This window comes from Quercus suber, unplaced genomic scaffold (assembly GCF_002906115.3).
Source record: "Quercus suber isolate HL8 unplaced genomic scaffold, Cork oak 2.0 scaffold_143, whole genome shotgun sequence".
Lineage (NCBI taxonomy): Eukaryota > Viridiplantae > Streptophyta > Magnoliopsida > Fagales > Fagaceae > Quercus > Quercus suber.
The window spans coordinates 643,295-744,548 of record NW_027069604.1 but is presented as its reverse complement, the minus strand read 5'-3'; the positions used below and the strand labels follow the sequence as shown (position 1 = coordinate 744,548).

Here is a 101,254-nt window from a genome sequence, read left to right as displayed (position 1 = left end):
ACTACAACTAGGTGGACCATTATTTCAACCTTGGGCCTACATGGATTGTAATGGATTGGAGGCAAACCATATGTTCTCAAGCCCATCATAGGCAATGGTATAGATTGGAGTGGGTGGGATGAACTTAGAAAAGTCTTGGTCCTAGATGGAGCCTCAACTTTCCCACTCATCACTAACCATGGCAATGGGACAAAGAACTAAGTCAAATTTTATGCAAATCCATATTAAAAAGCCTTTGTTAGGATTAGGAAATGGAACACATAGGAGGCAAACTTCTCCTTGTCCAATGGAGTCGCCATTATAGGTGCAAGTGCCTGTGACAATTTTAGTTCTCCTCGTGCAAAGTATGCCTTGGTCTAGGATGGACTATGGCAGGGGTTTAAATGGAGTCGTCACCTAGATTAGGTCTAGAAACCATAAATGCAATGCCCTGTGGAAGGATTAATCTTTATCAAAGCATGCGTCCAGAGTTTAGGTATGGGGATGAGAAAGTGTTAGGCACCCAACCCCACTCGACTTATATGTCGACCTCCACTCATTGTGTTCCAAATCCCAATCCTAACAAAAGTCCTCTAATATGTTAAAACAGTGAGTAAATGTCATTTTTTAGCATTGTTTTCAAAGTGATTTGAACACTTTTGAATTGTGATTACTTCCAAACAATCAAAATAACTTCAACTACCTTTTGTAGACATGTCAATCTCATCATTGGGACCGGATTAAAGTTTGTTAATCATGTACAAAATAAGGTGTCTACAATTGTACCCTTTTTTATTCTTATAAGTTTGTTACTTATTTAATGCTTCAAAAACCAAGCCCCTATTGATCTTGACCCTTGGATTCTTTTGGCTGCATGATTAGCTAACTAGTTTAATATCCTACAAGAAAAATTCACGTAATGAGATTATTTCAAAGAAATCTTTTAAACTCTAATTAAATATAAAATTGATGCAATATCACCTATCAAAACTAAGATAACAGAAAAAAGCTTAAGCAGTTATCATAAACTTTCTAATAAGAGAAGAAATGAGCTCGTGCGGGGACAGGGGAGTTTATGCTTCCTCTAAGTGGTTTAAACTCCTAAACCAAGAAGATGTAGATGTTACAATTTAATATTTTTGTATTGTCCTATATATTTTCAATTTTTGTTATTTTCTTCATGTAATCTAGTTGGGTGCATGTTATAAGTGGAACAAAATTTCTCTGTGGCAATTTTTGTGTTCCACTAATCAAAACTTGCCATGTGGTTGATTATTCTTTTTTTTTTTTTTTCTTTTTTAACATTGGTTATTTTATAAAGAAAGTTAAATGAATACATAACAAATAGTGATTAATGGAGTATAAAATGAAACGAAAAAAGTGGAACAGAAAATTGGAATTGCCGCATTGTTCGAAAATTGTTGATGTTCCATCAAAAAGAAAAATGATCTTTGATGGTAAAATCTTAAAAAGGCCCATCAAAATTCTTATCCCCTCCGATTTTAAAGTCCATTATAGATAGCTAACTTGTGTTGATGACTACATTGATGTTGAATAATTATTTGAACCAAAATATGTCCAACCTGTCACTTCAATTTGTTCCTTAAAAAAGAAAAAAACACACCCAAAAATTATGCTCTAATCAAGGTAAACCTCACAAACCAATCCCTCTTTTCCTCTCAATTCATAAAAAATAAAAACGTTAAGGTGGTTTTTAGTAAAACACTTGGCTGTAGAAAATATTGACATGGCATTTCTCTTCTATAAATAGCCTTTTGAAAATTGTGTAAATCGCTTCTCAACCATATCATAAGTCATCTATCACTGGACCCCCAACAATAGAGAAAGCCTTGTAGTTATTAAATCTAACAAAAACCATGGTTCTCAAGGACTACACCTTTTTCTCTTATGTCTTTTTAGCGACGGCCGTCATCCTCTTCACTGGCCACGCTCATGGCGCTGGCCTATGCGACAATTCTCCTAATCAGCAAGTCTGTTATTCAATTGTTTATACTCGGACTGACCCTCGTGATGCCTCGGTTGCAGCCTGTCACAAATTGATTCACGAGACCAGAGTTGCAACGGTGGTGGCTCAAAGCCAACCCAAGTCCATCGAAATTGATTTATGCATAAGCGATTTTTACAGTGCCATTTCCAACGTCCGACGTGCCTTGAATGCCTTCGGGAACGGTAACTACCCAGTCCTGAAGGCCGCCATCAATGGCACCCAGGATCTCTACGCGAGTTGCGATTACGTGTTCGTGTATTATGGCAAGACCAATCCCCTTGCCAAATCTACTAGGCACTTAAAGGCCATTGCTAACGTTGGTGCGTATCTAGCAAGTTTAATTAAATGAAAAAGAGCTTGTGAGTTGTATGTGAGTAAATAAAAGTGGCCTCAAGAAATTGTTATAAAAACGTTTTTTGATTTTTTTTTTTTTTTTTTTTCATTTTGATAAAATTTAATAAGGGAGGTCATGTTTGTTGTATTTGTGTCTTGTCTTGTGGAGCACTTTCTTGTGCCATTGTGATATGAGAAAATCTATTATTCTTAAATTTTTTTTTAATAAATATCTAGACATTTATCTATATAGAATAATATAGTACTAGATTGGATTTGCTTTTCGAGAGATTTTTCGCTACTCTTTTCATCATGATTCCTTTCCATTACCGTATCTATCTATATATTACTAAAAGTTGAAGCGTACATTTAATGTTGCTACGCTCCAGTTGAGCCACCTTATCATCCACCTCATACTTTTTTTTAAAAATTCTTTTTTCCTTTATGATTTCTCTCTATTTTTTATTTTAAAAAAAATTAAATATAGATCATGGGCAAACATGTTAATGCACTCTATTAAGATGACTATTCATCTCCTTCTCAAACAAAAGAAAAAGAAAAAAAAGATGACTATTCATCTGCTACTAATCTACTACATATTCTAAATCATCTCAATTGTTATCCATACAACATGAGTTATTATCTTCAGTTATGACTATTCACATTCTTCCATCCAAAATTGGAATTTGGAAGCAAAACGGTTTCTTTGTAACGTAAATGCAGAGTTAGAGTCCTCTATTCAAATCACCCTTCCACTTCCAATACCTAATCCAAATCTTATATATTCTGCATGTAAGCTCTCTCTCTCCATCTCCACTTTAGTTTTTTTTCCCCCAAATTTCTGTAATTAGCCAATGCCCAATGAATTTGCAAGATAAAGGTGTGCAAACTATCAAGAATTCAATTCCACTATTGATTATTGCTTACAATCCCAGAGGAATTTATCGATTCTTTATTGAAATTTTGGGTAATCAATTTCTTTTACTTATCACTCTTGATTTTTGTTTTGGTGTGTTTCACGATGTTGAATTATCACTATATTTGTATCGCAACTTCTAACGACTTTTTGAATGGTTAGTATTTTTTGTTTAATGTTAGGACTAAACGCTAATTTGATCACAATATGCATGATGTTATATTTCTAGAAGGTAGCCAACCAATCAATGTAACTCATGTTAAAAAAAAAAAAAAAAATTATTCTGCATTTTTCATTTAGTCACAATACAAATTGTTTTTTTACTAACCATTGGCACTGGCACCCCTATCTATGTGTTTAGCAATATTCATGAACTCTTCTCTTCGCTATGTATTTTGACTTATTTTCTTTACATATACGAATTTTGGTCTGTAAAAAATGGGTGCCTTTATTATTTTTGAGGTATCTCTCTCTCTAACTTTTATATATATATATATATATATCTTTTGATGCCTTTTTTTTTCTCGCCCTTAAGGTTGGCCCTTACAACAAATAGATTTCATACTAAAAAAAAAAAACTCAATTATGTTGTCATCATTTTTTTTTTAATAATTTTTAAGGGATATTGAAGGAGAATAAAAGTGACTTTTAGAGTAGCTTGGAGTTCCAATCTTTCTAGGTAGACATAAAAGTTTGAACTATTTTATACAAAAATTATGTGTATATATGTCAATTTTTCTTAACATAAAACTTATCTGCTTGGCATATTTTGTCTATGGAAGCCATATAGAATCACTTGGCATTTCTTCAATGGCGGAATTGTCTCCCTCTAAAGACTCATATCTTGATGAATTTGACATCTCTACTTAGTAAGCTTTTATTCTCTCTTTCTTACTCTATTCTCACAATTCAATATTTATTACAATCACCATAAAAAATTATCTAGATTGTTATTTTGTGTTTGATCTCTTTGTGTTAATGATTCTCATAATTTTTCATATTGTATTCATAAGGTAATCGATTAGGTTTGGAATTATTTTATGTAATGGGATTGTAATTATGGGTTACTTGGATTAAAATAATTCCTTTTGGAATTTTTCTTGCAATGCGTCTCCAAGCAACTTGATACCAGTTCTCATGCCCAATAAATAATTGAAAGGTTTTTATAGTTGTTTAGAAANAGGGTTACACTATGTGTGGGTAAGCTTCTTAAAGCTAAATGGATAGATCAATAGGCTACTCACAACTAGGTGGACCATTATTTCAACCTTGGGCCTACATGGATTGTAATGGATTGGAGGCAAACCATTAATGTTCTCAAGGCCCATCATAGGCAATGGTATAGATTGGGAGTGGGTGGGATGAACTTAGAAAAGTCTTGGTCCTAGATGGAGCCTCAACTTTCCCACTCATCACTAACCATGGCAATGGGACAAAGAACTAAGTCAAATTTTATGCAAATCCATATTAAAAAAGCCTTTGTTATGATTAGGAAATGGAACACATAGGAGGCAAACTTCTCCTTGTCCAATGGAGTCGCCATTATAGGTGCAAGTGCCTGTGACAAGTTTTAGTTCTCCTCGTGCAAAGTATGCCTTGGTCTAGGATGGACTATGGCAGGGGGTTTAAATGGAGTCGTCACCTAGATTAGGTCTAGAAACCATAAATGCAATGCCCTTGTGGAAGGATTAATCTTTATCAAAGCATGCGTCCAGAGTTTAGGTATGGGGATGAGAAAGTGTTAGGCACCCAACCCCACTCGACTTATATGTCGACCTCCACTCATTGTGTTCCAAATCCCAATCCTAACAAAAGGTCCTCTAATATGTTAAAACAGTGAGTAAATGTCATTTTTTAGCATTGTTTTCAAAGTGATTTGAACACTTTTGAATTGTGATTACTTCCAAACAATCAAAATAACTTCAACTACCTTTTGTAGACATGTCAATCTCATCATTGGGACCGGGGATTAAAGTTTGTTAATCATGTACAAAATAAGGTGTCTACAATTGTACCCTTTTTTATTCTTATAAGTTTGTTACTTATTTAATGCTTCAAAAACCAAGCCCCTATTGATCTTGACCCTTGGATTCTTTTGGCTGCATGATTAGCTAACTAGTTTTAATATCCTACAAGAGAAAAATTCACGTAATGAGATTATTTCAAAGAAATCTTTTAAACTCTAATTAAATATAAAATTGATGCAATATCACCTATCAAAACTAAGATAACAGAAAAAAGCTTAAGCAGTTATCATAAACTTTCTAATAAGAGAAGGAAATGAGCTCGTGCGGGGACAGGGGAGTTTATGCTTCCTCTAAGTGGTTTAAACTCCTAAACCAAGAAGATGTAGATGTTACAATTTAATATTTTTGTATTGTCCTATATATTTTCAATTTTTGTTATTTTCTTCATGTAATCTAGTTGGGTGCATGTTATAAGTGGAACAAAATTTCTCTATGGCAATTTTTGTGTTCCACTAATCAAAACTTGCCATGTGGTTGATTATTTTTTTTTTTCTTTTTTAACATTGGTTATTTTATAAAGAAAGTTAAATGAATACATAACAAATAGTGATTAATGGAGTATAAAATGAAACAAAAAAAGTGGAACAGAAAATTAAGGAAAGTTAAATGAATACATAACAAATAGTGATTAATGGAGTATAAAATGAAACAAAAAAAGTGGAACAGAAAATTGGAATTGCCGCATTGTTCGAAAATTGTTGATGTTCCATCAAAAAGAAAAATGATCTTTGATGGTAAAATCTTAAAAAGGCCCATCAAAATTCTTATCCCCTCCGATTTTAAAGTCCATTATAGATAGCTAACTTGTGTTGATGACTACATTGATGTTGAATAATTATTTGAACCAAAATATGTCCAACCTGTCACTTCAATTTGTTCCTTAAAAAAGAAAAAAACACACCCAAAAATTATGCTTTAATCAAGGTAAACCTCACAAACCAATCCCTCTTTTCCTCTCAATTCATAAAAAATAAAAACGTTAAGGTGGTTTTTAGGAAAACACTTGGCTGTAGAAAATATTGACATGGCATTTCTTCTCTATAAATAGCCTTCTGAAAATTGTGTAAATCACTTCTCAACCATATCATAAGTCATCTATCACTGGACCCCAACAATAGAGAAAGCCTTGTAGTTATTAAATCTAACAAAAACCATGGTTCTCAAGGACTACACCCTTTTCTCTTATGCCTTTTTAGCGACGGCCGTCATCCTCTTCACTGGCCACGCTCATGGCGCTGGCCTATGCGACAATTCTCCTAATCGGCAAGTCTGTTTTTCAATTGTTTATACTCGGACTGACCCTCGTGATGCCTCGGTTGCAGCCTGTCACAAATTGATTTACGAGACCAGAGTTGCAACGCGGGTGGCTGAAAGCCAACCCAAGTCCCTCGAAATTGATTCATGCATAAGCAATTTTTACAATGCCATTTCCACCGTCCAAAGCGCCTTGAATGCCTTCGGGAACGGTAACTACCCACTCCTGAGGGTCACCATCAATGCCACCCAGACCATCTACGCGAATTGCGATTACGTGTTCGTGCATTATGGCAAGACCAATCCCCTTGCCAAATCTACTAGGCACTTAAAGGCCATTGCTAGTGTCGGTGCGTATCTAGCAAGTTTAATTAAATGAAAAAGAGCTTGTGAGTTGTATGTGAGTAAATAAAAGTGGCCTCAAGAAATTGTTATAAAAACGTTTTTCGATTTTTTTTTTTTTCATTTTGATAAAATTTAAAAAGGGAGGTCATGTTTGTTGTATTTGTGTCTTGTCTTGTGGAGCTCTTTCTTGTGCCATTGTGATATGAGAAAATCTGTTATTCTTAAACTTTTTTTTTAATAAATATCTTGACATTTATCTATATAGAATAATATAGTACTAGATTGGATTTGCTTTTCGAGAGATTTTTCGCTACTCTTTTCATCATGATTCCTTTCCATTACCGTATAATAATAAAAGCATATACCTCTTACTAATAATTTTTTCTAGGCTAGTCCGTAAGAAACCTAATTATATACAAAATCTAATCAAATATAGACAAAAAAACCATTTTTGTCTCTACATTTTAGGGCCGCAATCAATTTGGTTTCTACATTTTGGTAGTAGTTAATTTAGTCTCTGTTATTTTTAACATGCAGTCAATTTGGTCTCTACTTTTAACTTACTAACAGAATTGCCTAATTGGCAAACGGCTTACATAGCTGACAGAATACATGGCTAGTAAAACAATAAAAATACATTTAATTATTATTAAAAAAAGCCACGAATTAAAAAAAAAAATCACATCTAAAAAATAAAATAAAATAATTGAAGGGTGTGAACTAAAAAAAATTCTCTAGACTTTCTTACAATTTCTTTGCAACAAAACACAACCCATATTTCAAACCCAAAAAAAGGTGGCGACTTCACTAACCTTTGGTCGAAATAGGTTAAAATTCAGTCACACACTTGAGGTTCTTTCACCTTCATTTCACAGCACCTGAGCTCAAGCGTTTTGAAAATTAGGCCTGAGCATTGCCGCAATGGGTGGTCAACTGCCGCAATGCATCACAGACTGGCGATTCCACTAGGAAAACTTACAAGTTTATGTAATATCCCAGCCCAACTTTATTGTTAACTATATGTTTAAGGGGTTAATTATTATACACTTTCTTTGCAACCAAACACAACCCAAATTTCAAATCCAAAAAAAGGTGGCGACTTCACTAACCTTGGGTTGATAATAGGTTAAAATTCAGTCACACACCAGAGGTTCTTTCACCTTCATCTCACAGCACCCGAGCTCAAACGTTTCACACACCAGACGTTGTAAATAGGTAACAAAGCTTTTTACTACATCACATAATAAAAATCAATAATATAGAATGAATTAATATGCTTGTAAGGACCGGATTTGAATTCCTAGCCCAAGATACGAATGGACTTAGGCCCAAAAAGCCCAAAACAATGAATTTGTAGAGAATGGGTTAGAAAACTGGGCTTTAGTTAACCAAACAACGAATTAGGTAGATCTTGATGACAAAATAGTGAAAATAAACAAGTTCAAACTAAAGAAAAAAGTCCTCGGCAAAGTCCGAAGAGACTGTTCTTATATAAATTCTTCATAAGTACGGTTACAAGTTTGGTTCTTGATTGCCACAGTGTTTCTTTCTTGATTTTTAGATCCCCCTTCCTTCTAGGGGTCTCTTACATTATATATCTCCCTCTTAATGATCTTGACCCTCCATTTGTTGATCATCCATGTCATTACTTAAATGTCCCATCGAACACCCTCTCTAACTCTCTGTGAGTTGGGATAGCCAAGGCAGCACTGTTCAAAGGTCTTCTCCACATAAATGCGGCCAGAAAGTTAGTTGCAGAACATTTAATGCGATGACAGTAAATTTTCCTTAGATATTTCTAAGCTTCCATCCCTCTTGTGCGTTCACAATACACGTCCCTGTTAGTAGAACATCTGGGAAGGTCACCTTGAATGATAGGACATATATTTGATCCGTGCTTTGCTCATCCTAGGAGGTGAGCCTCCTCGAACTACGTTTCTCATTCTCTCCGTTTGCATCTCACTCATGTAACTCTGAACTTGACATTCTCACTATTGTTTATAGGTCCTTAGACTAGTCAACCTCCTCAAACAAAGCCCAAGGCCCAATATACAATTTTGGGCACTTGTCCCTACAATACTTTTATCAAATTTTATTATACAATATTACTCCAAAGTTGTTTTAATTATTGCTCATTATTTGAGCAAAATAATTAAAATAGATACATGTGTGCAATTTATTGGAATGTTGGCTACCATAGTCTAGAAGACCGGTTTCACCAGGCAAGGTAGGTGCCTAACACCTTCCCATCTTGTAACATAACCTCTGAGCTTAGATCAAATGCTTATCCATATAATTTTCAATTTCTAGGTTGTAACTAGGGAACAAAGTCATGCACTCTATCTTAGATTGTATCTAGGACTAAAGCTATGTAATTTTCCTATAATTAATGTAAATTCAATTTCAAATTAATAAAATGAGGAATTTTTCAATTTTGGTTTTCTTATTTATTCCAATAATTAAATAAGTGGTGATTCCATTGTAAAATCCTTAATCTAAAGGGGAAAATATAACTAGTTGAATCTCTATTTTGAGAGACAATAACACGACTTCACCCATTCACATGGGTTTGGCCCAATATTTCATAAAAAGGGGTCGGGGGCGCGGTCTCTCACAGTGGCGACTCTGCTGGGGATATTGAAGGCTAAGCTTCAATTAGGTTATGGTAGCCAACCATGTCATTGTTTGTTTATTGATTTTTTTTTTTTTGGTATATAATATGTCTAATATGTCATTATTTTGCATGTCATGCATCATTTGCTGGAATGAAATTTATTTTATTTGTGTGCTAGCCTGGAAGCCTGGTAATATTAGCCGTGGATTGTGGTCTTCTTGAGACTCACATACCCAGCGGTGAACCTACCACCCACCATGGTTATACCATGGTGGTTCATAAGAACAAACTGTACCATTCGGACCAACGCGACGCTCTTGGCGTCACAAGTTGGGAGGTACGACGTCCTAACTTATGGAGACCTTTAACCCACCGTCTACCTATGTTGTAATGACCCATAGAACCTACCTTTAGGTCAGTCCATGTAAATTGCATTGCATTAGACATGTGTATGGACGTTATTTGAACCATGATGACTGAAGTCCAAATGCTTGAGCCCATCATCATTGTTTGAACCTTGTACGTTGTAAATGAACTTAAGCCTAAAAGCCTATGATTGAACTCTAATTGGTATGGAAACCCAAATTTGTTTCTTGAATGAGTCTAAGCCCAACACTTGAGCCCATCAAAGGTGTATATACACGATCAACATCAAATGCCAAAAGCTCACAAGATGCATACCTTCCAAGTGTAAGAACAAACCATTTCAAGCAAATACCAAAATATCATAATCAAGGTTCAAGCCTTCCAAGTACAAGCCCAAGCCATTTCATCATAATCAAGGTTCAAGCATACCCAGTCTCAAGCATCCTAAATGGACCAAGAAGAAGCAAGTGGCCCAGCTTTGCCTCACTCCACCTTTGGTTTGAATACTGCATATAACTTGGTCAGTCACTTACTTCTTCGAAGATCAAGAAGCAAACAACTATTTCACGTTCATATAGATCAATGACTACTTCTATTTGTAGTGAGATTACTTTGATTAAAACTGCTTTTGGCATACCTCATTACAAACCAAACTATATTGCGACATCAAGGCTACCATTTAGATAGCCTCAAATCTTGTGTTCCATGAGTGCACAAAGCACATAGAAGAAATTGATTGCTATAATTGCTATTTAGTATGTGAGAAATTGAAAACCAAGCTTTACAAGATTGCCTACATCTCAACAAGTCAACTTCTGAAATCCCCTTCACCTAAATCTCCTCCAATAAGGCCAATCTTTTAGTGGTTGAGATGTGACCATGCACCAAAAGACCCCCGCAGCCCCAAGCAACTCGTAGCATTTGTCTCGGCATCAAATTGGTAGGATATGGATCAAGGTTAAGTTAAAGCTATCAAATGGAGTGCAGCCCATTTTAATTAGAGCTATTTGTTCTACTTTGAAGTAAAAGAGTATGCCTTATCATGGTACAGAGTGAGCACTAGTGCAATGTTCATCTTTCAAGAGTTTTAAATTTATCTATTTTTACTTCATTTAATATTTACTTATTTAGTAGTATTCGTACATAGGATGAAAATTTCAAATAGATATTGTCAACAACTTTTCATCATTTTCCTTTTGTACATATTTTGTTATACAGATTTGAAAGACTAGAATTCATACATGCTCATTGGTACTAACAAGCTCATACAATACATGTACTATAAAGATTGGAAGATGCCTAATGTATAGCCATATCAATATTTTACAGCTACACAAAGGGAACAGTGGCATATGCACTACATCATGCCACATCGTGGTCACTTAACTTTAACCAGATACGCATCATGCTTCTTACTAAATGCAGGTCACACGGTGCCGGATATTTACCACACCAGGCTTTGGTGCAAAAGGATTTAGGCCTGCTTCGGTGGAATTTGTGCTATCTCTACTAGAATTTTGTTTAGGGACTGAGGCCTTGACAAGAAAGGTGCATGATCAGAACCTTTGAGCCAAAAAACCTGCTCTGGAGGATTTGTATTTATTATGTTCTCCTGTAGAGCAACTGGTACGGCACAGTCTTCAGGAGTTCCAATGTAGAATCTCTGGATAGAGCCATAATGCGCATCAGAAAGTGAGAGTTTCTCTATAACAGGCCCAAAAGGTATTGGCCTCATTGAAACTAATGACAATGCAACGTCCTGGATATCAAGGAAAATAAAAACTTAATCTTCAGCGTTGTATTGATATCACACTCTTAAATTAGACCTGGTCCAAAATTCAAGCGGTTTTGACAATGTTATAAAGATACCTTAGCAGGACTTTGATTGAACAAGAAGTCTTTCACCAATTCCTTGTCAAGACCTATAGCAGTTGGGGGCTGATCTTTCCCATTTGTGTACAAAAATTTCTGAGCTTGCTGCATCAGATCATTTGAACCTGTCTGTAATAGCATAGATAATCTGTCAGTTTAAGAAATAAGCCAATTACATTAATCTCATGCTAGAAAATAATATTTGGACATTGGACATCAGAGCTTCCTTCATACTAAATCAAATCCTATGCAGCAAATCTGATATAACAAGATGTCAAGGATTGAAACTAATCATAACAAACAATACGTTCAAGAGTGTAATTCATCAAAATGTAATAATTTCAAAACTTAATATATTTCCAAATAAACAAACTTTCCATATGCAACTAACTATTATAAAAATAAAAAATTATAAAAAATAACATATATCTCTCTTAAATTTAAAAATAATAATTTTTAAGGAGATATAATTGTATGAGTAAGATATTTTCTAAAATAAATCTTAAGTTTCATTCTAATGGTATAACTCACAACCAAACCAATAAATAGGTTTAATTATTACATTACAACACATTTTATTCCTAGTAATAAATATTACAATTCCTGTTGTAATTCTCATACAGTGTACCAAACGTACCCTTAAAGTAAAGTATATCCTCTCTATTTCACTGGAAATGGAGGAAGTACATTCCGCCTTTAAGATTTTATTTCTTGGATCTAATAGTGTATAGAGTGCTATGTAATTTAAAATTTTAAGTGGTGTGACTCTAGATACACGATTAAATTTTTAATTTTTAATCTGAACTATGAATTGGATCCATTTCAAATGAAGATGATCATTTTACAGATTAAGGAGGCATATATCTCACTACATAGGAAAAAGGTAAAACCTTGAAGTCACTTGGAAAATAAAACGAGGTTCCCTTTGTTACAGTTATGAATTATGAATGAAACCAAAGGTGCATGAGTTCAATATTATTCTCCCTTTTCTTTCCCACTTTTTGAGTCCAAGAAATTATAGAGTGAAGAACAACCTGTTGGGAAAACATATCAAGGAAACTCTGCTCACTACTCAACATTGCTGCAGCTATAAAAATTGCTTTTGAGATTTTAGATGGAAACAACTCCATTACATATGAAATACAAGCACCACCAAAATCATGTCCCACCAAAATCACCTGCATTAAAAAGAAAAATTTTAGCTCTAGTATATCTAAATGGAAAAATTTAGCAACATTACTGCTACTGATATGGATAAAAATGGCATAAAGATGTTAAAATTGGCATATTGTTGATCAACATATGCCAATGCGGAATTTATGGCTTGTTTGGAAGTTTAGAGAGGAAGGAGAGTAGAGGGGAGTAGAGGGGAGGGGAGGAGTGGAGAGGTGAGTAGAGGAGAATGATTTTTCTCCACCTTGTTTGGATGTTTTTAAAATTAGTAAGGGGGAAGGGAGTAATTAGCCCTTCCCCTTGTATAATTTTGTTAATATAATAAGGGTAAATTGGGTAATTTACTTGGTCAATAGTTTATGTACTCTACTCTCCTCCAAATCTCTCCAATTTGGGGGAATTAAAAATGGGAGGCTAGAAGGAGTTGAAACCCCTCCAAATCCCTCCAAACCCCTCCCCCTCATTCTTTAAAAAACTTCCAAACAAAGTAATTGGATTACTCTCCCTCCCTCTACTCTACTCCCTCTCCATTTTTAAACATCCAAACAGGCCATTAGTTTCAATTATTTGTTTAAATACCTTATAAGCATATATGAATGTCAAAAAATAGTGCACTGTAATTTCACATTATTATTCTAACATTGATTCAAAGAGAGAGAGAGAGCAGAAAACCTTTTCTCCATCTCCAAGTTTCTCTAGGATATCAGTAAGTGGCTTTACGTACTGTGCAAGGCTCGTAATGCTGTTTGTATCAAATGTATGAATTCCAGAACCTGCTAAGTCAACTGCATCAACTCTATATCCACTTTCTTCCAATAGTGTGATTGTTTTATACCAACACCAAGCACCAAAGCCACCTCCGTGAACAAGAACAAAATGTATGGTTTCCAGGCCATCAACATTTAGATCCTAAGGAATGGAAACTAACAAAATAAGATGGTGGATGATATATAATTAGAAGAATATACTTTTATTGGATGACATATATATATAAGCATCATTCTTTCCATCTCCTAATGAACAGTGCCGTAAAAAAAATACAAAATCAAAGTGATTGTATGCTAGTATTTGAACAGCATTTTGAGTTAAGAAACCAATGATAGTTATAATTAACGCATGTATGATAGGCAATTATAAGAAATAGATAATATCAAATTTCCACAAACTCAAGCCAAATGCATCCACACCAAACTAGCCTACATTCAATTGCATACTTTCTAAGTACTGTCTTTTAGTCTCATTACGGATTCATTTTTTATGTCAAAAGCATTCAAATTGCTGAAAAGGTAATTCTTTGATGGTAAAAAGTAATAGGTAAGCAACAAAAAAATGTTGCCAGGAAAAAATTACAGCTTAATAAAAAATATAAAAAAAGTAAAGAAGTGAAGGTAAAAAAGTAAAATTAGTAAAAAAAAAAAAAATTTGTGAGAGGGAGGGGGTGAACTGCATTGGATTTCAATCCGTAATATAGGTAGACTTGTCCCATATGGCCAGAGTCAGAAGAAAGTAGCTTCCTTCAATGTGGCAAGAAGGTCATGTAACTTGAGGCTAAAGCACAACAAAGATATTGGACATGACATTTCCCCTCTTGGGTCTTCGAATTGTCGAGGTCACCAACTAGTTGCGACTCTTCAACATACAAGTTAGGCCACAACAATGGAATCCATGGATGTTTCCAGCCATCATTTATGAAAAACTTTTGTGAACGTTTGATGTTTGACCAAACCCACTGAATTTTATGGTTCGAGTTGAAATCTAACAAGCCCATGACGCAATGTTTTGTCCTATGACAAATGAGAACTCTTTGCTTAAACCCTCATAAAAAAATCTGTATTAGTTATCTCTGTATAAGATAACAACAATATGAGGGTATTATCCTTGTAAATTGCAATTGAGAATAACAAACCAACTAATCAAGACCAACTAATCAGAGGCATTGGAAATTCTTTTTTTTAATACCTTATAAGCATATATGAATGCCAAAAAATAATAGTTCACTGTAATTTCACATTACTATTCTAACATAGATTCAAAGAGAGAGAGAGCAGAAAACCTTTTCTCCATCTCCAAGTTTCTCTAGGATATCAGTATAAGTGGCTTTACGTATTGTGCAAGACTCGTAATGCTGTTTGTATCAAATGTATGAATTCCAGAACCTGCTAAGTCAACTGCATCAACTCTATATCCACTTTCTTCCAATAGTGAGATTGTTTTATACCAACACCAAGCACCAAAGCCACCTCCGTGAACAAGAACAAAATGTGAGGTTTCCATGCCATCAATATTTAGATCCTAAGGAATGGAAATTAACAAAATAAGATGTTGGATGATATATAATTAGAAGAATATACTTTTATTGGATGACATATATATAACCATCATTCTTTCCATCTCCTAATGATCAGTAATGTAAAAAAATATACAAGATCTAAGTGATTGTATGCAAGTATTTGAATAGCATTTTGAGTTAAGAAACCAATGATAGTTATAATTAACGCATGTATGATTGGCAATTATGAGAAATAGATAATATCAATTTTCCACAAACTCAAGCAAAATGCATCCACACCACACTGCCTAACTTGTCCCATTAACTCTACTCCATATTCAGTCCACACTTGAATACAACATTCAATTGCATACTTTCTAAGTACTGTCTTTTAGTCTCATTTGATTGTAATCCAAAGATTAGTCTTTATATATATATATATATATATTGTAGTAAACGGATTCATTTTTTATGTCAAAAGCATTCAAATTGATGAAAAGGTAATTCTTTCATGGTAAAAAGTAATAACTAAGCAACAAAGAAATGTTGCCAGGAAAAAATTACAGCTTCATCCAACTTGCATTCCACTAGAGCATCATTGGTAAATTTAACTTACAGACCAAGAATTGCTCCAAGATCAATTTTATTCCTCTTGGATTGATGCTGTTCAACTAATCTTGGCAAATAATTTTATTTTTATTTTTCTTCTGTCTACGGTATGCATGATAAAAAAAAAATCTGATATTTGGTAGAACAGTTGTTTAGGGACACAACCTTTTTTTTTTTTTTTTTTTTCACAATTTTGCTATGGTGGTAAATTAGGACAAGAGAAAGTAACCTTACTTTCACATAGATTCACCATTGACACCACTTTTATTATATATTGATACAACGTAAGGGGTGGCAAATGGGCGGGTTGGATCATAAATGGGTTGGGTATGTAATTACCCATTTATCCATTTATGACCCATTTATATATAAATTAATTATCCATTACCAACCCAACCCATGTAATTAGTAACCCACCAATTTAACTCAATATAACTCAAATACCTCTAAAACTACATGAATACCCTCTTGACATCCAAAATTACCAAAATACCCATTAAATACCTAAAATGATACAAATACCCCTACACTTCCAAAATTACCAATATACCCTTGGACATCCAAAATTATCCCCAAAATATCTAAAATGAGCAAAATACCCATGAAACTTCTAAAATGACCAAAATACCCCCTCATATCTCTAAAATCACAATATATGCTTAAAATCCACCAAAATACCTCCAAAATCTCTAAAATGACCAAAGTACCCTCTAAAACCCAAAAAATGACCAAAATATCCCCGAAACCTAAAAAATAACCAAAATACCCCCGAAACCTAAAAATGACCAAAATACTTCCAAAACCCAAAAAATGACCAAAATACCCCCCGAAACCCAAAAAATGACCAAAATACCCGTGAAACCTAAAAATGACCAAAATATTTTCAAAACCTATAAAATGACCAAAATGCCCCCGTAACCCAAAAAATGACTAAAATACCCCCAAAACCCAAGAATGACCAAAATACCCTTGAAACTCAAAAAATGACCAAAATATCCCCAAAACCCAAGAATGACCAAAATACTCCTGAAACTCAAAAAATGACCAAAATACTCGTGAAACCCAAGAATGACCAAAATACCCCTAAACCTCAAAAAATGACCAAAATACCCCCGAAACCCAAAAATGAGCAAAATACTCTTGAAACCTAAAAATGATCAAAATACCTCTGAAACCTAAAAATGATCAAAATACCCTTGAAACCTAAAAAATGATCAAAATATCCTTCAAAACATCCAAAATACCCTAAACCTCTATTTCGGTAATTTCATATGTTTCTGGTGTATTTTGGTCATCTTACATGTTTAGCGGTATTTTGGTCATAATTTTGGTTTAAGGTGTTTTTATCGATAATTTTTTTTAGCTTTTAGGGTTATTTTGGTCATTTTTTAGGTTTTTGGGGTATTTCGATAATATTTTAGGTTTCAAGGTATTTTGGTCACTTTTTGAATTTTTGGAGGTATTTCGGTGAATTTTTAGGTTTAGGGAGTATTTTGGTACTTTTTTAGGTTTATGGTGTATTTTGGTAATTGTTAGGTGTTGGGGGTATTTCGATCATTTTTTTAGGTTTTTGGGGTATTTTGGTCATTGTTTTAGGTTTTGGGGTTGTTTTAGTCATTTTTTAGGTCTTGGGGTATTTCGATCATTTTTAGGTTTCAGGGTATTTTGGTAATTTTTTAGGTTTCAGGGGTATTTCAGTCATTTTTTAGGTTTAGGGGGCATTTTGGTAATTTTTTAGGTTTAGGGTGAATTTTGGTAATTCTTAGGCTTCAAGTGTATTTCGGTCATTTTTTTAGGTTTTAGGAGTATTTTGGTCATTTTTTGGGTTTCAGGGGGGGTATTTTAGTCCTTTTTTTGGGGTTCAGGGTATTTCAGTCATTTTTTAAGTTTAGGGGGTATTTTTGGTAATTTGATGGGTTTCGGAGGTATTTTAGTCATTGTTTAGGTTACGGGGTAATTTGGTAATTTTTTCAGGTTTCGGGGGTATTTTAGTCATTTTATAGGTTTTAGAGGTATTTTGGTAATTTTTTAGGTTTCGGGGGCATTTTAGTCATTTTATAGGTTTTAGAGGTATTTTGGTATTTTTTGGGTTTCGGGTGTATTTTGGTCATTTTTTGGGTTTTAAGGGTATTTTGGTCATTTTTTTGGTTTTGAGGGTATTTTGGTCATTTTTAGTTTTCAGGGATATTGTGGTCATTTTTTGGTCATTTTTAGGTTTTGGGGGTATTTTGGTAATTTTTAGGTTTTGGAGATATTTTGGTTATTTTTTAGGTTTCGGTGGTATTTTAGTCATTTTATAGATTTTAGAGGTATTTGGGTATTTTTTGGGTTTCGGGAGTATTTTGGTCATTTTATGGATTTCGGGGGCATTTTGGTCATTTTCTAGGTTTTGAGGGTATTTTGGTCATTTTTAGGTTTCGGGGGTATTTTGGTCATTTTTTTTGTAATTTTAAGGATTTGGAGGTATTTTGGTCATTTTTTGGGTTTTGGGGGTATTTTGGTAATTTTTAGGTTTTGGGGGTATTTTGTTCATTTTTTAGGTTTTGAGGGTATTTTGGTCATTTTTTGAGTTTTGGGGGTATGTTGGTCATTTTTAAGTTTTGGGGGTGTTTTGGTCATTTGTTGGGTTTTCAGGGTATTTTGGTAATTTTTTGGGTTTCAGGGGTATTCTAGTCATTTTTTTGGTTTTAGAGGTATTTTGGTCATTTTTTGGATTTTGGGAGTATTTTGGTTATTTATTAGATTTCAAGAGTATTTTGGTTATTTTCTAGAAATTTAGATGAGTTTAGTGGGTATTAGTGGATATATCCATTTAGACCCATCTAATTAAATAACCAAATGGGTCTTTACCCATTTAACCCAAATATTCAAATGGGTTGGGTTAAGACTTATCCAAATAAGGTGGGTAATGGGTGATTTCATGGATATGGGTAAAAATTGCCACCCCTAAACGTAGCACATCAACAATTGTGAACAATTCTGTGCCCCTAAACCTATTGAATATGTGTTGCTTAGATTAATCTCGGCCTTTGGATTGCCCTTCCATGGGCAAGAGTGGTAATATGAGTAGACTTGTCTCGTAAGGCTAGAGTCAGAAGAAAGTAGCTTCCTTCAATGTGGCACGAAGGTCATGCAACTTAAGGCAAAAGCACAACAAAGATATTGGACTCGACATTTCCATTTTGACTCTTCGAATTGTTGAGGTCACTAACTAGTTGCGACTCTTCTACCTTCAAGTTAGACCACAACAACAGAATGCATGGATATTTCCAGCCATCATTTATGAAAATCTTTTGTGAACGTTTGATGTTTGACCAAACCCACTGAATTTATTGGTTTGAGTTGAAATCTAACAAGCCGATGATGCAATGTTTTGTCATATGACAAATGAGAACTCTTTGCTTAAACCCTCATAAAAACGTGATGTAATCCAATCTATATATACTATAAAACCGAATCATCTAATATAACAACCCCATGGTCCAATTCGCTATCAATTGAAAACGTACTTAATCTGTTATTATTTTCTATATATTGCTCCCTCTCTCTCTCCACTTCAATTGTTCATGTGGGTGATTTACTTTTGGCGTTTTGGGTTGCTATGGCTGAATGTTTTGCCTCAGCAGAAGGAAGTTTCGTTATTTAATCATCTTGATTTAATTTTGATTATATATTTCAGATGGGTTATTTGTTTTTTTGTTATTAATATGAGCCTTTTAGCTACTTGCATTGATACTAATTAATGAATTTCCAATAGGTTTAATTCTATTTTTTGGTGATAGGTTTCAAATCTGCTATATAGAACGTTTGGTCTTTGCTTTCCTTTTTGTTCTTGAAAAGATATAATAATTTCATTGTAAGATGATAGTTGCTAATAGTTACAAATTGTCAATTAGTCTAGAAATTTGATTTTCCAGGTTCCAGGGATGAAGGAGATCAAGATGTCAAAGGCCAATTTGATGTAAGTTGTGGCTTTTGTGAGGGGTGGAATCCAGGAAGCTTGCAATGATATTTGTATCATTTGCCTTGAAGCCCTCCCTCTGTGATAGTGATCTTTCAATGGTGTCATACACATATTACCAAATTTGTATCTTTATATTCCCAGTATTTGATGTATTATTAACCAATCCAATTTTCTATATTTTACAGAGGTGACCAGTAATAAGCTTGCGTTTCATCTGCAAGGTATTAATCTTGAATGGTTGTGCATATGAGTTCCAATTTTAAGGGCATCAAGTTATTTTCCTTTTGCAATATTATGATTGTTAGTAATAATCAAGGGTCATATGGTTGAGGGCTGAGATAGGGGTGTCAAACGTATAAGCATACACAATAATAATTGGGCTTCAACATTGTATCACTTGCAAAGTGAGCATAGTTGTTATTACGAAATTGTAGTTACTACTCCTAAACTGCTAGATCTGACTTGAATTCTAGAACTTGTATTTTATCTAGATTATTGTACAATGTTACTTATGGTTTGTGGTTTATCAAATTGTTTCTCATTTTATATGTATATAAATTTGTCGACTGTTGTTTGCTATATGCATGGTGTCTTTGATAAAATACCTCAAAAAGATTGTATTATGTGGCACAAATGAGGCAAACTGTGGTTTATCTTTGATGAGTTGTTGACATAATAATTGTTCTTTTTTTGACTGATAATAAATTTGTGCTAGCATATTGTAGCTGCAATGACAACATGGTCCTTAGAAATCAGCTGTCTTTAATTTTGTCATTGTCCCTTTCCTATTGCTTGCATTCATTTGAACAGTTGACATGCTATAGTTTTTGAAAGTTTTTGAGCACCATACTTAGTCCTAAGATTGGCCTTAAGTTGAGGTTTAGTATTAGTTGCCTTGAGCTTCCCTTAAGTCTCATGGGACTACTTTTCTACTTTTATACTTTTTTGCTTAATGTATAATGGGTTCTCTCCATGATTGCCTCTTTTGAATATTTGAGTTTCATATTTTGTGATTCACTTGGGAGAAAAAAATTGTTTGTTTAGTACTTATGGTTGTTTTCCTTATATATATTCGTAATATTTTGTTATGGTACAGATTTATTCTCTTTTATTCTGAACTATTAAGTTGGGTAAAACAAAATGGGCATGTGATGGAGGTGGAGGTTGGCTATTATGGTACAATTGGGACCAATGTCATGTGGATGAAACTCTAAAGTCAGCAGTGCTAGAGATATTATAAAACTTACAACTTGAGAATTACAAAAATATATCACCAATCACAAAAATCATTCAAAAATGCATTTAATAGTTTGTTGAAATCCACCTACCATATTCATTGTCACATCAAATTATAAAAGTTATGTAGACCACCGCGCACCATTGACGCAGTGGTCACTCCACAAATATAAATACTTGTGGTGTGTGGAGGGCAAGGGTCCGCGTTTAAGTCTCTAAGAGGAAGCTTCACACACATATACACCTAGATTAGACTATAGTAAAATTTATATCTTATATAAAAAAATAAAAAAATAAAAATTTATATAGTAAAATATATAATATTTTTAATATTTTCCTATTTGAATTATTTGTGATTAGTAACACATCTATTTGTAAGACCTATTTATTTAAATTTGTCTTATCTCTATCTCTAGTATTACTTAATTCTTTGGGCTATTTTAATAGTGAAAAAAAAAAATGTAAACTAAATTTTTTTGGCAGATACTAAATTTTTTGGATCTTTTGGCTAAATATTGCCAAAATTAAAACATTTTTGCATTATAGGTACTGTTTGAAGTTTTTTGGCAAAATGAGGAGAGAGGTTGAATTTCGGCAACAGCGTTGCCGAAATTCAAGAAAAGATTGCCCTTCCATGGGCAAGAGTGGTAATATGAGTAGACTTGTCTCGTAAGGCTAGAGTCAGAAGAAAGTAGCTTCCTTCAATGTGGCACGAAGGTCATGCAACTTAAGGCAAAAGCACAACAAAGATATTGGACTCGACATTTCCATTTTGACTCTTCGAATTGTTGAGGTCACTAACTAGTTGCGACTCTTCTACCTTCAAGTTAGACCACAACAACAGAATGCATGGATATTTCCAGCCATCATTTATGAAAATCTTTTGTGAACGTTTGATGTTTGACCAAACCCACTGAATTTATTGGTTCGAGTTGAAATCTAACAAGCCGATGATGCAATGTTTTGTCATATGACAAATGAGAACTCTTTGCTTAAACCCTCATAAAAACGTGATGTAATCCAATCTATATATACTATAAAACCGAATCATCTAATATAACAACCCCATGGTCCAATTCGCTATCAATTGAAAACGTACTTAATCTGTTATTATTTTCTATATATTGCTCCCTCTCTCTCTCCACTTTAGTTGTTCATGTGGGTGATTTACTTTTGGCGTTTTGGGTTGCTATGGCTGAATGTTTTGCCTCAGCAGAAGGAAGTTTCGATATTTAATTATCTTGATTTAATTTTGACTCTATATTTCAGATGGGTTATTTGTTTTTTTGTTATTAATATGAGCCTTTTAGCTACTTGCGTTGATACTAATTAATGAATTTCCAATAGGTTTAATTCTATTTTTTGGTGATAGGTTTCAAATCTGCTATATAGAACGTTTGGTCTTTGCTTTCCTTTTTGTTCTTGAAAAGATATAATAATTTCATTGTAAGATGATAGTTGCTAATAGTTACAAATTGTCAATTACTCTAGAAATTTGATTTTCCAGGTTCCAGGGATGAAGGAGATCAAGATGTCAAAGGCCAATTTGATGTAAGTTGTGGCTTTTGTGATGGGTGGAATCCAGGAAGCTTGCAATGATATTTTTATCATTTGCCTTGAAGCCCTCCCTCTGTGATAGTGATCTTTCAATGGTGTGATACAGATATTACCAAATTTTGTATCTTTATATTCCCAGTATTTGATGTATTATTAACGAATCCAATTTTCTATATTTTACAGAGGTGACCAGTAATAAGCTTGCGTTTCATCTGCAAGGTATTAATCTTGAATGGTCGTGCATATGAGTTCCAATTTTAAGGGCATCAAGTTATTTTCCTTTTGCAATATTATGATTGTTAGTAATAATCAAGGGTCATATGGTTGAGGGCTGAGATAGGGGTGTCAAACGTATAAGCATACACAATAATAATTGGGCTTCAACATTGTATCACTTGCAAAGTGAGCATAGTTGTTATTATGAAATTGTAGTTACTACTCCTAAACTGCTAGATCTGACTTGAATTCTAGAACTTGTATTTTATCTAGATTATTGTACAATGTTACTTACGGTTTGTGGTTTATCAAATTGTTTCTCATTTTATATGTATATAAATTTGTAGACTGTTGTTTGCTATATGCATGGTGTGTTTGAAAAAATACCTCAAAAAGATTGTATTATGTGGCACAAATGAGGCAAACTCTGGTTTATCTTTGATGAGTTGTTGACATAATAATTGTTCTTTTTTTGACTGATAATAAATTTGTGCTAGCATATTGTGGCTGCAATGACAACATGGTCCTTAGAAATCAGCTGTCTTTAATTTTGTCATTGTCCCTTTCCTATTGCTTGCATTCATTTGAACAGTTGACATGCTATAGTTTTTGCAAGTTTTTGAGCACCATACTTAGTCCTAAGATTGGCCTTAAGTTGAGGTTTAGTATTAGTTGCCTTGAGCATCCCTTAAGTCTCAGGGGACTACTTTTCTACTTTTATACTTTTTTGCTTAATGTATGATGGGTTCTCTCCATGATTGCCTCTTTTGAATATTTGAGTTTCATATTTTGTGATTCACTTGGGAGAAAAAAATTGTTTGTTTAGTACTTATGGTTGTTTTCCTTATATATGTTCATAATATTTTGTTATGGTACAGATTTATTCTCTTTTATTATGAACCATTAAGTTGGGTAAAACAAAATGGGCATGTGATGGAGGTTGGCTATTATGGTACAATTGGGACCAATGTCATGTGGATTATACTCTAAAGTCAGCAGTGCTAGAGATATTATAAAACTTACAACTTGAGAATTAGAAAAATATATCACCAATCACAAAAATCATTCAAAAATGCATTTAATAGTTTGTTGAAATCCACCTACCATATTCATTGTCACATCAAATTATAAAAGTTATGTAGACCACCGCGCACCATTGACGCAGTGGTCACTCCACAAATATAAATGCTTGTGGTGTGTGGAGGGTAAGGGTCCAGGTTTAAGTCTCTAAAAGGGAGTTTCAAACACATATACACTTAGATTAGACTATAGTAAAATTTATATCTTATATAAAAAAATAAAAAAATAAAAAAATTTATAAAGTAAAATATATAATATTTTTAATATTTTCCTATTTGAATTATTTGTGATTAGTAACACATCTATTTGTAAGACCTATTTATTTAAATTTGTCTTATCTCTATCTCTAGTATTACTTAATTCTTTGGGCTATTTTAATAGTGAAAAAAAAAAATGTAAACTAAATTTTTTTGGGAGATACTAAATTTTTTATTATCTCCCAAAAAAATTTATTAAAAAAAAAAAAATTTGCTCCCAAAATCTGGGGCCTTTCTCTAGTAGTGGGGCCCTAGGCAATGGCCTAATTGGCCTATGCCTAGGGCCGGCCCTACCTGTTGAAGAGTGTACATGGTGACCTCCTATATATAATTATATAAGTTATCCCAACTAAAATAAAATGAAATGAAGATTTGAAATAATCTTTTAAACTACTGTATATAAATATTCTATATAAACTTAAATTATTAAATATTCTTAAAAAAAATTTGAGAAACATACTAACTGTTAATTGTTAAACGCACACACATAAAAAAGAGAAATTAATAAAATATTCTTTTTAAAACCTTATTTTCAATAGCTTTCCTATGCATCGCACGGGTTAGCAATTAGTATTATAGTATATATTAATCCTTTAAAATAAGATATCTTTATTTATGGCTAAAACAAAATCTTTTCAATATATTTTACAATGGTTGCTCTTTGAACTGGTTCGTGTGCTATTGCACAGATTGACCAACTCATTCAAAGATTATTGAGTATGGAAAAATACAACAAAAAAAACTCAAATTCTTATCCTTTGTCGGGATGGGTTTGGCTTGCGTCCAATGCTCCATATACCTAGGCGAAAAATGGGCACAACATTTGTCCCAAAAAGCCCACATGTCAGCCAATATTTCATCTAGAGCACAGAACATTGGATAGAAGTCTTATCCTACTAGAATAATGGTTAAATGACCATTTACACTCTATCTCATGTCATAAAAAGTTTAAAATGAAAAAATTTAGATCAACTCTTTAAGTCCATGTAGTATATTAGGTTCCTGAGTTCCTTAATTCATTTCAAGCATGTTGTTGTATTAATCAAATAATCATAAACAATGTTATCTTCTCTAAGGAAAATTAAATTTGAAGCAACTATATGTTTTAATGAGAAACCTAATATACTATACCTAAAAAATTCTATATAAGTATTAGCATATTAGAAAAAAGGCGAAAATACACTTTTAGTTCCTTTATTTTGGGCCATTCTCATTTCGGTCTCTAAATTGATTTTGCACCTACCTCAATCCCTGCAATCAGAAAATTATTTTTGTTTTGGTCTCTGCCGTCAACCCACTAACAAAAAAGTCCCACGTGGCAGGCGGAGTGTTCTACTTGCTAACATAACACTGACGTGAACATTAAAATATTATTAAAAAAAGTTATTTGACATTTTTTCAATGCCACGTTAGTATTTAAATTAAAAAAATTAAAACAAAAAAAAATTAATTCCTCAAATTAATTTTAATTTTAATTAAAAAATAAAAAAAAAACAATTTTTTTATACTTTCTTTTAATTAAAATGATTTTTTTTATTCCAATTTTTTTTTCGGAAGAACAAATTAATTTTCTTTATGTTCTTCCCTAGAATTTGATTCATATTCTTAGCAATTTAATCCTTATTTTCTTATAATTTTCTTTGCCTTTCTTGTACTCTCTTTATAACCAAATACATCAAAACAAGATAAATTAATTAAATGTCTTTCTTGTCTTTTTTATTTTTTTATTTTTTATTCCTTTCATTATTTTTTCAGAAGAACATGTTCATGTTCTTTGTGTTCTACCCCAGTATTCTTCCCCATAATCAATCTCCAACAAATAACCAAACCCCAAACCCATATCTCTAGCAAAGCAACCAAACCCTAAACCCAACAACCAAACCAAGCTCCAGCAAAGCAAACCTTAGCCTAGGGTCGTCCAACACCTACTCGGACTCGATAAATCCGACCGGCCTAACGCTCTCCAACTCGATAACCACCCGATCTGAATGGTGATTCGATCGGTTTCGGGTCGCCGGCGTAAACACCCAATACCATCGGTTCAAGTCTCGGTTTAACTATTTGAGAAACTGAAGAACTCGACCTGCTCGATGCCTTTCTCTCTTCTAGTCGCAAATCTCGTGCTTTAGTCGAAAACCGGTAAACCTAAACTTAAAACTCCACCGATATGATGAGATCTCGGCTAGATCTCGAAAAATATAGCGAGATCTCGGCTAGATCTTGAAGGATATGGAGGAATATTGGCCAGATCTCGATAGTTCCAGCCAGATCTACTGAGATCTGGCAAGATTTCAGCCAAAATCCGGCCAAATTTTGACCTCTTGTAGTGAACTCGAAATCGACCGATATGCACCCGAAATCGACAAGACCCAATCCGGCTGATCTGAAGCTCCACACAGGTCAGTTGCGGGTTATGATTTCTCTCACCCGAGTCTTTCGGGTTAAGTCCAAGTTAGGCGACTCGACCCGAACTGACTTGTGGACACCCCAACCTTAGCCTTCAAACCCATAAATATTCTTGGCAAACAAACACATAAAGTAAAAATTAAGGAATTAAAATTATATCAAAATCCAATACCCTATTGTATTGGTAATCGAATTTGGAGCTAGGAATGACCTAAACCTGGTTAAGCAAAGCAACAAAGAACATGTGCTTCTCCAAGCAAATCAAATCGTTGGACATTTGGCCCGATAAGCAATTCGCAAACAAGTATTTATTCGGTTTTGGTTTCCATTGAATGGTTCTTCACTCATTCTTGTTCTTTTGATCCACCTTCATAAATGTGTCCAACTCGAAATGAGGATCGGAAGCATCAATGGGTTCGAAGTCTTGAGTGGAGTTTCCAGTGTGGTGTGGCGATAAGAGAATTTGTTTGTTCAATGAAATCTGGTTGAGCACAGTGAGGTCAAGGTCAGATTGGGAGTAACTGGAGATGAAAGTGGAATTGGAGTTAAAATTAAAATGAATTTATTTGTTATTTATTTTTTTAATTAAAATTAAAATTGAGGAATTAAAAATTTTGGTTTTAATTTAAATATTGACATGGCATTTAAAAATGCCAAATAACCTTTTTTTAATAAAATTTTAATGTCCACGTCAACGTCATGTCAGCAAGCAAGACACTCTGTCTATCACATAGGACTTTTCTGTTAGTAGGTTGACGGCAAGAACCAAAACGGAAACAATTTTCTGATTTCAAGGATTGAGGTAGGCACACAATCAATTTAGGAACTAAAATGAGAATTGACCCAAAATATAGGGACCAAAAGTGTATTGTCGCCAAGAAAAAAATATATTTAAATACTTACATTTACCAATTCATAATAGCTAGATGGTGGTTTATCAATTATCATCTACTAGCTTTACAAAAAATAAAAATAAAAAATAAAAAAATAAAGAAGAAGAAGAAATAAAACTATATTGATGAAAATCTAGACCATACGAAATCAGTTTTCACATGGGAATACTTATGTTTTTTAGTAAAAAAAGTATAAAACTATGACACAATTTAGTAAAAAAAGTATCCAAAAACCATAAAATCCTCATCTTTCCAGTCATGAATCAACTTTGAATAGTTCAAAACAAGCATTATAAACACATATTCTCCGGCAAATGAACTCAAGAATCACTAAAAACCAAAAAGAAATAAAAGTCAAACCTTGTTAACAAGCTGAAGAGGCTGAATGAGAGAATGATCAGTACGTGACCTCTGCCTAGAACTTGAACTCTTTGGAAGCTTTTTAGGAGCAGCTGTAGATGGGTACACCACAGAAGTGGACCTGTTAAGGTTAACGGGTAGAGAACCGTTCAGCTGATGCTGGTGGAAGAGGAAAGCTGCAGCAAGAGCCTGTTGGTGAATTAGAGCATCATCAAACTCAAGCTTCTCATTCTTTTTCTTAGTCCTTTTGGTTGAAGAAGAGTTTAGTAAACGTTTTGAGGGTTTTTTTATGAAGGTTACCCCCTTGGGACTGAAACATGCCCATGAGTTTCCCATTTGCTATGCATGCAAAGTTAGAAAGCTAGGCTCATACTTATTTGAATGGAAAGTCTATGCTAGGGGTTTGGACTTTTGAAATTCTAGCTAAGGCTATTTAATTTTGTGTGTGCTAGAAGAATTTTATGCTTATACGTGTGAGCTCCCAACTTAGTTTACCCCTATTTTAATGTCTACGTGTGAGCTCCAAGTTTGCTTCTAAATAGGACACTTCCTATTTTTATTTTATTTTTTAGATGAACCTAAATAGGAAACTTCTAATACATAAGTACAAGCTGGTGTGTATATTAGCATTGATCAATACAGTAAACTAGAGAAAATTAATTGAATACATGGTACAACCATGTGTTAGTTTGAATTTAATTAAAAGCTGTACCTACATAACTAACTTTGTTATAGATAGTACTGGAGAGAAGTTGCATATGTTACGATCTAAGTTACATATAAAGATATAATTTAATGTTAATTTTTCATTCGCATCTGTTAATTAAGCTAGTAATGGGCCCGCACCATGTGCTGATAATGCTGTAAGCTCATATGTAAGAAGATTATATAAAATATTTCAAATATTTTAAATTAATAACATTAATTAATGTTGCGAAAACATGAAGAAGTTTTTGTTAAATTAATGATGTAATACCAAATTAAAGGGATGAAGAATTTAAACTATAGAGTAAATTAGAAATTAGTTATTATGTGGTGTAATAAGTTGATTGTTTGTTTAATCATAATTTTTGTTACTTTAATGCATTGGAGTTAGCATAATTGTTTTTAGGATAAATTACAAAATTTGTCCCTATCTTTGATATCATATTTCAATTTGATCCATAATCTTTTAACTGTGTCAATTTGATCCCTAAGCTTTTAATATCGTGTCAATTTAGTCCATGCAATTATCTTTTAGATGGAAATTGCTGACGTGGTAAACGGCCTAAATAAAAAAAAAAATATTTTTCCATGTCAATGGACAACTATATTGCCATGTCAATTTTTTTATTTAAAAAAACTAAAATAACTTAAACACTTTGAAACATTTTTTGAAATGCTAAACCAAGCTGAAAGCCCTCTCACAATTTGACTGAACCAAACCTCCATGGCTAAACCTTCAATAATTTGGTCTTCTCACCGGTCTCCACTACCATCATGGCAGTGGCCTTGAACTTGTTGTTCCCGTTTTCGCTCCCTTTATTCTCTCCCTTTCTCTCTCTTTGCTCAAACTCAGGAAGGACTCAACTGGACCATCGTTGTTGCTACTTCTCTATCACTCTGTTTCCTTTCTCATTCAAGTCGAATATGGATATTGAATTCTACATTAAACCCAACGGTAATTTTCATGGAAGTTACCAAACTATTGGAGGAATATCAAAGGTTAGCAGCAAGCCAACAACACTCCTGGTTCTGTAACCTTCTATTTTTTTTATTCTCTATTTTGTTATTATCCTAGACATGCCAAACCTGGGCTGGTTTTGTGTCTCCAAGACTTTTGTATACTCACGATTCAATTTTAATAAAATTTCTATCATTTACTCAAAAAATCATTGTATCTTTTCAATCCAAGCTCACCTAATTGAAATAACTAATAAATTCCCATATTCAATTTAGAATATCATATTTAAAATAGTCATATTGTTGCACACAATTTTGATACAAATTCAAATCCCAATACCAACAAGGAATTGTTAAGCAACCCAATACAACTGAAGCGCAACTGTAAACCACATGCCAATTTTAAAACCCACAACTGTAGACAGGGAAAATTCCCGACCTATCACAAGCTGACACGTCATACTATTAAGTCCAAAAAATACGGCCAATTACAAAACGCTGCGTATTACTGCTAGGTTTTGCTATCATTACTCAGAAACCAACAGAAATTTGCCAAGTGTCATGCAAAAACCAATCACACATCATCGCACGTGTAAGCGATGACATAAGCAGTCTTGCACGTGTAAGCGATGACATAATCAGTCAGCACGTGCAAGCGATGACATAAGCGGACCAATCAAGCTCTGCCACGTGTCACCAATCAGACTCCGCCACGTGTCGCTTACCTACCCCTAAACTCCTATAAATAGAAGTCTTCCTAAGGCATTTGGAGGGGATCAGATCTGAGAAGGAGATCCAAGGAGATCAGGAGATTTAGAGAGGGCACAAAACCATTTGAAGCACTCAGAAGTCAGCTCTGCCGGAACCAAGCTCTAAAGCCTCCAAGAACTTCAAGAACTTCAACTTCGAATACGAAGAACATTCGAAGAGAAATCATCCAAATCATCCACCTAGATCCAAAAGTTCACTGGAATCAAGCTCAAAAGCCTCCAGAAACCTCACAAATCACAAATCAACGAAGCTCTACGGATTCAAGCCTCTAAAGCCCCGAAGAACTTCCATCACAAACCTTCGAATACAAGAACATTCAAAGAGGAATCATCCAAATCGTATTCCTAGATCTCAAAGTTCACTGGAATCAAGCTCAAAAGCCTCCAGAAACCTCAACAAACCACAAATTAGTGAAGTTCTACGGATCAAGCCTCTAAAGCCCCGAAGAACTTCCACCACAAACCTTCGAATGCAAAGAACATTCGAAGAGGAATCATCCAAATCATATTCCTAAATCTCAAAGTTCACTGGAATCAAGCTCAAAAGCCTCCAGAAACCTCAACAAATCATAAATCAGCGAAGCTCTAAGGATTCAAGCCTCTAAAGCACTGAAGAACTTCCACCACAAACCTTCGAAGACAAAGAACGCACCAAGAACACGAAGAACACGAAGAACGTGAAGAACAAAGGATTTCTAACAAGCTCATAGCCAGAGATTCATTGTAATTCCGTTTCAACAATCTTCGATCCATCCTTCAACCAAATTAAAGGATACTTTGTGTTCAAGTAAAAATCACATTACCACAAATCCAGTTAACAAATCTTTCAAGGAGATCGAATCAGAGGATCACTTTTTTGTAATTACAGAGAATTGTACCACACATATATTCAATACAAATTTGCATTTGTGACACTATTTTACTCGTTTGACTTTATTTCGAACCGAGAAATTTAGTCGTCCACAACAACAAAAACAAACCCAATTACACAATCAACCACAAAACAAAAACCTATCTTGTTTGACTGAGTTAATACAAATTCTGATACAAGCCCAAAAACTAATGCGAACAAAAAATAAGAGCAAACAACGATGGTTCCAGCTAAGTCCTTCCTGGGTTTGAGAAGTGAGACGATCTGGCCGGATTAACCGATCTGGGTTTGAGAGAAAGAGAGAGAGTGGGAATAAAGGGAGTGACAAAGGGATGACAAGTTTAAGGCAATCACCGAGAAGGCGGTGGTGAGTGGTGAAAATATTGAATGTTCAGCCATGGAGGTATGATTCGATCAAGTTGAGAGATGATAAGCTTCACCTGGGTTTTAGCTTTTAAGGTTGTTTAAGCTAATTTAGTTTAGTTTATTATTATTATTATTATTATTATTATTATTCAGGCCACATGGCAATCCATGTGGCAGTCTCGATGGCATAAAAATAATTTTTTATTGTCACTGTTAGTCAAGTCAACAATTTTTCATCCTTCACTTAACGGCAAAGACTATTTTGACATAATATCAAAATGTTAGAAACTAAATTGACATACTTGAAAGGTTAGAGACTAAATTGACATACATCATAATGGTTAGAGGCCAAATATGTAGTTTACCCTTGTTTTTAAAAATATCATATTAATATTTAGTTGTCTCATGGAAATATCATATTTATAATGCCACATTTATCCTATTGAAGTATGACAGTGGTAAGTTAAACACTTCGTGAAAATAGTAATATCATACTAATAGAATTTTATTGTAATCCAAAATATGTAAAGAAGGTAAAGTGGAAAGCCAATTGAAAAATTACTCTAACAAAGCACCACATGACAAAACGACGTGTTCTCTCATATGAGATTTTTGCTTAGTTATAAAAAATCAAAAAGAATTCATATATATATATATATATATATAATTAGTGCACACATATAGATAATTAATATGTGTATTTGCTACATTGACACATTTAACAAACTAAAAATTTGACATAAATGCAAACTTTGATGAGTTCCTAAATGAGAGAGTTTTAAGGAATACGTCATTTGGCAGAATCTTATGCTTTCCCATATGAAATCTCTGCTTTTCTACATACTAGTAATGGCCTCGCGTGATGTACAGGTAATGCTATAGGTTGTTATGTGAAAAGCTAATATAGAATGTTCAAAATATTTTAAAATAATAACATGAAGTAATGTTTTGTTAGTGGTTTTTGTTAAATTAATGATGTAATACAAAATTATGGGGATGAAGAGTTTAGACTATAGAGAAAATGTTGCATAAATTAGAAATTAGTTATTATGCGATGTAATATCTTCTCAAAAAATGTTGTGTAATAAGTTGATTGTTTTTTAATCTTTTTTTTTTTTTTTTTGTGCTGAAATTTTTAATCATAATTTTTGTTTCTTCATTGGCTTGGAGTTAGCATAAAAAAATATGTAATTTCATGTTAATGTTTAGTTGGCTTATGGAAATATCATCCAAAATTTATGATGTCACATTTATGTTATTGAAATATGATAGTGGTAGGTTAAACACTCAGTGAAAATAGTAATATCCTATTAATAGAAATTTATTATAACCCACAATATGTAAAGAAGTTGAGATGCCATATGACAGAACTGCATAGTCTCTCACATGAGGTTTTTACTTTCTTATATAATTTTTATAATTAAAAAACCATATAAAATAATTATATATATATATATATAATTAGTACATACCTATAGATAGTTAATGTGTATTTACTCCATTGACATATTCAATGAACTAAAAATTTTACATAAATGCAAACTTTGATAAGATGGAAGCCTAAATAAGAAAGCCTCAAGAAATGTGTTACTTGATAGAATCTCATGCTCTTCCACATAAAGTCTCTACTTTTATATATACTAGTTGTTGACCCATGCTCCGCACAATTTTTATTTATAAATTTTGTAAACATTATAAGAAGGCAACATTATAACAATATTAATTATTTCTTATTGTTATATAAGTATAAGTATTTATTATACTTTTACTTTTATAAATATTTACTTTTATATATGCTAGTTATTATTTCTTATTGTTATATAAGTATACGTATTTCTTATTTTACTTTTATATAAGTATTTATTATTTCTTGTAATCCTATTTTAATGTGGATGAATTTTTATATCTCCTTGAAACTATAAGTTGTAAATGTCAAAATGTAAGAAATTATTAAATATACTTGAGGAGCAAGTTAGAATTCTAAGTGGTCTTCTTACTTAATAGTATAATGCAAAGTAGTCAAAACCGTATTGGAGACCATTTTAGTTTGGCTAGAAAATGGAAAAAAATTGGTATTTATGTATGCTGGTATGTCATTTTTTATTCATTTAGATAAATACATAATCAATTTTTTATTGTCAATTTTTTCTTCATTTGAGCGTTGGACTTATTTCTGTTTTTTTAAAATAAGATATACAATTAGTTATATAATAAAATTGACTTTTATGTTTTCTTACGCAATAGATATAGTTTTGATCATTGCTGGTTCCACAATAGTTAGTTTGTTTAGTACAATAGTATGCTACAAAAAAAAAAAAAAAAAAAAAAAGAAGCTGGCTCTTTTCTATAATCATCTTCTTTTGTTCAGAATCGTCATGCTCGCTCAGTCACATAACATAAAACTAAGTATAATCTGATCAAAAAATTTAATTAGAACTTATTAGTATCGGATTGTTTTAATCCGTGATAGAACTTACTGTAGGTAAATTCAAGTTCTTAATTTGACCATCATCAAGGCTTTAAGGTTGCAATGTTCTTAATTTCTTGTAGGTCAAGCTAACAGACAAAGAAGCCATTAGCCATGTCTTTCACTGTTGTCCTTTCTGGGACTTTCAGGTCTCAGCCGGCAAAGGCATGCCAATTAAGAAAGGAAATTTCAATTCCACATGCACATTCAAATATTGACCTTAAACAAAGAGAGTTGAGAACTATTTGCCTATTTAGTGAGATCAACTTTTAAATTAATTTTCCCAAAAAGAAAAATTATAAATTAATATCTAATTTTTTAGAGCCGTCTATTTTGATAGGGCAGGAGATTAGCAGTAGCACACTAAGAGACACAATTTCAAATTTTTTATTAAAAAAAAAANTGGTGGATGATGGACCTGGTTTGCACGGTTGGAACCTGGGCTGAGGTGCTGGGGGCTGGGATTGTAACTCCCCTGGCACATCTTTCTTGGAACCACCTTCGAGTAGGTCGAGAAGAACTGGTCTGGGGCTGCCTCTTTAAACCCATCTCGGCTTGGGTACCAACTCTTAGAGACTGAAGATCGGCTTCGGATAAGTGAGGATCCCCTAGGTCACCGGAGGATCCTCGGGCTGATCAGCTAAGTCAAATACACTATACTCGTCCTCGGAGGAGCTCAATTCGACCACCTCCCTTGCTTTCTTAGGCGGTCCTTTCTCGGCCACCGTTACTTGCTGGGACGAAGAGGGACCTGATAGCGGGATACCTTCAGGTATGTAAGACCCCCCAGTAAAGAGAAACCGCTCTCCACCACGGTAATCTGTGTAAGCCGAGGATCACGAGCTCTAATTACGTGCTGCGAAACAGGAATGACGTTTGAGCTGGGTCACACCCGAGGATTTTATGAGCAGCTCTGACTTGGTTATCGATTCGTTCGAGAAAAGTTCCGACCTGAGAACGGTCTCCAAATCCGCTTTGTTGACCAGGTGGAAATGACGTGCAAAGGCGTGTGGATCTGTGAAAAGAAAAGTGAAATTATTATGATTAGTCAACCAAGTTGAGTATGTAGGTATAAACGCAAAGGCACTGAAACCTAAATTATCTTGTACTTCGGACGCCCTACCTGGCTTCCCCTCTACGGTTGGGCAATGAAAGCCGTCGTGCCATTCCCCGACACTATGAGAAATCTTGGTTCAACCCCTTATTGGAGTCAGGAAGACACTGGATAAGACGAACCCTATCGTCCCTTGTCTTCATGTAATACGTCTTACCCCTCAGGTGATGAAGATTATAACACCAATTCACATCATGGTGAGTCAGTCTCAGCCCCATTTTCTCATTCAGGGTATCTACACACCCTAGTATCCTAAACACATTCACAGCACACTGAGTGGGGGACAGGCGGAAATGCCTGAGGTAATTGAGGGTCACCGGCCTCATAGGGATTCTCATCCCTCCTTCTACAAAAGCAACTATTGGAATTACGACCTCACCCTCTCTCCGCTTAAGGTACCACTCTCCTTCTTCGCAGTATTTCAAGTTCACATTACCGGGTATTCCATAGTCAACAATGAATTTGTTCATCATTTCCTCGGACTCAACCAACTCCTTAAACTTACCCATTCCCCAAAGATAACTAAAAGCTCTAAAAAGAGAAAGAAGAGTGAAGTCAAGGAAATTTGGGGTCACTAGAAAAAGAAAACTTACAGAGGTATGACGATACTCTTCAGCTAATGTGCCAGTCGAACCAAGTTCAAACTATATGCGTCAATAATGATAATCGCGAAAATGATGAAACCAGGCAAGTCAAACAAGTATTTATACTCTCCCTTAATTTTCCCAAATAAAACCGCTTTCTCATAAAGGCAGGAGATCATGCCGTTTAAAGTGGGGAACGTGGTGCCGTCAAAAATTTAATGTGGGCACCCATTAATTCTCGAAACGCTAAAAATGCGCATCGGGCAGTCAAGAGGCCGCCAGCATCAGTATAAACTAAAGTGAGGCCATTCGTCCAGTGGATCCGCATGTATCAAAACCCTCCTCCCCGTTCGAGGGAACGTGCAGCAGAGTTTTGAGGGCTATTGTGGGGTCCGTGGGCCTGATAACCTCAGTCCTTCATATAGCAGGCCAAGGCCCATGCCGAGGAAAGCACGCTATTTCTGAGGAGAAAGGGGGGAAGCCTATTCTCTTGAATCCACGCCGAGGACACCTTGTCCTCGGCTGACAAGATTGATTTCGGGGAGTGGCTAACCCAAGGTAAGCTGTCACTCTCGCATTTAATGCACTCAACTAACCCCCTGGCCGCATTAATGGAGAGGTAACCCCTTGGCAGGATAACGTTGGTCAGAGTGAGCCACTTGAGTATCGATAAAGCTTCTGATGGGATGGACGACCAGAGAAAAGGGCAAATAGACAATCAACAGATGGAAGCAAAAGAGAGGAAGATTAAAACTATAAAAGAAGAGCTAGTAAAGAAAAAAGGGAAGAGGGAGAAAAAAAGGCCTCCTCGGCCACAGGCCGAGGAGCATTCCCTCATTTGTAAGAAAATACTTAGCCATTTTTAAAGATAAGTTTGGGCATGGTGATCAACGGCCAGCACCTAAGCCTGTCAGCCCACTCTCTATAAATGTATTGTTTGGGCTTGTTGGGCTGAAAATCCAACACTCAATTCAGATTGAGTCCTTACAGACACCATTTCAAATTTTTTATTAAAAAAAATATTAATAATAAATTAAAAATAAATTAAAAAATAAAAAATAAAAAATAAAAATAAATTAAAATTTTTGACAAATAAAAATAAAAATTTAGATAATTAACTTCAACATTTAAAAAAAATTGATGGAGATGCCTTAATTGAATACTAGCCTCATCACACATACTCCGCATGTGCGATGTGACTTTTTTTTTTTTACTATTATTTTGAGTTTAATGTAATTTTTCAATTTGAATTTATCTATTGTTAATGAGATTATATAAGAATGAATTTTTAAGAAACTAAAAATTCAGCAATTTTGAAATTCTACACTTGTGCTGTGATATTGGAAGGGGCAATTTGCTATTTGGAAGAGTATCAAAGATTATGTGTAGCAATGGAGAACCATTAATTATGTTTTTGAATATTGTTATAATTTGTTGTATGTTGTTCTGGTATTTGATGTATTTGTTATTTGGATGTATTTCTCTCCAGCAGGCTTGGAGTTTATGCGCCTGTGCTGTGATGGCCATGGTGTTGTACCTACTATATTTGCCTTATCTACACTACTATTTAAGGGGCTTCCCTTGTTTGGACCTTTTTTTTTGTTCTAAAATACCCCTACAACCTATGTTTAAGTAGGGGCAAAACTTGGTAAAAATACTTTTTTAACTTCCACATAAAACACTATCTACAAAATAGGACCACACTCCCAATACACTCACGTTGGTTTTCAAACTCAAATTGCTTCTTCTTAAGTTCTCCAATTCTCTCAATTCTGTGTTAATCTTCTTTTCACAATTATCATCATTGTTAAGAAACTCCTCTCACCCACCTCTTTGCTTCAGATTTCACTACAAACAACAACAACAACAGTAGATAGATTTGAGGTAAGCTGATTCTCAGATCAAATCTCAGCCCTCTCTCTCTCTCTCTCTCTCTCTCTCTCATCTCATTTTTTTATTTCTACATTTCTCACTTCAATTTCTCTCTCTATTTGGCCATGTTTTGCTTATTGTTATTTCGAGACTTACTAGATATTTTCTGGTCTATTGTTTTACAGGCCTTCACAAGACTTTATTAAATAATGTTTCATTTTTAATGACTCTTCACTAATGTGTAGGTTTTGAGGTAAGTACTATTCGGCTCGTACAAATAAAATTTCTATCTTTATTTCAAAAAAATAAAAATAAAATTTAGGATTTGAAAATAAGTAAACTATTAGGTTTAGTATGTATTAGTTTTTAGGAAAAAATCTATTAAACGTGCGTGAGATATATTCAAACAGAGAGTCCTAATTTTTAGGGAAAAAAGTTTATCTGGTAGGTTTTCTATTTTTTTTTTCTTTTGTTGAATTACAATTTTAACCCTATTTTTAATTTTTTAAGAATAAAGATTATCTAATTAGATTATGGGTGTTTTTGATATTTTTTGAAATCATAACTAACTTTTTGAATTCTTTTATTATTATTTAAAGATATAGAGATAATGATCATTCTACGCCACTTGCTATTTTTTTTGGGTGAGGTTTACCCATTAAGATAGTGACACATGTCCAAAAATGGACACGTGTCATTATCTCAACGTCCAATGCAATTGAACACTGGATCCAAACCTCACCCATTTTCTTTAGTGGGATGGTACCCTTGAAATCTTGACCCTATATTTTACATGTCTTAATCTTGACTATTTATTTATTTTTAATGAAAACTAGTTACCGGATAAGCAGTTAATGTATACAAGCAAAAACATGCAGAAAAACAAACAACAGTGTCTTTTCTTTCTCGCGTTCTTCTCTCCCAAATTGAAAACCTCTAGTAGTAGGAGTTCTTCTTCTTCTTCTTCTTCTTCTTTCACCAGTGGCCCAAGAGAGAGAAGGAATCATCATTCTCTACTTCAAGAACTCTTTCAAACCTGAAAACCCAGATTCTATCTCCACTCTCAAGTATTTCACTTCTCTATCTTGACCAAGACCAAGACCAAGACCTATTTAGAATAGCATTTGTGGATTTTACTCAAGCAAAATCTTATTGTGTTGGGTTGTATCATATGGTTTATGATGGAGAGTATATACAGGGTTTAAAGTCCTGGTGCCAGGATCTTGCTCTTTGATAACACAAGGCCAGTATGACTATGTCACACTATGTCTTGTCTGTTTTTCAGATGACGAAAGTGTTGAGATTATGAGATTTTTTATTAAATATTTGGCAAATTTTGGAACCAAATTCACACATCTGATTTGTTGGGAATAACGTTTTTGTCACAAGGAGTATGATTATTGCTCTCATATTGAAGGATTCCTGAAGTAACTCGGTATTAATATCCCAACCATTTTTATCGTTAGGGCTTTGTCCTTGATGATATTGGCTCCATTCTTGAGGGTGGAAAAGTTATAACAACCAAATGATATTGTCCTTGAACTTCGCTTAGTTATTTATTTTCTTTTTTTCTTTTTTTTTGGTGACCTCTTTGGGCCTTTGCATAAGCATAAGTTTGTCTTCAAGATCCCTCCCTCAGAACTTGTGTTTTGCGGTTTTTCTTAAATAGAAAAGTAAATAAGATCTTCCACGCCTATAATTTGGGTTTTTGGGGAGATTTGTCTCTAAATCTTTCAGCAGAGTCTTATTCATTTGGAATTTCAACTGTTTGGCCCCTCACAAAGGAAATTGAATCTCTCTATTCTTTATACAATGTTATTTGCATTGCCTATGAAGTTGATTATGACACCCTTTTAAAGAATTTCAGAGTAAATAATTTTTAAGCGTATGTGTTTTGTGTGTGGCAGGGCACAGGTTGTTCCAAGCAAACACTTTCACACTCCTTTATGTGATAAAATTGCAGGCTGTGAGAAAATTGCAGAGAATGCTATTAACCTTCCCTGAAGTACTCTTGGCTGCAAGTAGATCTGCCACTCCTGCCAATTTGTAATCTTACCTATTAGTTTTGGCTCCAAGATTTAATTATGAATGCAAAGCCAGCTCAGATAACCACAAGCAATCTATTCTAGTTAATAAACACACACGCATGCATATGAATGCCATAGATGAACTCAATTTATGTTAACATCTTACAAGGTCTGATGACTAGTTAAAGTACTTAAATACTTTCAGTCACCAAATTCATGTCAAGATAGGAAAAAGATTGGTTTCCACAAAATTCTTTTCAATGGCAATCTTGGATTAGAACTTAACTTGGTTAAGTGATAGAATCACATCAAAGAACTTGGAAAGAATCTAGAAACATACATGTTATCAAGTTAAGTAAATCAGAAATAGCCTTAGTACAGAATAAGGCTATTTCTTGTAGGGGCACTTGTTGATTGGTCATTGGATACTGCATATTCCTTGGTCTGTCACTTATTTCTTGGAAGATCAAGAAGTAAACAATTGTTTCAGGTTCATCATCGAAGGCAGACTATAGATCAGTAGTAACTATTTATCATGAGATCACTTGGTTTAAACAACTTCTGGCACACCTCATTACAGATTAATCACATCTTGCAAGAACAAGGTTACCATATAGAATCTTGATAGACTCAAATCTTGTCTTCCATTAGTGCGCAAAGCACATAGAGATTGATTGTTATAACCTGCTGACTTATTCACCAAATCACTTGGCCAATCACGAGTTGGGTGTAATGAACATACACTACATCTTGAGGGGTGTGTTAAGGAAAGTATCTCCACTAATATCACTAGAAGTCAACTACAGAAACCCCCTTGACTGAAATCTCCTCCTTCGATTGTGCTATGGTCATCTAACTCTTAAGGACCATATTTAGCATGTACTCATCAATGTAATTGTAGGAATGTTGGGATTTTGTCTGAGGAATTCATGTATATAAACACACTTCCTGTAACAGAGCAGCAGTGTGTAGAAAAATAACATAAACCATGGAAGTAGACTTTTAAGTAGGAATGTTGGGATTTTGTCTGAGGAATTCATGTATATAAACACACTTCCTGTAACAGAGCAGCAGTGTGTAGAAAAATAACATAAACCATGGAAGTAGACTTTTAAGTGTCAAACCAAGTCAAAATCAGTCTCAAAACTAAACCAGGATCCAATAAGGCCAACCTTTTAGTGATTGAGATGTGACCATGCACCAAAAGACCCCAACAGCCCCCAGAAATTCATAGCATTTGACTTGCCATCAATTTGTTAGGACAAGGATCAATCTTAAGTAAATGTGTACCAATTGGAGTGCAGTCCCACTTTTATTAGAGCTATTTGTTGTACTTTGAAGTAAAAGAGTATGCCCTATTATGGTACTGAGTGAGTTCTACTGCAATGTTTATCTTTCAAAACTATTAAATCTATCTATTTCATAAGTAGTACTTCATTTAGTATTTAGTAATATTCGTACATAGAATTAAAATTACAAATAAATATTGTCAACAACTTTCTTCATTTTCCTTTAAACTTCATATTTAGTTACTTTACAAATTTGTAAACTTAAATTCATACATGCTCATTTGTACTAACAAGCACATGAAATACATGTACTATAAAGATTGGAAGATGCCAGATGTATCACTATTTATAAATTTTACAACTACACAAAGAAAACAATAGCATATTCATGCACATGATCGTGTTATTTATTGTGGTTGGTTAACTTTGATCAAATATGCATCATGCTACCTAGATTAGTTTTTACCTCATTAAACTCTTTTCTACGAAGATGTAAAACCTTTTCAGATTTTATAAACTCAGTGCATAGCTTATCATTCTTAAAAAAAATTTATTTTCTTGAATTCTTTTTCTTTTTAAAAGATTTTTTTTTTTCCCCCGAAAATTGCTCTTCTAAAAAAATAGCTATTTACCCAAGATTTTTTTTTTTTTTTTTGAAATCTTTTCTTCTTTACAAAAAATTTATTTCTTTTGTTGAATTTTTTTCTTTTTGAAAATTTTCTTTTAGGTTAAACAAAAAAAGATCAAACACATGCAGTTGAGCTTCCCTATGAATTGGATCTAGGGTTACACTATGTGTGGGTAAGCTTCTTAAAGCTAAATGGATAGATCAATAGGCTACTCACAACTAGGTGGACCATTATTTCAACCTTGGGCCTACATGGATTGTAATGGATTCGAGGCAAACCATTAATGTACTCAAGGCCCATCATAGGCAATGGTATAGATTGGGAGTGGGCGGGATGAACTTAGAAAAGTCTTGGTCCTAGATGGAGCCTCAACTTTCCCACTCATCACTAACCATGGCAATGGGACAAAGAACTAAGTCAAAATTTATGCAAATCCATATTAAAAAAGCCTTTGTTAGGATTAGGAAAGGGAACACATAGGAGGCAAACTTCTCCCTGCCTAATGGAGTCGCCATTATAGGTGCAAGTGCCTGTGACAAGTTTTAGTTCTCCTCGTGGGAAGTATGCCTTGGTCTAGGATGGACTATGGCAGGGGGTGTAAATGGAGTCGTCACCTAGATTAGGTCTAGAAACCATAAATGCAATGCCCTTGTGGAAGGATTAATCTTTATCAGAGCATGCATCTAGAGTTTAGGTATGAGGATGAGAAAGTGTTAGGCACACAAACCCACTCGACTTATATGTCGACCTCCACTCATTGTGTTCCAAATCCCAATCCTAACAAAAGGTCCTCTAATATGTTAAAACAGTGAGTAAATGTCATTTTTTAGCATTGTTTTCAAAGTGATTTGAACACCTTTGAATTGTAATTACTTCCAAACGATCAAAATAACTTCAACTACCTTTTGTAAATATGTCAAGCTCATCATTGGGACTGGGGATTAAAGTTTGTTAACCATGTACAAAATAAGGTGTCTACAATTGTACCCTTTTTTATTCTTATAAGCTTGTTACTTATTTAATTCTTCAAAAACCAAGCCCCTATTGATCTTGACCCTTGGATTCTTTTGGCTGCATGATTAGCTGACTAGTTTTAATATCCTACAAGAGAAAAATTCACATAATAAGATTATTTCAGAGAAATCTTTTAAACTCTAATTAAATATAAAATTGATGCAATATCACCTATCAAAACTAAGATAACAAAAAAAAGCTTAAGCAGTTATCATAAACTTTCTAATAAGAGAAGGAAATAAGCTCGTGCGGGGACAGGGGATTTTATGCTTCCTCTAAGTGGTTTAAACTCCTAAACCAAGAAGATGTAGATGTTACAATTTAATATTTTTGTATTGTCCTATATATTTTCAATTTTTGTTATTTTCTTCATGTAATCTAGTTGGGTGCATGTTATAAGTGGAACAAAAATTCTCTGTGGCAATTTTTGTGTTCCACTAATCAAAACTTGCCATGTGGTTGATTATTCTTTTTTTCTTTCTTTTTTAACATTGGTTATTTTATAAGGAAAGTTAAATGAATACATAACAAATACTTGGCTGTAGAAAATATTGACATGGCATTTCTCTTCTATAAATAGCCTTCTAAAAATTGTATAAATCGCTTCTCAGCCATATCATAAGTCATCTATCACTGGACCCCAACAATAGAGAAAGCCTTGTAGTTATTAAATCTAACAAAAACCATGGTTCTCAAGGACTACACCTTTTTCTCTTATGTCTTTTTAGCAACGGCCGTCATCCTCTTCACTGGCCACGCTCATGGCGCTGGCCTATGCGACAATTCTCCTAATCGGCAAGTCTGTTATTCAATTGTTTATACTCGGACTAACCCTCGTGATGCCTCGGTTGCAGCCTGTCACAAATTGATTTACGAGACCAGAGTCGCAACGCGGGTGGCTCAAATGCAACCCAAGTCCCTCGCAATTGATACATGCATAAAAGAATTTTACAAAGCCATTCCCAGCATCCAAGGCGCCTTGGGTGGCTTGGCGTCCGGTAACTACGAAGTCCTGAGAACCTTCATCAATTCCACCCAGCTTAACTACGAGGTTTGCGATTACGTGTTCGTGCATTATGGCATGACCAATCCCCTTGCCAAATCTACTAGGCACTTAAAGGCCATTGCTAGCGTCGGTGCGTATCTAGCAAGTTTAATTAAATGAAAAAGAGCTTGTGAGTTGTATGTGAGTAAATAAAAGTGGCCTCAAGAAATTGTTATAAAAACGTTTTTCGATTTTTTTTTTTCTTCATTTTGATAAAATTTAATAAGGGAGGTCATGTTTGTTGTATTTGTGTCTTGTCTTGTGGAGCTCTTTCTTGTGCCTTTGTGATATGAGAAAATCTGTTATTCTTAAATTTTTTTTTTTTAATAAATATCTTGACATTTATCTATATAGAATAATATAGTACTAGATTGGATTTGCTTTTCGAGAGATTTTTCGCTACTCTTTCCATCATGATTCCTTTCCATTACCGTATAATAATAAAAGCATATACCTCTTACTAATAATTTTTTCTAGGCTAGTCCGTAAGAAACCTAATTATATACAAAATCTAATAAAATATAGACAAAAAAACCATTTTTGTCTCTACATTTTAGGGCCGCAATCAATTTGGTTTCTACATTTTGGTAGTAGTTAATTTAGTCTCTGTTATTTTTAACATGCAGTCAATTTGGTCTCTACTATTAACTTACTAACAGAATTGCCTAATTGGCAAACGGCTTACATAGCTGACAGAATACATGGCTAGTAAAACCATAAAAATACATTTAATTATTATTAAAAAAAAAGCCACAAATTAAAAAAAATCACATCTAAAAAATAAAATAAAATAATTGAAGGGTGTGAGCTAAAAAAAATTCTCTAGACTTTCTTACAATTTCTTTGCAATGAAACACAACCCATATTTCAAACCCAAAAAAAGGTGGTGACTTCACTAACCTTTGATCAATAATAGGTTAAAATTCAGTCACACACCTGAGGTTCTTTCACCTTCATTTCACAGCACCTGAGCTCAAGCGTTTTGAAAATTAGGCCTGAGCATCACCATAATGGGTGGTCGACCGCTGCAATGCATCGACAGACTGGCGATTCCATTGGGAAAACTTAGAGTTTATGTAATATTCCAGCCCAACTTTATTGTTAACTATATGTTTAAGTGCTTAATTATTATACACTTTCTTTGCAACCAAACACAACCCAAATTTCAAACCCAAATTTCAAATCCAAAAAAAGGTGGCGACTTCACTAACCTTGGGTCGATAATAGGTTAAAATTCAGTCACACACCAGAGGTTCTTTCACCTTCATTTCACAGCACCCGAGCTCAAACGTTTCACACACTAGAGGTTGTAAATAGGTAACAAATATTTTTACTACATCACATAATAAAAATCAATAATATAGAATGAATTAATATGCTTGTAAGGACCAGATTTGAATTCCTAGCCCAAGATGCGAATGGACTTAGGCCCAAAAAGCCCAAAACAATGAATTTGTAGAGAATGGGTTAGAAAACTGGGCTTTAGTTAACCAAACAACGAATTAGGTAGATCTTGATGACAAAAGAGTGAAAATAAACAAGTTCAAACTAAAGAAAAAAGTCCTCGGCAAAGTCCGAAGAGACTATTCTTATATATATTCTTCATAAGTACGGTTGCGAGTTTGGTTCTTGATTGCCACAGTGTTTCTTTCTTGATTTTCCGATCTCCCTTCCTTCTAGGGGTCTCTTACATTATATATCTCCCTCTTAATGATCTTGACCCTCCATTTGTTGATCATCCATGCCACTACTTAAATGCTTGTCCCATCAGACACCCTCTCTAACTCTCTGTGAGTTGGGATAGCCAAGGCAGCACTGTTCAAAGGTCTTCTCCACATAAATGGGGCCAAAAAGTTAATTGCAAAACATTTAATGCGATGGCAGTAAATTTTCCTTAGATATTTCTAAGCTTCCATCCCTCTTGTGCGTTCACAATACACGTCCCTGTTAGTAGAACATCTGGGAAGGTCACCTTGAACGATAGGACATATATTTGATCCATGCTCATCCTAGGAGGTGAGCCTCCTCAAACTACGTTTCTCATTCTCTCCGTTTGCATCTCACTCATGTAACTCTAAACTTGACATTCTCACTATTGTTTATAGATCCTTAGACTAGTCAACCTCCTCAAACAAAGCCCAAGGCCCAATATACAATTTTGGGCCCTTGTCCCTACAATACTTTTATCAATTTTTATTATACAATATTACTCCAAAGTTGCTTTAATTATTGCTCATTACTTGAACAAAATAATTAAAATAGATACATGTGTGCAATTTATTGGAATGTTGGTCACCATAGTCTAGAAGACCGGTTTCACCAGGCAAGGTAGGTGTCTAACACCTTCCCATCTTGTAACATAACCTCTGAGCTTAGATCAAATGCTTATCCATATAATTTTCAATTTCTAGGTTGTAACTAGGGAACAAAGGCATGCACTCTATCTTAGATTGTATCTAGGACTAAAGCTATGTAATTTTCCTATGATCAATGTAAATTCAATTTCAAATTAATAAAATGAGGAATTTTTCAATTTTGGTTTTCTTATTTATTCTAATAATTAAATAAGTGATAACTCTATTGTAAAACCCTTAATCTAAAGGGGAAAATATAACTAGTTCAATCTCTATTTTGAGAGACAATAACACGACTTCACCCATTCACATGGGTTTGGCCCAATATTTCATAAAAAGGGGTCGGGGGCGCGGTCTCTCAAAGTGGCGACTCTGCTGGGGATATTGAGGGCTAAGCTTCAATTAGGTTATGGTAGCCAACCATGTCATTGTTTGTTTAATGATTTTTTTTTTTTTTTTTTTGTATATAATATGTCTAATATGTCATTATTTTGCATGTCATGCATCATGGTTATGCCATGGTGGTTCATAAGGACAAACTGTACTGTTCGGACCAACGCGGCGCTCTTGGCGTCACAAGTTGGGAGGTACGACATCCTAACTTGTGAGGACCTTTAACCCACCTTCTACCCATGTTGTAATGACCCATAGAACCTACCTATAGGTCAGTCCATGTAAATTGCATTGCATTAGACATGTGTATGGACGTTGTTTGAACCATGATGACTCAAGTCCAAATGCTTGAGCCCATCATCATTGTTTGAACCTTGTACGTTGTAAATGAACTTAAGCCTAAAAGCCTGTGTTTGAACTCTAATTGGTTTGGAAACCCAAATTTGTTTCTTGAATGAGTCTAAGCCTAACACTTGAGCCCATCTAAGGTGTATATGCATGATCAACATCGAATGCCAAAAGCTCACAAGATGCATACCTTCCAAGTGTAAGAACAAACCATTTCAAGCAAATACCAAAAGATCATAATCAAGGTTCAAGCCTTCCAAGTGCAAGCCCAAGCCATTTCATCATAATCAAGGTTCAAGCATACCCAATCTCAAGCATCCTAAATGGACCAAGAAGAAGCAAGTGGCCCAACTTTGCCTCACTCCACCTTTGGTTTGCAACATCATGGTTAAGCTTAAAGTTTTTTTGTTTATTCCATGTTTCTATGTTTCTTTGAATTCTAAAAATCCATGTAGCATTTGAAGTACTTTGTTCATGTATAAATTTTTAAAAATTCCAAAAAAAAAAAAAAAAAATCAAATGAGAAAGTGTTTGGACTAGGAGCATTGGGCCTTGAGTCATTTAAAAAAAATTCTTTGAACTAGGGGCATTGAATTTCCTAACGACTTTTACAAAATGGCCCAATTTTTTTTTTTTTCTTTGTTTCAAGGATTTCAAGATTAAAAAAGAAAAAGTAAAAAGTCTTCTTTTCAAAATGGTACATAAGGATCCCTTGGACAAAACATTTTCTAAATCTTGATGTTTAAAGGCTTGAGCAATCAACCTGTACCAAGGAATGATTAATTCATTTGATCTATGTAAAAACTTTTGCTACTTGACTTAGAATATAAGAAGAAATGGTCTTAAAAGGCAATCAAAAAGAATCCATCCATCAGAAAATCCCAAGAATCCATACACTTGATCCAATTTTCAAAGATCTTTTGTTTCACAACATTAGAGCATTCATACTTTTTCTTTTATGATGAATTTATTAAAAGAACTTAAGTCATTGTGCTTACAAGCAAGCATTACTAGGGATAGGAGGCCATCTTTGGTTAAACAAGATTTTTCCCTAATACCTAGAACATTCATTATCCATTGCAAGCCCATTTGAGCCTTTAAACACTAAGCCTCTTTTTCGCATAAACCCACTAAAATCTAAACCTTGGGGTGGGAAAAATCAAGTTATGAATACTTAAATCTCATGTTGAGGAGGACTCAACCTTGTAGCTTTCAAACTAATTGATAAAGCTCTCCTAGAAGACATGAAAGACAAGTAAAGAATTCATTAAGCTAAAGATAAGAGATCATTAAAGAAAAATGAGGTTTCACTCAATCTTGGAAAAAGAAATGAAATTCCATCAATGTAAGAGAAAAAAAAAGTGTGCATCAAGTTTGAAGAGCCTAAAATTCATCATGCCAAGAGAAATACAAGATTCATCTAAAAGAGATTTCATCAAAAAAGGAAAGATTCATCAAGCATAAAAAGGTGCAAGTGCATCGAGGCAAGAAAGAAGTCTAGAGAGTGCCTTAAAATGACCAAAAATCATTAAGCTGAGAAAAACAAGGAGGGCAAAATGTCCCCAAAAGTTCATTTAATCAAGAGATGAAAGACAAAAAAAAAAAGGCCGGCTAGGCTAAAAACCAAAAGGGGTGGTCTAGGCAAAAGTTAGGGTCAAAGAAAAAAAGAAGAAGAAAAGAAAAAATTGGAAAATCCTACCAAGTTGGAAACCTGAGGATGCAACCTAAAAAGAGAAGAATTTTGCAAGATGAAAGTCTAGAGGTATGATTCAAGATGAATGAGCATAAAAACAAATGTTGATATAAGTGACAAATGAAGACTAGTGAGAAGACGACAACGAAAAAATGAGAAAACACCTCCAATACTTGATTTTTGAGTAATGCATACTTGGGAGAACAACGTAGGGAATTTTGAGCCTTTTTATATCATTTATTTCATAACCTAAACTCGACCTACATTATAACTCATGAATAAGACCTTCTTGAAGTCTTGCTAATTGTAGACACATATTAAACTCTAATAATATTTTTCTCTTGAATTAAAAAGGAAAAATGCTTAAAATTGTCAAACCCTATAGGATAATATGTCAGAGGACAAAATTTCTCAAATTCTCAAATCCTCAAAATGACTCAAAAGAACTTTCAAACCTAGAGCACTCTCCTTGTTTGCATCCAACAATGTGATTCATAAATATTATCACATTTCATTTCTTGATTTCCTTTGGAGACTTAATCTGACGATGTTCAAAAGGATGAAGCAAATTTGATTACATGAGTTTAATGATCTTGATCCTTCCTAATCAAAGAGATTTGTTTGATTCTTAAACTCTTTGATTTGCCAAAATGGTTGTTCAAAGGATCACCTCTTGTTCATAATAAATGAAATAAAAAATAATAATAAAAAAGAGGGAGAGCAGAAGAAAGAAAGAGAAATCTCATTTCCACACACACACACACAAAATCATTCTTTTTCAAAATCTAGTTCTCTTGAACTACGTCTTGACTTGATCCTCTATAAGAGAGGTACGTAGGCAGTCTTGTAGAGGCCCGGTCCCAATCACCCAAACAACCTTGGAGAACAAAGTCAAAACAATGTGACAAAATTGTTTGGGTGCATGTTAGGTTAAACCCATTTGTTTGCATTAAGCATGTTTAAACTTGGAGCATTGACCTATTTATATTATGTGCAAATATGTTCTTCTTACATGGAAGTATGTTTTCATTTAAGGCATTAATCCATTTGTTTGCAAGCATGTCCACACTAAGGACATTAGCAAAAAAATGTTTTCACAATAATTGGTTTCTAACAAGCTAAAGAAAGAAAGACTTTTTGCAGGAACCAAGGATGGGGGACCATGATCTTCTTTCATGTTCCCTAATGGTCACAACATCAAATAAATTCAACTTTAATCTAAGAATGGAATATGCCCCAAACTAGGGGCATTGGGTAAGTACTTCCAATTCATTTCAATGAATAATTCATTGCTAATTGAAATTATCTTTTTGTAGAAATTAACCAAGAACTTATCCAGCAATCCGCATCAACTTTCGGCTAAAGTTATTCTCATTAAAAGGATAGATTTTTCCCAAAAAAAAAAAAATCATCATGAATAAATCTTCATCACTTTTACTCCATCTTCAGCTTCATCTTCTTCACTTTTTGATAATGAACAAATCTTCAAATCTCACCCCAAAAAAAAAAAAAAAAAAAAAAAAAAAAAAAAAAAAAAAAAAAAAAAAATTTTCATCTTCCTATCCCTTCCTTCCATCTGTTGATCATCTATTTGCTTTCTTTTCTGGCCGTCCGTCCCATCAGAGGCCTTATCGGTACTCAAGTGGTTCACTCTGATCAACGTTATCCTGCCAAGGGGTTACCTCCCCATTAATGCGGCCAGGGGGAGTTAGTTGAATGCATTAAATGTGAGAATGACAGCTTACTTTGGGGTTAGTCTCTCCCCAAAATCACCTTCGTCAGGCCGAGGATAAGGTGGTCCTCGGTGTGGATTGGGAAAAAAGGCTTTCCCTCACCTTGGCCCTGAATAGCCTGTACTCCTCGGCCTGGGCCTCGGGCCTGCTACATGATGGGCCGAGGCCATCAGGCCCATGGGCCCCACAGTAATAATTTCAAAACTTAATATATTTCCAAATAAAAAAACTTTCCATATGCAACTAACTATTATAAAAATAAAAAATCATAAAAAATAACATATATCTCTCTTAAATTTAAAAATAATAATTTTTAAGGAGATATAATTGTATGAGTAAGATATTTTCTAAAATAAATCTTAAGTTTCATTCTAATGGTATAACTCACAACCAAACTAATAAATAGGTTTAGTTATTACATTACAACATATTTTATTTCTAGTAATAAAGATTACAATTCCTGTTGTAATTCTCATACAGTGTACCAAACGTAACCTTAAAGTAAAGTATATCCTCTCCATTTCACTGGAAATGGAGGAAGTACATTCCGCCTTTAAGATTTTATTTCTTGGATCTAATAGTGTATAGAGTGCTATGTAATTTAAAATTTTAAGTGGTGTGACTCTAGATACACGATTAAATTTTTAATTTTTAATCTGAACTATGAAATGGATCCATTTCAAATGAAGATGATCATTTTACAGATTAAGGAGGCATATATCTCACTACATAGGAAAAAGGTAAAACCTTGAAGTCACTTGGAAAATAAAACGAGGTTCCCCTTGTTACAGTTATGAATTATGAATGAAACCAAAGGTGCATGAGTTCAATATTATTCTCCCTTTTCTTTCCCGCTTTTTGAGTCCAAGAAATTATAGAGTGAAGAACAACCTGTTGGGAAAACATATCAAGGAAACTCTGCTCACTACTCAACATTGCTGCAGCTATAAAAATTGCTTTTGAGATTTTAGATGGGAACAACTCCATTACATATGAAATACAAGCACCACCAAAATCATGTCCCACCAAAATCACCTGCATTAAAAAGAAAATTTTTAGCTCTAGTATATCTAAATGGAAAAATTTAGCAACATTACTGCTACTGATATGGATAAAAATGTCATAAAGATGTTAAAATTGGCATATTGTTGATCAACATATGCCAATGCGGAATTTAGTTTCAATTATTTGTTTAAATACCTTATAAGCATATATGAATGTCAAAAAATAGTGCACTGTAATTTCACATTATTATTCTAACATTGATTCAAAGAGAGAGAGAGCAGAAAACCTTTTCTCCATCTCCAAGTTTCTCTAGGATATCAGTAAGTGGCTTTACGTACTGTGCAAGGCTCGTAATGCTGTTTGTATCAAATGCATGAATTCCAGAACCTGCTAAGTCAACTGCATCAACTCTATATCCACTTTCTTCCAATAGTGTGATTGTTTTATACCAACACCAAGCACCAAAGCCACCTCCGTGAACAAGAACAAAATGTATGGTTTCCAGGCCATCAACATTTAGATCCTAAGGAATGGAAACTAACAAAATAAGATGGCGGATGATATACATAATTGGAAGAATATACTTTTATTGGATGACATATATATATATATATATATAACCATCATTCTTTCCATCTCCTAATGAACAGTGCTGTAAAAAAAAAACAAAATCAAAGTGACTGTATGCTAGTATCTGAACAGCATTTTGAGTTAAGAAACTAATGATAGTTGTAATTAACGCATGTATGATAGGCAATTATAAGAAATAGATAATATCAAATTTCCACAAACTCAAGCAAAATGCATCCACACCAAACTAGCCTACATTCAATTGCATACTTTCTAAGTACTGTCTTTTAGTCTCATTACGGATTCATTTTTTATGTCAAAAGCATTCAAATTGCTGAAAAGGTAATTCTTTGATGGTAAAAAGTAATAGGTAAGCAACAAAAAAATGTTGCCAGGAAAAAATTACAGCTTAATAAAAAATATAAAAAAAGTAAAGAAGTGAAGGTAAAAAAGTAAAATTAGTAAAAAAAAAAAATTTGTGAGAGGGAGGGGGTGAACTGCATTGGATTTCAATCCGTAATATAGGTAGACTTGTCCCATATGGCCAGAGTCAGAAGAAAGTAGCTTCCTTCAATGTGGGAAGAAGGTCATGTAACTTGAGGCTAAAGCACAACAAAGATATTGGACATGACATTTCCCCTCTTGGGTCTTCGAATTGTCGAGGTCACCAACTAGTTGCGACTCTTCAACATACAAGTTAGGCCACAACAATGGAATCCATGGATGTTTCCAGCCATCATTTATGAAAAACTTTTGTGAACGTTTGATGTTTGACCAAACCCACTGAATTTTATGGTTCGAGTTGAAATCTAACAAGCCCATGACGCAATGTTTTGTCCTATGACAAATGAGAACTCTTTGCTTAAACCCTCATAAAAAAAGTCTAATATTATAGTATATATTAATCCTTTAGAATAAGATATCTTTATTTACGGCTAAAACAAAATCTTTCCAATATATTTTACGAAGACAGGTCGCTCTTTGAACTGGTCCGTGTGCTATTGTACAGATTGACCAACTCATTAAAAGATTGAGTGTGGAAAAATACAACCCAAAAAAAAAAAAAAAAAACTCAAATTCCTATCCTTTGTAGGAAGGGGTTTGGCTTGCGTCCAATATTCTATGTACCTAGATGCAAAATGGGCTCAACATATATCTTAAAAATACCATATGTCAGCCCGATATTTCATCCAGAGCATGGGATATAAGTCTTATCCTACTAGAATAATGGTTAAATGCTCATTTACACTCTATCTCACGTCATAAAAAGTTAAAAATGATAAAATTAAGATTCAACTCTTCAAGTCCATGTAGTATATTAGGTTTCTCAATTCATTTCAAGCATGTTGTTGTATTAATCAAATAATCATAAACAATGTTATCTTCTCCAAGGAAAATTAAATTCAAAGCAACTATATGTTTTAAAGAGAAACTTATATACTGTACGGTAAGAAACTCTATATAAGTATTAGCATATTAGAAAAAAATAGTTAAATACTTACATTTACCAGTTCATAATAGCTAGGTGGTGGTTTATCAATTATCATCCACTAGCTTTACATTTAATTGTAAAAAAAAAAAAAAAAAAAAAAAAAAAAAAAAAAGAAACAAAATTTGATAATAGTTCAATTCACAAAAAAGAGGAGGAAGAAGAACAAGAAGAAATAAAACTATATTGATGAAAATCCAGACTATACGAAATCAGTTTTCACTTGGGAATACTATGTTTTTTAGTAAAAGAAGTATAAAACTATGACACAATTAATCATCCAAAAACCATAGAATTCTCATTTTTCCAGTCATGAATCAACTTTGAATAGCTCAAAACAAGCATTATAAACACATATTCTCCAGCAAATGAACTCAAGAATCACTAAAAACCAAAAAGAAACAAAGTCAAACCTTGTTAACAAGCTGAAGAGGCTGAATGAGAGAATGATCAGTACGTGACCTCTGCCTAGAACTTGAACTCTTTGGAAGCTTTTTAGTAGCAGCTGTAGATGGGTACACCACAGAAGTGGACCTGTTAAGGTTAACGGGTAGAGAACCGTTCAGCTGATGCTGGTGGAAGAGGAAAGCTGCAGAAAGAGCCTGTTGGTGAATGAGAGCATCATCAAACTCAAGCTCCTCATCCTTTTTCTTAGTCCTTTTGGTTGAAGAAGAGTTTGGCAAACGTTTCGAGGGTTTTTTTGTGAAGGTTACCTCCTTGGGAGTGAAACATGCCCATGAGTTTCCCATTTGCTATGCCAATGCATGTAAGTTAGAAAAACGAGGCTCATATGATACTTATGTGAATGTAAAGTCTACGCTAGGGGTTTGGACTTTGAAAATGCTAGCTAAGGCTATTTAATTTTGTGTGTGCTAGAAGAATTTTATGCTTATACGTGTGAGCTCCCAATTTAGTATTACCCCTATTTTAATGTCTACGTGTGAGCTCCAAGTTTCCTCCTAAATAGGGCCAAAATGGCCAAATATCAATGTTTGCCAAAATTATTACTATTTTACCATTATTTGAGAAATACTCAGCAATTTATCACTTTTTGAAACTTGAGTTTGTGAAATTCGATTTTGACATGGGACTTGAGTTTCAAAAACTCGAGTTCCATTAAAAATGCTGCTAACATGGATTATTTTAATTAAAAAATGCCACGCGGAACTCAAGTTTACAATGTGTTACTCAAATTAATAAAACTCAAGTACCATGTAAGATTCCTTGAACCTAATAGAAAAACATGAACCCAAAAAATTAGACATGGAATGAACCCAAAAGAAGAACATGAACACAAAAAAACTCAACAACTCAATTCTAGATCTAAAGAAACTCAACAATTTAGCAACTCGTTCAAACCTCTATGGCTAATGATTCTCTTGCCGCTGCATGCTACTGCCACCACCGGCAGTGGCTTCTCTTCTTATTCCCCCTCTCACTTCCTCTCTCCTTAACTTGGTTTGATCTCTTTTAACTAAACCCCAAAACCCCAATCTTAGGGATCATGTACAGAGTTCAATTGGCAATTTCGGCAAAGCAGATATAAGTAGAGAGAGATTGAAAACAATATTGTCCCAAGCAAATTTGAGTTTTTTTTTTTTTTTTTTTTTNGTAGGAAAAGGGCTAAGGTTATACAATTGATCCTAAAACACCTTCAACTGTGTAAAGAGTAATGGACATCTCACCTTGATGAAGTTCTGTGATTTGCTTTTGAAAATTGAAGACTCTAGGCCCATTAGTCTAAGCAAAATGATTCTTCAAGTCATTCCAAATTTCCAAGCCAGTGTCTTCATAGATGATGCTTACTTGGAGCTTTGGTGAGATTGAATTGGTGAGCCATGTACCAAGCATGTTGTCACATTTGATCCAAGCTTGCACATTCGAAGGAGTAGACACCAATTATGATGAAAGAGTCAAAGTCCCATCAATGAACCCTAGTTTGTTCTTGGTGAGCAAAGCTTTTCTCACAACACAAGCCCAAGCTGAGTAGTTCTCTCCACCTGTTAAAGGCTGTGTAACAAGAACTAGAGTTGGATTTTCTGCGTGATGCAAGAACAGAGGGTTGTCCATTGGTGAATCTTGTAGAGAAGAAGGAGATGGATTCTTAGATTCTGTAGTACCATTCATCACAGCAGAAGCCATTGTTGGCAAAACAATTCTCAAGAAAAGCAAACAATTCTCAAGAAAAGAAAATTTCTCAAGAACAAAGGAAATTTTCTCAAGAAAATTGAGAAAAGGAAATTGAAAATATAGCACTGAAAAGGAAAACGAAACACTAGAGGAATTTGGGAATTTGCTCTAATACCATATGACAAAACCAAAGGATGGAAAAACTGTATTTTCATTAATTAGAATCAATGAGTACAAGCTGTATATATATACAAGCGTGAACAGTAACTACCTAACAGAACTAACAGACTTGGAACCAACTTCACACGTGCTAGCTACAATAATAACAAACTATCTCACGTGTCAACACTTAAGAGCTTCTAAACAACAATTAAACTACATGTCGTATATACAAAAGCTTTAATACAAAAACACTGTCGTTTTAGTTTTACTGCTCTGTGCTTAAGGCTTTGTTCTCCGCTTTTGCATCTGATCTGATATCTTCACCTTGTTTCTGATCTGATAGCTTCATCTTCTCATCTTTACTCCCATACACTTCAATAAGATTCAGGTTGGTATTCTTTGGAAGTCAAAAAAAGTGAAGATAACCACTATTCACAATCTAGCCGTGTCTCACTAAAGTGTGTTGAGCCATGGATATAAAAATCGACCGTTTGCCATTACACTACTCATCAATCATACACTTCAACATGGCTTCCAAAGTTTACATTTCCGTTGTGGTAGTATCATGGGTCCTTTGTGTCTTCATGCATTCCACAAATATGTTTATTATTGCAGCTGTCTCTGTGGCAGCATCTGAGTCATCACCGCTACAACTTGAGGCGAAGGCTCTACGGGAGAGTGGGTGGTGGAGTGGTCTCTCCAATGAAACGTCCTTAAGTCATTGCGAGTGGAATGAAATAGAATGCAATGACGGTGGAAGCGTTACAGGGATTTTCATGGGTGATGTCTATCTGGGAGATAAAATTATTAGGAAATTCAACTTCTCTTCCTTCCCAAATTTAGTCAGTCTTAATCTTCAGAATACTGGACTTTGAGGGAGCATCCGTCAACAGATAGGTACACCTTCAAAACTCACCTTCCTATGTCTTTCCAGCAATAATCTTACAGCTCACTTCCCTTTTTTTCTCATGAACCTCACTCAATTAGAATCTTTTTACATTTACCAAAATTTAATCAGTGGGCCCATTCCCGAAGAATTGGGAAATTTAAAAAATCTTCAGGTATTAAATCTGGGTTTTAACAAACTCACAGGATCAATTCCTTCAGCTCTGGGCCATTTAACCAATCTCTAGGTTTTGGGTTTGAATTCTAATAAGATCACTGGTTCCATACCCGAAATATTGGGAGATTTAAAAAATCTTCAAATATTAATTCTGGGAAATAACAAACTCACAGGACTAATTTCTTCAGCTCTAGGTATTTTAACCAATCTCCACAATTTGACACGTTTGAATCTTGAATCGAACCAATTCAACGGCTCTATTCCCCTAGAAATAGGCAACATGAAGAGTCTTACAATCTTGAACCTCAGCAATAACAACATTGTTGGTGAAATCCCTTCTACCATAGGTCATTTAACTAATTTGTCCTATTTGTCCCTTAGTTGGAATGAAATCAATGGTTCTATGCCAGTAGAAATAGCTAATTGCATTTTAACTAGAAGCATTCCCTCTCAATTCAGTGACCTTGTTTTTTTATGTTTTATTGACCTCAGCTACAATAATCTCACAGGCAGCGTTCCCCTTTATCTTGTTAACTTAGAATTTAACCTGTCATACAATTCTTTGAAGGGTCAAATCTCAACTATTTTCCGAAATCATAGTTTTGACGCATTTATTGGCAATAAAGATTTATGCGGTGACTTTGGAGATTTCTTTCCTTGCCTTTCATCTTCCCAAACTGTGAGCAAAATAAAAATGTCACTTCCCCTCATAATCTTCATTGTGCTTTTACTTCTTGGGTATTTTTTTCCTACTCTCGATCTTGGGTTGGGAAAACATAATCCAATCCATGCGAAACAAAAAATGGGGACTTGTTCTCACTATGTAATTTTGATGGAAAAATTGCATATAAAGATATCATTGTAGCAACAGGGGACTTCAACATTAGATACTGCATTGGAACAGGTAGTTATGGTAGTGTTTACAAAGTACAATTGCCTAGCGGAAAGTTGTTGCCTTGAAAAAACTTCATCGCTTAGAGGCTGAGGACCCAACTTTTGACAAGAGTTGCAGGAACGAGGTAAAAATGTTAACAAAATTTCAGCATTGAAACATTGTGAAACTTCATGGCTATTGGTTGCACAAACGATGCATGTTTTTGGTTTATCAATACATGGAAAGGGCAAGCTTATCTTGTATCCTAAGCAATGATGTTGAGGCAGCAGAATTGGATTGGACTAAAAGGCTAAACATCATCAAAGGCATAGCACATGCCTTATCTTACATGCATCATGAGTGCCTCCCGTTAATTATTCATCGTGATATATCACGCAACAATATTTTGTTGAACTCTAAGTTGGAGGCTTTTGTCTCTGATTTTGGCATAGCTAGAATTCTTGATCTTGATTCCTCTAACCAAACTTTAGTTGTTGGGACCTACGGTTATATTGCCCAAGGTAAATTATTGTTTAATTATTATACTCATATCTTATGCCTTTAACACCTATTACTTTAAAAGGTTAGCCATGTGGGACCATTCCAATAACCATGCTAGTTTTCCTTATTGTTCTTTATATGAATCATGCAGAGTAACAAGCAATCATATGGAGAAATATTTTACATTTTTAAATGTTTTCATATGGAGAAATATTTTACATTTTTAAATGTTTTCATTTATTTTCCTATGCAGAACTAGCATATACTATGGTGGTGACTGAAAAATGTGATGTTTACAGTTTTGGAATGGTGGCACTAGAAATATTAATGGGAAAACATCCAGGAGAACTCTTGACTTCATTATCAACATTATCTTCTCAAATTTTGATGTTAAAAGAAATATTAGATCCACGTTTGCCACCTCCAAATCGTTTGATTGCACAAGATATTTTCTTTGCTGCTTCGATAGCCTTTGCATGCTTACGCACCAAACCAAGGTCTTGGCCTACGATGAAATTGGTGTCCCGAGAATGTCTTTCAGGTAAGAAACCACTAGCCATCCCCTTGCATGCAATTTCGCTATGGGAGTCAAAGAATCAAGAAAGTTATATGATTGGAGAGAGTGAAACTCAATCATGTAGTGCTTGTTGTTAGGTTGTGTATCATATGGTTTGATGACCGTATAAGAAAAAAAATGTTGTGTAGGAATGATAATCTTTTTTTTTTTTTTTTTTTTTAAGAAAAGAAAATGCTATGAAAATTATGTAATTCTGTAAGGTTTATCTATTTTCTTCATGATTTGTGGCCTGTATTTTGCATCATGAAATATAATCCCTCCTAATATTCTTCTTTCACATTAAAATCAGATGGGACACCTGCATTCTATGAGTAGACCCGATTCAGTCGCTCTGTACTTGTTTTTCGGTTAAGAACAATAGCAGAGCTTTTCATTGTCAAGGGGCTATCCCATTTGAGAGTAATATGGTGTGACCACCCCTATTTGAGAGTACCATTTGTCTTGTTAGGTTAATTAAAGTTTAATTCTACGTTAGTTTTCTTTGAGTAGTTTTTTATATCGCGTCTCACAGAAGATTCAAATATAGATATATCTTTTTTAATTGTAATTCTTTAGGCTATTTTTTTCTTCTTATAATCTCTTTTTAATAATTTTTTTTTTTTTTACCTATAAAAAAATATTAGAGTATTTGAGTTTCCTTTTGGAGTTTAAAAATGAGAAATGTCTCAAATTAAACAACAGATATTTTTAGGAACAAGAAAATTAAGGAATTTTTTTTGACGCATTGGTACGATAAAATATTCACTTAGTACATTTTGAGTACCACTATGTTCAATATGAGATTTTCTTTGCATGTATGAATGATTTAAGCATACTTTTGAGTAATAAAAATGCCGACCATTGAAAATACTCATTCATTAAAACAGAATCGTGGATAAGGTGACCCTTAAATACCACATTGGCTCAAAACAATGTGATTTTGAATAAATCAATTTAAACTTGGAATTATGGTTCATGGCAATTAATGGTTTTACAAATTTGAATAGATAGGATGTTTTATTATGTATGTGAACGATATATATATATATATATATATGACAAAGTTTAGACTACAACCTTACTTAATGATACCTCCAATAAAAAGATATTGAGTAAGATTGTAGGCTTAAGTTACAACAAATTTTGTAGCTAAACTTTATATATATACAAAACTTAGGTACAGTACCTAGGGATGGCAAATGGGCGGGTTGGGTCATAAATGAGTTGGGTGTGTAATTACCCATTTATCTATTTATGACCCATTTATATATAAATTAATTATCCATTACCAACCCAACCCATTTAATTAGTAACCCACTCATTTAACCCAATATGACTTAAATACCTCTAAAACTACTTGAATACCCTCTTGACCTCCAAAATTACCAAAATACTCTTAAATACCTAAAATGATACAAATACCCCTACACTTCCAAAATTACCAATATACCCTTGGACATCCAAAATTATACCTAAAATCTCTAAAATGACCAAAATATCCAAGAAACCTCTAAAATGACCAAAATACCCTCGATTTCTCTAAAATCACCATATATGCTTAAAACCCACTAAAATGACCAAAATACCCCCGAAACCTAAAAAATGACTAAAATACCTCCAAAACCTAAAAATGACCAAAATACTCCCGAAACTCAAAAAATGACCAAAATACCCCCGAAACCCAAAAAATGACCAAAATACTCTCGAAACCCAAAAAATGACCAAAGTACCCCTGAAACCTAAAAATGACCAAAATACTTCCAAAACCCAAAAAATGACCAAAATACCCCCGAAACCCAAAAATAACTAAAGTACCCCCAAAACCCAAAAAATGAACAAAATACTCCCGAACCCCAAAAAATGACCGAAATGCCCCTGAAACCTAAAAATAACCAAAATACTTCCAAAACCCAAAAAATGACTAAAATAACCCCGAAACCCAAAAAATGACGAAAATACTCCCGAAACCTAAAAAATGACCAAAATACTCGCGAAACCCAAGAATGGCCAAAATACCCTCGAAACTCAAAAAATGACCAAAATACCCGAGAAACCTAAAAATGACCAAAATACCCCCGAAACCTAAAAATGACCAAAATACCCCCCCAAAACCCAAAAAATGACCAAAATACCCCCGAAACTCAAAAAATGCCAAAATACCCCCGAAACCCAAGAAATGACCAAAATACCCTCAAAACCTAAAAATGACCAAAATACCCTCGAAACCTAAAAAATTACCAAAATACCCCAAAACCTAAAAATTACCAAAATACTTCTGAAACCTAGAAATTTACTGAAATAACCAAAAAATCTAAAANTCTAGTATCTTTTCTGCACGACAATAGGAATTCATTTGGTATTCACTGGAAAGTCAAGAAAAGCTATTCACACTCTAGCTAGCTGAATCTCACTTATTTTAATCGTCTTGACTATTAAGAGCCGTGGATATAAAAATCGATCGTTTGCCCTTACACTCATCAATCATACACTTCAACATGGCACCAAAGTTTCCATTTCCGTTCTGGTAGTAGCATGGGTCCTTGCAGCTGGCTTTGTGGCAGCATCTGAATCATCGGCAAGCACTGGAACTAGAAGCAAAGGCTGTGCTGGAGAGTGAGTGGTGGAGTGGCTATTCCAACCAAAGCCATTGCCACTGCGGATGGAATTAAGTGCAATGATGAAGGCAGCGTCACAGAGATTAAAATGGGTGGGGTCAATCTCGGAGATGAGTTCAGGAAATTAACTTCTCTTCCTTCCCAAATTTAGTCCATCTTGAACTTAATTCGACTGGACTCCGGGGAAGCATCCCACCAGGGATAGGTACTCTTTCAAAACTCACCACCTGGATCTGTCCGAAAACGATCTTACAGGTGACTTGCCTCTTTCACTTACAAACCTCACCCATTTAGTGTTTCTTGACATTTCAACTAATCTAATTATGGTTTCATCCCAAAGAATTAGGAAATTTAAAGAATCTTCATTGGTTACTTTGAGTTATAACAAATTCTCTGGACCAATTCCTTCATCTTTGGGTCATCTAACCAAACTGTTCTATCTGGCTCTTGCTTCAAACCAAATCAACGGTTCAATTTTGCCAGAAATAGGTAACATGAAGAATTTGGAGTACTTGCTCCTCTATAATAACAAGTTCACTAATCCAATCCCTTCATCTCTGGGTCATCTAACCAACTTGGACACTTTGTATCTTGATTCAAACCAAATTAATGGTTCCATTCTGCCAGAAATAGGCAACATGAAGAATTTGAGTTTCTTGTCCCTCTCCAATAACAAGCTCACTGGTCCAATCCCTTTGTCTCTGGGTCATCTAACCAAATTGGTCTTTTTGAATCTAGTTCAAACCAAATTAATGGTTCCATTCTGCCAGAAATAGGCAACATGAAAATTTGAGTTACCTGTACCTCACCAATAACAAGCTTAGTGGTACAATCCCTTTGTCTTTAAGTCATTTAACCAATTTGGCCACATTGTCTCTTGCTTCAAACCAAATCAGTGGTACCATTCCTCCAGAAATAGGTCATTTAACTAACATGGAAACTTTGAACCTTAGTTGGAATCAAATCAGTGGTTCCATCCCAGTAGAAATAGCTAATTGCTCTTCATTGAGCAAGTTGTCTTTAAGCCACAACTACTTAATGGAACCATTCCCTCTCAAATTAGAGACCTTTATTCGCTACATTTGATTGACCTCAGCTACAATAATCTCACAGGCAACATTCCTCCTTATCTTGTTAACATAAATTTCAACTTGTCATACAATTCCTTGAAAGGTTGCATACCGGATAATTTCCAAAATTATAGTTTCTACACATTCATTGGCAACAAGGATTTATGTGGCAACATCAAAGGTGCCCCACCTTGCCTTCCATCTTCCCAAACCATGCGCCAAATAAAATTTTTGGTTCCCCTTACTATTTTCATTGTGATTTTAATTCTTGGATATTTATTCCACTCTCGAAATCGAGTTTTGAAAACACAATTTGAGTCAAGGGTAACAAAAAATGGGAACTTGTTCTCGATTGGACATATGATGGGAAAATTGCATATGAAGACATCATGAAAGCCACAGAGGACTTTGACATTAGATATTGTATTGGAACAGGAGGTTATGGCAGTGTTTACAAAGCACAATTACCTAGCGGCAAAGTGGTTGCGTTGAAGAAGCTTCATCGCCTAGAGGCCGAGGACCCAACTTTTGACAAAAGTTTCAAGAACGAGGTCAAAATGTTAACAGAAATCCGACATCGAAACATTGTAAAACTCCATGGCTATTGTTTGCATAAACGATGCATGTTTTTGGTCTATGAGTACATGGAAAGGGGAAGCCTATTTTATGTCTTACGGAACGATACAGAGGCTATGGAATTGGATTGGATGAAAAGAGTGAACATCATCAAAGGCATAGCACACGGCATATCATACATGCATCATGAATGCATCCCAGTAATTGTTCATCGAGATATAACCAGCAATAATATTCTATTGAACATTAAGTTTGAGGCTTTTGTCTCTGATTTTGGAACAGCTAGACTTCTTGATCCTGATTCCTCCAACCAAACCCTAGTTGTTGGGACCTATGGTTATATTGCACCAGGTGAATTATTGTTTAATTATTATACTCATATCTTATGTGTTTAACACTTATTATTTTAAAAGATTAGCCATGTAGGACCATCCCAATAACCATGCTAGTCTACCTTATTGTTTTTTATATATGAATCATGCAGGGTGACAAGCAATCATATGAAGAAATATATTACATTTTTAAATAGTTTTCACTTATTTTCCTATGCAGAACTGGCGTATACTATGGTGGTGACTGAAAAATGTGATGTTTATAGCTTTGGAATGGTGGCACTAGAAATATTAATGGGAAACACCCAGGAGAACTCTTGACTTTATTATCAACATTATCTTCTCAAAATTTGACGTTAAAAGAAATTTTAGATCAACGTTTGCCACCTCCAAATCGTTCCATTGCACAAGATATTTTCTTTGCTGCTTCTATAGCATTTGCATGCTTACGCACCAAGCCAAGTTCTCGGCCTACGATGAAATGGGTGTCCCAAGAATGTCTTTCAGGTAAGAAACCACTAGTCATCCCCTTGCATGCAATTTCGCTATGGCAGTTAAAGAATCAAGAAACTTATATGATGGGAGAGAGTGAAACTCAATCATGTAGTGCTTGTAGTTAGTTTGTGTATCATTTGGTTTGATGCCTTATGAGAAACAAAATGTTGTTAGGAATGATTATCTTTTCTTTCTTTTTCTTTTTCCTTTTTCCTTTTTTTTTTTTTTTTTTTGGGTGAGAATAGAAAATGCTATGAAAATCATGTATTTCTGTAAGGTTTATCTATTTTCTTCATGATTTGTGGCATGCATTTTGCATCATGAAATATAGATCTCTTATTATAGAAGGAACCATAGGGAAGAAGGAACTATAGTGGGACTAATGGGAAGCCATGGGCCCGTGGCTTCTCCTAGCCTCTAAAAGTTTTAATATTTGCTTAATAATATATATATATATAATGCAAATATTTAAATCATAATATTCTTCTTTCATATTAAAATCAGATGGGACTCTGCATTCTTTGACCCGACTCAGTCGTGCTATACTTGTTTTACGGTTAGAAGTATGCAAAGCTTTTCATTGTCAAGGGGCTAACCCATGTTTGGATAAGGTGGCGAAAAATGATATGGTGTAATAGGACCACCCCTATTTGAGAATAGCATTTGTCTTGTTAGGTTAATTAAAGTTTAATTCTACGTTAGTTCTATTTGACTAGTCTTTTGTATCAAGTCTCACGGAAAATTTATATATAGATATTTTTTTCAATTGTAATTCTTTAGACTACTTTTGTCTTCCTATAATCTCTTTTTAATAAAATTATTTTTACCTATAAAAAAATATTAGTGTATTTGAGTTTCGTTTTGGAGTTTAAAAATGAGAAATGTCTCAAATAGAACAACAGATATTTTTAGGAACAAGAAAATTAAAGGAAATTTTTTTGATGCATTGGTACAATAAAATATTCACTTAAGTACATTTAGAATAGATTAATTTTGGACCAAATCTATTCTGTTCTACTCTACTATACCCTCTCTCCCTCCTCTTTAATTTAAACGGATCATTATTAAAGTGTCTTGAGCTGTGGATATGTAAGGATTGAAATCCGGTGCAATAGTAGCATGCAATTAACCATAGTGTGTGAGAGGGAGGTGAAAAAGTAAAGTGTAAAAGTGAAATCGTAAAAAAATGAGGGTTAAAATTTTTTTTATTTATTTAAGAGTTGAGATTAAAAGTGACTTTTGCAACTTTTAATCTCAGCTGTTGATGTCCTATTGCATGGATCCGATATGTAATTATAACAATCATTCATACACTTCAACAATATGGCACACAGTTTCCATTTCCGTTCTGGTAGTACTAGCATGGGTCCTTTGTGTCGTCATGCATTCCACAAATATATGTAATAACAATCATACTCACTGCTATTAGAACAAATATATTGTAATTCAAAATTCAAAAGATATTTTACATTTGTTTGTTTTGAGCAGTGACACTACGGCACTCTTTGTCACAATTCAGTCTGTGCATTGGTTTTCTGTTAATATTGTCTGTAATCTTTACCCCATCTGTTCATACTGTAACTCAATATCTAGCTCATAAATCTACTATACTTCTACAAAGCCAAGCAATCTAATTTTATAGAGAAAGTATATATCCAATCCCATTAGTATAAAAAGTGTACATATCCAATCCCATTAGGTCACGACATAATCAAAATTTAAAAAAAAAAAAAAGTTTAAACACTAATCCTTATCTCAATCAATATATTAATAAAATTATAATAATTGATAAATATACAAATATTAAAAAAAAATAATAAATGTGATTCAGCTATTTCTCAATAGATTTACTTTCTACATGTAAGGTTTTATTTGATTTAATAAACTGATGGTTAATGTGTTGTAGTTTGAAAATAGGTTAATGACAAATGTTGCTGAAAAACTATTAGAATGAGAAACGAAAGACATTGCTCCAATAAATTTGAGGGGTAACTTCCTCAATTTTTTTTCCACGTGTGCCAATAAATTTGTTCCATGTGTCCAAAAAAAATTTATATTCAATAATTTGGTCCAAGTCAAATACCACGTCAACACTCTATTAAGCCACTTAAGACATAAATTAATAGATACAGAAACAAGGGCATAAAGTAAAACATTTTAAAAAATTTATTAGTTTAAAAACGAAAAATGTATTTTTGTGAAAGTTTAGGAATGAAAATGATATTTTATCCTGAAATAATTATTCCTCAGAATTTCAATACAATAATTTAATTACTGAGATAATATTAAGAAAAAATAGACTAAGAACAAAGAACAAAATCAAATCTTGATACCCATAAGTTGAGAAATCGAGGTCCATATTATTATTAATGATACATATAGAATGAACAATACTATCTGGTGTTATTTTTTAGACATAACTAAAACTACAATAAAGATAAACCATAAACATTTTTCATGTAGATGTTACATCCTAACAATAAACGGATATAAAGAGTAATTCACTCCAAAATCCGCAATCTTATTTAATCCTCATCAAGCATGAATGCAACACAAAAGTTGATAAAGGGATATGAAGAAACCAGCATGCACTGATAATTTTTAGACCAAAGCAATGCTGCTCTCACCACCAGGGGACTTGTAGACACGTACGAAATTGTCCCTTGACTCTGCTTTTCCATCAACAAATATGCCACTGCCACAAATTTCTCTCAACTTAGCCAAGCTCAGTGGGTTTTCTGCAGATCATGGAGGAACAAGTTCCTTAAAAATATCATTTCCTGTTAGCTTAGCTAACTTCTGGTTATGCATTTTTGTTTTTTTTTTTTCCTACCAATTGATAACCACACTAAGGATATAATTACTCGGATCTCCAGAAGGCAATATAAAAATCACAAAAATAAAACGTGAAGGTTATATAGTTGAACACCTAAAATACAAAAATTCGCAAACACATTTGTTTTGGATAATTTATGTATTCTAACCAATGGACAATTAAAAAAAGGAGAATTGCAGTAGCAGAACCACACAATTGGGAATACTCCATCTTCCTCACAAACTGTGCTTAAATGCGTTATGGATGCACGTCATAATGATATGAAGAAAACCAAAAAGTGTAGAGAGAGATAGATTGGACATAGAGCTTAAAATAACATTGCACCTAGAAAATTGACCTAACCTACCAAATTACCCAGCATGATGTATTAGAAGAAGATCATAGCACAATAATAGTCATTTGACTTCTCATCCAAATTATAGTACTTGGATGAATGAAATATGAAGACAATAAAGATTCACTTCTGTTAGGTTCTAAAAGTTTAGAACAATTGGCAAATCGTGAACACACAAGAACATACAAGTTGCAAAAAGAAGATTTCAGAATTTGACTGGTTCGATCAATCGAAGAACAGGCTCGACCGATTGAAAGTCATATCTGCAGAATTTTAATTAAGCCCAAACAGCAATTCAAGCCCATTAAGAATTAGGGTTTCAAATCTACTTCTCCTCGTATATAAAAGAAACCCTAAGCACGTTTTTATGATATTCTCATAAAAAAAAATAATAAAAAAAAGGATTTATTACTGCTCATTTTATCCACAATATAAATTCAAGTAAACACATAAATCATTTGGCTCTACAAATTCAAACTAAATTAGAAGATCTGGATGCTCATTATTTCAATTTTAAGTATTATAAGGGGAAATTTCATAGGGTGTTAATCGCATTGTTTAACTAATCTAGCCATTTATGCCCCACACAGACAAATAAAATAATAAATAAATAAAAATCTAGCCACGAAAAGAGCTTGAGAAAAGTTTAATTTTGTGGATTTGGGTCTCAGAATGCAAGCTCTCAAATCGTTGCATATAGCACATTTCATATTAAATCCATGCAACTGAAGTAAAGAAATGGGCTTCACGCCCAAACTCAATCTTATCCGATCACTATCTACTTCCAATTAAAATTCTCATTAACAAATCAATCCTGCTTCTTCCTAATTACATGTAACCTATTTTATTCAATATTATTCCGTTCTAGTTGCAATGGAACAATTATCATTAGTTACAAGTATGCTAATTGGTTGTTGAACTAGGATTCCTAAATTTGTTACATTTAACTGGATGTAATATGGGATTAGAATAAGATTAATCTTAGTATGAATACCTAGTCTTGGGAAAAAATTGGCCTTTGCCCTTTTTAAAAAAACAATCTAGCATTTTGCCTTCTTTCACAAACTAATTAGGGAAATGCCCTTCTTTTGAAAATCGATTTTCTCAAAATCAAGTTAAGCCCTATAGCGGCGTTTTTAAGGAGCCTATAGTTACGTTTTAAACACCTATAGTGGTGCTTTATAACTCGATCTTAATAAAGTCGAGTTATAGGTAAAAAAAAAAAGAAAAAAATTTACATGTAACTCGACTTCATGGAAATCGAGTTACAAAATGCCATTATAGGTCCTTAAAACGTTACTATAGGCTCCTTAAAAACGCCGCTATAAGGCTTTAGATTTTTTTTTTTTTAAATAACTCGATTTTAAGAAAATCAAGTTTTTTAAGAAAGGCATTTCCCTAATTAGTTTGGGAAAGGGAGCAAAATGCTGGATTTTTTTTTTGAAATGGGCATTTGCCCATTTTCTCGCCTAGTCTTGTATAGTTGTGTCACAATGAATTAATATTACATTGTGCTCTCTTCTAACATTCTTAATTCTATAATGTTCAGTTCAGGAAAAATTAAAGGAAATGCAAGTTTGTTCAAATTCTTAATTCTATATTGAATTTGCGTCTAGATCATATACTGGAACACACACATGCATACGTGAGATCATTTGTGAGAGGAAAATCAAGTTTGAAAATTTCTGGAGTAGAAAGGAGATGACAATTTATTTTTTGGATTTAATGTCTTCTTACAAAAATGCATTCCTCTGTTCGAAAAGTAAATTGTTGCTATCTAGATTATTTCGAACAATCCCGAATGTTCATACTACTCTTTGCCAATATATTCATTGACATGTGCTCTCTTCTAACATTCTTAATTCTATAATGTTCAGTTCAGGAAAAATTAAAGGAAATGCAAGTTTGTTCAAATTCTTAATTCTATATTGAATTTGCGTCTAGATCATATACTGGAACACACACATGCATACGTGAGATCATTTGTGAGAGGAAAATCAAGTTTGAAAATTTCTGGAGTAGAAAGGAGATGACAATTTATTTTTTGGATTTAATGTCTTCTTACAAAAATGCATTCCTCTGTTCGAAAAGTAAATTGTTGCTATCTAGATTATTTCGAACAATCCCGAATGTTCATACTACTCTTTGCCAATATATTCATTGACGACTGCAATGTGTATCTATCGATTTATATGGACAAGTGCTCATGTTTTATGACGAGGGTAAAAATCTAGGTTGACGGATCTGCATGAAATGGGCTTGACGGTTCCACATCCGTGGGCCGATAGCGGACGGGCCCAACACGTGCAACGTATGTTATGGACGGATCCTGCATGAACGGATGCAACAGGGACAGGTCGAGCACACACGTGGTAGCCAGAAAACCTAGATGGGAAATACTTACGACACATACTTAGCCACCATAGAATCCTAAGGTAAATGGAATCCTAGCGCAAAGAGGATTCTGGAAGATATGTGCATTAATGAAGATCCTCTTTATAAGGAAATGTCTTGTCCATCACGTTGGGACTATTCAAGAGGATTCTTATAAGGAAAAGATTTCTACACCAAGGAAGGGATGTCAACCTTCTGCTAATGTAAAAGCCTCAATACCCTCACAAATCAAGGTACGCACGCATAATTGACTCCTCTCTAGCACTCTAGAATTGTGAGAAGTTTTCTAACTTGACCTTCGGAGGGTATTTGGCTAGCACCACACCGGTGCTTTCTGTTAGGTCTTCTCTTTTTGTTGTGCAGGTGTTATTTTCGAGTGTGCGAGTATCGTGTGGCTCACTGGTGGTTTTTCGGCATCATTAGTTGGTGCTGTTTATGGGAAATTGCAATTTTTAAGCCATATTATTGCTTCCCGGACAAAAGAGTTGCATGGTACTCATTCGCTTGATGGCAACCATTAACGACATTCAAGAAGAGGAACCATCCACGACTGCCCTCGAAAGACAAGTTCAAACTCTCACCGCTGTCGTGGAATGCCTCACCAAACAAAACCACGACCTGGAAGAACAGTTGTGCCAGAAGAATGCAGCACCGAATAACCAAAGAGAAGATTAAGAAGGGGCTAGTGCTGAAAGAAGGAACCAAGAGGGACCCGAAGGCAGTAACGCCCCAAGTAAACTGGAGCGACAAAATATAAGCCTCTCATCCCTCACGGATACAGTTCCACCACCTATTGTCGCGGAGATGCAGGCGATGAAGGAACAGATGGAAGTCATGATGAACGCCCTCAAGGGACGAGTGTCCAGCGATCTTGATGACCAAGTCAACCGAATCGACTCATCGTTTACTGCCCTCGTCAATTCTTTCCCCCTACCACATAAGTTTCGCATGCCGCAGATAAATAGTTATGATGGAGTCAAGGACCTTCTAGATCACCTAGAGACCTTCAAGACCTTGATTCACCCTCAAGGGTAGCAAACAAAATCATGTGTAGGGCCTTCCCTACAACGCTGAAGGGTCCTGCAAGGGTATGGTTCAGTCGACTGGCGCCGAACTCCATCAACACTTTCAAGGAGCTAAGCGCTCAGTTTACTGTACACTTTATTAGGGGTTATAGGTATAAGAAGTCCACGGCATGCTTGATGAGCATCAGGCAATGAGGGGATGAGACGGTGAGATTCTACATAACACGCTTCAATAAGGAAGCGCTCTCGATCGATGAAGCCGATGACAAAATACTTGTAGCAGCCTTCACGAATGGGTTGCGAAAGGGTAAGTTTTGCTCTCTTTATACAAGAACGACCCGATGACCATGTCAGAAGTACTCTATAGGACCACCAAGTACATGAATGCTGAAGATGCACTGCTGACTCGAGAGGAAAAGCCCAGGGAAAAGGAGCGACAAGAAGTCATACGGCAAGACCAAGGGCAGAAGAAGCCAAGAATAGGAGACAGAAGGGATGAAAGGCAGTCCAAGCCCCCGGGAGGGAGGTTTACAAGCTTCACCCCATTAACTGCCCCGATAGATCAAGTCCTAATGCAAATCAAGGACGAGGGAGTTCTAACCTTTCCTGGAAAGCTGAAGGGAGATCCCAACAAGCGATCTAAAGACAAATATTGCCGCTTCTACCGTGACCACAATCATGACACAGCTGATTGCTACGACTTGAAGTAACAGATTGAGGCCCTTATCAGATAAGGAAAATTGCAGAAGTTCGTCAGCAAGGAGAGAGCGAATCCACCTCCTCAAGAGCAGTAACCCCGACGGGATAATGAGTGTCCTAAACCCCTTATCAGAGACATAAGGATGATTGTAGGGGGAACAACGACTATTGGGTCGTCCAAAAAGGCCCGGAAGACTTACCTTAGAATGGTCCAAAATGTTCAGCTGACGGGCTCCGTGCCAAAGATAGCGCGGAGAGAAGGCCTCATCATCGGCTTCTCGGAAAAAGATGCACGACGTCTTTACCATCCGCACGACGATGCGCTTGTTGTCAGCATACGAGTAGGGGACTACAACATGCACCGGGTGTTGGTCAACAATGGCAGCTCGACAAATATCCTATACTACTCGGCGTTCCAGCAAATAAGGATTGACAGAGAATGATTGATATCGACGAACGCTCCGCTGGTTAGTTTTGAAGGAACAAGGGTATTCCCCTTGGGCACAGTCACACTTTTGGTAACAGTAGGTGATTATCCACAGCAAATCACTAAGGATGTGACATTCCTTGTAGTCGACTGCTTGTCTGCTTATAATGCTATTCTTGGACGACCCACCCTTAACTCATGGAAGGCGACAACATCAACATACTACCTAATTATCAAGTTCCCTACGGATTATGGGGTTGGCAAGTTATGAGGAAATCAGGTGGCTGCACGTGAATGCTACATTGCCATGTTGGAGATGGAAGATCACCAGCAGACCATGTGCATAGAAGAGCAATGGACCATAGCACAGCCGGTTGAAGAACTAGAAAAGGTAACCCTTGATGAATCAAGACCTGAACGGATGACTAGAATAGGGACGTTGGCCAGCCAGCCAATACGTCAAGCCCTCGCAGCATTCCTTAGGATGAATCAAGACGTGTTCGCATGGAGCCACGAGGACATGCTCGGGATTGATCCCTTAGTCATATTTCACAAGTTGAATGTGAACCCCACATTCTCACCGGTCTGACAAAAAAAGCGAGTATTCGCTCAGGAGCGAGACAAAGCGATAGCAGAAAAGGTCAGGAAGCTACTAGAAGCATATTTCATTTGAGGAGTATACTACCCTGACTGGTTGGCAAATGTAGTTATGGTTAAGAAGGCTAATGGGAAGTGGCGAATGTGTGTCGATTTCACAGACCTCAATAGGGCGTACCCGAAGGACAGCTACCCACTCCCTCGGATAGATACCTTGGTAGACTCAACGGCAAAACACCAGCTCTTGAGCTTCATGGATGCCTTTTTGGGCTATAATCAAATCAAAATGGAGGAGGTTGATCAAGAGAAAACCTCCTTTGTCACCAACTAAGGACTCTTTTGCTACAAGGTGATGTCATTTGGGCTCAAGAATGCGGGGGCGACGTACTAAAGACTGATAAATAAAATGTTTGCACACCAGATTGAGAGGAACATATAATTTTATGTTGATGACATGTTAGTGAAGAGCTTGCGTGAAGATGATCACCTAGATGACCTCCAGGAGTCCTTCGACACCCTCCGATTATATAACATGAAACTGAATCTAAACAAGTACGCGTTTGGAGTGACGGCAGAAAAATTCTTGGGCTTCATGGTATCCCAAAGAGGTATAGAGGTTAATCCAGAGAAGATACGGACCATAATAGAGTTAGAACCACCGAGGACGGTCAAGGAGGTGCAAAGCTTGAGTGGAAAAATTGCAGCCCTGAACGGGTTCATCTCGAACGTAACGGACAAATGTCCACCCTTCTTCCGAACTCTGAGAAAAGCATTCAAGTGGACGGACGAGTGCCAGAAGGCCTTTGAAAATTTGAAGAAATACCTTTCATCTCTGCCATTGCTTAGCCCGTCCAAACCAGGGGAAGAACTCTACCTCTACTTAGCAATTTCGCAAACAGCGGCCAGCGCGGCCTTAGTAAGAGAAGAAGATGGATCTCAAAGACCCATCTACTTTATAAGCCAGGCGTTCCAAGGAGTAGAAAAGAGGTAACCCCAAATGGAGAAATTGGCCTTCGCACTAGTAACTACGGCACGAAAGCTCAAGCCGTACTTCCAGGCACATACCATCGTAGTCTTGATAGACCAACCCCTGAGAAGAGCCATGAGTAGCCCCGAGGTTACCGGACGGATGGCTTTATGGGCAGTAGAGCTGAGTGAATTTGATATACAGTACCACTCGCGAACTGCGATAAAAGGGCAAGCTGTGGCTGACTTCATTGCCGAATTTGCTCAATCGAAAGAGAAGAGGGCAGAAATAGCCGCAAAGTGGAGCATCCATACGGACGGATCATCCAATAGATGAGCAGGAGGAGCCGGTGTGGTAATCCAAACCCTGGAAGGGGATAAAGTTGAGTGCATGATCTGACTGGACTTCCCCACGACCAACAACGAGGCCGAATATGAAGCATTAGTGGCAGGACTAGACCTCGCAAAGGCAGTAGATGCTGAAAACATGGTCATACATTGCAATTCCCAGGTGGTAATAAGTTAGATTAATGGCAGCTACGAGTGCAAGAATGAAAGGATGAAGAGGTATCTAAAGGAAGTGAAGAATCGAGTCAGCAGCCTCAAAGTCATATTCGATCAAATCCTAAGGGAGGAAAACGAATGTGCCGACCATCTAGCAAAAACCGCCTTAACAAAATTTATGCTTGTCCCCGAACAGGTATTGCCATTTGTTCAAGTCTCCTCACTTATTAATGACAAAACGAATGTGCAGGAAGTAGATTCTGAAAGCAATTAGACTACGCCATTAATATCCTACCTGAGAACTGGCGTGTTACCAGATGGGAAAGATGCCGCTAGGAAGTTAAAGGTCCAAGCATCATGATTTGTGCTGATAAAAGATGTCTTATACAAAAGAGAATTCTCTCGGCCGTACCTGAGGTGTTTAAGCCACGAGGAAGCAGATTACGTAATGAGAGAAGTCTACGAGGGCATCTGCAGAAAACACTCAGGGGCACGGTCATTAGTGCACAAGTTGATCCGAGCAGGATATTATTGGCCTACAATATTGAAGGACGCACAAGTTTATGTCAAGGCCTACGACAAGTGCCAAAAGTTCAGTAACTTCATCAGGCAAACCGTCCAAAGTGCTAACCCCTATGACGGTCCCCTGGCCATTCGCTCAATGGGGACTAGATATCATGAGCCCCTTCCCTACAGCAGTTAGGCAGCTAAAGTTTTTGGTAGTTGGTATCGACTACTTCACTAAGTAGGTAGAAGCAAAAGCCTTAGCCACTATCACGGAGAGGAACATTTGAAGTTTTGTTTGGAGAAATATCATCTGCAAGTACGGGATACCCAGAGTGCTTATCTCTGACAATGGAAAGCAATTCGACAACAACGCGTTTAGGGACTTCTGTCGGAGCTAGGTATCAAGAATCACTACTCGTCACCCGCACAACCATAGGCAATGGGCAAGTTGAAGTCACAATTCGATCCTTGCTCAAGATTATCAAGACCCAGCTCAAGAGGGCAAAGGGTATCTGGCCGGACGAGCTACCAAGTGTTTCTAGGCATACCGAACTACAACAAGAATATCCACTAGAGAAACGCCGTTTCAACTAGCATACGGAAGTGACACTGTCATCCTAGCAGAAGTAGGGCTAACAAGCTATCGGGTGGAGAACTATGACGAGGATAAGAATGAAAAGGCCATGCGCCTTCGGCTCGACCTGATGGACGAAGTCTGGGTGACAGCGGAGCAAAGATTAGCGCGGTATCAGAATCTCATGGCAAAACACTACAACTCCAATGTCAGGCATAGAGACTTTTAGGTTGGAGATCTTGTACTATGTAAGGTAATGGGTGCTACTAGAGATCCTTCACAGGGAAAGCTCACCCCCAACTGGGAAGGACCTTACAGGATCGCATCATGGCAGAGGAAGGGAACCTACCACCTTAAGACGTTGGACAGGTGAAAGCTACATCACCCATGGAACACGGAGCACCTACAGAAATACTATTAGTAGAGATAATATGAAGAACAACGACGCTCCCCAATTTCCCAATTTATTTGATTTTACTACAATTACTAGTTTTACTTAGACAATATTTTGCTACAATATGTATCTTTTTAAGCCCAAGGGGGCAGGTACTTTTCTACAAACACATGGTTTTTTTTTTTTTTAATTAATAAGAGGAATATTCAGATACAACTATGTTTTTCTGCCTGAATTCTTATAAAGTCCACAAACTAGATGGATCATCCTAGGAGGATGAAAATTCAAAGTCCAAAAAGTGGACGGGTATAAACTAAAGTCCAGAAAGTGGACAGATCATCCCAGGAGGGTGAAAATTCTTATTAAGTCCAATACATAGGCAGATACAAATTACAATCCATGAAATGGACAGATCACCCCAAGAGGGTGAAAATTCTTGAAGTCCAAAGTGGATGGATACAAATTATAGTCCATAAAATGGACGGATCGCCCCAAGAGGGTGAAAATTCTAATTAAGTCCAATAGGCGGACGGATGCAAACTAAATTCCACAAAGTAGACGGATATAAACTAGAGTCCATAAAATAGACGGATCACCCTAAAAGGGTGAAAATTCTTATTGAGTCCAATAAGTGGACGGATATAATTAAAATCCAATAAGGTGGATGGTTGATCCCTCAATGATGGACAGGACATCCCATGAAGGTGAACTTCCAACAAATCCGCAAAGTGAACGGGTTTATCAATTAAGCCTATGGCGTACTACAACTGGACAGACTTATTAGTTAAGTTCTCAAAATAGACGGATTATGAATCAATCAGATGTACGTTTTGTCAAAGCCCAAAGAGGACAGCTGTCTCAGAATGACAAGATAGCCTTATGATAGGCCACAATCTGAATGACTCCTAGTGATTAACCCTAATTAATTAATTTAGCCAAGTTATTAATTAATCAATTAATCATGCAATCTCGTGGAAGCATAAACAAATCACCAAAAACTAAATATGCAGCGGAAAATAAATAACACGGTGATTTGTTTACGAATGGGGAAAACCCTAACGACAAAAACCCCACCGGGTGATTTTCAGGTCACCACTCCCGAAATTCCACTATTATCAAATCAAGCGGTTACAAGTAAAGGAATCCCAAGTACCTTACCAACCTACAGTTGAACCCTTACCTCAATACCCAATTGGACTTGATCTGTAGCGACAGTTCCCACCTTTAATGCACGGCTCCCAAGTACGTGACTAACCAATACGCGAATCCAAGTACGCGACTTCAGAACACCAACTAAGGAAGAATGGTTGGCTGCAAAGTTTTTCAGTTCATCCTTTATGATGAATAGCAGGAAGATGCTTGGTTACAAAACCCTACGGTGCAAAATACACAGCAACTTCTTGATGGAAGATGAACTAGGTCAAGAACTTCGTCTTTTGATCACAATTTGCTTGAACAGAGATTGCTCAATGATAATGCAACTTATGTCACACTTGACGGCTCTTAAAACAATCCTTTTATATGTTTAGGGTTAGAAGAAAAGAAGGCCCAAAATCATATTCACGGATCCCAAGAAAATCAAATTGGAAATCTGAAATTTTAAATCTTGACAGATAGCAGGTGTCGAGGTAGCTATCGAGAAGGTGTCGAGCTTTAAAAACTTTGCACTTCAGCTTGCTTTTTCTTGGACAGACTTGATGACTTCAACACTTGACCTTGAAACATTGTTTCTTGAAGTATTAAAAACACCTAGAACTACCCGATTACAAGTAGAGTGCGTTTTGTCAAATGATTAGCCAATTTACATAAATAAGTGACATATATTCTTAATCAAGTTAAAACATATATGTCCTAACACCTTAACTGAGGCCTGTTAAAAAATAGTCCACAAAGTGGACGGATGCATTCTACAAAGACAAAATGACAAAGCATTATAGTAGATGGATTAAACCAGAACGATAAGTAATTAAAGCAAAATAGTATAAAGCCCTTAAGGGGAAGTGTTTACATACTATCCTTGATGGATAAAAATTGTTCTCAAAAAAACTTAAAAAAAAAAAGAAAAAAAAAAGAAAAAAAGAAAAAGAAAAAGAAAAAATAACTAAGGCTGGGGGGCATGTTCAACATTTTTCGGAATAACATTATCCCATGAGACGGCCCTTCATCATAACCATGGCCTGAAAAGAAACAATAAAATACAAAGAATTAGTTTCAAACTAGCAAAGAGGTAATAGACGGATGAATAGAGGATGGGCAGTTACCTGAGCAATACTAAACAGCCTCGTCTCCCCCATCGCCTCCGTCGAATGGTTGCTTAAGTCCTCATAATCTTCAGGGGTTATGATGGACGAAAGCCTCTCCAAGGCATACCCGAAGTCCTTTCGGATGAGGACGGGTGGCTTTTCCTGTTGAGTGGACGGACCCTTCATCAGGCCTTTCCCTGCCCATGCTTTGCATGGGTGACGGTCTTTGCACCCTCAGTCATTAGCCCTCCAACAGGCTCCAAAGAGACCTTGGGTTTCTTGGGAGGACGGTCCCCTTTGGATGGCTACTTCCTTTTTGTGGATGGGTTGCTTGAGCCCGTCCCCTTGGGATCCACATCGCTACTCTCCTTTTTCTTGGCAGCTTGTGCCTTAATCATTGCCTTCCTCTTAGCATCGTCCATTTCTACAAAGGTGGACGAGTGAAGTTAATTACTTAGATAAAAATCAAAACCGTTCAAATAGAATGGGAATGACAAACTTACGTTGGTGAATTCTGGCTTCGTATTTTATGGCTGCTGGCGTTGGTTCAGGTCCGTCACAATACCAATGGATGGTATCAAGTGTGACTAGCTTGGCCTAAGTCCTTTCCTCCGGCTTGGTCTTGGCAAAAATTCTCTCAAGAAAGTTGAACTCCTTGTCGAACTACAAAGAAGAAAACGGTTAAAAGTGTTAAAGAAATTATAATAAACTACACGGTTATGAAAAGGGTTCACACACTAGGATGGGTGCATACCAGACAGAGGCAATATGCCCCAAGTCATGTTGACAAGCATATGTTCCGTTTCCCTTGGACGACACATCCACTCATCACCCTCTAGGAAGAAATAACGGCTCTTCCAGTCCCTATTGGAGTCTAGAGTTTCAAATATAACCTTCAACAACGAACTCCTTGGGACAAAACTATATATCTCCATTGATATGTCTATTTCATCTGGACGGTAGCAGTGAAGGAATTTCCGCACCGTCAGCTTCCTATAACCTTTTGACATAGCATCGTACAGGACCTCCATTGCTATGAAGACCCTTAAGATGTTTGGGGATACTTGGTTGACGGACAGGCCCAGATATTTGAGAAGGTCACGGTGAACGGAGCTTAGGGGAAACCTAAGCCCTGCCTTTAGCATATGTTCATACACCCCGACACCTTCTACCCCTTCATAGTAGCATTTCTTTGACTTATAGGGTAAACGGATGGGGATGCTATCAAGAATTTGATAATTGGCCCTAAGAGTGTTGAAGTGTTTCTCCTTGATGGTGGACCTAAAATCATTCACCATCCACTCTGGTAGCATGATGAACTCCTTAAGTCCATCAGTACCTACGACAGACTTTATTGATTGTTCCTTGCTGTCATTAGAACCTTCTTCTGGATCGGCCATCTCCATATCCTCATTTGTTGAGGACGGGGAAGAGGTGGACAGACTCCTCTCTTCGCTTGGACTCTCTTGGTCTTTGTGACTTGACAGGTATACTTCCTCATAATCCACTCTGTTACGGACAACTGACTGGTCACTTGACGCACTTGACATTGCCTACACGTGATGACAAAACCTAAGACTCTGACGGGTCTAGAAGGGGTGACGGGGGTATAAAGTCTAGGAAAATGAAAGAGTATATCTGAAGAGACTTGTGAAAAAGAAAGTACTTACCAAGTTAGTGAGCGAATGGAAGAAGGGAGTTGATGACGGATACAGAAACTGGACGGAGTGGTCTCTAAGAAGGATGACGGAAGCCCTCTGACAGTGTGTTTTAGCGAAAAGTAGAGAAATGAGAAAAGAAGAGTGTGATATTTATAGAGGAAGTGCACGGAAGATGAAGTGATGCTTCGATTTGAGATAATATCCAATGGAAGAGCAACACGTGTCATGCGTCATAAATGGCTTCCAGACAACCTGTTAGGGGTGGGCATAGTTCACAAAATCCATATTGAAACCGTCGACCCACAGGCTTTTGAACCGTCATCCCCTGAACCCTAAACCGTCACCTCACAAGTCCTTCCGCTCAAAGATGACGGACCCATGGGGTGAAGGGGCAACTGAAGAGAGTAAAAATCTAGGTTGACGGATCTCCATAAAATGGGCCTGACGGTTCCACATCCGTGGGCCGATAGCGGGTGGGCCCAACGCGTGCAATGTCTGTTATGGATGGATCCTGCATGAACAGATGCAATAGTGACGGGTCGAGCACCCATGTGGCAGCCAGAAAACCTAGATGGGAAATACTTGTGATACACACTTAGCCACCATAGAATCCTAAGGTAAATGGAATCCTAGCGCAAAGAGGATTTCGGAAGATACGCGCATTAATGAAGATCCTCTTTATAAGGAAATGTCTTCTCCATCACATTTGGGACTATTCAAGAGGATTTCTATAAGGAAAAGACTTCTACACCAAGGAAGGGATGACAACTTTCTGCTACTATAAAATCCCCAATACCTTCACAAATCAAGGTACGCATAATTGACCCCTCTCTAGCACTCTAGAGTTGTGAGAAGTTTTCTAATTTGACCTTCAGAGGGTATTTGGCTAGCACCACACCGGTGCTCTCTATTAGGTCTTCTCTTTTTGTTGTGCAGGTGTTATTTCGAGTGTGCGAGTATCGTATGGCTCACTGGTGGTTTTTTTTGGCAACATCATTTTATATGAATACTTCCAAGTGGACTGAATGCTCTGTGGAGAAAAATAATAATTGCCATGACATGTATACACGAGACTCTGGCTTGAAAGGTAGCGTTGTAGAGTGCAAAGGGGAAATTATACATGTTGTTCCAGAATGGTGGTGTCATGTTGATGGAAATAAGCCGCAGAGAGTGCATTTTAAGTTCTACAGATCGAAACCAAGGAGAACAGCTTGGGAGAAAATGAGCATTGATGACCTTAGAGGCATGAGTTGATTTTTGAAGGCTGAAGGAGGCTACAATTCATTTGTTTTGAAGAACACAGCAATGCCAATGAGGAAGGTGTATATGCTCCGCAATACTGGGAATGGTTTTGTGATTGAAACTGCTTACTAAATCAACTTTCCCAACAAGCTAAATGGATTTATTTCTAGTTCTTCACCTTCATTTGTTGTCTTCTGAATAGATGATTGACGTCATAAATATATGTTAGACTAGTCCAAACTTAAGTGAATTGGATTGGCATTTTGTTTGTAGGAAACAATATTTTTCAATTTCATTTTAAACATTAACTTATAAATATATTTTATTTTTTGTAAGAGATGGATAATTTAATTAAGTAGAATAAAATTGTGTTAAGTTGTTTTTATATAAAAAAAAAAAAAAAAAAAAAAATTGCTAAGGGGTTGGACCGCACGGTTCTTGACCGGTTCGTACGGTCCAACCCCGGTTTTAGGGGTTCACGGAATTGCCACATATGCCCGATTCTTTATGCTTAAAAAACCAGTTTTCATCACCGTTCACGGTTTTCACGGTCCGACCTTCCGGTCCGGTCCGGTTCTGAAAACTATGGGCTGAAGGAGGCTACAATTCATTTGTTTTGAAGAACACAGCAATGCCAATGAGGAAGGTGTATATGCTCCGCAATACTGGGAATGGTTTTGTGATTGAAACTGCTTACTAAATCAACTTTCCCAACAAGCTCAACGGATTTATTTCTAGTTCTTCACCTTCATATGTTGTCTTCTGAATAGATGATTGACTTCATAAATAAATGTTAGACTAGTCCAAACTTAAGTGAATTGGATTGGCATTTTGTTTGGAGGAAACAATATTTTTCAATTTCATTTTAAACATTAACTTATAAAGATCATTTTTTTGATAATTAAATTAATAGCTAGTAGTCGTGGTTTTCTAATTTCCTTTTTCTTCTACTGTTGTTGTTTAATGGTAAGGGTTTGTGTGTGTGTGCACGCGCGCACACATAACCAAATAAGAGGCTTAATTACATTGCTACAAATTCTCTTTATAAAAATAAGATGGGGATGGGATCATGGGTTCAATACTTAAAAGTTGCCAGTGTGGGTTATCTTTAAGCATTAACTTTAGTTTTGAAGGACTTCTTTAGGGTAAGTGATTTTTCAATTTGGCTAAGAATAAATTGAAAAAATTTCACTCTTAAATTAGGAAAATTTTAATTTTACCATCTGAAGTTTAAAATTTTGTATTCACACCCTTTACATTGCATGGTGTTTGGAAAAAGACCCCTTCCCCTTTGCCCCTCTCCGTCAATGAGGTGACAGTTCAATGCCACATTAGCTTAAAATGTTTTAGTTTTAATTAAATAAATCAATTTAATCTTGAAATTATGGTTTTTGGAGTCGCCATCTAATTTAACTTCAATTAAATTTTCGATAGTATTTCCAACAATCTTCATCATATGATTTTCGACATTCTTTTCAATCAATTTAATCTTCTTCACTTTTGACCAAGCATACCTTGCCCCAGACATGGGTTAGCTATTATAAACTTTTTTTTTTAAAGGAAGTTAGTTATTATAAACTTCAAGTCAAAAACTATCAATTCCGTAATCTTCCCCCTGGAAAGAACCAACTTATTCAATTAATTGCCAATAATCACAAAAACATCTTGTATAGTAACTTGACTGGCGCTAATCCAATTATTTCCTCTCTTTTTTTAACGTACTGTTACAAAATTTTGAAAACACAACAAAAGATCCAGCTTTCTTAGATGGTTTTACTTCTTCTCAGCCAAAAAAAGAAAAAAAAAAAAGGGTTTTACTTTGATCCGTGTTTTAATAGATAGAATGTTTTATTTTATATATAAATAGAGAGAGAGAGAGAGAGAGCAAAATGTTTTGTTAAACCTTGGTTAAAAATCCTTTGTGTGTGCGCGTGTTTTTTTATATATTTATTTATTAATAATTCAGAAGCCCTAATTGATTGGAGTCAATCTATGCAAAAGGATCCATGCAATAGAAAATTAGCTGTTTTGGTTGGGAAATGATGGCACTATGAATAATCCAAAAATATTTTATAGAGAATATTTATCTGACAGTAATAGAATCTTGACTTGAAGTTAATAAGAGCTAACCCATACTTGGGGCTAGGTGAGTTTGGACCTCATGCTTTGATTGGGAAATGATAGCACTATGAATAATCCAAAAATCTTTTGGAAAGAAAATATTTATTTGACAATAATTGAATCTTGACTTGAAGTTAATAAGAGCTAACCCATACTTGGGGCTAGGTGAGTTTGGTCCTCATTCTTTGATTGAGAAATGATGTCACTATAAATTATCCAAAAATCATTTAGAAAGAAAATAAGAAAAATTACAACTTATGCACGTATGGTTTGACCTAAATTTAAATTGCTTGCCTGTAATTTGAAATTTTGCACCTTACCTACTTGAAGTTTGACCGAAATTTAATTTGTCTACCTATGGTTTGAAATATCATAATGTACGTGTTCCACTGAATTTTTTTTTTAAATCTTATTTGATCTTGTATTTTATATATATATTTGTGTTTTTAGAGGAGAGAGACATAAAAATGGAGCAAAATTACATATTTAATTACCATGTTTTGACAGGGGTGGGATACGAAACTCTAACTAAGTTAACATCAGGTAGGTAAAGTGTCAAATTTCAAATCACAAGTAGGCAACTTAAATTTCGATCAAACCACATGTGGTAAAGTTATAATTTGTCTAAGAAAATGTTTATTTGATAGTAATAGAATCTTGACTTGAAGTTAATAATAGCTAACCCATACTTTGGGCTAGGTGAGTTTGGTCCTCATTCAATTATCCTCTAATGTAAAAATAAAAATAAAAATACATAAAAACTTGACAGTGATCTATAAACCCAAGATAAAAAAATCATAACAATGACCAAGTATAGCTAGGCTCTGGGTACGAAACCTTTTGCCATGCCTGGGGCAACCTTTAAGGGATTCTTTTTTTTAATAATCTAGTATGTGTGAAATGGATGAATTGCATATACTCAAGAGAATAGTCAAATACTTGAAGAGGTTTGAATATTCTTGTTTAAAAAAAAAAATTAAGTATAATTAGGTTGAATCTCCAATAACTATATAAAAATGCTAAAATGGAAGCTAACATGAATCCAACTCTTGCATAGAGGAATAGAAGTTCAAGAATTCAATGCAGAGGAAGAGAAGTAAAATAGCAGGATGGAATAATATTCTTTCAGTGGAATTTGATTTTGTTCTGGATTACATGCAAGCACTTACCCATCCCATTACCATGTGAGTTCGTCCCTGACATGAAATTTGCTTGCCTTCCACAATTTTTTTATATTTACTTTTAGGAAACAGTAATATTTATTAGAATACACAAACACAAAAGTAATATATAAAGTTTTTTAAACAGACTTATAATATATTACATAACCAATGTACCACTACAAAAGGGTTTTTCCCATTCAATATTGATATTTGGTTGTGTCGCAAATCGCGATGATAAAATTAAAGCACCGTGTGGACCTATGGTAAGTAACAGGTCAAGACTAGGAAATGCAAGCTTCTCAAAAAGTCCGTTAGATACATTAAATCACATCACAATGTGTATATATAATTGTACTATGACGATTCTCAAAAAAAATAATAATAATAATTGTACTATGACAATGAAGAAATTTCCGGGATGAATTCATGGAATCCAACGGTTTTATTACGGGGTAGTCAATAGGATTCATGTTGATACTCTTTGGAAGTCAAAAAAAGTGGAGGTACCTACTATTCACTATCTAGCCGTGTCTCACTTACTGAAGTGTGTTGAGCCATGGATATAAAAATCGACCGTTTGCCATTACACTCATAATCATACACTTCAACAAATAGGTACTCTTTCAAAACTCACCTACCTAGATCTTTCCAATAGAAACTTTTTACATTTACCAAAATCTAATTAGTGGGCCCATTCCCAAAGAATTGGGAAATTTAAAAAATCTTCAAATTTTAGATCTGAGTTATAACAAACTCACAGGATCAATTCCTTCAGCTCTGGGCCTTTTAACCAATCTCCAGGGTTTGGGTTTGTCTTCTAATAATATCACTGGTTCCATCCCCGACAAGTTGGATTAGATCTGGGAAATAACAAACTCACAGGACTAATTGCTTCAGCTCTGCGCATTTTCACTAGTCTCCACAATTTGACTGTTTTGTATCTTAATTCGAACCAACTCAACGGTTCCATTCCCATAGAAATAGGCAACATGAAGAGTCTTACGTACTTGAACCTCAGCAATAAAAACATTGTTGGTTCTATCCCCATAGAATTAGCCAACTGCTCTTCACTAGCCAACTTGTCTTTTAAGTCACAACTACTTAAATAGAAGCATTCCCTCTCAATTTAGTGACCTTATTTCTTTAAGTAACATTCCCCTTTGTCTTGTTAACTTGGAATTTTACCTGTCGCACAATTCTTTGGAGGGTCAAATCTCAAATATTTTCCAAAATCATAAGCATTCCCTCTCAATTTAGTGACCTTATTTCTTTAAGTAACATTCCCCTTTGTCTTGTTAACTTGGAATTTTACCTGTCGCACAATTCTTTGGAGGGTCAAATCTCAAATATTTTCCAAAATCATAGTTTCGACGCATTTATCGGCAATAAGGATTTATGTGGTGACTTCAAAGGTTTCTCTCCTTGCCTTTCATCTTCCCAAATCATGAGCAAAATAAAAATGTCACTTCCCCTCACAATTTTCATTGTGCTTATATGATTGAAGAAAGTGAAACTCAATCATAAAGTGCTTATTTTTTGGTTGATTGTCATCTTGTTTAATGAACTTACATGAAACGAAAATGCTGTGCACACAAGAACAATGCTATAAAAATCCTGTAATCATGTAAAAATGTATCTATTCTTCTTATAAATTTGTGGCCTGAAATTAATTTGCATCATAAAATATAATTTCTTAACACTTTTCTAATGCCACACATCAATAATACCGATACTCATTGAGAAATTCCAAAGGGTCATCAATATCATTGACCTAAAGAAAGACTTGTACAGACTAGGGCTATCCAGATCCGACCGGAGCCCGACAACCCGGCCAAACCGCCCGCCAGAGACCCGATTCCGGCCCGAACCAAAGGTCCAGTTGGTCGGCGGCGGGTTTCCGTTCTCAAGAACCCGAGCAACCCGAACCCGACCGGAGATGTATAAAAAATCCGGCCAAACCTGCAAAATCAAGCCAAATCCAAGGAGATCTCGACCAAATCCGGCTAGATCTAGTGGGATTTATCCAGATCCGGCCAATTCCAGCAATTTTTAGTGAAAATTTTCAAATTCCGACGAAAAAATGCAGATACCGACGAGATTTTCCAGATTCCGGCTAGATTTTCCAGATCCCGACGATATTTTCCAGATTCTGGTGACTTTTTTTTTTTCCAAACTTCGAAGATTTTTTTACTTCGGTGCCCGACCGACCAGACCGACGCTCACCCTCACCCGAAACCGACTCGACCGATTTTTTCGGCGGTCGATTCCGGGTTCCTCCACCCTCCCATCCAATGCCGACGGGTCGAGTCCGAGTTGGGCCCAAAACCGACCCAGCCCAACCCATGGACAACCCTACAGACTACGGAGTTTGCCTTGTTATAGGATATACATAAATAGACCTTGACTTTTAAAGTTTTCGTGGGCCAAGATCAAAAGCATTAGGCTAAAGTGCCACGTCATTTTTTGTTAAATTTAAGCATCTAAAGTTATGGTGGCAAACACATAAATCAAAACTTGTCTTATTAAGTTATTATTTCATTCGCATCTAAGTGGCCAAAAAAGTTCTATTTTACACCTTAAAAACTTACTTTATCTATTTTACCAATCTATTTTATAACTCACCATACATTCCAATTTTTATTTTTACATATAACCCAATAAAATAATATAAACTATTTAATAAAGTAATATATGTATATATATATATATATATATAAACTAATTTCTCTCTCCTCTCCCATCTCACTCTTTCCTCTCTCCAGCAACCACCAGAAAGATTAGCTCAGCCACTAGCAACCCCGGTCCCCACCATCGATAGACACACACACACACACACACACCACCTCTAACACAAAAAAAAACCCATGGTCACCAATCTACCCAAAGCATACTCAACCACTGATCTAAACAAAGCAAGGTCAAACCTCCACCACACTGATCCACCATGCTAAACTACACCCTCCACCGCCGATCCACAAACTCAGACCTCCACCACGCTAATCCATAAACCCAGACCTCCACCACGCCAATCCACAAACCCACGCCCTCCACCTCACCACCAAAGCAACACCCTACAACTAAGGCTGTCCAGCACTCACCCGAACCTGAAGAATCCGACCAGCCCAACGCTTTCCTACCCAATAACTGCTCGATCTGAGCAGTGGTTCAGCTGGCTACGGGTTGCTGGCACAAAGACCTGATGCAATCAGTTTAAGTCTCGGTTTGCCTGTCTAAGAAATCGAAGAACCCGACCCACTTGATGCCTTTTTCTCTTCTAGTCACAAATCTTGTGTTTTAGCAGAAAACCGATAAGCCTAAACTCAAAACTCTGTCGATATAATGAGAACTCGGTTGGAACTTGAAAAATATAGCAAGATCTCGAAGGATATGTAGGAATATTGGCTAGATCTGTCAAGATCCGGCAAGATTTCGGCCAGATTTTGACCCACATAGCGAACCTGAAACCGACCGTTATGCACCCAAAACTGACATGACTTGATCCAGCTGATCCGAAGCTCCACGAGTCGATTGCGGGTTATGATTTCTCCCACCAGAGTCTTTCGGGTTGAGTCCGAGTTGGGCATAAACCCAACCCGGAAGCACAAACCTGACTCGGACCGACCCGTGGACACCCCTACCCACAACCACGGCAACAACCCACCTCACCACCATAGCAATACCCTACCACCACGACAACACCATATGCACAGAAACCCACAAACAAACAAACAAACAACAACAAATCAAATGAAAATCCACACAAAACCCACAAGCACTAAGCGAGTAAAGAGTTGAGAAAGGAGAGTCGAAGAGAGAAAAGAGTTGAAAGGGCCAAAGAAAAAGTAAGAGAGAGAGAGAGAGAGAGAAAAAAAATGAATAAATTAATATTATTTCGGTTTACAAACTCAAGAACAGTAGGTTCTAAATATAAGTACCTACTGTTTATGAGTTCTAATATTTTTAGAATTTGCATGGAGCATGTTTTTAGGTTCTCAGCAGTGGCGTAGCTATTAAAGGACCAAGGGGGGCCTAGGCCCCCCCCAAAATATTTGAAAAAAAAAAAAAAAAAGAGGAAATATCTTAAATAATTTGAAAAGTTTTAAATAACCTTATCATTTTGGTCCTCCCAAAGCTCATAATAAACATTGTCTACCCTTAAAAAAAGATTTGTGGCCACCCTAAGTTTTTTTTTATGCCCAATAAAATTAAACTTTGGTCCATAATTTGGTCAACTTAACAATATATTAGAGCTTTTCAAGCAAAAAGAAAAAGCCCAAAAAAAAAAATTGCACATTAATATTTTACATTTCATACCAAAAAAAAAAAAAAAAACAAAAAAGAATTTATATATGCCCCCCAAAGATAAAAATTCTGGTGACTTTTTTTTTTTTCAGACTTCGAAGATTTTTTTACTTCGGTGCCCGACCGACCAGACCGACGCTCACCCTCACCCGAAACCGACTCGACCGATTTTTTCGGCGGTCGGTTCTGGGTTCCTCCACCCTCCCATCCAATGCCGACGGGTCGAGTCCGAGTTGGGCCCAAAATCGACCCAGCCCCACCCGTGGACAACCCTACAGACTACGGAGTTTGCCTTGTTATAGGATATACATAATAGACCTTGACTTTTAAAGTTTTCGTGGGCCAAGATCAAAAGCATTAGGCTAAAGTGCCACGTCATTTTTTGTTAAATTTAAGCATCTAAAGTTATGGTGGCAAACACATAAATCAAAACTTGTCTTATTAAGTTATTATTTCATTTGCATCTAAGTGGCCAAAAAAGTTCTATTTTACACCTTAAAAACTTACTTTATCTATTTTACCAATCTATTTTATAGCTCACCCTACATTCCAATTTTTATTTTTACATATAACCCAATAAAATAATATAAACTATTTAATAAAGTAATATATGTATATATATATATATATATAAACTAATTTCTCTCTCCTCTCCCATCTCACTCTTTCCTCTCTATAGCAACCACCAGAAAGATTAGCTCAGCCACTAGCAACCCTAGTCCCCACCATCGATACACACACACCACCTCTAACACAAAAAAACCCATGGTCACCAATCTACCCAAAGCATACTCAGCCACTGATCTAAACAAAGCAAGGTCAAACCTCCACCATGCCGATCCACCATGCTAAACTACACCCTCCACCGCCGATCCACAAACTCAGACCTCCACCACGCTGATCCATAAACCCAGACCTCCACCACGCCAATCCACAAACCCACGCCTGATGCTTTCCTACCCAATAACCGCTCGATCTGAGCAGTGGTTCAGCTGGCTACGGGTTGCTGGCGTGAAGACCTGATGCAATCAGTTTGAGTCTCGGTTTGCCTGTCTAAGAAATCGAAGAACCCGACCCACTTGATGCCTTTTTCTCTTCCAGTCACAAATCTTGTGTTTTAGCAGAAAACCGATAAGCCTAAACTCAAAACTCTGTCAATATAATGAGAACTCGGTTGGATCTTGAAAAATATAGCAAGATCTCGAAGGATATGTAGGAATATTGGCTAGATCTGTCAAGATCTGGCAAGATTTCGGCCAGATTTTGACCCCTGTAGCGAACCTAAAACCGACCGTTATGCACCCAAAACTGACATGACCTGATCCAGCTGATCCGAAGCTCCACGAGTCGATTGCGGGTTATGATTTCTCCCACCAGAGTCTTTCAGGTTGAGTCCGAGTTGGGCATAAACCCAACCCGGAAGCACAAACCTGACTCGGACCGACCCGTGGACACCCCTACCCACAACCACGGCAACAACCCACCTCACCACCATAGCAATACCCTACCACCACGACAACACCATATGCACAGAAACCTACAAACAAACAAACAAACAACAACAAATCAAATGAAAATATACACAAAACCCATAAGCACTAAGCGAGTAAAGAGTTGAGAAAGGAGAGTCGAAGAGAGAAAAGAGTTGAAAGGGCCAAAGAAAAAGTAAGAGAGAGAGAGAGAGAGAGAAAAAATGAATAAATTAATATTATTTCGGTTTACAAACTCAAGAACAGTAGTGAACGGTTTTAGACCCCTTAAACACACAGATTGCGTAGTCTAGATTAATTATCCAAGTTGTTACTTAGTCAAATTAAGCAATTCTAGGTTAAAACAATCTAACAATCATATCAAGAATAATAATGCAGCGGAAAATAAATAACACAAGATATGATCACCCAGGAAATCACACGGTAAAAACCTGGGGAGGATTTGACCCACCGATCCTCAAGGCTAACCTGAATTCACTATGAAAGAATTGAAGTTCGTACAAAAGGACTACAAGCTCCCCGCTCGACTTCCTAATGCTACCCACCAGTAGAACTTCCTGACACAACCACGCGCAGGCTCCGAATCCACGGACTACTTCTTTCTTGAATTCTTCAATCAGCTACAAGCTCCCGCTTGCTTTTCTTTAAGTTCCAATGGTTGCAACAGTAATGATCTTCAAGATGTAGAAAATATCTCCACCATGAAAACCCTAAGTTTTGTGTAAAGGAAAGCTCCTCAAAGATCTCACACGAGATTCACACAAAACAGCAATGTATGAGCAACAATACAATATGGACAACATTCAAAACGTGGCTAGGGTTTTGTTTATATACCTAGGGTAAACATAAAACCCTAAACGTTTAATGAAGTAGGGCTGAGTTGGAAATTCTGCAGAAAATTCAACCTGTGCTATTTTCGATCGATCGAGTCTATTCTTCGATCGATCGAGCCAGGCCGAGAGTCCCAAGTACTTCTGCAGCACACGATTCCAACTTTACAATATTAAACCAACTTTGAGCAAGTCTAAATAAGACTAAATACAATGTTTTGATCATGGTTTGCCAACATTACAAATTAGAGTTCTAAATACATAAAATCCTAAGACCTTAGAACCTAACAAGTAGGTTTTAAATATAAGTACCTATTGTTTATGAGTTCTAAAATTTTTAGAATTTGCATGGAGCATGTTTTTAGGTTCTCAGCAGTGGCGTAGCTATTAAAGGACCAAGGGGGGCCTAGGCCCCCCAAAATATTTGAAAAAAAAAAAAAAAAAAAAGGAAATATCTTAAATAATTTGAAAAGTTTTAAATAACCTTATCATTTTGGTCCTCCTAAAGCTCATAATAAACATTGTCTACCCTTAAAAAAAGATTTGTGGCCACCCTAAGTTTTTTTTATGCCCAATAAAATTAAACTTTGGTCCATAATTTGGTCAACTTAACAATATATTAGAGCATTTCAAGCAAAAAGAAAAAGCCCAAAAAAAAAAATTGCACATTACTATTTTACATTTCATACCAAAAAAAAAAAAAACAAAACAAAAAAGAATTTATATATGCCCCCCAAAGATAAATTCATGGCTCCGCCATTGGTTCTCATTAGCTAAATTAGCAACTGGGGGTGTTTTACACCCTCGGATGCGAATGCTCTAAGTGTGTCTAGATGCGTAAAAGAATTTTGACTTGAAGTTAATAAGAGTTACCCATACTTGGGGCCAGGTGAGTTTGGTCCTCATTGCATTTGCGTGGGTGTTTCCACTAATAAATTTTCTATACTGAAAAATCAAAGGACCACGACTTCTAGTAGCAAGTAGCTAGCAACTGAAGTTTTTGCTATATGAGAGCACCAATTAATCCAATCGGTCACTTATCAGATTTTTAATTCTCAACTGATTTTAATTGTCAATTATCCTCTAATGTAAAAATAAAAGTACATAAAAACTTGACAATGACCTATAAACCCGTGTTAAAAAATCTTAATAGTGACCAAGTTTAGCAAGGCTTAATCTCCAATAACTATAAAAATGCTAAAATGGAGGCAAACATGAATCCAACGCATGCATGGAGGAATAGAAATTCAAGAATTCAATACGGAGGAAGAGAAGTAAAAATTAAAGCAAGATGGAATAACATTCTTTCAGTGGAATTTGTTTATGTTCTCTTCTCGATTACATGCAGGCACTTACCCATCCCATGTGATGATGTGAGTTCGTCCCTTCAGTGAAATTTACATTCCTTATTCATCTAATATTAGTATTTGGTTATGTCGCAATTATAAGATTTAGGGCCCGTTTGGGTTGAGGAGAGAGGGAGGGGAAGTAGAGTAGAGTAGAGTTGGCTGAAAATAGGCTAATTTTGGACAAATTCCACTCTACTCCCCCTTCCTCCCCTCAATTCAAATGGACCCTAAATTTTATAATTGCAAACACAACCAAATACGTATTAAGTCAAACCTTGAAAGTTCAAAATGGGTATGAAACACCTTTGAATGTTTAGACCCCCAAATTACAAAAATATCAATTCAAGCTTTAAATCAAACAATTAATGTGCAGAATATGATAACAAGCTTATAACAGAATTGATAAAACAATCTAAGCCAAATATAAACACATCCACAGCAGTAAATATAAGGCAAAGATAAAGGAAAGAGAGATGCAAACACACGGATAACACATGATGTGTTATCGAAGAGGAAACCGAAGTCCTCGGCGTAAAACCTCTCCGCCGCCCTCCAAGCAGTGATAAAATCCACTAAAGAATATAGTTGGGATACATGAACAGCAGAAGACCCTCCAAGCCTAATCTACCTAAGTACCTAAGCCCTCCAAGCTTCTTACTTCAACGAGGTTACGCCGAACCTATTTCTTCTTTAGCTTCCCGGATTCTGCTACTTGACCATAGCATCAACCAATGTATATTGGTTCTTTCCCAAACTGCTTCCCTAAGCACCAAATGGACCTTCTCACAGACGTGGGTGTGGTGAGATAAGGGTTTGGTAAATAACCTCTCAAGGGTATGACAATGAAGAGGAAGAGAGTAGAGGAATTTGTAGAGTCTCTTTAGATGAAGATTGGGGATGAGGCAATCTTATTTTTCTCTAGGGTTTTGTCTCACAAAATTCTCTCTGGAAGCTCTCTCAATATGATGGGTATAAGGGTGTATATATAGTAGGGTGAGAAGGGAATGCAAAACGTCAGTTTTTGCCAAACAGGGCAAGTTGGCGACTTGATCTCGCAGCTTGACCAAGTCGCGACGTAACGGCCTGGCCAGACTGGAACTTTTGTCCTGTAGCGTGACAACTGGTGCGACCCTTCAGCTTCCCAGTGTGCCTCTCACGTGCCAGCATTTCGCGGCTTGCCAGTCGCGATCCACCCGCGAGCCCTAGCCGCGAGCCTCTGTTTTTCTTGCACACTCTTGAGCTTTTATTCACATCTTCTCACACACTACCCTTACAATTTTACCACCTAAATACAGGGTTGCTAAGTGCTAAATTACAAGAAAATTGGTCACGGAATAAAGCCAATTAAATGGTTGATTAAATTCAACCTTATAATCTCCCCCTTTGGCTATTCTGTGACAAAACCCAACAACAGACTCTAGACTTAAACGTGAGTTGGGAACAGTTGGAAAACTCACTCACACCTAACTCTAGATTCTGTAAAGCTCTTGAACATATGAATAAGTAACTCCTGAAACACAATAACATAGAAATATCATTGTATGCAGAAAACTTAATATGCATATGGAGCAAAATAAGCATGATCAAGCAAAAATGAACATAAGCATAAAAGCAATAATTTATGGCAAGATCGACACCAGTAGTCACTAAGCAAAAGTGATTACTATGTTCATTCACACAAGGAATGAACATCCGAACATGCAAAAATGATAAACTCAATTGAAGAGTATCATTTGCAAATCCAACACTTAATCAATGCATACAAACATATATGCATCTAGGAACAATCCTACACGGGCACAAGTGTGTTGTACTTAAGGTAATGCAAAGCATTAACAAGTACCAAAACACAAAGCACAAACCATACATGGCACAAACCATACAAGCCTACAAATGTGCATAAGAACAGGAAACAACCCTCAAAGCTTACAAAAGCAACAATGGGTACAAACCAACACAAAAAAACAAACTATAAAATACTTCCCTATCATATCACTCCCCTTATCATGAATCATAGGAGCTGTGATGAACTTTGAACATATATACCTGTAACCTGAAACACTTGCACAAAACACATTAGACCCTCAAGATAAAACAAGTAATAAATGGACAAGTATAATGTAACAAGTAAATTGTGATCAAGTAATCATGATGTGAAACATGTGAGCAATTTGACCAAACAAAGTCTTCTCCCCCTTGGTATATGCATCTCCCCTATGGAATATCTCTCCCCCTACAAATGTGCACGGGAAATGGAATTTCTCCCCCTAAGAATGTGCAAAAGAGTCATATAGTAATGACAAAACTTTTCGATATACTACTCTAGAGTATACTCTCCCCCTTTTTGACATGAATATGCAAAGGGGTCAAGGAGAAAAAAGGGCAAGAGATGAAAGTATAAACAATGATAATAATGCATGTGGGTGTAATGATGCATAAGGGGTGCGAGATGAATGAGAAAATGAAGCTCAATCCTAAGACATGACATGCTAGGATGAAGAAACAATATATGAACCAATGCATGACAAAGGTAGCAAGGTGTGTGCAAGAGATGATAAGTGCAATGCATGACCAATGCATGGAAAATGCACATTTGGGGCAAGGTGTGTTAAATACACAACCAATGAACCAAACATGTTCCTAATGAGAAAACATGAGAAACCCCAAAGTTTGATACTCATCGGAGTCCAAACAAGTGAGAAAATGCCTAAGAGACATTTTATCAAACACCTAGCATGCACACTATGAACAACAATATGAAACAATGCATGACCATCATGAAATCCATCCTTAATACATGCTCTTTTTGCCACAAGGGGCCAACATTCAAAGAAAATCATCAAAAGAAACCATTCCCATACAGAAATTTTGAGAAAAAAATTAAGTTTTCCCAACCCCTATGATGAAAATCCCAACCAAGAGCACAAAACTCACCAAAACATAATCCAAGGATTCAAATCAATGAAAAGAGTTTAAAATTACCTTAGAGATGTTAAAGGAATGAAAAACCATTCAAATTGGTTGGGTTTTGATGTAAAAATATTGAAAGAGGGGTTTAAAAGAGGATGAGAGAGGTTAAAAACAAGTTTCAGACGAAAAGCCCTTTAAAAAGCTGTTTCTGGGCATTTCGCGACTGGGCAAGTCGCGAAGCGAGTCGCAAGTGAGCCACCAAAGCTTCTGGATGAACTCGCGACTGGGCAAGTCACCAAAACGAGTCGCCAAAACTCGCGACCGTAACTCGCAACTGGTCAAGTCGCCAAAACTCGCGACTGTAACTCGCGACTGGTCAAGTCGCCAAAATGAGTCGGCAAAACTCGCGACTGTAACTCGCAACTGGTCAAGTCGCCAAAACGAGTCGCCAAAAATTCTGACACTTGTTTTTCAATACAAAACATGTTTAAACACTATAAAACAATGTAAGCATTAAACAAGAACACAAATAGTGATAAAAATCACTTCCAAAAACATATAAAATGATCAAAAATATTTTTGGATTGATCCATATAAAGTTGAGCTCACACACATCACATTTAAACAAGTACAATCGAACAAATGAATAAGACATTCATTGAACATTAAGCATGTGTGTTGTGTGTGTGTATCAAGCGTGGAGTAGTCCTTAGTCTAGAATGAAGCTTCGATGATCAATTCAATCAAGTCATACACAACTAATACTAAGACAAGTGGTCTATCTCAATTATAGAAACATGCATATATGACCTCCCACAAGAACTTGATAACAATTCTTTGAAGCTTTTCATTTGGCTCCATATTCAACATATCATTTGCCATTTTTGAGCAAAGAAAATCTCATTGTGAGATAGATGCCTGAAATTTTTGATATTTCAATTTGATGAACAAGCCTTTGGCTTTTTGAGCATCATACAATTTCATAAAAGTCGCTTTCCCTTTTTCCTAGTCAAATACTAGTATATGCAACGGCTTTTGCAGCTTATTATCTCTTTTCATTTTGAGATTTACATTTGTTGAGCTCTTTAAGCAAAAAAAAAAATAAAAGAGTGGGAAGATATATAGGCACAAGTCTATGCATGTATCAAAACCAACATGACTATTGACTAATCATTCATGACAAGCTTGAAGATCGATTTACAACAATCACACAAAGATGTCAAGATTTTTCCTAAAAAGATATAAGTGCATAAAGAACAAGCTAAGCTCATAAAAGCATAAGCCCATTTGTACGAAGGTACAAGGCAAAACTCACATGTGATATGTGCTCAAACATATACGATCAAACTTTTTGAATTTTTCACTTTTTATGTGGTTTTGGATTTTTACTCACACAAAACAAAGACATAAAAGTAAGATCAAAACAAAAACAATGCATATGAATAAATGCAAGATGCACAAAATGCATGAAGATATAACATGCAATGCATGAGGGGTCCCACAAAGATCGAAAGAATTAGATCAAGGACCGAAAGAGCAAAAGCTCAACCATAAGAACCCTTCCTCATCCAAATAGAACGATTGTTTGGAATGAGTGTCTCAAGAAAAGTGAGACGAGGGTTGGAAGAATGAGAACCGGAGATGCATATAGTCAAGGAGTTAAGAGCATTAAATATTTTCTTAATCAACATGCTATTTTCACTCAAAACCGGTTTACCCTTTTTAGCATAACTTCCAAGAAGCTCAAGTTTCTCTTTTCTTTTGAGAGCATGAAACTTAGAGCAATGAGGTCTTAGATGACCAAAGGCACCACAATGGTGACAAACACTGTGTTTAGGTCCACTAGGCTTTTTGGGAAGGGATCTAGTAACATGGTTTTGTTCTCTCTTCAACTTATAACATTGAGGTCTTATATGACCAATCACACCACAATGGTGGCAAGTTGGAACAAACTTAGATCCATCCAAAGCCTTAGATTGAGACCTAAATGGAGGCTTTGACTTAACAGCCTTTCTCTTCACCTTTTGATTTCTTTTATGTGGAGGAATGTATACCGATTTATCCTTTGGGGTAGAACACACAATAGGCACAAAATCGGGTACCACAACATTATTGCAACAAATAATTTCATCCCTTTTAACAATAGGTTCAGCAATGAAACACTTGGCATGCATCTTAAGAGATTCATTTTCACATTTTAGCTCATCAACAAGTTTGTTAGACAAAACAAGTTTAGCATCCAAGTCCATATTCAAAAATTCAAACTCTTTCAGCTTTTCAACAGAATTTTCAGCAAGTTTCTTATATTTTTCAACCAATTTGTTGGATTCATTGAGCTTAGCAATCAAATCATCATTTTCACAAAATAACTTGTTCAAATCCTTATTAAACTTCTTAGCCTTTTTCTTCAAGAGTTTGATGTTAGGAATATCAACAACATCCAAAGATTCATGTAACATAGCATCACAATTATGAAGATTATCACTCATGGAGGCATTTTCACAAACACATGACATGCTACATTTATCATCAACCAAATCATACAAAGATGCATACAATGCAACATCCATGGTAAATAACACAAGAGGTCAAGGATCACACTTAGGTATTTAAACCACAACAAGTGTACCCGCTTTGATACCAATTGAAAGTTCAAAATGGGTATGAAACACCTTTGAACGTTTAGACCCCCAAATTACAAAAATACCAATTCAAGCTTTCAATCAAACAATTAATGTGCGGAATATGATAACAAGCTTATAACAGAATTGATAAAACAATCTAAGCCAAATATAAACACATCCACAGCAGTAAATATAAGGCAAAGATAAAGGAAAGAGAGATGCAAACACACGGACAACACACGATGTGTTATCGAAGAGAAAACCGAAGTCCTCAGCGTAAAACCTCTCCGCCGCCCTCCAAGTGGTGATAAAATCCACTAAAGAATATAGTTGGGATACATGAACAGCAGAAGACCCTCCAAGCCTAATCTACCCAAGTACTTAAGCCCTCCAAGCTTCTTGCTCCAACAAGGTTACGCCGAACTTATTTCTTCTTTAGCTTCCCGGATTCCGCTACTTGACCACAGCATCAACCAATCTATATTAGTTCTTTCCCAAACTGCTTCCCTAAGCACCAAATGGACCTTCTCACAGACATGGGTGTGGTGAGATAAGGGTTTGGTAAATAACCTCTCAAGGGTATGACAATGGAAAGGAAAAGAGTAGAGGAATTTGTAAAGTCTCTTTAGATGAAGATTGGGGATGAGGCAATCTTGTTTTTCTCTAGGGTTTTCTCTCACAAAATTCTCTCTGGAAGCTCTCTCAATATAATGGGTATAAGGGTGTATATATAGTAGGGTGAGAAGGGAATGCAAAATGTCAGTTTTTGCCAAACAAGGCAAGTTGGCGACTTGATCTCGCGACTTGACCAAGTCGCGAATTCAAGTCGCGACGTAACAGCCTGGCTAGACTGGAACTTTTGTCTTGTAGCGTGACAGCTAGCGCGACCCTTCAGCTTCCCAGTGTGCCTCTCACGTGCCAACATTTCGCGGCTTGCCAGTCGCGATCCACCCGCGAGCCCTAGCCGCAAGCCTCTGTTTTTCTTGCACACTCTTGAGCTTTTCTTCACATCTTCTCACACACTACCCTTACAATTTTTCCACCTAAATACAGGGTTGCTAAGTGCTAAATTACAAGCAAATTGGTCACGGAATAAAGCCAATTAAATGGTTGATTAAATTCAACCTTACAAACCTAATACTATGTACTTTATTAATTTTACTAGCACTTAGATATCTTACAAGTAAGAAAAGCAAACTACTATATACTTTTACATTTTTTTTTCTTTTACCAAATAATATATTTGCATCTTTTATGCACACATTTTTATTCAGCATGTGTGTAGAAATATTAGCATACTAAGCAATTTTTTTTTTTTTTTTTCATATCATTTGGATGATTCATAAATAATTTCAACAGTAATCAAGACTAGAGCAACCACATCAGCTTGTGAAAAAGATTCCATCTATTTTACACAAAAAAAAAAAAAAACCTACTTTTTTTATTTTACACAATCGTTTTTACAAAACACCCACATCAGTTTATCTATTTTACAAGACTTTTCAATAAAATATTCATTCTTCATCAATTTTTTATTATTTTCTCTAATAGTCATACTTTTTTTAATTTAAACTTATATTTTAAGTAAACTACCAACATCGGTGGCTCTGCCAATGGAGCCGCTTACGGTGGAGGTCCGATGGCCAAACCACCAAAATAGTGGCTCCAGCGAACGTTGTCGGATTGGTCTCGCCGCCCACCGTACCACCGAATAGTGACCCACCGGTGGGTGGATTATTAAAATAGTGGCTTCGACGAACGCCGCCGATGCCCAAACTACCAAAATAGTGGTTTTGGTGACCGCCCACTGGATTGGTGTCTCTGACCATTGTACCGCCATCACCAATGGGCCGATTGTTATAATAGTGGCTCCAATGACCACCGCCGAATCGATATCTCCGACCACTGTATTTTTTAACTTTAAACCCAATGGTAAATTCAAACCTAAAAGTCATATTTTTTTAACTTTAAACCCAATGCTTGCTTATGGAGTGTCGGCTGATTTCATAGATGAATACTTGAGGATTGGAGAAACCACTGCATATTTCTTGCTTCTTGCTTCTACATATACTGATTTACTAATGCAAAATTTAGACTTCCTGAGCCAATGGACATGCCAGGACAGCAAATAAATGTGTACATAAAACAGAAGAAGTACCAAACAATAGTTAAGATATAATGTCTCCACTTAATAGACTTCTTCAAGTATCATTACTGCACAAGTACTAATGACTTGTGCAGAATGCAAGGGGTCACGGCACACATATACAGCATTAAGTTGATAAGACACAAAGATTCACTTGTTTGAATGAAGAATTCAAATTTCACTTGTTTGAATGAAATTGGTGTACACTGTGAAGATAAAACTCAAATGGAGAAATAATAAGTATTCAACAGAATTCAAAAATAAACCAAAATTTAAACTGATTTCCCACAAATTATTCTCAAATGAAGAACTAAAAAAAGACTCTGATTTTATCAAATTTGGCTTGCAAAAGAGAGACAGAAAGACAAGCAGTTAGCTATACTGCTTGCAACCTATAAGATTAGTCCTAGAGTAAAAATAAAAAATTAAAGATTAGTCCTAGAGACTCCACCAAATCAACACAAGGAAAACAGTCTGAAAACTAAGTATATAACTAAGTATGTACCCTGTTCAATCAATTTGAAAACAGGGGAGAAATAGAAATTTAATACAAGTTTAAAAAACTCCAAATTCTTTAAACACTCCCTACACACGGGGAAACTAATCCCTATCAAAAGACATAAAATTTAATCTTTACCTGAACTCTAAAATAATCAAATATAAATACACACAAAATCTGAAATACTAATAAATTCCAAAAATAAACTTCGTGTGTGCTCCGAAGAATCCCTCAAAAAAAACCCCAAACCAGAAAAAATTTGAAACAAGAAACCCTAAAAAAAAATAGTTTAGAGAAACTCCCAAGAATCTTGCTTAAAACCAAAAAGCAAAAAAAAACCCTAAAATCTCAATGAGAAAAACCCATACCTTTTTAGAGAAATTAGCTCTAAAGTCTGTCAATAGAGAAGATGAGTCTGTCAATTGATCCACCCTGCAAAACCCCAAAACCGATCAAATAGAGAAAATGAGTCTGTCAATAGAGAATGAGCAAAAGCTGATAAGAAGTAGACGAAGAAAGAAGATGAGAGGAAGAGAGGAATGAAACAGGGAGAGAGAAGTTGAGAGCTGATGAGAGGCGTTGGTGTGCTTAGTGAGAGGAGAGAGAAAAAAAAGAGCGAAAATGAAGTTTTTATACTGTACCACAATAATATTATTTTAATGTTTACATGAGCTACAGTACCCGTGTAAGTATACACAAGTACTGTAACTCATGGAAATATATACACAGTTTTACACATTTTTACACCCACTGATGTGGGTGTTTTTTTGCTCAAAATGTGTAAAATTTGTACTGTAGATCTATTTTAAAAGACTTTAGATGATTTGATGTAGATGCTCTAATATCGCAAAAAGTGAACATTGGCTCATGTCCAATAATAGCTATAAGTGTGTCACCATAGGGTTTCTTTCTTGTTAGAGGATATACGGCCTTATAAGTGAAGTTTAATCCTGATTTACCTTGTGATGTACTCTGGGCATGCTGTGCCATTCTTGCAATAAATAATGGAGGATATGTTTCAATTATAAAATTTTTTATTCTAATGGTGGAATTTTCTTTGGGGTTGGTGGTTAACCCTTGTTTAATGCTTTATATGGTGAATGTTAAATGTGTAGTAAATGACCTAGAAATCAATCCTGATGAAGCACAAAACTGCCTCGTCAGTATGTTCCTCGTCGATGCTGATGGACGAGCTCATGGACCTATTGAAAACAAAGAAGAGTGAAAATGAAAGACACCGGGATGGTGTTAGCCAAAGGCCCTCCGATGCTTAAGTTAGGCAAACTCTTTTTCAGCTTAAGAATTTCAAATGAATACTGTGATATGTCGGAAAATGTCTGCTCCCCCACTTACTTGAGTTTGTTGGCGTTATATAGCCAATGCCTTGGGTTAATACCCTTGTCTGTTGCACCTAAAGGAATTACCACATTGATGGCAATGAAGCCTCACTTTAAGTGGCGGTCTGTAATGCCTAGGCGGCTCATTAAGTCTTTTGCAACGGTCTCTTTGCCGTTGCTCGTTGCTAGCTAGGTCACCGGAGTTACTTTTGCTTTTAATGCGTTGTAACTGTCCGTCTTAATTGACGACTCCATCTTAATGGACGACTATTTATTCATGGTTCCGTCAAATCTGAATTTATAATTGGTTAATTGAACATGTTAGTTTAATTTCACAGTAAATTCTACCAAAATGAAAAACTAATGAAGATTAGTTAATTGGCTCCCGGATTTATGGCTTTTGAGCTTCAAGTAAAGAAGAAAATTGATCGGATAGTGAAAATTGAGAAGTCAAGTTTAGGCCCCTTGGTTGAACACAATACCATTCAAGTAATGGATTTAATGCGGAGAAAGAGAGGTTAAAGGCAAAATGAAATATACTTTCATTGTCAGTTTGAATGAAAGAAGAGTAGAATAGAGTTGGCAAGAAATTAGTTAGTGGAATTTATTTACATGCATGCACTTATCTATCTTATGTCACCTAGTCCCTGATGTGTGAAATGTACATGACTTTCGCA

General features: G+C 35.7%; 3 protein-coding genes and 1 pseudogene across 3 annotated transcripts; 2 read left to right on the top strand and 2 right to left on the bottom strand.

Moving 5' to 3' along the window:
• Nucleotides 1-10,997: 10,997 nt before the first annotated feature.
• LOC112026400 (putative methylesterase 11, chloroplastic) lies at nt 10,998-28,070 on the bottom strand. The gene is made up of 5 exons (XM_065776861.1): nt 27,735-28,070; nt 13,560-13,796; nt 12,749-12,892; nt 11,712-11,843; nt 10,998-11,601 (listed from the first exon to the last, which is right to left on the bottom strand). Exons 1-5 carry the CDS (start codon nt 28,068-28,070, stop codon nt 11,317-11,319), a joined length of 1,134 nt encoding a protein of 377 aa, XP_065632933.1. The 3' UTR covers nt 10,998-11,316.
• Nucleotides 28,071-50,413: 22,343 nt separating this feature from the next.
• LOC112026405 (putative methylesterase 11, chloroplastic) lies at nt 50,414-53,851 on the bottom strand. Its single transcript, XM_024059090.2, has 3 exons — nt 53,443-53,851; nt 51,257-51,493; nt 50,414-51,000 (listed from the first exon to the last, which is right to left on the bottom strand). Exons 1-3 carry the CDS (start codon nt 53,776-53,778, stop codon nt 50,764-50,766), a joined length of 810 nt encoding a protein of 269 aa, XP_023914858.2. The 5' UTR covers nt 53,779-53,851; the 3' UTR covers nt 50,414-50,763.
• A 3,334-nt stretch (nt 53,852-57,185) lies between these two features.
• Nucleotides 57,186-60,932, top strand: LOC111986703 (MDIS1-interacting receptor like kinase 2-like; annotated as a pseudogene).
• Nucleotides 60,933-61,253: 321 nt separating this feature from the next.
• Nucleotides 61,254-63,733, top strand: LOC112024920 (MDIS1-interacting receptor like kinase 2). The gene is given in 7 exon segments (XM_065776834.1): nt 61,254-61,662; nt 61,665-61,712; nt 61,715-61,972; nt 61,975-62,349; nt 62,352-62,927; nt 63,129-63,206; nt 63,209-63,733. Coding segments are annotated over 7 exon segments (2,064 nt in total). The 3' UTR covers nt 63,529-63,733.
• The last annotated feature ends 37,521 nt before the right edge of the window (nt 63,734-101,254 follow it).

Excerpts from the sequence above, each read along its gene's own strand:
- LOC112026405 (XM_024059090.2), bottom strand. The coding sequence starts at position 53,778 with ATGGGAAACTCATGGGCATGTTTCACTCCCAAGGAGGTAACCTTCACA. Across the intron at positions 51,494-53,442 it reads CTCTTCAGCTTGTTAACAAG|GATCTAAATGTTGATGGCCT; the intron begins GTTTGACTTTGT and ends TCCATTCCTTAG. Across the intron at positions 51,001-51,256 it reads AACTTGGAGATGGAGAAAAG|GTGATTTTGGTGGGACATGA; the intron begins GTTTTCTGCTCT and ends TTTTTAATGCAG.
- LOC112026400 (XM_065776861.1), bottom strand. The coding sequence starts at position 28,070 with ATGGGAAACTCATGGGCATGTTTCAGTCCCAAGGGGGTAACCTTCATA. Across the intron at positions 13,797-27,734 it reads CTCTTCAGCTTGTTAACAAG|GATCTAAATGTTGATGGCCT; the intron begins GTTTGACTTTTA and ends TCCATTCCTTAG. Across the intron at positions 12,893-13,559 it reads AACTTGGAGATGGAGAAAAG|GTGATTTTGGTGGGACATGA; the intron begins GTTTTCTGCTCT and ends TTTTTAATGCAG.